This window comes from Trachypithecus francoisi, unplaced genomic scaffold (genome assembly GCF_009764315.1).
Source record: "Trachypithecus francoisi isolate TF-2019V2 unplaced genomic scaffold, Tfra_2.0 Lachesis_group12, whole genome shotgun sequence".
NCBI lineage: Eukaryota > Metazoa > Chordata > Mammalia > Primates > Cercopithecidae > Trachypithecus > Trachypithecus francoisi.
In genome coordinates, this window is record NW_022681457.1 from 18,374,106 (window position 1) to 18,518,284 (window position 144,179).

The window sequence follows — 144,179 nt, forward strand, 5'->3', positions numbered from 1 at the left end:
GAGCAAAGCCACAGCAGCAGCAAAGCATGAGAAAGGTGAGGGGAACCTAGACTGTGCTGTGGGGGACCATTGCAAAGTTGTGGTTGATAAGGCTGCAAAAATGGGCTGGGACTCATTTATGAAGGAATTTGGACTTTTACTCTTATAGACAATGGCGGAGCCACTGCAGCTTTCTGAGCAGGTCAGTGATGTTGTCAGGGACTGTTTTCTTGTTGATGAATCTAGCAGTGCTAGAGAGGGAGGGTTGAAGTGAGAGAGAACTGGAGGCCCACTAGGAGTGGGTTATGAGAATTACAGAGAGATGAGGCCCTGATATGGATCAAAGACAGTGAGGATGAAGGAGAGAAGGTTGGTGGAAAAATATTACAGAGGAATATGGTGGGATGTAAGGGACCGTGCTGGGGATGGGGTGGGAGAGGTGATAAAGGTTAAGGAGGAGTCCCAAAGCCATTGAGGGCTTAGGTAAGGAGAAAAGGCATTAGAGACATTTCGAGAAGGAGCTGCTTTAGGAAGGAAGACCCGATTGCTTGTATTTCAGGAATCAGAGGAAGGCAGACAAGCTCTTCTGTGGGGCAGTGTTGCCCAGCCTAGGTAGTATTGATATATTGGGTCAGACAATTTTTTGTTGTGGGGGCTCTCCTGGGCATTGTAGGACGTGTGGCAGCATCCCTGGCCTTTATCCACTAGGTACCAGTAGCAAAACCCCCCAGGTTGTGATAACATAAATATCTCTGAATGTTGTCAAATATCCCCTGAGGGCAAAATCACCCCCAGTGGAGAGCACTGTTGTAGGGGAAGTCTTCTCCTCATGAGAAAAGCTGTAGGAGGAGTTGGGGAACCTGAGCTACACTTCCCAGGGGACTCTGTGGATCTGCGTCAGGAATTTTGACTATGGATGAGAAAGGACGGGAAGTTGGTAGAAAGAGGTGGCTGCCAGATGTGCCATCATGAGCTGGCCCCAGGGTGCCCAGATAGAACACCCCCCATTGTCTTTCATATCTTCAGTGAAAGCTTAATGAAATGCTAGTCATGCTGGAATATTGTGGAGCAAAAAGAAAGTGTGCTTTTCAAAGTAGGGTAGAACTGAGGCCAAGAGGACCCAGGAGTCCAAATGAAAGGAGGTAGGAGAAAGAGAGACGCAGAAATCACAGGCTCCAGGGACTCGCCAGGACCCAGAATCCACATTTACTTCTGTCAAGTTTACCAAAATCTCTGATAAAAGGGAGATGATAACAATTTGGTGCGTTTAAAAAAATCTCTGCATTTAAATCGGAAACACATTTTCTTAGGCATACTAGTCATTCATTAAAATTTCCCCTAACTTTGAGATCAGTAATGATACTACTGGACAGTCCTGCTAATGATAGAATCTAAATATTCCCAAGGATATTGAGACAGCTATACAACTTTCGACAAGTTAGTTACTTTCTCTGGGCCTCCATTTCTTCATCTTCATTAATTCCATCTACACGGAATTAATAATTTCTATCTCATATCCCTGCTATGAAAATTAAGTAAGGCATATGAAATGCCTGCCACATAGTAGGCATTCAACTATTGTCTGCGTATCTATCCATCATCTATTTACCTACCTATCTATCCATCCATCTCTATTAATTTTTGTTTGTTTGTTTGTTTTTTGTTTTCAAAATGTCAGACTTGGCAGTTTTATTTTTTTATTTTTATTTTTATTATTATTGTATTTTAAGTTCTAGGGTACATGTGCACAACGTGCAGGTTTGTTACATATGTATACATGTGCCATGTTGCTGTGCTGCACCCATTAACTCGTCATTTACATTAGATATATCTCCTAATGCTATCCCTCCCTGCCCTCCCCACAATAGGACCCAGTGTGTGATGTTCCCCTTCCTGTGTCCAAGTGATCTCATTGTTCAATTCCCACCTATGAGTGAGAACATGTGGTGTTTGGTTTTCTGTTCTTGCGATAGTTTGCTGAGAATGATGGTTTCCAGCTGCATCCGTGTCCCTACAAAGGACAGCCCATCTCTTAATTTAATTTAATTTATGTCTTGGAGAGTAAGAGATTATATGCAGGTATGGTACCGTTAGCCCAGATGTGTGGTTCTAATGACATTGACATTATAATTCTAGAGAGTGCTTCTGGAGATGTCTATTTAAGACATCTGGCCCCCTCAAGAAACAGATATGCTGGACCTTGATGATAGCCAGTATCTGTATGAAAAGTGGAAAGTCCATTGAATTACACATATATTTCAGGATTTAGATGTTTGGCAATATATAGTAGAACTTTCATGTAACTGTTGGCATTTCCTACATTTTTCTGAGTGCTTTATGTCTTAGTTGATATGACAATATTAGCCTTGTTTCAGTCTTGTGAAATAGATTGATCTGACCTCAGAAGTTCCAAGAGATACCGGAAAAGACCAGGAATTCTAGAACTGCATCGTGGTTTGGTTTTTGTCTCTGTTTGAAAATAAGACCTCCTTGCTAAGCTGTTGTTGGTTAAATATCTTCTTTTCCTTAACCACACAGATATTGTTTTTCAAAAGGTCTAAACGGCAGTGGCCTTTGGTGTCTGGAACATTTTTAAAGTATTTAGGTAATCAATACTCTGGTTACTATTTAACCACATTTGAAAGAGAATCAATTGAGTTCTGTGCGAATTTGTGTGTATCTGGGTGAGTTTCTAACATCAGATAGATCTTACAGGTCCCAGCCTGTAGACATCTTTTACTCCAATTTCCTGAATAGATAGTTTTATTCCTTCAAGCTAATATAGCGCGGTGGCTTCTGGCTGAGATGTTTGCTGTTGTTTTCTTCATCTTGTCTTTGATGACTTGTCAGCCTGGGGTAACTGCACAGGAGAAGGTGAACCAGTAAGTGGACCATATGTCTCTGCAAAACTTGCACGTAGGAATCACCTGCTGGGGAACTAAGACACTTTTATGTTTGCAGCAGAGGCTGTGTTAGAATGGAAAATAACCTCTTTTCATGTTATTGCTACTCCCGTGGAGGAGGATGGGACAGTGAAAAGACCGTGCTAAATTGGCCTACGTGTAAATCACAGCTCTAATGCTTAGAAGCTGAGTAATTCAGGGTAAATCATTTAATCTGTTTGATCCTTAGTTTCCTTAGCTGTAAAATGAGAATAATAATACCTCTTCTATAAGAGTTAATGTAGATAAAATAAGATCCTGAATATAAAATGTATTCAACTTATAGTAGACACTTAATAAATGATAGTTCTCCTGAGTGGTGCTGAACAGTTAACTTAACCCCTACTTTCTTATCTGTAAAAGAGCATCATAAGAGTACCTGTCTCATAGTTTTGGGGGAGGATAAAATTAGATAATGTGTTCAAAATCACTTTGGGGGAAGCAAAGGGCTATAGAGATGCTGGGTCATTTGATTCTAAAACTGACTTTATCTTTTGCTATGGGATAATAGAGGGAGGTGATATAGTTTCATATGTACGTTGCATTTTACCCATTCTATTTTCTTGAGATTTCCAACCTAGCTTCATGAGATTTTTTTTTTTTTTACCTTAATATTAAGTATTTTGTGGAGCCTAAGCAGTCCTTTATTTCACCTTTGGGATAGCTTTAAAGCAGTCCCTTTCTCCCAAACATTAAAGATGTTAAATAGATTTATTTAATTATAATTCTTGATAGATGATGCAATTTTGAATCATCAGTGCTTTTAAATGCTAGAGCAAGTGAGAGTTCCTTTAAGTAACAGTTCAGAAGGGAGGAAAGCATTTTTAAAAGCAGTTAATCTGTAACTTGTATTTAAAGGAAATACAATTTTGAAATCAGAAAATTCATCTCTAATAATTAGAAGATAAAGCAAGAGAACTGTGGTAAGGGAAATCTCTACCGAGATATTCTTAATTATAAAAGCTTATCATTGTAATCCTTTTTGAAAATGAACAAAGAGTCTTGATGTTTGATGAGCTTATCAAACAAGACAGACCAGTGAAGAGGCAAATTTCAAGTCAAGGCAAAATAGAACCAATTAAATACTTTACAAAATGCTGAAGAAGGAAATCATGAGGTCTTTGTATCTAATGCCAGTGTGTCTGACACTGACTTTGAAAGTGAAAAGCTACATGGTGAAAAGATTTTATTAGGTTCAAATTCTGGCACTGGCATTTACTAGCTGTCTGATCTCAGGTAAGTTATTTAATTTTTCCAAGCTTCATTTTCCTTACCTGTAAAATGGGAGGAAAGTAAGAACAAAAATTAAATGCATGAAAGTATTTAGATCAATACCTATTACCTATTACCTAGTAAGTGTTCAGTGAAAGCTGTCACCAGTGCTTTGTGTGATTGTTATTGTTATTTTTTGGTATTTTCATTCCCTTGATGGTTGACAATAATCAGATAGAACAAATTTATAATATGCCAGTTGGCATGAATCTTTCTGATCAGTCAGAGATTTTAAACTTTGTTTTTAAGTAATAGCACTCTTTTCCCCTGCAAAATAAAATTTCACATGAACTCTAACATTGAAAACAGATAATATATAGATTTACATTTTAATGGCACACTTATTTTATAAGTCCACGTTTAACGTTTGCTCATTATAAAATCTTAATTAAAAGTATGTTATTTGAAAAAAACATTTTAAAACAATGGTGATGGAAGGAAGTTATAATCTTCAGCCTCAAAATCAGTGGATCTCTATTATATATTTTATACAAATAACACCTTTCAGTATGTATGTTGCTTAGAAGTTTTTAATTTCAAGTTTCTAATTTGCCTAGAAGTTTTAATTGCAATTTTTTTAATGTATTGGGATTTGGTTTTTACTAAGAGTGTGGCCAACCTTAGTGAATATTCCATATGCTCAAAAAAGTACATTATTCTGTTGTTCAGTGTAGTTCCAAGTCAATTAAGTCAAGCTGGTTGTTAATGTCACTCAAGTTTTCATCTTGTTCTATTGATTACTGAGAAAAGAATGTTGCAATCTCCAACTGTATTTGTGGATTTGCCTACTTACAGTTCTATCAGTTTTAGCTCCATGTATTTTAAAGCTCTGTTATTAAATACACACACACACTCACACACACACACATCTAGAATTATTCTGACTGCTTGATAATTTACCCCCTTATTATCATGAAAGGCTTCCATTATCCCTGGCAACGGTCCTTGTTCTACAACCTATATCATTTATCATTAATACATATAGTTATCCTTGCTTTCTTATGATCTGTATGTGCATGGCAAATCTTTTTCTATTATTTTATTTTAACTTATATGACTATATTTAAAAATATAATTCATGTGAATGCACATAGATGAGGCTTGCTTTAGCTAGTCTCACAATCTCTGTAGTTTAATTATAGTAATTAGACCATTTACATCAAATATAATTATTGATAAACTTCGGCTTGAGTTCGCCATTTTACTATTTGTTTTCTGTTTGTCCCATGTCTTCTTTGTTTCTATTTTCTTCTTTTTTGGGGCCATATATTTATATTTTTCTAATTCCAAGGTGATATGGTTTTGTGGGTTTATAGTTTTCATCAAATTTGAAAATTTTTGCAATGATTCATTCATATATGTTTTCTGCCCCATATATTCTCATCTCTCTTTCTGATAGTCTAATTACAGAGATGCTAGCCTGCTGGATAAAGTCCCTCAGGTCACTGATGCTCTTTCTTTTTTTGTTGTTGGCGGTTTATTTTCTATTTCATTTTGGTTTCTATAACTATATATTTATTAATTTTTTGTTCTGCAATGTTTAATCTGCTGTTAAGCCTATCCAGTGAATTTTAAATTTCAGTTAATATAATTTTCAGTTTTAAATGTCTCATTTGGTATCTTTTAATATCTTCTACTACCCTTCTCATTAGCTTCTGAATTCTCCTCAAATAATAGAGCATATTTACAATAACTCTTTCAAAGTTCTTGTATGCTAATTCCATTATTTCTATTTTGTTGGTCTTTAGAATTAGGAATGATTTAGTATCTAGCTTAATCCACTCATGTTACAGAGAAAGAAACTGAATCCTAGAGAGAGAAGAGGAATATTCAATAACAAGATAACTCTGATAGGCATTTACGAATACTGGCCAATTTGACCCTTATTACATTCTTCTAAGAGTGTTGTTTTTATTATCCATCAGTTGAAGGCCAACATTTTCAACCCAACTTTTCCATTAATGAAAAGCAGAATTCCTTAGAGGAATTTAAAAAACGTGGATGGGGACCCCAAACACAGAGGGCAACTATCTAAGCACCTAAAGCTGTTTATTTTTGTTAAGTGGGCCTGTAGGCAGTTGACCCTAAAGAAGTTTCAATCATGATGTCCCTTTTTATTTTATTGCTTTTGTGGACATCAGAGTATATTTACCAAAGCATCTTGGGCCAAGGCCATGTGAATATTTTTAATAGTAGTCCAGATGACTGAAAATTGATGTATATTCAGGAAACATGACTTTTTAATTAATAAAAACAATTGGAGTAGTGGATGTGACTCAAAAGAGAATCATGTAATATGGAGACTTTTATTCAGGGTAACTAATCTTTAGTAATACTTCAGGTGGCATTGGGTCTGGTCTATGAAGTATAATCAATCTGGGATTAAGTCCTGGCATCACCACGTAGTGGCTATGGAACTTGGGCCAGTTGCTTCAACTTCCTAGGCTTCATTTTTTTTTCATCTATGAAATGGAGATAATACATATTTCATAGAGTTTTTGTCAGGACTTGAGTAAGTTTATATAAAGTACTTATAGCAGAACCTGGTACATGGTAAGTCTTTAGAAAATTATTTTTATTACCCTGTTTCTCTTTTGTCAGAAATCCTTCAGAATACATCTTGGAATGCTTAAAAAATGCATAGGCTTTGCAGTCTTTGTTGGTTTGAATTCTGGCCTTGCCACTTTCTACCTACATAACCTTAAGCCAGTTATTTCAACTTCTTATGAATCTGTTTTACTCATCTATAAAATGGAAATAGTACTTCCTACCCCCACAAGGTTCTTGTGAAATTTTAATGAAATAACTTAAGATTATATGAGATAATATATTCGAGGTACTGTGCTCAGCACTAGGGTACAATGGTGAGCAATACAGTCACGATCTCAGTCTTCCAGAGCTTGCAGTCTAGGAGTAGGAATAAAGTGTCAGAAGCTCTATGTATATGGCGCTATGTTAGCATAGGACAGTCAGGCTAAGGAAAGCTATCTGGAGAGAATGAACTGAAGTGGAAAGGTTCGGCCAGATGAATGAGATATGATTAGCATTCTGTGGAGGAAATAACGTTCTGCAAATACTGCAGGAGAGCCCAGTACATGCTTGGAACTTAAAGTTCTGTATGGAATTCTATGTGCATCTAGCACACAGTGGATACTTTTTTGGATTTATTTATTCATTCATTCAAAAAATAAATATTACAGGTGTGCTAGGTGTTAGGTAATAAACTGAACAGATAGTGTTTCAACACTCATGGAATTTATAGTGTAGCGATGGACTCAATAAGTATGTAACCAAAAATATTATCTTAGAAATTGTGGGCGTGGTGGCTCACACCTGTAATCCTAGCACTTTGGGAGGATAAGGCAGGTGGATCATTTGAGCTCAGGGGTTTGAGACCATCCTGACCAACACGGTGAAACCCGGTCTCTACTAAAAATACAAAAAATTAGCTGGGCATGGTGGTGCATGCCTGTAGTTTCAGCTACTCGAGAGACTGAGGCATGAGAATTGCTTGAAACTGGGAGCCGGAGGCTGCAGTGAGCCAAGATTGTACCACTGCACTCTGATGTGAGCAACAGAGCAAGACTCTGTCTCAAAAGAAAAAAAATTTTTTTTTTCTTTTACATTGTGATAAATACTGCGAAGGAAATAAATGGGGCCCTTTGTTAGAGGATATCAGAGCAATCTAAAGACAGGCTGATTGAGGGAATTTTCTGCGAAGGTGGCATTTAAACTGAGATGTGAAGGGCGGTAGGGAGAAGCTGGGTAAAGAGAAGGGTAAAGCAAAGGGATCACCTGTGCTAAGACTCTGTGATTGGAAGTGGCTTGTCATGTTTGAGGACTGAAGAATGAGAGCAGCATGAAAGCAGAGAAATGCCTTAAGAAGAAGTCAAAAAATGGGACAGAGGCCAGATCCCAGAGGACCTTAGCCACCACAATGAGAAATTTGGATTTGAGTCTACGTGTAGTAAAACACACACACAAAACAAAAATCACTGAGAGTCCTAAAAGGAAGGATATTATCCGATTTCTCATTTGAAAAAATTATCTTGATTGCTGTGCAGAGAATGGATTGGAGAAAGGTAAAGTAGAAGAAGGTCTTGGCCCACAGGAAGGCATAACAAGGAACTGCTTAAAAGAGAAAATGAATAGTTTAGATGTGGAACCATTAAGTTTGCCATGTCTAAGAGGCATTTGATAGACATAGCAAATGGAGAAGTTGGATAAACAAAACAGGGTTACAGAGGACTAGTCTAGGTTGAAGGCCTAAATGTAGAAACATTTGCACAGATCGTGTATGAAGCCAAGGACATGGATCTTACCTTCTTAAGGGTGAGAAAAGCAGAAAGAGAAAAAGAAGAAAGACCAGACTGCACCTTGAGGAATTCCAGTTTTTGGAGGAGAACTGGCCAGAGGTAGGAAGAGAGTGAGGAGGAATTATGCTGAAGAAGTTCAAGAGATGAAAGTTCTCATGAAGAAAAAAGTGGTTAACAGACTGTGTGTTAGTCAGTTTTGTGTTGTTATAAAGGAATACCTGAAGCTGTGTAGTTTATAAAGGAAAGAGGTCTATTTGGCTCATGGTTGTGCAAGCTGTATAAGAAGCATGGTGCCGGCATCTGCTTGGCTTCTGGTGAGAGCTTTTCCTTTTTTAATTGACATATACATGCTTATTGTGTTTTATTGAGCACCCATTATATGCCAGACACTGTTCTAGGCCCTGGGGATATAAATGAGAAAGACAAAGTCCTTGCTCTCAGCTCTCATGAAGCTTCTGTTCTAGAAAAGTGTATGCAAAATATTTTATATTCTTTAAGTTCTATAAAGAAAATAGGAACATCCTGGTGAGGACTTTTGTGCTGCGTCAAAACATGGCAGAGAAGGTAAAAAAGGAAGTGGGCACATTTGAAGGGGATCCTTCAAAACAGGAGGAGGAACCTTGCTTTATAACCACTAATTTCCATGGGAACCAGCGAGAATGAGTCTGTCTAGCCAGGTTAACCCACTCACTACTGCAAGAGCAGCATTAAGCCTTTCCTGAGGGATCTGTCTCATGACCCAAACACCTCCCACAAGGCCCAACACTGCCACATCAGGAATCAAGTTTCAATATGAGTTTTGTTTTTTCCCCTACTTATTACACTCACGCAATCAGCATGAGTGGGGACAAATAAACCATAGCAGAGGGCAAGTAAAACAAAACCAGACAACTTTCTGCTGGACTTAGCAACATGGAGGTTGCTGAAGACTGAGCGCTTTCAAAGTTAAATCTAAAATACCTCTATTGTATGATGGAATCTCCATGTAACTGGATGGGACTGGCTCAAGATTATATGATTAGTGATAATCAGGTTTTAATACAAGCTGAGCCAATTTATTAGGACAACCCCCTGGTAATCATCAGGGTTGGGCTTTCTGACCTTCTAGCCCAGGATTGGTAGCTAATTAATTACTTTCTTTTCTAAATTGCTGAAGTGGCCACATTCTGGGTCAAGTATTTAACTTGCACGTTGCTTATTCAACTCTAGGTTTTAGACCCTTTGCCCAATAAGGTGCTCTATTTTAAAAGGCAGATGGGAAGCATGCCACTTGTCCACAGCCCTATTCGAGTACCTTCAATACATTTTTGATGAAGATGGAGAGGTTTGATTAGCATGTGTGAGGTTGACAAGGTTAGAGTGACGCTAACATGTATGCCAGGCTTGTGCTTGAGATTTTACATACATGATCTCACCCCATATTCAAAATAGTCTTGCAAACAATTTTCCCTGTTTTATAGCTATAAGAAAATTGAAATTCAGTAAGTAGTAGAAATCAGATTCAAATGCATATTTGCTGAACTCTAAACCTCTTTCTTCTACATCAGTGTTTCAACTCTGTTACATAGTCTTACAGATGATGCATAAGAGAAGAAATGGCCTGTGTTTCCTCACAAAATTTGGGAAATGCCAGGGTAAGCAAATTAAAATGCAGAAACTCTCTGAGCCTTTAATATGTTATTGGGCATTTTAAATCTCCAAGAATGATATGGTGTATGCAGTTCATCCAAATGTATTTGACCATGGAACTTTTCTCCTCTTCCTCCCTGACCCCGGTGCATATCTCAGGAACTGGTACTCTGCAGGGTACTCTTTGAGAAACGCTGTAATAGCACCGTATAGACTTGTGCTCATTCCACAGATTAAAAAATTTAAAGTCAATTAAAGCAGCTTGCTTATAGTAGCCCAGCAGGTGAGAGGCAAACTGAAGATGAGAAGCAAAGACTCCTAAGTCCCTGTGCTCCGTATTAAATGTCTTACTGATTGAGTAGATTTTGCCAGCTGAGAGATGCCTTAAAAATATTTTCCAAGATTTATTAGGCCACGGAATTATGAATGGCTCCTTAAGTAATTAAACAATTTATACAGTTCTTTTGGAAAGCCATTTGGCAATATGTGCCATAAGCTCTAAAATCCCTTCAATGCAGTCATCCCACTCTACAGGATAGATCTTCAACAAATAACTTGAATGCGGAAAAACTGAGGACTCAATAATCTAAATGTTTAATGTAAGGGGAGTGGAACAATGTGTATTACCAAAAATAGTTTAGATTTCTGCTCTATTATTAAGTGGAAGAATCAGGATATAAAATGTAATACTCAGTATGACCTCAATGTGTTATGAAAATAAACAGAAGAAAATATAACTAAATATTCATGATAGTAAAATTTGGGCCAATTCTTTTCATTTATAATCTTTCCCATGTTCTCTGTAATAAGAATGTATTACTTTTATAATGATCAAAAAATGAACTACATTGAAAAATTTATTGGAATAATAAAATGTTGGTCACATTGGTATTGGCTAAAAGGTTGGAGCCCTGTAACAACTTTAATGAATGGTCCTGGTGTACTTTCTGTGCTCTGGCCTCCGTGATAGCATTAGCATGTATGCCTCCATCTAGACATCATGTCACAAGGCTTTTGAAACTACAGAAATATACCACTGCTCTGTCTAGGCTTTCGCTTCCATCCATTAGTACTGTTTCCCTCTGGTGTGACACATACGCAGTCTCTATGGGCTTACAGTGACATTATCTTGACAATTCTGTAGTGAGATGCAGAAATAATGCTGGAGTCCTTTCCTGTTCCCAAACCTTCTCCCTATACCTTCTCTCTCTCCTTCTGATTATCCATGTTCCCACACTTCAAATTTTTATTATTAGAACAGTCTATTAGAAAAATGACATGTGTAACAAACCCTGAGCCATCTGAATGTCGAGATACCAGGATCTAATTTAATTTAGATTATAAGAATCAGGTTCAAATAAATATCTCAACAATGTCACTGTCTATATCCCAGAAATTGTTTTTATTCTTTCTCTTCCCTTCCTTCCTTCCTTCCTTCTTTCCTTCCTTCCTTCCTTTTTCCCTCCCTCTTTCCCTTCCTTCTTTTTTTCCTTTTGTAAATATTTACTGAGCACTTTCCATGGGCCTGGCCCATGATAGGTGCTGGGAACTCTGTAGCAAATATAGACAGTTTCTGCATTCATAGAGCCTAGAATCTGGTAGAGAAAAAATAAATTTTACAAATATTACAAGTTTGATAATTAAATATTGAGAAAATGTGCAGAGATTGACCAAATCATATGAAGGAGGTTTTCAACCAGTCTGGATATCAGGAAGTATTTCCCTAAGGAATTGATGTTTATGATGAGAATGAAAGATACATAGGAATTAACCAAAGTAAAGAGGTAGATAATTGGATTCATTCAGGGTTGGGATTTACAGTTAGGTGTGATCGAGGGAACAGTGGGATCTAGGTGTTTAGAATATAGGTAAGATTTTAAAGTGATAAATCATGGAATCAAAACTGGTTATAAAGGTAAATAAAGATAAGAGGGGTTCTTATTGAAAGGGAGGAAGCTTAGATGTCAAGATAATGGAGATCTCAATGAGGTTCAAGAAGAACCGCAGTGGGAATTCCCTTAAGCATATAAGATAGAAAGACAAGAGGCTGTGGAGCCCCCAAGTAACTATTCACAGGTGATTCATGAATGAATGACTTGGAGCCGAAGTTGTTTTAGAGAGTGAGAAGGTTCAGAAGAGATTATTACAGATAAAGAAGAGGAGCAACCAGAGAGCTGGATGACTCATTTGTAGGGATGATGAGTCTCCCAGCATGAGGACAGGAATTGATGTAGGGGGAAGATTGTGAGCTGGGCAATGACGTTTTCTTTGAAGGGATGGGAGGGCTTCTGCCTGCTGGCACTGTGTTACAGATTAGAGTTTCTCAAAGTGTGTTCTGCAGACCCCAGGAAGTCCCCAATATTTTCTCAGGGACCTGTAAGTTCGAAACAGTTCTCATAATAATGGTAAGACATTATTTTACCCTTTTACTGTGTTTACAGTTACACCGATGGTACAGAGGCACCAATGGATAAAACTGCTAGGGCCTTGGTCAAAATCAAGGCAGTGGCACTAAACTCACAGGAAAGAACACACAAACAAACAAACAAAACTCCTAAGTTTTAAGTTTTACTTAAGAAAGTCCTTCTAGAAGCAGTAAGAATTGTTAATGTAATTAAATCTCAATCGTTGAATAGATGTGACTTAAGTATTCTATGTAACAAAATGGGAAGAATGCATAGAGAAATCACTGAGTATGCACTGAGTATGATGATTGTCTTGAAGAAAAGCAATTATTTGAGCTGTAAGTTAAGGTAGCCACTTGTCTTACTACTTGGACTACTGTAACAAATTACCACAGACTGGATGTTTGAGCAGCAAGCATTTATTCTTCACAGTTCTGGAGACTGGGACGTCCAAGATCAAGGCGCTGGCAGATTCAGTGTCTGGTGAGGGCCTACGTCTTTGGTTAACGGGTGATCATCTTCTAGCTGTGTCCTCACGTGGTGGAAGGGATGTGGGAGGTCCCTGTGATTGCTTTAATGAGGGCACTAATTCCATTCATGAGGGCTTCACCCTCATGACCTAGTCACCTCCCAAAAGCCCCACCTCCTAATACCATCGGATTGGGGATTAGGTTTCAACATATAAATTTTTGGGGGACATAAACATCAGTCAATAAGACCACTTTTTTTTCCTGGAACACCATTTTTTCTTGATGAAAAAACTGCCAAACTATGGTTATTTGGGCTTAGATATTTGCCATGCATTGTATAAAAAAATGCAGAGACCCTATCGTTTCAAGGAAAACAAATAACATTACTTGTTCCTAATAACAAGATTGGAGCTTCTATGAGAAAATTAAAATTTTGGAAACATATCCATTACTATGAACTTGATGAGATCACTGGTGATATTAACAAGTTTGATGTTTAGATATTATACAGTGAAATGTATTAATATTTGTAAGGCACATACTCAGTGAACCATTATTTTCCAAATTTCGAATGCCTGATGTTATAAAAATTGTATATGGGCACAAGATCCATTCAAAGTGTAGAGACCAATGGATTTTAATGTGACAGAGAACAAAAAATTCACTGATATGCTTTCAGGTTCCACATGCCACTAACATGTAAGAAATTGCCTCTTGTCAAGTTTTCATTTAATACCAAAAGAGAGCATCCACAGTTATTGGAAAAGGCTGTTAAACACTCCTCCCCTTTTCAACTACATAACCATGTGAGGCTGAGTTTTCTTCATAGATTTTAACCAAATCACTATATAGCAACAGATTGGATGAAGAAGCAGAAATAAGATTCTAGCTACTTTCTTCTAAACCAGACATTAAAGGGATTTGAAAAAATGTATATTTATGGTAACATGTAATAGGTTTGTTATTGTAATTTTAAATAAGTTAATAAACAAGTATTTTTTAAATTTCTGTTTTAATTTTGAATTCTGTGAATGTTGGTAGATCTAGCCCACTTACCAGCTCTTTGAGGTCTTTAGTAATTTGCAGAAATGTAAAGGTATCCTGAGACCAAAAGTTGGAGAACCAGAGTTAAAGATACACAAAATTTTCTGAACTATTCCATGGCTCCTTGTGCGGAGTTTCAACTTAGGTGTCATTATTCATCAAATTCATTACATAATTAGCATGAGATTTGAAACACTTTCTGTTCCTACACAAGTGTTATAATCATGCCATTCTTCACAGCGGTGGCTGCCTGGCTCTCAGAGGCTGTGGTAATTCTAGTGTTAACAGACGATGTTCCCACTTTCCCTGTGGGCCAACCTGGCTTTGAAGTTGTAGCAGTGGTGCTATGGGAAGAGGCTAATGTGGAAGCCAGGCAAGCTTGTGGCTTGTCCCCTTTTCCCTGAGTAGGCTTTTTAATTGGTGAGGGGGAAGCATGGGGTAAGAGAAGGATCGTGGGCTTGGAGATACACTCTCTCACGTCTGTTGGTTGATTCATAAAATGAGGCAGTAGCATGTTGAGGAGCAGGTAACGGGCTTTGCCATCAAACCAACCAGTTCCCATTTTGCCTCTGTTGTTCCTGGGCTATGACTTCAGGGCTATTTAGCTTTTAGGAATCCCAGCTTTCTTACACTGTACATAAAATAGATCTAATAATATTTATCTCCAAGGATTGTTATAGGGATTAAATGAGATAATCCACATAATCTCCCAGCATGTAATAATGAAAGTCATCTTGTAGTAAACCTTTCATAAGCATTTCAATACACTTTCAATAACCCTTTTAGGTAATGTTATTTTTAGCGTAGTTTTACAGAGGAGAAAGCTGTAGTTCAGAGATACTAAGTAATTTACTCAAGTTTTCAAAGTCAGCAAGTGGTGGTTAAGATTCAAACCCAATCCTCTTACCCCAGACTCCACATTCTTAACCACTGAGCTTTCTGCTACTTTGGCTCTTCAAAAATTGTTAACCCTCTTTAATATTCTTCTCTCTAAAATTATAATAATTTGATGCATGGGGGACTGATATGGTATTAAAGGGATAATTTATATAAACCCTCTAGCACCATACGCTCTCTCATTTCTGTTGGCATTTCTACATAAAGTAGGAGTACAATAGATGTTCATTCCTCATTTTTTTCAAACCATGTTTTACTGGAAGGAAAATGTGCACAGCTTTATCATTTGCTTAAATTTTGCATCTCAAAATTGATGCAGGAATTTTTTCTTTCTTTAGGAGAGTAAGACGGGCAGCCACACCCGCAGCAGTTACCTGCCAGCTGAGCAACTGGTCAGAGTGGACAGATTGCTTTCCATGCCAGGACAAAAAGGTAAGACACTTACAACCGGTTTTGGAGCATTTCATATTTGATGTGTGTATTGGGCATTCAAATGGAGATTAAGCAGATCACTATGTCTAGGGGCCTGGGGAGAAACTGGGTCTAGAAATTGTTGTTTGAAAGCCATTGTACATGGACGGTGAAATTTGTTTCTGTGTCTCTCGATTTTGTTTGTAGGGTAGTGTTGAGTGAGGCTGCAAAAGATGTGTGTTATGGCTCATAGGCAGAAAAGTCGCTATCTGTACATAGGCACGTTTATTTCTGTCTGAGTCGTGGCAAATCTATTGCCCACTAATGAGAGTCTTCTGGAGGAACTAATCGCTTAGAAACAAAATAGCAAACTGCCCATGAGGAGATGAGATAATCCAGGGGATGTCCCAGTTGTGTTCTTGAGAATTCCATTTTCATCTATGGAAAAGACCAACACACCCAATGAACAGAGGTGTGTCTACTTTGCCCATCTAAATGGTTTTGAATAGTTCAAAATGATCCCTAATACCATTGACATATGAAAAGGAGGGATGTTGGGAGCCCTCCACTCAGGCAGAGGGGAGCATTAAAATTCTGACTTTGTTCAGAATCCCTGGCTCACAGTGATAATAAAACGTAGTCAGCCGTGTGTGGTGGCTCGCATCTGTAATCCTAGCACTTTGGGAGGCTGAAGCAGGAGGATTACTTGAGCCCAGGAGTTCAAGACCAGCCTCGGCAACATAGCAAGACTTGCTCTCTACAAAAAATACGCACACACACAAAATTAGCTGGGCATAGCGGTGCACACCCAGAGTCCCAGCTACTCAGGAGGCTGAGACAGGAGGATCACTTGAGCCCAGGCGTTGGAAGCTGTCATGAGCTTGGATTGTGCCACTGCACTCCAGCTTAGGTGACAGAGCCAGAATCTGTCTCGTAAATAAATAAATACATAATAAAACACAGTGTAACTTCTAGTCTGTTTTATTATTGTTTTAAAATTCCCTTCAGACATACATGCCTCTATTAGATACTCCCTTCTCCACTTGGCATACCACTCACTGCCTGAACCTTGTTTATTAGCACACTACTGCCAAGTTTCAGTGTTAAGATTCAGTTCCGCAGTTTAGATCTGGCTTTGCCTCTTATCTGCGTTGTTACTTTGGGAATATTTTTAATCATCTCTGTGCTCAGTTTCCTTACGTATAAATTGGAGTAGTAGGAGTACCTACTTTCTAGAATTGTTATGAGAAATACACGAGTAATGCACACAGAACCCTTCTCATGCATCTGGCTCAGAATACATGTTTAAGGAATTCCAGATGTTTTCCTTCTTTTATTTTTTCATTTTTATTTCAGTAGCTTTTGGGAAACGTGGGTTTTGGTTACATGGTTAAGTTCTTTCACGGTGATTTCTGAGATTTTGGTGCACCCATCACCCGAGCAGTATACACTGTACCCAGTGTGTAGTCTTTTATCTCTCCCCTCCCCACCCTTCCCCCCAAGTCCCCAAAGTCCATTATATTATTCCTGTGCCTTTGCATCCTCGTAGCTTAGCTCCCACTTATAAGTGAGAAGATATGATATTTGGTTTTCAATTCCTGAGTTACTTCACTTACAATAATGGCCTCCAAGTCCACCCAAGTTGCTGCAAAGGCCATTCATTTCATTCCATTTTATGGTTGAGTAGTATTCCATGGTGTATATGTACCACATTTTCTTTATCCACTCGTTGGTTGATGGGCATTTAGGTTGTTTCCATATTTTCCAATTGTGAATTTTGCTACTATAAACATGCATCGCAGTCTCTTTTGTATATAATGACTTTTTTTTTCTCCCTTTAGGTAGATACCCAGTAGTGAGATTGCTGGATTGAATGGTAGTTCTACTTTTAGTTCTTTAGGAAATCTCCACAATGTTTTCCATAATGGTTGTACTAGTTGACACTGCCACCAGCAGTGTAAAAGAGTTCACTTTTCACCACATCCATGTCAACATCTATTATTTTTGATTTTTTAATTATGGCCATTCTTTCAGGAGTAGGATAGTATCTCATTAGAGTTTTAATTTGTGGAGTGCCAGCTGTTTTTCTAATAATTATCTCTGCCTTCCTCTTCATCCCCAGTCCCATTGCCCTGAATTAATCCCTGCTTTTTCCTCACCTGAGATCTTGCAAAGTTTGCAAATGGTCATCCTGCCTCCAGACCCACCATTCAGACAGAGAGGTGCTCTGTGAATGTTTCTGATGAGTTATTCAAAATTGCATAGCTGTAAGTGGTGGAACACACACAAGTTTGACCTAGTTCATTCAACATGAAAGTCTGAAATTTGTTATTCTACCTCACTCATCTCTGAGAAGTGCTGAAGAATTTTAGACTGTTCCTGTTTAAACGTGTTTGACCCCTACATGCTCATTTTGCTCTGACATCCTGTATTAGTTTCTTGAGTCCACCGGAACAAATTCTCACAAACTTGGTGGCTTAAAACAACAGAAATGTATTCTCTTACAGTTCTGAAAGCCAGAAGTCTGAAATCAGGGTATCAGCAGAGCCATGCTCCCTCTTAAAGGCGCCAGAAGGGACTCTGTTATTAGGTTGGTGCAAAAGTAATTGCAGTTTTGGCAGTAAGTAACAGCAAAAACCACAATTACTTTTGTAGCAACCTAATATTTGCCTCTTCCAGCTTCTGGTGGCATTGACAATCCTACCTTGTGGCTGAATCACTGCGGCCTCTGCCTCCCTGATCACGTTGTTGCCTCATCTGTGAGTCTTCTGCTCTGTGTATCTGCCTGTAATCTCTCTCTGCCTTCTTCTTACAAAGATACTGTGATGACACTTAGTGCTATCCAGACAATCCAAGGTAATATCCTCATCTCAAAAACTTTAATGATGTCTGCAATGGCCGTCTTTCTGAATAAGGTAAAATTTACAGGTTCCATAAATTAGGACTCGATATCTTTGTGTGGCCATTAATCAACCTGTTATACATCCTAAACTAAATTTTTCTTATTTATTTCGGTTTAGACAGCAGGTAGCACAAGACAATGACTTGCAGTTAAATCTGAATAGAATTATTTACTTAGTGACTCAAAAACACATGTGTTTTAAAAGTAATCCTTAAAATAATTAATTATGTTAATTAAGTGAAAGACCACCCTAGTTTTTTTTTATTAGTGTGTTTCTTCTTCTCAAAAATTATCCAAACAAAGATGTACATTTCTGGAAGGAAACATTATCTACCAGTTAGAAAAGAAAATTGTGTCTTAATGATCCCAACCACAGGCAATAGCATGGACAAGTCCCTAAGGGAATATTGGCACCAATCTTCCTGCCATGTAAATATCTTCATTATTTGATAGCAACCTAGAAAATAGGGAATCAATGGGAATGAACCTTATGGCTTACACCATCATTCCCAGTATAGATACTATAGGAAGGATGACAATGGCAATAGTCACCATTTATTAAATAATTTCTATGTCCCAGACAATTGTGCAAATGCCTTAAATAAATCATCTTGTTTGACTTTCACAGCCAACTGTAAATGACAGACATCATCATCCACTTTGTTTAGGTCACCCATTAAGAACATGACAGAGCCTTGATTTAAAACTTGGTCAGTCTGACTCCAAAAAGCTTCTGCGGCTGACCCCTCCAGACTACTGCCTCCCGCTGAACCATCCTGGAGCGTAATGAGTGACATAGTGGTCGCTTCAATTCCTTTTGAAGTAGCCCAACAGCTGGATCCAAGAATGATGATGACACTGATAACTACTTTTACTGAGTGTATATCAGAAACCAGGCAAAGTGATGATTTCTTTGCATGTATTATTATGAATCTTTGCAATGTTCTCAGATATATTTCATTTAAAAATGAGAAAACAGGATCAGAGGTGTTAAGTAGTTGGCCCAGTGATGCATGTACAGCAGGTGGCAAAGCTGGAATTCTAACTCAGGTCAAAATGGGATTCCCATAGTATACTTAACTTCATAAATTTGTGAAGATTAAATAACATAAGGAATGTAAAGTGTTTGGCCAATAGTAGGCGCTCAATACTTGGTAGCCACCATCACCATTATCAAATTGGTAGCTATAGGTTTTAAAAATCTAATATAATTTTTAGAGTAATAGAGAAAATTGGCTGCTAATTCAAAGAAGGAGTACGCAAAGGCAAGTACCTACTGTGTCTGATTTCAAATAACATTGTGTGTTATTTGTTTGGAGAAGCTCAAGCCCTTACTAAACCATATTAAATCTGTTCCTATAAGTCACCATGAAAGCACTGCAGAACAGTGACATGTGTCAGATCCCTGTTGCTCATTTAACTATGAACTCCTCACCCTATAACATGTACAACAGATATGCTAAGGTATCCTTGCACCAGTTTTCAGGCTCAAATTTGCTCTTTAGTCAAAGAAGCAAAAATGGAGTTTAGAATGACCTAACTGCAATATTCCAAGCAGCAATGTTTTCTTTCTTTGGACCTTGGATAAATACCTTTACAATTCACTCCCAACCTCATTCTCAATGAAGTGGAATTATAAGCACAACATATTCATAATAAAAAGCTGTAATCAAAATAGATGTCATGTAATGGCAAACAGTCATCTGAGTTGGAGAGCAGTATTCCATGCATAATGTCCTTGTTAGATATTCCATTCTCCTTATGACATTGACTGGATATCTACTCAGTGCTGGCCATGTTAAAAAGTCTGAGACGTTTTCCTTCAAATAACGTGTAACATTAGTTGATGATAAAATAAAAATACAGAAAATATATTTAAGATAATATATCTTAAGTTTCAAGCAGAAAATGGAGACAATAAGATCTATACGAGTTCACAAGAAAGTCAAACCTTTGGGGTATGAATTGCGGGAAAGAGGCTGAACAGTTCTAAAAGACCTTATGGTGGAAAACAGGCTTTAAGCTGTATTTTAAAGGAAGGAAAGATTTGAAAGTGAGATGAGAAGTCATCCTAAGAAGAAAAACCATGAACAAGAGTCTATAGCCAGAAATAAACATAGTATGTTTAGGAACAATGAACAAGATATATTTGGCTGAAGTCATAGTGTCATGTTAGGAAATTACAGAAATGTATTTAACGTGGATAGCAGTTATACTCCAAAGAATGCGAATGACTAAACAGTTCGAAACAGAGGAAGTAACAGATAAACCCGTGTTCTTGGAAGGCACGTCTAGAAATAAACTGACATAAAGAGAGGGGGAAAAAAAAAGAAAGAAAGAAAATTGGCTCTACGTTTCCATGCTGATCACTCCTTTATTTGCTGTGCTGAGGGGCAAGAGTGTGGGTGAAAAATTAAAATATACCGATATTCTCCAACTGGTCATTAATTACAGTCTCTTCCCACAGAGTTTACAAATCTGTTACTGCTGTTATTAACTGAAAGGCAGGACAGGCCTATGGACAGGTTTGATCTTCACCTCTCCTTGCTACCTTTACCACTTTGCTAATGAGCAACTAAGGAGACAAAGGTGGGCAAGAAGAGAGCAAGCTGCACTGCTCCACAAATCACCCGTGGAATCACCTGGAAAGACTGTATGGATTACAATAACAATGTGAAAACCACCTCTGCTTATTGAGCACCGATAATATACCAGACACAGGGCTGGGGGCTTCTTCACACATTCTCTTTCTCAGAGATCACACAGTCCTTTCAAGGGAAAGTGCCATTACACCCATTTCACACACTGGAAGACAGAAGCTCAGAAAAGGGAAGTGGCTTGCCCGTGGGCAGTTGGTAAGAATATCTGGGACCTGAACCCAAGTCCATCTAATCTTCATGTCCATGCTCTGTCAACTTCAGGACACAGGTGAAAGGATATTAGTCATTATAATTAGGTAAGTCATTTAGCTCACCCACCTCATTGCACAGATTTAGAAACTGAGCAACGAAGTACCAGACACTGACACTTCACACAGCAAGTAAGAAATTGATTGAGGTAGGAAACCCACTTCTTTTGCTGCTCAAATCACTACTTTCTTACCTACATACTAACATTCTTAAAGGAAGGGGCCTGTGCGTTGAGCCAGGGAGAGAGGCACCAGGAAATACAGGGTTGCACATTTCCTTATCGGCCACTGTGTGGTTGCTATCCGTGCTGCATGTTTTGTATTATTACACATTTTATGTCCTCAGCTAGACTCTAAGCTTCTTGAAGGCAGGAATAGAACCTCATGTTTCTCTGAATTCAGCTTCCTCCTTCTACACTAGTGCCTGACACTACACTATACAGAAAACATGATTATGAAACTCTAAAGTCCCAAGATTGGCATGCATTTTAATTCTTCCTTCTGTCAAGTGTCTATTTATCTGCAGTCAATGGTGGACCCAGGGACTCAGATGATGCCTTAAGACCTCTCTTTGTCTCTTTTTGTCTCTCTGTCTCTTGGATGGGTGCTTTCTGCATAATAGGCAAGGCATCTACAATTGTTTCCAACAATTCCAGGAAAAAGAAGCTGTCTCTTTGTAAAAGAAAATGCCCAGAGAGAACTTGATTGGATGGGGTTGAGTTATGTGCCAATCCCTGAAGCAATGATTACAACTAGGCAGATGTGATGATTTGATGGACCAGGCCTGGTTCATACCCACACATCCCTGTGACTGAGGAGGTGAGATCATTCCCACCTGAACCATAGGAGATATATCCCAAAGAAAGAGGGGAATTCCAGGACCAGAAGAAATGTTGCAAATAAAAAGCAACAGATGTCTTCTAAACGTGCCTCTTGAGTACCTGACCCTAGATCAAGTGCCAAGCGTACAAAGCCAAATAAGATATGGTCCTCTCTTCCCCACCCCCAATATGCAAATTGCTCACAGTCTGGTGGGAGAGATGGAGAACTACATGGATACTCAACTGCAACTTCATATACCAAGTGCTAGTAGAGAGGGAGTGAGCAACCTGCAGAATGTTACTGAAAGATGAATAGGAATTTAAATTCTTCAAGAAAAGGGAACAGAGGTTCTTCCTAGTAAGTAGGAAGACCCTAGAAATATCTTGTCCAAGCCTTTCATTTGACGCTTGGAGGCCCTATTCAACATTCCAGTGGGTGATTGTGCCACTTCTGGTGACACACCCCTGTTTACGCACACTCATCCCTCAAAAGACAGCTTTGCAGAAGGCTCTCAATCATTAGATAATTATTTCTTATGTTGAGCTGAGACCTGGCTGCACAAATCTTGGTTGATTGATTGATTGATTAATTGACAAGAATGTTTCTGGTTCAAAATCCGATTTAGTACCGATACCGGAGCCTCTTGCAGCCAAACAAGTTTGGGGGAACCATCTGCAGTGGTGATGTCTGGGATGAAGCCAGCTGCTCCAGTTCTATACCTTGTATAAGGCAAGCACGGTGTGGACAGGATTTCCAGTGTAAGGAGACAGGTGAGTAGCATTCCAGCAGGATAACACCTGTGCCTCTCAAAAGTGACATGTGAAACACTTCCCCAGGGAGCTTATTAAAATGCATACTCCTGAGCCCTTCCTCTCGAGGTTGCCATTCTGTAGGTTTGGGATGGGTCCCAGGAATCTGCATTTTAAGCCAAGCCAGCAGCCCAAGTAATTTTGATTCAACTTTGTAGGAACATTTGTTGATTCATTTAGAAAAAGATACAATTCATTCATTCATCCACTCATTGAACAAATATTATTGGCCACATATTATGTGCCAGGGAGTAAGCTACCTGTTGTTAATACAAACATGAAAAAAATCATGCACCTTACCTTGATGTACTCCTAGTCTGGAGACGTAGAAGGAGCTAATTACAATACTGTGTGATAGCCATGGGCACATACATGTGCACGGTCTAGTGGGACTTTCTAGCAGGAGGTTCCCAAATCTGCTTTGGGCAGTCTGGGTGGGCTTTAAAATGGTAGTTGAGTAGAGACTTGTGAAACAAAATGGAACTTTCTAGGAGAAAGAATGTACAAAAGCATGGGGGCCAGAGACTCCCAATCAGCCCAGAATGTTTGCAGCATCAGGGCTTTGGGAAGAGAGGTAGGTGATGGGCAGGTAGGTGATGGGCAGGTAGGGTCCAGACTGTGACATTTGGAAGAAGAGGAATGGAGAGCCACTGGAGGATACTGAGCAAGGGATTACATAGGCAGACTGGCATCTTAGAAAGATTACTAGGGCTGCAATATGGAGAATTAGAGAGAGACAGAAACTCAGGCAATGCCCAAGCTGGGGGACTGCAGGCGGGAGCTCATGAGGCTGGAAGGAAGGCAGAGGCAGTGAAAACAGAAAGAGGATGGTACAGATGGGAGGTTTATTTCTGAGGCAGAAAGGACTTACTGATTGTGGGTGTGGGTCTGGAGGGATAGGGGAACCCCAGGAGTAGCCACAGTCTCTCCTCTCCAGGTCGCTGCCTGAAACGCCACCTCGTGTGCAATGGAGAACAGGACTGCCTTGATGGCTCTGATGAGGACGACTGTGAAGATGTCAGGGCCATTGACGAAGACTGCAGCCAATACGAACCAATTCCAGGATCACAGAAGGCAGCCTTGGGGTGAGGGCCTGCCTACTAGCTATTTAGGAGCAGGGAATGATTTGTCTTTAATTGTGAGCATTAGTTTTGAGGACAGAAGGGGGCCATTTTGGAGGGTTCCTCTGGAGTGCATGCTGTGAGCTACTCTCATTGTCCCTAGAGATGACTTGCCCAGTCCTGCCTATGTGACATTGCCCATACTATCTCCCCATGTCTCTGCCTGAAAGTCCTCCTCTCTTTTAGTACACCTACCCTACTGCTCATCTCCCTTCACCCCAATGTTGTTTCCAAGGCCCATTTAAGAAGCCACAGCTTCCATGAAGCCTTCCTGATGTTTCAGAAAGATAGCTCTTCTCTGGTCTCAGCCCTTTCCTTTCCAATAGCCCTGTTCACAATCTGCTTTGCACTGTAGAGGCTTGCAATAACCAGGGCTAATGGTGTGACACAGTGCAAAGAAAATGGGCTCAGGGTGAGACAGAGAGGGGCTTTAACCCCCACTTTCCCATTGCTTACTTAAACCTCTCAGGGCACAGTGTCTTTATCTGTTGAGATGAAATCAGCCTCGATTCTAACTTCTCTTCATTAACCTTATGTTCAGGTTCAGTTCCTTGAATGCATCACACTCTTTCCTTCTGAGCCTTAAGCAATTTGGTTCCTTCTTCCTGGAATATTCTTTCCCAAATTCCTACCTGGGTAACTCCTTATCTAATGTTCTGCACTGAATTGTGTCTCCTCTTACACCCACATTTATATATTGAAGCTCTAACTCCTAATGTGACTGAATTAGGAAATAGGGATTTTAAAGAGGTAATTAAGATTAAATGAGGTCATAGGGTAGGACCCTAATTCAAGAGGACTGGTGGCTTTATAAGAAGAGAAAGATATACCAGCGATCTCTCTCTTTCCACACATGCATAGCGAATGAGACATGTAAGGACACAGCAAAAAGGCAGCTGTCTTTGAGACAGGAAGAGAACCTCCAGCAGAAAGCAACCCTGACAGCACCTTGATCTTGGACTCTTAGCCTCCAGAACCACGAGAAAATTAATTTCTGTTGTGTAGGGCACCTAGTCTATGGTATTTTGTTGTGGCAGCCCCTGCAGACTAGTACACTGAGGTACCATCTCCCCTAGGTAGTCTTTGTAACAGCCCCCTCCCCTGCTCTTGACTTTGCCTAGATTGACTTAGTCCCCTCCCATGGCTCCCAGAGCCTCCTGCAAGTCTTATTCTCCCAGCTCTTACTCAACAGGGCTGGGGACGTCTGTTGGGGTGTCTATCTGCCCAGGCTAGGGGCTCCTTGTCATCTCTGCTTCTCCAGTACCAGAATAGGGCTTAGCTCAGAGTGACATTCTAGTACTGCCACTCTGTTTTTGCCTAGGGTCTTGTCTCCTAACTTGAAAATAAACTCTTTGAGGGCAGAGGTTGTTTCTGACTCAGCTTTTTCATCTCCTTGGTCCCCGTGTCAGAGCTTGTCCTATAGCCTCTCACTGAATATTGGTTGAATTGAAACAAATCAATATGATCAGCTGGATCTTTACAGATAAGGAAATGAGGACATGTAGTAACTGTCACAGAGTGACTCAGCCCTGTTGCAGCCCACTCAAGGACAAGTGGGGGTTCCATGGAATGCAGCCCTCATTCATTATGGTTAATTGCTCTGAGATCACAGCCCACCTACTCGATGGAATTGACCTCTGTAAGTGCATGTAGATATACACACATAAAAAGATGAGAAAATTCTGTGTTCTTTCATACCAGCAGTGTTAGTTTGCTGGGATTGCCATAACAAAACACCACATCTTGAGTGACTTAAACAGCAGAAATTTACTTTCTCACAATTCTGGAGACTAGAAGTCTGAAGTCAGGGTGTCAGCAGAGTGGTTTCTTCTGAGGCCTCTCTCCTTGGCTTGCCGATGGCTGCCCTCTTCCTGTGTCTGCACGTGTTCTTCCCTCTGTACATATCTGTGTCCTCATTTCCCCTTCCTATAAGAGCACCACTCACATTGGATAACAGCCCACCATAATGACCTCATTGTAACTTAATTACCCCTTTAAGGACTCGGCCTCCAAATATACTCACACTCTGAGGCTTTGGGAGTTAAAACTTCAACACATGAATGTTGGGGAGACGTAATCCAACCCGTAACATCAATAAAAGGGGATTCTTGTTGATTTCAAAAGTGACTGTAGAATAAACAATAGAAGTGTGAAATATTGACATGCTGGAATGAAAAATAATCCCTTCCTTATTGGCAGACCATGGATCTTCTCCCACGTGATTTAACTAGAAACGTTTCAAATACACTTTCTGAACAGTGTGCTTCACCCACACTGAATACTGAAACTAGTAAAATGGTCCTGCTCCACTCCAACCACTGATGTTTGATGGTTCTTCTATTTATCTCAGATCTCAGAGGCCCTTCATGCTCTTATTTTTTTCTAATTCATTTCCCAGATTAAAATGTTTACTTATTGTTAGAGAAGTAATACCTGTTTGAAATAAAAACTGAGAGTTTTCTTCCATCCTCTCTTGCCTGCACTCCATCCAACAGCCCTCTCTCCGTTCCCTCCCTAGAGCTGACCCATGTTAACAGCTTGGTGAAGATACTTCCAGATTATGTAAAAAATGCATTGACAATATGCATTACATAGTAAATATACCTATGTGTACTGGGCATTCTAGACACAGGTATATTTTACATAAGTATGATTGTGCTATACATATTGTCTGTAACTTGCATGTTTTTACTTAATAGTATAGTTTTAAGATTTCCCTCAAAATTTCTATCTCTTTTTAATAAGCATCATATTCTTCTATAACATAGTCAGCAAACTACAGCCTGAAGGCCAAATTCAGCCTGCTGTTCTTACAAATAAAGTTTTATTGGAACACAGATTTCACCCTGTGATAATAGAGTTGAGTAGTTGCAACACAGCCTTGTGACCTGCAAAGCTTAAAACATTTACTATCTGGTCCTTTATTAAAAAAAAAATTTCCAACTCCTCATCTATAGTATAATTATGTAATAATTTATTTGACTACTTCCTATTGAAAGATAATTAGATTATTTCCCATAGTTTTCTAGTACAAACAATGTGTTGTGGACATTCTTGTACACATAGTTTTGTACAAATGTGTGATTATTTCTGCATAGTAGATTTCCAAAAGGTAGAACTTCTTTGACTACACCTTTCCCTTTTAACTGGGGCTTTCACAACCAGCTTTTCCAATATATATAGGTTTCATGCTTAGAGATTATAGTATACTCTTAGGGAATACTGTTTCTTTGAGTTTTTTTTCGGTCTGTTAAGAGGCTATATTTATAAGCCACAGGCAGAAACGTGTTCAATGGTTAAGAAGATAGAAACTTCAGGGCAAGTAGAGGGAAAGGAACCCAGATTTTACTATCAACAAAATCTAGGAAACAAATCCAGCTATGACTAGAGGCAAGTTATTTAATTTTTCTGATCTTCAATTTCTGCATTTGCAAAGTTGTCATGAGGTTGAAAGCTAATATATGCTAAATATCTACTACAGTATGTATTCAATTTATTGTAGCTATTATTACATCACTTATACTAATATGAAGAAAGAGAAGGAGAAAGAAAGAGAAAAAGGAAGTTAACATACATTGAATTTCTACAATCTGCCAGGTGCTCTATAATTATCCACTTATTCCTTTGAGGTGGATTTTATTCGCAATGTATCCCCTGCTCCTTTCCTGCCTTGTGCCTTTTCACAGAGGCCGTCAACAATCATGATGATCGCTATGCTACAGGTAGTCACTGCATGCCTTGGGAACACAGAGGAGGAAACAGCAGTCTCTCCAGAGCATTCAAAGAAGGCTGTTGACAGAAGACAACATTTGAGTTAGCTCCTTCAGGTTAAATAGAAATTTGAGAGACAAAAAACAAGCAATAACTATATTGTCTGTAACATAAGAGGTTTTGATTGTCAGGTCTTAGAACTCTTAGCCAACTCTACTGTTTTTGTTCTGTTAACTTTCCCTTTCTAGAAAATTTAAGTTGTATTTCATCTGCTTGACATTATTTTACCTGAATATGGTAAAACCATCCATATCCTAAGACATGGAACCTGGGCTGATGATTTTTAAATACTGTAGAAAGGGAAGTATGGAGAAATATTTCTGGAAGAGTATGGGGCTAGGGAAAAGTAAGTATAATTTGTTGAATGCCTAATATGTACTTTACTGCTGTTTTAGTTTCATACTTTCAGCTTCACAAAAACCATGAGAGGTAGGTATTATTATGTCTATTCTTTAAATGAGGGAAATGAAATGCAGAGAGCTTCTAGACTGTGTTCAAAGTCACACAGTTAGTAAGTGGCAAAGCTGGAAATTAAACAGGAGTCTCCCTGACTTTTAAACTGTGCAGCTTCCAATATCCCATGCTGCCTCAAAGATAGTGGCCTTTCTGAGGATTAGATTCTCGACCTTAGCACTATGAATTGCATCCAATATTTCAAAGTTACTTTTTTATCAGCAGAGCTCTTATACTAACAATTATACTTAATACTAACAATTACCACAACAGCAACCTTTATTCAGTCCTTGATGTATATGCTGAGCACAATTATGATTTCTCTACATGTTTCAACTCATTTAACTCTATGAGGGCAGTAGTATTTAAGAACTGCTTTTTACAAATGACTAAACTGAGTCACAGAGAGGCTAAATGATATGCCTGAGGTCACACAGCTAAATGTGGCAGAGATGGGAAACGAGCCCAGACTGTCTGGCTGCTGCCCTTGGATTCCTGATAATTGCATATATTCTTCTCTAACTTATTCAGCAAATATTTAGGGCTGCTTATGTGGCAATATGATTCTAGATGCTAAATAGGACTGTCTAGATGATCTACATAAAGGAAAACTGAAGGCTCAGGCCAGCCCATTTAGTCTCCAAGTGTTACCTAAAGTGGCCCATAAGCTACTTGGAGGAACCCCAGGGCTCCACAGAACATAGGTTGAGAAACCATTACTTGAACCAGCTACAACATCTTTCAGAAGATGACATTATATGCCACCTTGCCTTTCTAATTCTCTCTCCTAAAAGCTGCTTTTGCTTTTTAATTTCCAGCTTTTATTTTAAGTTCAGGGGTACATATGCAGGATGTGCAGGTTTGTTACACAGGAAAACATGTGCCATGGTGGTTTAATACACGGATCATCCCATCACCCAGGTATAAAACCCAGCATCCACTAGCTATTTAGAAGCTGCTTTGTTCAATGTAGGTACAATATCCTGACCCAGGAAGATGCTCAGAGTGTGTACGATGCCACTTACTATGGGGGCCAGTGTGAGACGGTATACAATGGGGAATGGAGGGAGCTTCGATATGACCCCACGTGTGAACGTATTTACTATGGAGATGATGAGAAATACTTTCGGAAACCCTACAACTTCCTGAAGTACCACTTTGAAGTAAGTCCGAACAGGGAGGCTTTCAGGCCACTGTGGTGTAGGTGGCAGAGAGGCAGAGGCCTATTGGCGGAGATTGCTTGCTCTGGAAGCTTTTGTTTTCTATAGTTTGCTGGTGGCTGGAGTCTTCTTCATACCCATCCCCACACATACTTAGTGTTGAAGGGTGCTGAGAGGCAGATCATAAATGTGGCTACCCACCTGTTAAATCTTGGCTCCATTCCAAAATCAGTAAAATAGATCTGAGGCCCTATTCTCTGGGCTGCCAATCAGAAGACCTATTTCCAAGTTGTGGCTCTGTTAGACTATATACAAGACTGTTAGCAGCTAACCCACTGCCCTCCTTGGGCCCAGTTTTCTAATCTGTAGAGTATGGGGCAGGACAAGGCGTAGATGAGCAGGATCTGAGACCTATACTTTTGTTTCACCAAGGGCATCTCACACTGATCATTTTCATGTTTTGGCTCTTTGTATGTGATTTTGTGTGAAGCAAATGTTCTTCTGTATAAAAATGCTTGCAAATTGCTGACAATCACTAAGACTCTCTCCATCTCTACGATTTGGTGGTCTCTTGGTCACTTGGAGCTCATGATCAGTCAAGAGCCTACTCGTGGCTGTTAATTTTCTTACCCCTCATCCTTTGGGTGAAACATCCACACAGCAAACATCATTGAATGCTTAACATGTGTCAGATCTTCTACTTTCACACAAATTGTACTATTTAACCCTCACAACACAATGGGATAGATATTATCATTGCCTCATTTTAGATATTGAGAAAAAGAAACACAAAGGGAGAAAGTGTCAGTATCAAACTCCACTGCAGTTGGTAGCAGAGACAAGACCCAAACCTAGATCTGTCTGAACTGAATCCAGGCTGCACAACATTTAGAGGAGGAGATAGATTATTCACTTTCTAGAGAGAGATAGTAGGATCCTAGGATTCTGAACAAAATACTGACAGAAAATAAGGCCAAGCTTATAGGGTCTGTTTTTAAGAAGTTTGCTGCCCCAACCCCACTCCAACCTCTACTCTTTATCAGACCAGTGGTAAACCAATGTGGAAGACATAAACCACACCATGTTCCCAATCTCGAGGAAGGTCTTGGGCCTATGTATCAGCAAGATGGACTAAGTGCTTTGGGAACAAAGAATTCTCAAATCTCAGCAGCTGAAGCAACAACGCCTTGCTTATGCTACTTGTCCACCCTAAGGTAGAAAGGAAACTGACCATCACAGACACTCAGGGACTCAAGGTAATGGAGGCTCCATTTCAACACATGCTCTCATGATTGCAGAGCAAACTACTCACAGGCTCCTAAGGCTTACTTCATTGGCTCAAACAAGGCCAAGCCCAGGCCTCAGTTCAAGTCAGCAGAGAAATGAAATCCTGTATACCACTACCTAAGACAATCATAATCTGCAGATTTCCTTTGCTTCTTTCTTCCCAGGCTCCTGCCCATATGTGGCTTTCTGTATCTCACTATTGCAAAGACAAGCAGCCAGCCTTCTCTCCTGGAAGGATAAGCCAGCCAGAAAGAAATCCATGCTCAGAGCAATATAGCATTTGATCAGAATCATCTGTGTGTGTGCGTGTGTGTGTGTGTGTGTGTGTGTGTGCAAGCACATGTGGTGTATAAATGTTTTATCAGTACCACTAAACACTAACAATGCTGTGTTTTCTATATTTTAATAAGTATCAGTCTAATGACTGGATTGCTTTATAAAAGAATTGCCTACCATAATCTAAAATTTTAGGTATTTTACCAAGCAAAGATTTAAGTATTAAATATGAATTGAGAAATGGCTGTATGTGCACAAAGCTAACATCTATTCATTTTTTTTTTTCAGGCCCTGGCAGATACTGGAATCTCCTCAGAGTTGTATGATAATGCAAATGACCTTCTTTCTAAAGTTAGAAAAGACAAGTCTGACTCATTTGGAGTGACCATCGGTGTAGGCCTGGCCAGCAGCCGTTTAATGGTGGGTGTAGGTGTATCCGAGTCAGAAGATGCTTCATTCCTGAAAGAATTAAACAAGTATAATGAGAAGGTATTCAAACATAATGTCTGTGTCTCACAGTATTCCATAATGTACACTGAACACGTATTACCTTAATTGCATTAAAAAGTACAGTAGTAATTGAACCTTAATTTGCTTGTGTAATTGGAAATGTCTGATCAGTGGTAATCAGGTTTGTTTTTCTTATTACGCTTTTGCACACAGAATAATCACAAAGGGAATAAAATTGAATGATAAGACTAGGATTCTTATCACTTTGCCCCCTCCCTTTCCTTTTTCGTGGTTACCTGGAGCATATAGGGAAATGTGTAGAATGGTAATGTTTTAAGAGAAACAGCTGGACCCTCTAAATTTCGCTTGGAAGAATTGTAAAGCAAGCCTTGCTTTTCCAAAAAGATAGAAGGGCTGGTATGCCAGAAAAAAAAAATTTCATTTTTCCAGAAAACCTTCACCTTTAAGTGCCTATCATCCTGAGGGGTCAAGAAATGCTTCCTTGAGGAAAGAACATTCATCTAAGCTTAGATCTAAAGATTAGTACAAATTGTCCAGAAAAAGGGAGACAGAAGTTGGCAGAAGGATGCTGTAGACATGGAAATCAGCATGTGCGAGGGACTGGAGATGAGGAAGCCACACAAAAACTTGGGATTGAAAGTACTTCAGCCAGCTGAAACACAGAGTGGGAAAGGAAAACAGGGAGTGGTGAGGTTGGAGAGGTAATCAGGTGGCCAGGGGAATATTTATTGAATTAATTAGAAGCTTACTAAAATTCTCAGTAGCATTAATACCAAGACTATGGATCCAGTTGGGGTTCAAAAATTATCTTGAATGATGAAAATATAGTTATAAAAATTAACTTAGCACACATAAATTGAGTCCTAGAGCTTTGCCAAAGAATGAGCTATTGAACTGAAGATAAAGTCCTATATTGTTCTAAGGGTTATCTGTAGCATGTTAATATGGACTTTTCTAAAAGCATGTGGACTCCTCAAACTTCCATCATCACTTTGAATCAAGGTTTCTATTGCCTGAAAGTAAAGCCCATAGATGGCCATCTTCCTATAAAACCAATCCAAAATTCTTCCAGTGCTATCTCTTATTTTTTTATATAAGGACCCTGCTTTTCTTTATTACTTAGTTCAAGATTACTATTGGACTATGAACTCCAGGGGGGCAGGAGCCTATCTCATTCAAGATTATGTCCTCTGCACCTAGTGTAATGCATGCTGCTATAGGCATTGTAGATCTTTGCTCAATAACTTCAATTGAATGACATTTCAGCATGTCATTAAAGATATCTTAAACACAATTTTTAATGGATACTTAATATTAGCATAGGAAGTTTCACAATGCAATGCTTTGATTAGCACTGGGAGAAGTGTGGGGGTGGGAATGGATTGGGCAAAGAACAGAAGGGTGAAGCACAATGAAGAAACCATTGTAGTAGCTCACCCAGGTGAGAGTTGATGAGAACTTGACCTAGGCAGGGGCAGTGGGAACAGAGATGGAGGTGTGGGGGAAGTCTGGCATACATTGGTACCAAATATGTGCTTGTGAAATATGGTAGTACTCCGTTACATGTATTTGTGTTCATATGTGTGTTTATATATATGTATTTCTTACAGCTACTAAAAGCTGACTTTTTGCATTATTTCTATTTATTTATTTATTTTATTTTATTTAATTTTTTTGAGATGGAGTTTTGCTCTGTCACCAGGCTGGAGCGATCTCGGCTCACTGCAACCGCTGACTCCCTGGTTCAAGCGATTCTCCTGCCTCAGCCTCCCGAGTAGCTGGGATTACAGGCATGCACCACCATGCCCAGCTAATTTTTGTATTTTTAGTGGAGACGGGGTTTTACCATGTTGGCCAGAATGGTCTCAATCTCCTGACCTCGTGATCCGCCAGCTTCGGCCTCCTGAAGTGCTGGGATTATAGGCATGAGCCATCGCACCCAGCAACCTTTTGCATTATTTCTAATGGTAACATATATGCTCTCTTTTTTCCTTTGCTTTATTCAATGGCGGTTGTTGGCAGAAATTCATTTTCATGAGAATCTTCACAAAGGTGCAGACTGCCCATTTTAAGATGAGGAGGGACAACATTATGCTGGATGAAGGAATGCTGCAGTCATTAATGGAGCTTCCAGATCAGTACAATTATGGCATGTATTCCAAGTTCATCAATGACTATGGCACCCATTACATCACATCTGGATCCATGGGTGGCACTTATGAATATATCCTGGTGATTGACACAGCAAAAATGGAATCTCTTGGTAAGTAAAGCAGCTCTATGTACACGGTAGTCAACACAGACACCAAGTCATGGTTTGAAGTTTTCTAAGCACTGACTATGAGCCATGGGTGATCTCATTTAGTTTTTAGGACAACTCTATAGGATAGAATAAGTATTATTATTCCCAGGGAACTGAGATCCAGAAGAGTGAGACTTGCTAATAAGCACCACAAGCAGGATTTGAGCTCAGACTTGTCTAGCCCCCTAAAACTATATGCTTCCTATTGTATCATAGTTACTTTTATTTTTAAAAAAATGAGGGCATTTTGTTAATTAAAATGTGAAAACTTGTTTTAAATGCAGTATTATTGGTTAATGGAACTACCACACAGTCAGTCAGTGAAGCTAGAAACTTAGATTCATCTCAGACTCCTCCTTCTCCTTCACTCCGGTAGATCTCTAAGGCGCTTCAGTTCTCTCTCATTCTTCCGCTGTCCTCCATCTCCACTCCTGCTGAGGTAAGCTGGGGTCTCATCTTTCACTTGTTACTGCATCAGCTCCTAAATGGTCTCTGGCGGCGGGCTAACCCCTTCCAAGCTATTCTTGATAATTGCCACCAGATGAATCTTTCTACTTCACAGATCTGATTATATCACTTTCTTGCTTAACATCTTGAATGGCTAAGAATAAAGACTATTAGCATCGACCACATTAATGATATTACTCCAATCTAGGAGAACAGTGGTTCTCAAAGTGTGGGCCCCAACCGTCAGAACAGCATCACCTGGGAACTTGTTAGAAATGTAAATTCTCAGGTCGCCATCCCAAATCTAACTAAATCAAAAACTGAGAATGGGTCCAGCTGTCTGTGTTTTAACAAGTTCGCCAGGCGATTCTTCTGATGCTACTACAGTTTGAGAACCACTGACCTATTCAGTGAGTGACAGGAAGGATGAGAGATCTATTCACATTGCAAAGCCAAGTTCAAATTCCCAGCTTTAAGAAGTTTCCTTGACTGCACCAGCCCAGGCTGGCTACTCCTCTTCTTCAACACATACATAAAATTCCACACTGGGTAGTCTTTAAAAAATAATTTTCCAGTGATGGGATTGCTAGGTCAAATGGTATTTCTGGTTCTAGATCCTTAAGGAATTGCCACACTATTTTCCACAATGGTTGAACTAATTTATACTCCCACCAACAGTGTAAAAGCGTTCTTGTTTCTCCACATCCTCTCCGGCATTGGTTGTTTCTTGAGTTTTTAATGATTACCATTCTAACTGGCATGAGATGGTATCTCATTGTGGTTTTGATTTGCATTTCTCTAATGACCAGTGATGATGAGCTTTTTTTCATATGATTGTTGGCTACATAAATGTCTTCTTTTGAGAAGTGTCTGCTCATTTCGTTCGCCCACTTTCTGATGGGATTGTCTTTTTCTTGTAAATTTGTTTAAGTTCCTTGCAGATTCTGGATATTAGCCCTTTGTCAGATGGATAGATTGCAAAAGTTTTCTCCCATCCAAAGGATTATAAATCATTCTACTATAAAGACAGATGCACAAGTATGTTTACTGCAACATTATTCACAATAACAAAGACTTGTAACCAAACCAAATGCCCACCAATAATAGACTGGATAAAGAAAATGTGGCACATATACCCCATGGAATACTATGCCGCCATAAAAAAGGATGAGTTCATGTCCTTTGCAGGGACATGGATGAAACTGGAAACCATCATTCTCAGCAAACTAACACAGGAACAGAAAACCAAGCACCACATGTTCTCACTCATAAGTGGGAGTTGAACAATGAGAACACGTGAATACAGGGAGGGGAACATCACACACCAGGGCCTGTCGGGGGTGGGGGCCTAGGGGAGGGACAGCATTAGGAGAAATACCTAATGTAGATGACAGGTTGATAGGTGCAGCAAACCACCATGGCACGTGTATGTCTATGTAACAAACCTGCACATTCTGCACATGTATCCCAGAACTTAAAGTATAAAAAAAAATTTCCAAATGTTAGTATTATCTTCCTTATCCAGATAGCAAGATATTTGAAACCAAGTATCATGCCTGCCACTTTTCCACCTCTTTAACATTCAACATAGGGTTTAATACATAGTTAGTGTTCAAAACAAGACAGGAAGTTTGAGATGAAGTATTAATTTAGATTCCTGGCTAGAGTCATTCATTAATTCATCCATCTACATGTTCATTTAAAAAATAATGCAACTGCTCTGTTGAGTATCCATTATGTGTTTGTGTTAGGGATATGATGATGAACAAATCTAAATACGGTTCCTACCCTCTTGCATTACAGTATTTTTCAAACTACATGTTGCAAGCCAATTGTAGTTCTCAAAATCAATGTATATGGATCACAAGAAAAGTTGCGAACTACAACAAAGGACAGAATAGAAAATATCATAATGGATTATAGGCACTAAAGATAAATTATTACTTCAAGAAATCTTTTCCAGTTAAATAAAAGCATGCATATTTGTATCGTATCATGATGCAAAATAAGTAGCTTACAATGGATGTAAAATATGTAAAATGTAAAATAAGCATTTAAAAACTTTACTCAAGTGGGTCTTAAGAATCATTCAAAAACATGAGGAAGGAAAAAAGAGTTAACATTTGTTGAGCACCTACTAGGCTTCAGGAGCTATTTTACATATTCTCATTTAATTTTCTTGACATCACTTAGAGATTGGTGTTATCCAAGTTTTAGCTACATAAATGCTGTGGCTCATCAGAGAGGCTAATTACTTAGTCCAGGCCTGCCAGAATCTGGGGTCAGAGCCCTGGGCCTCTGGTCTTCCACCATGTGGTTGTGGTATAGCCTTTCATTTGGGCTCCCGTCTTTGGGGCTGGATTGCTAATTAATTGCCTGGGGTATCTGGTGGCCCCTCCTCTTTAAAATCTGTGAGGCTGAAATGGGCTTCCAATGTGGTTAATATTCAAAAGGAGCCCACCAACAAATTGTCCCAGGGATAATTACCTCAGCTCTGTTTATAGAAAACCATATGTCGATAATAGCACAATTTGCTATTTGTGAAGAGCTGATTTTCTATAAATCCGGAAAGTTAGTGTTGCTTTTCTATAAATATGGAAATGTGCTAATCATCACCTCGTCTGCTGGAGACCGCTAATAAATCAGAATGTCATTTACATATTAACCTACAAAGAACAAAAATATCTACCTTCTTTCCCTTTGACAAACAGAATCACACACACCCTTTCTCCATTTTGATGTTTGCTATATTGGGTTGGTGCAAAAGTAATTGACGTTTTTGCCATTAGAAACTGCAACTTTTGCCTCAATCTAATAGCTTTCTCTCTGTCTTATTCTCTTTCCCCTCTGTCTCATTCCCTTTCTTTCTAGGTACTTTTCTCTCTCCCTTTTCTCTTTCCTCTTTGTCACTGTCTTTTTCTCTCTTTATGTATCTTTGATCTACATGCTGTTAATGTATATTCTATTAAGTGGTTGTTTCTGAGAGACATCCTGTGTGGTGAACATTCATGTCTGCAAAGGCCTGAGCTTGGCATGGAATGATTTAAGTGAACATCCTCACTGGTTTGCTCTGGGGGAATCTTTTGTCCTTGGGTTTGCTCAGATCCTCTCTGGGTTCATCCCACAGGATGCACGAAGCTGTTTTCTTCTAATGTGCCCTTTAGATCAAATGCTTCTCTCCCAAAGACAGCATGAAACCATGCATCAAAAATCAAGGGAAGTCTTGGATGTTAGGGAGGTGATGTTAGACTTCAATGAGATCCTAACATTTCCTCAAGGGCTGTGACTGACAGCTTTCTACCTTCTGCAGGTATCAGTACAGTTTGGGGCTTAAATTTCTGGATTTAGATTTTGTTTCCCTCCTTCATTCCTTCTTTGGAGCTCTCATTATTTGTCTTTGTATCAAGGTATATAGAAGAGAAATAGTGTATTCCGCATTCTGACTTCTCTGGTTACAGAACTGCCAATATATGTTGGACAGGTCAAGTACTTCAATGCCATTGTTCTGTTCAGTTGGATGTTCCCGGCCTCCTTTGCACATGCTGTTCTCTCATCCCCCAGTGCTCTCTTCCCTGTCTTGCCAACCTGATAAACTTCAGCTCATCCTTCTGAACCTTGTAGGGGCATCCCTACCTCTGTGAAACCTGCTCTGATATTGCTCCACCCCTTCTCCCATAGTTTCATTTGTTTATACATTCATTCATTCAGCCATGTCCATTGAGTTTGTATCATGTGTGAAAAGAACAAAATCAGTATGGTCCCTGTTCTTGCAAAGCTTACGATCCAGTGGAGGAAACAAAATAAACAGCCAAAGTCCAAATATCATCGTTGGTCCTCTTTTACTTCCTGGCCCCATCAGCAACATATGTTGACTTTACTTCTAAAGTATATACATCACCTGTTCTCCCTGTATTACTGTCTCACTTGTACAAGCCACTGTTGTCTCTCACCTGGATACTGCAAGAGTATGGTGGTCTCTTATTCTCTTTCTTTGTTGTTGTTGTTGTTGCAGGTGTTGTCGTAATTGTTGTTCCTGTAACTCTCTGGCACTCCAAGCTTACTTCAGTCTAGAGTCTTTGTATTAGCTGTCTTCTTTGCCGGAACCACCTTTTCCTCTGATGTTTGTATAGCAGTATTCTTACCAGTTGGATCTCCTTAAGTGTCACCTTTTCAGAGAGACCTCTCCTGACCATGTAGTTAAGTTTCTCTTTGTTATATCACCCTATTTTAATTATCATCAAATCAGTAGCCCCCATGCTCATAGACTTATTTGTTTATTGTCAATCTCCTCTTTCTAGAATTTTCATTCCAATCATTTTTGCTTATTGTTGCATATTCATTTCCTAGACTATAGTAGGGACTTAACTTGTAAATTAATTGATCAAGATGTAATTGCAAATTGTGATAAAAACCATGTAGAAAATGAATAGGTTGTAAAAATAGAGACTAACTTCAGGAGGTGAGGGAGGATATTCACTTAGTTTGGGATGATCTGGGAAAGTCTCTTTGAGGAAGTGAAATCCAAACTGAGATGAGATCCAAAGGATAAAGAAATGCGAAAGACAAGGGTGAAGGCGTTCAGGGTGAGTGGACAGCTTGTACAAAGGCCCTACCTGAGGAAAGAGCATGGCATGTTTGTGAAGGGAAAGAAGGCATGTGTGACAGAAACCTTGGAATAGGGAATAACAGCAGAAACTGAGGTTGGAAGAAGCCAAGAGGCATCAGAGAGTCTTTCTGGCCATAGTAAGAAGTATGGACTACATTTGCAGTGGCAGAGAAACTACTGCAGGGTCATCAACAGGGCAGTGCTTGGTCTAATCAATGGGCAGCAGATCATTCTACTGCCACATAGAACACAGATTAGAGGAGCAGGAGTGGACTCAGGAAGAACAGTTAGGGGCATTGCTGATGTCCAGGCAAGGAATAAAGAATGGATGTGAAAGAATATGATAGATTTGGGGTGTATTTTTAAAGTAGAATTTAAGGAATTTATAGATAGACTGGGTGTGGATTGTGAGGTATCAATTACTCCTTTCTCTAAATTGAATTTTTATCATAGACACACGAGTGTGTGTGCATGCACACATACACACATTGAGGTGAGAAGGACAGGATGTGCTTACCTGAAGGTGCCATCTTCGTGGTAAAGACAGCCCGCAGGCATTTGGAAATATGGTAGGCATTCTGGGTGCAAAGAAAGGACTCTAAATATACATACATATTTAAACGCATATTATAATAATTGCAATTATATATTTGTCTCTTCTACAGACTGTGAACTTTGACGTACGAGTCCTAGGCCTGTTATCCTTGGGGTACTTTTTGAATCTAGCACAAGCCTGAGACCACAATAGTGCACCATGAATACTCATTGAGCTGCGTTCCCCTTGCTGCTTCTACTCCTCCAACTCTTACCATCACGTGAATGACCTCCACATTTCCATCTAGAGTCCTCTTTCTTCTCCAGAATCCCTACCCATATTTTCGTATGCCTGTGAGTATCTCCACCAGGAAGCTGGCACCTCCAGGCAATAACATTCATTTCCTTCTCACCCCAAACCCTTCAAGCATTTCTTCCCGAATTATTTCTCTATAGAGACACCACCATCCTCCCAGTTTACTTGACGTAGAGAGGTGGAAAAATAATTGACTATTTATTGCGTGCTAAGCTCCATACCAAGTCTCCTCACCTAAGATTGACAATGATCCTGTGAGGGAGGCATGGTTTTCTCATTTTTACAGATGGAGGAAACAAGGCAAAAAAGTCGTATCACTAATAAGTGAAAAATATACAAAGTGAGTTAAAATCCAGGGTTCTTTCTTTTTCATCTCAGTTGCCTTTATTGGGACTCACAACCTGGGAAAAATTCTGTCCCTCTCTTCTCTCCCCCTACATATCTCATTAGTCACCTCCTCTGTATCCACAATCCATCCCTTTCTCTCCATTCCCGATACCACTGATGACCATGCTATGCCATTTTTTCCTGCAGGTTCCCTCCAGCTAAGCAGATATGCAGAATGAGAAATGTATCAGAGGTTAAATGGGTATTTCATAAATGCCTTTGGAACAAAGTTGGTGGTGGTCTGCTCCAGACCCCTTCGGTGGCTCAGGTAGATAGGACGTGACACATTTGTTTCAGCTTTTGTGCCCTGGGTCCCTCAAAATGCAGCATGAAGTAGAATGCTTCCTACCAGTTAAAGAATCTCAGGGAGTCTGATGGGACACCTCTATCAGGGATGCTGTAATAGAAATCCTGCATAGAATAGAAAGTTAAACTGCCATGATTCTTGGCCTTATTGAAAGGGCTTTGCAAAGACCTCACAGAAAATGACTTATGTTGATGATTTGCTCACAAAAACAGCAGTAGCCATTCTGCCACCCTATCAAAGACAGCAGGCCCCATCAAAGATGGCAGGCAGTGTCATAGTGGAAAAAATTATTTTCCCTGAGATATCTTTTTTTTTTAAATCTAGGCGCTACCATTCAGAAGCTGTTACATCACATTTCTGAGTCTCAGTTTTTCCATCACTAAGGTAGAGATTGTCATAACTACTTTAAAAGTCTATTGTGAGAATTAACCAAGATAGTCATGAAAAGCACTGTGATACCTTAAATACTGTCCAAGCAGCACTTACTATTATGGATTATAATTTCAGGTAGAGTCAGTAAGTACTAAAGCCATTTTGATCAAGCTCTGTGAAATTAAGAAACATGCCAGTGACATGGTAGCAAGGAGTCCACTCTTTGAAGTCAGATACATCTGGGTGGGGATCTTGGTTCTATCATTTAGTAGCTGTATGATTTTGATTGAGGAACAACACTTAATTTCTCTGAGCCTCAGCTTCTTCAAGATCCAAATAAGAATGATAACAAGGTTTGTTTGCTTGAGAATAATTCTATGTACATGTTGCATGATAAGTGTTTAATAGATATTTATTCCCTTTAATGAAGGATATGAATATATCACAGTGGTTACAAATATGGACTCTGCCATTTATTATGTAGTCATGGGCAGATAATTTAATCATCTTAAGTTTCAATTTCCTCACCTGCAAGCTAGAAATACTGTCATCTACCTCATAGAGTGGTTGGTTGTGAGGAATAAGTGAACTTATTTTGTACCCACATTCCAATAAGCACTCAATAAATTTCAATTGCTGAAGTAGGTTCTGAGTCAGATTGCCTGATTCAAGTCCTATCTCTGCCTTTATCAGTCATGTGACCCACAAAGTAGTTAACCTCGCTGTGCCTCAGTATCTTCTTCTAAATGAGTCAATAACAGTACATACTTCATACGGTTGTTGTAAACTTGAGGTGAAACAATCTATGTGAGCATGTGGCTTAGTGCCCAACACAGAGTAAGAGTTCAAAAATGTTACCTATTATTGCTGTATGATGTTGGTGTTATTATTACCACATTTTTATTATTCCCAGATTTACAGTTATCAACTCTGGAATGTTAACTGTTCTCTCATCTGTAAAGTGGGGATAAGAGGAAGATCTGTCTTCCAGGGTTCTGCAATCACTCAGCTCTGAAGCATTGCTCAACCGGGAGGGAAATCATTATCATGATGTCCAGCGTGCAGTGGCTGGTACATTTGCTGTGGACTTGGAGCCTCAGCAATCATGCCTCCTCCTCCACCTGCCCATTTCTTTGATCAAGGTCATTCATTTCTGTCTCCAAAGCTTCATCCAGTGTTGGAGGGACCACTCTTACCATTTATCAAGGTCACTTTGAATTCTCATCACTATCTTTCAAAGTGTTAACAACTCTGCTCAAATCAGTGCCTGCTTTCCATCATCCCTGACCCTGATTGATGCCAGATAACAGTGACCCTGGGAAAGACCCTTCCAGCAAGAGTGCAGTACATCCAACCCATTATTGATCATCTTCTTCCAGTCAGGGTTTGTGGACCAGCCAGTCTACCACCTAACACACAACATCTAAATAGCTACAGGGACAGAATTTAAAACCTCACTAAAGTTAATGCCAATTATAGCTCTATATCCTCTTCCTCCTCCCTCCCTGCCTTCCTGTATTTCATTTATTCATTTAGCCTTTCCTGTGGCAAACATTTATAAAGTACACATAACATGGGAAACACTGTCTAGATACCAAGATGCTTAATACATGGTCCCTCTCATCAGGGGTCTCATAGAAAGTAAGGGAGTTTCTCTTCATCATAATCATCTGATTATGATCAGGGCTAATTTACTCTGTGGACAGCCAAATTGGTTACCACCCAAAGTGAACAAGCAATTTATTTTCTTATTCACTATTTGGTTTTAATAAAATGTATTTACATATAATATCTACTACTTGTAGAACATAACACATTTACATCTGGCATTCAAATTCATCCTCATAATAACTTTATGAGGAATTATGTTATTATTTTCCCCAGTTTTATAGAAAGAAAGTTGAAATCCAAAGAGCTTAAGTAAATGGTTCAGTGTGACTCACTTAGTATTGAACCTAGGTCTTCTGATTTAGATTCTGTATGTCTTCCAAGTACTCATCCCTTTTTCCATATATTCTGTCATTCATTCTGATACTATATGCGAGAGGCTTAGGCTCTAGCAGTGGTGGTAAGACAGCCAAGATTTACTGAGTATTTACTGTGTGGTAGACACTGGGGTGAACACTTTAAATGCACCATCTCATTTAATTCTCAGGAGAGACCTGTGAAGAGGACACTATTGTATAATCTCCAATTCACAAAAGAAGAATTGAGACTCAGTTATTCTCAGTTAAATAGCTTGCCCAAGGCCACATAGCTATTAATTGGTGAAGTCAAACTCAAGAAACTGTAATGTTAAGCAACGTGCTATTATGTCTCAAGGAGGTCTTAACCTAGGATTTTTCAAACTGCAGACCATAACCCATTATTAGTAGACTGTAAAAGAAATTTAGTGGATCATGATCAGCATTTAAAAAATAAAATATAATAGAATGCAAAATATCAGAGTATATCACACAAAGTGTAGTTAAGCATTGAAACTTCTTTTAAGCCAAGCACAGTGGCTACTTCTTGTAATCCTAGCATTTTTGGAGGCCAAGGCTGGAGGATCATTTGAGCCCAAGAGTTTGAGACCAGCCTGGGCAGTATAGGAAGACCACATCTCTATAAAAATTTAACAAACAAACAAAAAACTAGTCAGGCATGGTACATGCACCTGTAGTCCTAGCTACTTAGGAGGCTGAGGTAGGAGGATCACTTGAGCCTGGGAGGTCAAGGTTGCAGTGAGCCAAGATCACACCACCGCACTCCAGCCTGGATGACAGAGAGGGGCCCTGTCTCAGAAAGAAAAGAAAAGATACTTCTTTTAAATGACTGTGTGTAGACTGGATCATGATGTGAAATGTATTTCTTATGTTGAGAGTGGTCGAGAAAGTGTTAAAAACAGTCTTAACTCAGTGTGCTCCACTAACTATAAAAGCATATTTAATTACTTTAAATAAAGGAAAAATCATCAATAGCCCTAAGGGAGGCATTGGAACGTGTATTAATCAGGTTCTCCAGACAAACAGAACTACTAGAATACCTGTATCTCTCTCTATTATTAATCTTTATGTAACATGTATATATAATATAAAGAGATTGATTACAATGAATTGGTTCATGTGATATGGAGTCCGACAAGTCCCAAGATCTGCAGTCGGCAAGCTGGACACCCAGGAGGGCTACTGGTTTCATTTCAGTCCAAGTCTGAAGGCCCGAGAACCTGGACAGCCAGTGATGTATTTCCAGCCTGAAGGCCAGCAGGCTTGAGACCCTGGAAAAGCTGACATTTCCATTCAAGTCCAAGGGCAGGAAATAAAAGCCAATGTTCCAGGTTAAAGAAAGGAAGAATCTTCTCTTATTCAGAGGAGGGTCAGTCTTTTTGTTCTAGTCAGGCCTTCAATTGATTGCATGAGGCCCATGCGTGTTAGAAAGGGCAGTTTACTTTATTAAGTCTAGCACTTTAAATGTTAATCTCACCCAGAAACACCCAGAACAATGTTTGATCAAATACCTGGGCATTCCATAGCCCAGTCAACTTGACGCAGGAAATTAACCATCACAGGAAGATAGACAGGTGGGAAAGCTGGAAGCAGATGTCAATAACAACTGTGGAGCTAGGTCTGGAAATCTCATGGAATCAAATGGTTCCAAGAGTGTATCTCATTGGAAATAGAGGAATAAGCATCATTGGGTTCTAATTCTGTGGCAGGTGGCACGCTGAGCCCTCTGATGCACATCATCTCATCCAAGCCTTGTGGCAACTCTTTGAGCTCTATTTTATGGCTGTCCTCATTTTACAGATGAGGACCACTAGGCACTGAAAGGCAAGATGACATGTCCAAGGTGACGCAGCTGGTCAGAGACAGGATGAGGTTTGAAACCAGGTTTCTAATTCCAAGTGCAATGTTTCTTGCAGTAAACCGGTATTTTCTTTCATTTATTTTCCTTTCTAAGAGCATCAAACTGTTGTGATAGCTTTGAAAGGGAGTCAATTGGGTTTTAAAAATAATTAAGGGAATATTATTTTCTATATCCATTTCTAAATATAATGTTGGGTCAGTTTGATCCATTGATGGGGAATTGTAACTGGAAGAATTGTTAATGTTTAAACTGACAAGCACGTGATTGTTCTGAAACTTAAGTACAGACTCAGAGCCAGGAACAAGCAGTGTGCTGGCTGGTGACACCCGAAGAGGTGAACCTCAGAGACTTGCAGGTCAGAAGAAGTGTCTAAGCCAGGGATGTCAAGTGGTCTTAATAGCAAATGCTACCTAGACTGCTGAGTTGAAGATTGAAACACAAGATATGGGCTCAGCCAGAGAGTGCTATGATCAATTAGTGATGTCTGCCAGAGGCTGGGAACTGAGGGCAACAGGGCTCTTGGGCTGTGTATTTACTATACAGTTATTAAAATAAGACAAAGGCAGCCCAGATGTTTAAGCCACGTGCGGAGAGTGATTGGGGTGGGATAGACATTTAATCAAACTCCCTTAAATTACCATCACATTTATGTATCATGGCTGATTGTTTGATTATAACTCCCTTTCAGGACGATTCTGAGTAGAGCATTTACCCTTGTTGCACAAAGTTGGAAACAGGAAACAATCTTAGTGGAAAACCATACTCATAACCTAATCTCCATTCATGCATTCATCCACTCATTCAGTAAATGCTCACTGAGCACCCATGATTTCTGGGAATACAGGGGTGAAACACACAGATCCCTTCCCTGGAGAAATGTGCAGTCAGTTGGGGGCCAAGAAGAACATAATATGATAAATGTTTAAATAGAAACAAATACAGTAGAAGTACAAAGGAGGGAACAACAACCTTTTCTGCCCCTCCCACTTGCTAGACCCTAGACCCTAAAGATATTCAAACCTCATCTTCCAAAATTACTAGGAGTAGAAGTTTGCCTGGAAGAGAAGGGAGTTGCATGGGAATGGCTGGGGCAGCAAGTAGGTAAGGATGAGTAAAAGGAGATGAATGTCCAGATTCACCCAAAGGCTGGACTCAGTTTTGGAAGGGCTTGCTACTGAGGCCAGGGCATAAATGAGAACAATCTTGGCTGAATTGTGCCAGGAATAGTGATGATATCAGTGGCCAGAGTCAGTGTTGGCCTCTCAGAAACCACAGAGAGGATGGCAAGCTGCAGGAATCATGCAAGGTGAACACTGAAAGCAAGAGGGTCTCTGCATTTGGAAAAGAAGGCCAGCATTTCAATGAGCAGGTGCAGACCTCCAGCTCATTGTTCACCATTGGAGTGCACTATACTGAGCAATGTACTGGACCCTGGACTTACCATACTGTTTCTCCTTGATTTGCATATGCTGTTTCTTCTAGCTGGAATTTTGCACCTCTCCCTCTGCCCTCCCTTATTCACTTGGTTTATGCTTATTCATCCTCAGTTCTCTGCTTAGCTCAAATAGGACTCTTCCAGGCAGTCTTTCTGTCTCCCCAGGTCTGGGTTGAGAGCCTGTTTTAGGTGCTTCAGTGTACTCAGGACTTAGCTCTGAGTGTCACACTATTGCAGCTGCTTGTGTCCAGCGTGCATCCTGTTAATGTTGCATCCCAGAGTCTTGCCCATTGACTGAGCCTGGCCCACAGCAGAGACTCAGCATCTTTCTAGCTGGGGTGGTTCCAAATCCAAGCCCATGTATGCTGGGCAGCCTCCAGAGCTTTCCTAATACTCTGCAGAGTTGGGGGTGGTGTCCTAAAAGTTCTGAGCTGAATTAGACAGTGAGGAGGGTGAGGTGGGCAGGAATCTTATTGTGAAAGGTCTTATGTTTGTGGCTAAGGACTCTGGGACAGCCCACCAGGTCTTTTAATTAATTTATTTATTTATTTTTGTGCCTGCTAACTAACCAGTCATCCGAACAGACAGTCACTGGATTCTAACAAGCTCCAGGCTTTATCCCCAGTTACCATGACAACCAGGCTTCATGGTGATGGATGGTATTGATTGACAGACTCCTAGTTTCTTGGCTCTGTCCCTACCCCCCTTAAGTCATCTGCACACACATAGAACTGAGACTCTCAGCACCATCTTTCTGATTGTTTCTTGATTTTGAATTTCCACCTCTAATATCACTGAAAACAGCTTATTACTTAAAGGAGAAAAGATGAGATGGTGTCAACCTTCTTCCCAGAGCCATCCTTAGCTCTCTTTCCCATAGGCAGTATAATATGGCATACAGAACAGGGCTTTAGACACAGGCCTTGGTTCAATCCCAATTCTGTTATTTACTTAGTGTATAACCTGGGCAAGTGACAAACTATCTAAGTTAAGTTTAAACTATTTCAACTTACTCCTCTCTAAAATGGGACTGATTATCCTATTGTGGCATGATGTGTGAACACTGAGTGAGCTAACCCATGAAATATCTCCACCCAGCACATAATAGTGCTTATGAAGTCACCGGGTGCCCTTCTCCTCCCCACTTGCTCCTGGCCTAACCACTAATACTGCAGAAATGCCCATTAAGAAAACCTCATTTTACAAACTCCTCAGCCTCCCTCTTTTTCTAACTTTGCAGATTCCTAATCAGGAGCCAAAAGCCTCAGTGTAGGCTGCAGCATTTCTGGCAACAGTAGTAATGGCAACACTTAACTGCGATTGCTAGCTCTGAACCAGGCACTGTCCTGAGCACATTACATGGCATGGATTAACTCATTCAACACTCACAACAACCCTAGGAGGTAGACAGTATTAAAATCCCCATCCCCACATGGTCATTGGGCAGGGGTGGAATTCCAGCTCAGGCAGTCTCTGTTTCAGAATCTGGCCTTCAGCTATGCTGTCTCTTGTGATGGCTGAAATCATGTAGAAGAATCAGAGCCTCTGAAGAGCCCTTATCAAGTAGGACAAAGACATGGGACTGCAGTCTCAACATTGCCTCCTTCTTCTGCCTACCTTCCCCTCTCTGAGCTTCTTTGCAGAATGAGGTAGTCAGGGAACGAGGGGTTTGGAAGGCTCCTTTCAGGACTACCATTGGCTACTCACCATGCATGATGAATGTTCCTCTGCAGAATAACAGTAGCATGATGAAATGAAGCATCCATTGTGTTTGAGTATGGCATATCTTGCTTCAAGACCTGATTCTTGGGCCTGTTAGTCTTGAGTGACTTTGGCAAGTTGCCTAACAATAAAAGTTAGTATTTATTGAACACCTAATTGTGCCAGACACTTTTTAGGAATTCACTTAGAGAAACTATTATCATTCCCATTTTAAAGATTGGGAGTATGAGGCAGAAAGTCATTAAATGAGTTACTCAAGTCACTAACAGAGAAAGTGAATGGTAGAACTCTGACCCCAGAGGTTACACTCTTAACCACCACAACTCCTGCTTTTTCCAGTCCTAGTGAGCCTGTAAGATGGGTAAATCCCCCTTGTCCCAGAATACTGTTGAGAGTTTCCAGTGAGATAATGCAGCTGAGCATGCTTTATAAAATATAGCATGAGATATTACAAAGCTGTGATTTGCATCTTCAGTTAAAGAAAGACTCATAAAACGTTTTAGAGGCATTGTCTATGTAGGCTAAAGTCAGCCAATCCCCAAGCACTCCTGGGGGGGTTGGCACATGCCAGGCTCTGTGCAGAGATTTGCAAACCTAAGAGATGACTTAGAAGCTTATAGTCTTATAGGAAGAACAGACCAAGAAATTGACAATTACGAGAGTGAGCTAAATACTATGCTGGAGAGAAGCACAGGGATACACTGAGGACTTAGATATAGGGCCCTTGGGGATTAAGAAAAGGCTGTCTGGAGCCGAGTGGGAGAAGCTCAGTGAAAGAGATAAAGGGATTTTTTAGCACCTGCAAAGGCACCGAGGTACTCATTTTATTCTCAGGTGTTTGGGAAGAAGTGTGAGTTTTAATGAATAAACAGAAACACAAAGGGGACAGGTAAGTTAGCTGACACCTCCCAACTAGCCCAGCCACAGACTCCGATCATCTTTCCAATGTGATGATAGAAAATAGACTATTAGATTCTCTTTCCCCTTCTGAGGCTGTCTTTGGGGGCAACCGATATAGCAAAGCAATGTAGCAGATAAATCATAGCAACATGAATGGTATTTGTTTTTTGCGAAGAGATAAATAATGCACTACACCTGCTGTTTTCCACCTAATGCTTTTAATCTGAGGAATGACAGACTTGCCGTGTTCTGGCACCTTGGAAATCAAGCTGCCTGGTTCTGCCTGAGAGCTGTAGACATGCAGCAGCTCCATAGAGGTGTGAGGGCAGCTCTCCCACCTGCACCACAGCCAAGACCATGTGGGAAACAAGTAGAAGACATGGTGGCCAGACACATATCCTTTGGGCTCCTAGCCTGGCAAGTAGCCACAGAAACAGCTCACCTTGAGACCAGACTAGACTGAGAAGCAACCCAGCCTCCCACTACCTCTGTACTTCCTTAGGGATCTCATCTGATTTGCATCTCTCTCTTTCCCACTCTGGAGTTCAAGTCACATTGGCTTTTCTGAGTAGAATCTTGCTGCTGAGGAAACAAGCCCTCTGCAGGGTCTCCCTCATCTCCCATTATACTCCTAGCTTTGTCTGGCTAATCCCTACTTGTTCTACTGGTCTCTCGCTCCTTCTTCTGACCCCCACAGACACCTTCCCTGACCCTGCTGCCCTGTATCAGAGTCCTCCCCCAACACTACAATAATTGTGTGTTTCCTTGTCCATTTCCCCACACTTGACTCTCAACTCACAGAGGTCAAGCACTCTCCTGAGTCCTCCTTATTTCTCAGCTAGCTCTAACACAGTAAAACGTCATTAGGTACTTATCAAAGTTGTCTCAAATGTTCTTAAAGTGTTCCACTGTGTTCTTAAAGTCTCAGGATCATGACGTTAGAGGTCACCTTAAAAGATCACTGGTCTTTTCTACCCTTCAAACCCTACTGTACCCTCACAGGCAAACAGCCAGCCTCAGCTTTGTCTCCTACAATGGTGAGAGCTCACTGCCTGCTGGAACACCTCATCTCTGCTTGACTTCTGACTGTGATAATGATCGACCTTATGCTAAGCCTAAACTTGCCTTCCTGTAGCTTCTGGCCTTTGGGTCCTAGTTCTTGCCCTTGCAACCACACAAATAAACCTAATTCTTCTTCCTCAAGACAACTCTCTGGAGAGTTTAATCCAGTTCTACTGGTCTCTCTTAAAGAGAAATCTTTTTTCCTTTCTTCAGGTAAACATCCTTAGTCACCTCTAATATTTTCAAAAGGATGTGACTCTGAACATCTTCACCCTCATGCTTATTCTGCTCTGATAACTCCCTATTTTTAAACTTTATTATGGTAAAAATACTTATCATGAAATCTGCCCTCTTAGCCAATTTTAACAGTACAATACAGTGTTGTTAACTATAGGGACATGTCGCTCTCATATCTTATCTTGTATAATTGAGATTATACAAGATAGTTGTATTAGTAATTCTACCTTTCCTCTTGCCCTCAGCCTCTGGAAACCACCATGATACCCTTTGATTCTATGTATCTGACTACTGGTATATCTAATATAAGTGGAATCAGGCAGTCTTTATCCTTCTGTGACTGGCTTATTTCACATAGCAGTATGTCCTCAAGGTTCGGTCGTATTGTCACATATGGCAGGGTTTCCTTCTTTTTAAAGGCTGGATAATGTTCAATGAAGAAAATCATATTTTCTTATTTCATTTTTTTAAAGTGTTTTTGCACACAGCTCTAAGTTTCTAAGTTACCTATGGAGAGGAGAGTGAGATTATTTTCTCCTTCGTTTTACTAATTATAATTTGTACCCTGGTTTCATTACCCTACTGAGCAGGGAGTAATCTAAAACTCTAAGGCCTTTTCTTTTGTTCTCCTGCTAAGCTGTGTCTATTTGCTACTGTGCTTATTCATTTGGTGTTTTGTCTGTAGGGTAGGATGTTAAAGTTTTCCCAATTCAGTTTCATTTTGCTATGCTTGGTGATATGGTTTGACTGTGTCCCCATCCAAATCTCATCTTGTATTGCAGTTCCCATAATCCCCACGTGTCATGGAAGGAACCTGGCAGGAGATAATTTAATCATGGGGGTGGTTACCCTCTTGTGGTTCTCATGATAATGGATGGGTTCTCATGAGTTCTGGTGTTTTTATAAGGGGTTTTTCCCCTTTTCTTGGCACTCTTCTTGGTGCCATGTGAAGAAGGACGTGTTTGCTTCCCCTTCTGCTATGATTGTGAGTTTCCTGAGGCTTCCCCAGCCATGCTGCACTGTGAGTCAATTAAATTTCTTTCTTTTATAAAATCACCCAGTCTTGGGTATGTCTTTATTAGTAGCATGAGAACAGACTAATACACTTGGTCAGTGTATCCACCCAGCCTTTTGAGGGCTTTTTGGATCCTGTTTCTTTAACTGAATTATCCTTGGCTTCTTGTAGTTCTTATTCTAAGTAGATATGATGGAACTGGCTACTAAGTCCATATCCAAGGCATTGACAAAGGCATCAACTGAGATGGGATGCCAGAGTCCTGTGGCAAGCCACCAGAGATACTCTGTAGGACCACCGTACTCAACATCTGATCCAAGATCCAGTGAAGAGGAAACATCTGGGATACTTGTCCAAAAAACACATTCCTGATTTCATAGAAATATGCAATTAGAATTGATAGAGGTTGGGCCTAGTTACCTATATTTTTCAAAAGCACTCCAGATGATCTCAATGTATAGCCTGGGTTGGGACTGATCAACTCCAGAGCTCACTGAGTTCAAAAGCCCCAAACAAACTGCAGTTTGATCTGGTCCAAAATTAAGCCTAAGGAGTGCAGCCTGATGGGATGGGATGGAGCAATGGCAGAGGATTGCCTGGTTCCATGAATATAGTCAGTCTATCCATACTACACACCTATCTGGGCAAGTTCTCTACAATGGCTCCAGACCTGGCTCTGTTCCTTTCACCTCAGACCCCCACCCCCAACTCTTTCTGTTTGTCTCTCTGGTTCTGAGTCCTGGCTTCCAACGCCAGTTTCAACTCCTGGATTTTGGTACCAGGTTTGACTTCCTCTGCCCCGACCCCAACTTGTTAGTGTCATTTTCCCACAGGCTCTCTGTGGACAGCTCTGATTTTGGCATCTCTTACAGCCTCTGAGAGACTCCTTTCTAGCCCTAGCATATTGAAACAAAAAACTCTCGGGATATAGATCGGTCTTCATTTAAGACATGGCCCCTAACCTGCTGACTTCTCAAGGGCAGGACCTTAGCTTTGCAGATTTACATCATATTCACATTAGTTATATTCTCAAGGTGTCTACATTGCCCAATATGCAATATGCTGGAGATGGTACACAGTAGGTGCTTACTACATTTTCCTCTCAGATGGCAGAATTCTTTTGTCTGAGGCAATAACTGAGATTAGTGAAAATACCACAGGCTTCTAAATGTGACAGACTTGAGCGTGAATCTCGGCTTCACCGTTTCTTAACTGTATGGCCTTAGGCAATATAATTAACCTTCATGAACCTCAGGCATCTCAACTACAAATGAAAAGTATGAGCTAAGTGTCTCAGAGTGCTTGGGCTCTCAGGTTCTATGATTCTTTGCAAGTCACAGACTCCCCTTGCTGGCTGGGACCCACTTTGGGGTCCTTAGATGGCAAATCTCTGCAGTCAAGTCGTGCTTTTCAAGTCAGGCTGGAATTTTTCTTCTCCCAGCAGCACGTGGCAGGCTGTCGCCAGAACTTTTATGGGCATAATCACACCACAGGCATCCTCCAGCCCCCATTAATCAGCCCGTCCTGTCGCTTTAATTCAGCAGCACTCCACCATCCACCTAAATAATCACTCTGGCTTCTACCCATGAATTCTTTTCATCCACTTTTGTTTATCACCGTTGAAGCATTTTTTAATCAAAACAATTAAATATGCTAAATCTTCCCCCAATTAATAATGCATTAAAAATTAAAAGTGTTTGAATGGAAATGGCAGAAGAAGCCCTTTGCTCGGTGTTGAGTGCCAGTGCTCAGAGCATCACTTTCAACAAGCACTTTCAGCTCAGGAGTGACTCAGAAACTGATATCCAAAGAGTCACAAAGGGCTGCAGCTGAAAGGGGTCTTGGAGATGACAACCTCTTCTTTCCATAAATGGGAAACGGAGGCCCACTGGGATCATGGGCCTTTCCTAGGATCATACAGGGTGTTAGTGACTGGAATTTGAATTTAGGACTTATGACTTCTAAGTTTCCTTCCATCAGAAACCCTTACCAAAGGACTCGGGGCATTCATTTATTTACTCATTTTTTAAAAATTCATCAATCGTTTATTCTGAAAGTATTTACTGAACACGGCACACACCACATTGCTATGCTAGCAAGACAATGGTGAATTAGATGCAAGTCCTTGACCTCATAGAGTTTGCTGTTTAATGGGGACACAGGCACATAAACTTTGATGCTCAATACTCCCTTGAAAATAGTGAATCTAATCTTTAGCTCAATTGAATGACAGGTCTAAATTATTTTTCTTTTATGGTTGACAGAATAACAGTATGACTGGAAATAATGACTTTGTATAGTTGTAGTTTAAAGGAGTGATGTCTCAAAATACAAACTCCTTTAGCTACCGAAAAGGTTGGACTCTGTAGCATGGTCAATATCCCTCCAGTCTATTTATCTAGTTTTATCTTGCCAGGCAGACCTAGGATTGGAAACCCAGCTCTATCTATTTACATAGCAATGTGGCTTTACTGCTTTAAGAATTATTTTCCTCATCTGCAAAAGTCAGTTCCTCAGTGGGTCCTCAGATGTAGACAAATACAGATATGGCTAATGTGGGCCTGACAGTCTTTATGGGGTCTGAAGGGCAGGTAAACTTTCCATGGTGATCCATTCATCTTCTAGCAAGACTTTGGCTTCTCTGCGGTGCAAAGAGGACCTGGACAAAAAGAATTGTGATGAAGACAATCACTCAGGCACAGAGGACATTGGTAGCTCTGAAAAAAGAGGGAATTATTCAGATCTAAAAATGGTTCATGGAGTAAATGACATTTGAATGGAAGCTTTTGGAGAGATGATGGGTGGAAGAGTAGTCTTTGGAAAGATGATGGAAAGGGAGGAGGAGAGGCATTTATAGTAGGGGCAAATATGTTCAAAAGTTCAGAGTAATGGTGTCCATCATGGCCCGGGTGCTGAGGTAGGCATGGGGGCAAATGCAGATGGATGAGATAGAATTATTGCCTCAAGGTGGCTCAATAAAGAATGGTCAAAAGAAAGAGTGCTAGCATTTTTTACCAACTAGTATGTGCAATACATATCTCTTCTCATTTCAAGAATTATTTTGGTTGGAACCATGCAGAAGAGAAAATTGAAACTGGATTAAAGAACCAGGCTTTCAACCGAGGCCTTTTGGACTCCAAACATGAAGCTAGCTTTTACTACTGTGACATAGTTGTACCGTGTCAAGTGTCTTTTAATAACTCAGCATTTTGTGTTTCTCTGTGTCCCTGTTGCAGGTATTACCAGCAGAGATATCATGACATGTTTTGGAGGCTCCTTGGGCATTCAATATGAAGGTGGAATAAATGTTGATGGAGGTTTATCAGGAGACCATTGTAAAAAATTTGGAGATGGCAAAACTGGCAAGTGTTTAGCAATAGATCTCCCAAAAAGAGAAGCCAGGCTTTCCTTTGGACACACACTGGGACTTGGAAGCTACGTTTTTTTCCCAGTTGATTTCATTTTATTCAAAGATCAGACTGAATAGGTGCTAAATACCCCAAACCAATGACCCGCAGTGGCTCTATTTTGAATCTACCATGGGTTTAAAATCACCTTTGAAGTACTTACTTTTATATGGGGCACCCTCCTAGATTTCAAGTGTTAGACAAAGATCCAAGTAAGAACTAGAATGAAAGGCATCTGGAAAATGGGCTGTTTAAATGAAGGCCCATCATATTACAGTTCAGAGGAAGGAAATAAGGCTGTTGAGAGAGAATATGGTTACCGAGTCCAAGCACAAAGAATAATTATTAGAGAGTGATTGTACAGGAATATTTTATGACATTTCCTGAACAAGTCAGTTTTGGTGTTCATGTATTCATTTACTCATCCATTCATCAAACAGGTATTGAGATTTTCTTCCCCAAGTGGGAGACACAGAGGATACAGGGATGATGAAGAAGTTTATAATGTAGTGGGTGGAATAGATATTAAACAGATTCAAGCTATTCCCATTGTGTTAGGTTACCTGTAACTCCAGGCCTTAAGTCAAATTGTTTCCTCTCTCTTTCTATCCTCTCTTCATTTACTTGGCAAATACTCACTTACCTTTGTAGACAACTCACCTGTCTTCCTGACTGCCTCCCACACCTCCTACTGTATAGCTGACTAGTTTCTTTCGCTGTGCCCCCATTGAGTCCTATAGTAACATCTATAGCACCTATAATATTTGATTGAACCTATTTCGCATATAGCAGGTACTGAGTAAATATTTGACATATGAATGAATTAGCGAATGAATGAATAAATGAATGACCACCCATTTCCTGTCCCCCTTATCCTCCATGTGGGTCAGGCTGTCCTCATAGTGTTTCTCCACTCCAGAGGATGGGACTATTTCTTGAGTCTTGGTCCTTCTCTTCTGCCTTGTCCTGCTAGCTAACCAAGAAGAGTAGAAGAATGGTAAACATCTAAAGAAAACATGTAATCTTTCTTCCAAATCTCATTAGTGGGATTTGTCAACCAGTCCTTGGGCTTTTTGGGAAATGAGCTAATGCAGTTTATCCTCTTGATGGCAGAAAGGGCCAGGAAGGCCATGGCTGTGGAAGACATCATTTCTCGGGTACGAGGTGGCAGTTCTGGCAGGAGTGGTGGCTTGGCACAGAACAGGAGCACCATTACATACCGTTCCTGGGGGAGGTCATTAAAGTATAATCCTGTTGTTATCGATTTTGAGGTAAGTCTTTTCGCAGCTGAAGAAACTCTACGTCTATGAGGAATGAAAGTGAAGCAGACCAGATCATTTCATATTTCTTATTATGAGCCCATCAAAGAACAAGATTAAATGTAACGGCACACTGAACTAGTGGCCTTGCTTGTGCCTGACTCCAGGGAGTGCATGACTTCAGACCCGGGCCACGGGAGAGCAAGGATCAGAAACTGACGATCTGGTCAGTGCCCAGTTTTACACTGCTTATCCCAGAAGTTCCTCAGCATGAGTTCACATTAGGCAAATTGTGATTTTTATTTATACATAAAAGACTTTAAAAATCACATGGGTTACATTAGGGGGTGGCAAACTTTTTCTGTAAAATGTCAGAGAGTAAATATTTTAGGCTTTGTGGGACACATGCAATCTATGATACACAAATTAGTAGTAGTAGTTCTTCTTCTTTCTCTTCTTCATCAAATCTCTATTCTAACCACAAAGGAAGTAGTTGTTCTAGCAGTTGCCAAACTACTTCTGTCAATACGCAGTGTAGTCCATTCAAAATAAGACTGCATTTTAGACTTTGAAGCAAAAGATCATCATTTTCTCATCCATTTTCTCCCTACCCTTTTCTATTTTTCTACATATATTTAAAATCCCAGATATGGATATAGTCCTTCTCTTAAAACATATACCTGTAGTTACCTATAGTTAAACCTAGAAGTCTATTCTAATACCCTGGTTTCTGTGAAGAAAGAGGTCAGATGTATTAACCTCGATTTCATTTCTTCTTCAATAAGTAAGAGACCATTTTCACGCAACTGTAATTCACATAGAGTTTGAAAATTGATATCATCAAGCTATTAGTGATTTGAGCAAAAACTGTAAAATTGATATCAGGAGTAATATATAAACTTTCACAAGCAAGAGGGGAACTTGGTGTTTGCCTTGAGAAAAACTTCCCTGGGAAGACTGAGGGTCATCATTTGGAGAAGACCACTACAGTCTTTTGGAAAAAAGAGCCCAGACTTTGGCAGGGTTGGGTAGGAGGGAGGGGAAAGACATAATTTAGGTCAGAGCTCAGCTGCTTTTTCAATGTGTGACCTTTGACAAGTTACTTCCCTCAGTGAGCCTCAGTTTCCTACTCTATCACATAGAGATATGTCACAAGACTCAGGAGATCGGAAGTTACTCTCTTCCTGTGGTTCCTGGGAGGGAGAGATCTGAGGTAGGGAACTGGGTGCTGAGCCCCACTGGAAAGTCAAAGAGACCTCCGCGTGCTTAATGGTCCTGGCCTTCCCTGGAACTAAGAGTCATCTTTGACCAGGCCAAAAGGGCAGCCTATTCTACACTGACTTCCTAACAATGGGACTGAATTCCCTGAACTTCCAGTAAGTGGTTTTCTCCGCTTGGCTGGGGGCCCTACCAGTCCTGATATTACCTGCCTGCTGACCTCAACCTCAGCCCCTGACCACAGGCCAAAGTCTATTTGCCACAGGTCTTTCTGTACACACTTCCAGGAACTCGGTCAAAGCGATTGCCAGTGCCCTTAGTTGATTTCTGTTTCCAGGGAAGTGAAACTACCGTAGTGTGGCTCAGTCCTACTGCTGACTTGCTCTGTGACCTTGGCAAATCACTTCCCCTTGGGGGGCCTCAGGTTCCTCTCCTTAAAATGAGAGATCTAGAGAAGTTCCTTCCTTTTATGAGTGTATTAAAATGTGTAACATTATAAGCATGCTGCAGATAACCATATGTACATGCAATTTGAAAAACACAGAGTTTGGGTTTTTGTTTGTTTGTTTGTTTGTTTACTATTATCACATTCAACTAACAAAAATGGTGCTTTACTTTTTTGTCATTCGTCCCTTGTACAGTAGTATCTCACATTCAGTACTTCTTTAGATCCTCATAAGAAATCTGGAAATTAAGTGTTATTCCCATTTTCTAGATAATGAAGCTTAGACTTAGACAGGGACAGTTAGGCCACATAACTGGAAAGTGAGACACATTTACTTAGCTTTTACCATGTGACAGGCCTTTCCCCTATATCATCTCCCTTAATCCTCACAATAATCCTGGAAGGTGCGATGACTGTTCTCCCTTTACAGATGATGAAGGAGGCTCTGTATGTCATGTGCCAAAGATCACACAATTGGAAGCAGGGTAGCTGGGGTTTGAAGTCAGGTTTTCTGGCTCCAGATTCATTGCTCCTTGTGCTTCATCTACTGCTTCTCAGTTGAGGCAATGATTTTCCCCAAGGAATATTTGGCAATGTCAGGAGACGGTTTTGGTTTTCACAACTGGAAGGGGGCTGCTGGCAGGTAGGGGGTAGAGAACAGGGACTCTGCTAAACAGCCTACAATGCATAGGACAGCCCACTCCTGCCAATAAAGAATTATCCAACTTGATACGCAATAGTGCCAAGGTTGAGAAACCCTGAACTATGGTCGTGCCTGGAATGGGTTGCATCAGTTGTAAATAACCCCTACCCAGCCACATGTAGCTGCCACAGTTACACCATTAGGGGAATTGCTCAGCAATGACAAAAACACTACCTGTCAAGGATTTTATTAATTCCTTCATTGAAGGCTGACAATCAAAACATACTTTTCCTGCTTCCTAAACATTGTAGATAGGGCAGATGAGTTGGCACAAATAACTTCTAAGGTCACTTGGGATTGGGAGTGCACAGGTTTCAGAGTTAAGTAGGTGATTCTCGTGAGGAATGTACACATTGCTCCAGAATTATTCTGAGGATTAAGGGAGATGATATAGGGGAAAGGCCTGTCACATGGTAAAAGCTAAGTAAATGTGTCTCACGTCCTAGCTGTGTGACCTTGGACTTTTAACTGCCCCTCTCTAAACCTGATCTTCATTATTATTTCTTAATAATTGTGTGTTTCTGAGCCGGTCACTTAAACACTCTGAGTCTCCCTTTCTTCTGCTGGGAGCTGAGGAGTTTGTTTAGTGCCTATGTCACAGAGTGGCTGTGAGGATCCAAGGTGGTGGGATAAGTTGAGTGTCTGTGTCTGTGTCTGTGCCTGGCGTGTATCAGGCCTTCCAGAAGCTTGATGTTTGGTTCTTGGGCTCTGGGAAAGTAGACAGAGCCCAGGGAGGGGCGCTGTGTTCTTTCTGTGCCCACAGATGCAGCCTATTCATGAGGTGCTGCGGCACACAAGCCTGGGGCCTCTGGAGGCCAAGCGCCAGAACCTGCGCCACGCCTTGGACCAGTATCTGATGGAATTCAACACCTGCCGATGTGGGCCCTGCTTCAACAATGGAGTGCCCATCCTCGAGGGCACCAGCTGCAGGTGCCAGTGCCTCCTGGGTCGCCTGGGCCCTGCCTGTGAGCAAATACAGACAGAAGGTAAGGTCTGTGCATCCCCACCCAGTTCCAGCCTGGCCCAGCTCAAAGGGGCCAGTGCAGAAAGGACTTTTGGGGTTCCCAGGCCCTCCTTTCTGAGCCCTCCTAGCCACTACCCAGGAGCCACCCTTGAGAGTTCTATTAATCATCCATCACACTTAATAGTTCTTGTGCTTTGTCCTTGCCGTCAAGACCTTTTCTCAGATGAGAACTGTTTTTCACCAAGTTGTTTATGGACACCGGGATTCATTTATGGAGGAATAAACTAGTTTCCTAGTTTATTCATCACAAATTAGGTGGCTTACAACAACAGAAGTATATTGTTTCAGACTTCTGGAAGCTAGCAGTCCAAAGTCAGGTGTGTTGGCTAGGTTGGTTCCTGCCAGAGACTGAGGGAGTGTGTGGTCCATGCCCCTCTCCTACCTTTTGGTGGTTGTCAGCAATCCTTGGCATTTCTTGGCTTGTAGATGCATCACTCCAGTCTCTGCCTCTGTCTTCATGTGGCATTCTTCCCTCTATAACTCTGTTTCTCTTCTTATAAGAACCACCAGTCATTGGGTTGGAGCCCACCCTAATCCAGCATGACCTCATTTTAATGTGATTTCATCTGCAAAGATCCTATTTCCAAATAATATCATGTTCACAGGTAACAAGGGTTTGCCTTCAACATATCTTTTGGGGAAGCACAATTCAACTCACTGAAAGAGATAGGTAGTTGTCATTTCAGTGTAAGGAGTTATGACTAAAAACAAGATTTGGGCAAGGAAAGTTTAAACGCAGATAGCTGCGATATGAACCAACTTGTACCAGGGAAGAAAGTCATCAAACAAGCATTAAAAGTCCATCACTTAAAAATAAAGAAGTCTGAGGACGTGGATGTGCATCCCAGACACTTTACTAAGTCACTGTGAGACACTGATTATTCACGTCTTTCTGGGGCTTAGCTTTCTCATCTATGTTCCCTTTTAGCCCCAAGAGTCTCTATGCATGTTCCAGTTCCTAAGCTCCAAATTTTTCAGGCATATGAAACTGTTTATATGAAAATGATGGCAAAATGTATCAGCTACCTAATCAATGTATACATTAACCTAAATTGGCTATTGCAATGAAGAAAACACAAAGGGAAAAACAAAGAAGTCTGGATGGGCAAACCCAAGATATTACAATTGACTCCAGAAAACAAACAGTTGAAGCACAGGGTGGAGGGAGCTGAAGCCATGTGGCCCAACGGCCATGTGAAAGAAACAGGCCAACCATTAGTCCCAGTTCAGTTAATGGGAGCCTGATACAGATGGCCCAATAGTGAAAGATGGGTTAACAGAATTCAGGAGTCCAGGATAAGATTCTTCTCTGGCATACCAAGATCTTTGTTCTTGGTGTTACATTTCACCAGATAGTGGCAAAGCAAAGCAGGCAACCCAGGGAAGTGGGAAGGCTCAAACCTATGTACTAAGAAGATCTAGAAAGATTGGGAACTTTTGGCATGAAGAAGAAAGACTCAGGAAGGACAAGTCTCATATAAACCACCATATGGGAGGACATGTTTTCTATGGCCACTGAGATTAGGTTGTAGGACTAAAGGAGAGAAGCTATAGCAAAGGGATTAGGGCTTAATGAGGGAGGACTTTCTTCTGCATGTACTGTGGCAGGAGTGAGGGAAGGGGATAGATGACCACTTTTCAGGGAATTACAATGAAAGAGATTCATTCTTCCAAGGGGTGATTGGGCAAGACAGCCTCAAGGTCCTTCCTACCCCCAGAATCTCTGAGTCTCTGACCCAAACAAGGGATAGCAACATGGTGAGCAGTCGGTAGTTTGAAGCTTAAAATCTTTAAATGCAAAATTGAATTTAAATATTTTAAGCTTCAAACCACAAATACCAATTTCTTTAGGATACAAGGGGATCTTTATGCAGTAGACCTGGTTTTAAAATGAGATGATGGTGAGTTATTATTTCCTCTTTGGGAGAGTAGTTCTAAGTAGGAGGCAGGATAGCATAGCTCAGGTATCAAACAGATCTTTCGTTTTTTGTTTTTGTTTTTGTTTTGAGATGGAGTCTCACTCTGTCACCCAGGCTGGAGTGCAATGGCGTGATCTCGGCTCACTGCAACCTCCACCCCCCAGGTTCAAGCAATTCTCCCACGTCAGCCCGCACTCCCCCACCCCCACCCTGAGTAGCTGGGACTACAGGCATGCGCCACCATGCCTGGCTAATTTTTGTATTTTTACTAGAGATGGAGTTTTGCCATGTTGGCCAGGCTGGTCTCGAACTCCTGGCCTCAAGTGATCTGCCCGCCTCGGCCTCCCAAGGTGCTGGGATTATAGGCGTGAGCCACCACATTCAGCCCAGATCTTTAATTGCTAAGCTGTCAATTTCCATCTGGGCATACCCTCTAAAATGAGATTATACTGGAACCTTCTCAAAGATTGTGTTGAGGATTAAACTAGTTAACACTCATGGTAGGCTCTATTATAATAAGAAAAAGATGAGACAGCTTCATGTGGGATGTTTCATTGGTAGAGGATTGTTCTGAGTTGTTACTTCTTCAAATTCCTCCTTTGGTGGCAAAAGGGAATAGAATCTGAGCTGCCTGTGTCCTGTGGGAGATAAGCCAAGAGGGTGAGTGAAAGCCAAAGACCTTAAGAAGGAGCCTGCAGAGAATACAAACCAAGGAGACCAACTCCCAGGGTCAGTTCCATCTTCCATGGAACTGCAGATTCCAGTTTCCTTGTGAGAACTGGAAAAAAGGCACTGCCTGGTATGTGGGTGAATTGGGAGAGAAAAAGAAAACCACTCTGGATTGATACAGCACAGCTCAAGGGTCCAGGGCTTTCCTGACTTCCCAAGCAGGGTAAGGACTGGGTTGCAGCCGCCATTTTCCCATTGGCCAGGCAGCATTCCCAAGGGGACCAAAGATCAATAAACAGAAAAAATAACTAAGCCTTATTAGTAACAGCCATTATAGCAGCATGTATATGAACTCATTTATTTTCCCAACAACCTTATGACATAAATGCTATTATGAGTCCCAATTTACAGATGAGGAAACCAGGGCAGAAGGAAGGTTGGATAATTTGCTCAAGGTCACCTAGCTGGGGAATGAAAGAGCCAGGATTTGGACCCGGGACCCAATCTCTTAACCATTACACCCTACTGAGTCACATCCTAAGAGTGAGGAAATTTGGGGAGTGAGAGTAGAGGATCTGAGACAACTTCAGTAAGTATCATCTTGGGGAGTGGAAAGTGGGGTATATACCAGTTCATGGTTATCAACCTGGCCTGGCTTAAAGGAACAGATGTGAGCCTTGCCAGAGTAATTTAATTATAGCACTTCAAGGGCCCTCAGAACCAGTGACTTGCTAGGATCCCTGTCCACACAGCATAGAGACAAGGAGAAGAGGGAGTGTGGGCTACCCAGACGTGCCTCTCCATGGTCCAGTGTCAGGCTCAGTGGCAGGCAGGCTGAGACACCTGCACACATGGTGGGCATCAGAGAAGGTGTGGACATTACGTAATGATCTGCAGGAAGGGATGAGACAGAGGGCTGCTCCCAAGGTCCCATTCCTCCTGCATTCAGTTGCAGGCAGTGCACTTAGTTCATTGCAGGCAGCTCATGGCACTCCATCAACCTGGTTCCAAGCAAGGTGTGGACATCAGGTGGCCTTGGGGCTATCATACTGAACTCTCAGCCTGATGGAGACAGGCTAGCAAGGAAGTCAGAGTCAGGGCAGTCAAATTCCATGGAGGCCCATTACAGTCCCTGGGAATTTTCCCAGCAAACCTTTGCCTGTGGGGACCAAGGCACAGAGGTGGGAGAAAGAGACAGAGAGCCTTGCTGTGGCTGCCCCATCAGGGAGTATAATTACAGAGCTGGAAGGAACTTGGAGATAATCCAATCCAATGATATTCACACTGTGATCTGAGGAGCCTTGGGGTCTCAGAGCTGCCCCAGCGGAGGAGGGCGAGCCTGACAGACATCCAGCTTCAAATAGAGCAGCTCCACTTTCATCTGACTTCGAGGTTGGGGTCCACATAAGATTTCATTTAGGAAAAATGAAATTGTGATGAAAAAAATAATGATTGAAAAATACCCATTGGATTAGTCCATCCTTCTCATATGATAGCGTCCAAAACTCAGGCCGAGCCCCAGGCTAGGCAATTCTCTGAGCTAGATTTCCAGATAGTCCATGGTCAGTGCATGTGTTCAGATGCTCTGTGCAGAGAGCCAGTCACCCTCTGTGCCTCTGTTGCCAGAGTCTGAGGGGGTTTGATTTGCAGATCCTCATACAAAAGCTTAGCAATCCTCTCCAGGGAGGTGCCCGGCCAAACCTTTTCTCTGACTCCCCAGCAGGGCAGCGCTCCCCGTTCTCCACACCCTCCAGTGACTCTGTGTCATTCTTCCAACGGAGCACACCTTCTGCCTCCCTCCGCTATCCATCTTCCGTGGAACGGCGGATTCCAATTTCATGAGATGGGCTCCCAGTGGCCTCTTCTCACTCCATCCAGTTTCAAATTAAGTGCACGGCAGTGAGCACAGAGGTCTTGGTTTGCTACCTGAAGGCATTTCCCCAAGGAGGGATTGCAGACAACTTTCAGGCAACAGGATGGCCCTCCCTCCTCAGTAGCAGCTCTGCAACCCCCTTGACAGTGCCCCCAGGGACAATTAAAAGCCTGTCTGCCATGGTCTCCACAGTGAAACTGCCCTTGCTACATTCGGGCTAGCAAAGAAGCAAAGACCCTATGTGCCTTATCCGTAGGTACCTCCAACAAGCTGCAGTCAACCAAAGGAGGGGAGGCCAGTCCATCTCCCAAGGGTCCCACCCATCCCTCCCTGTTCGTCACCAGAAAGGCACTTCCTTCCTAACCATATGCTAACCTCCTCCTCCCTGGGAAACTTCCTCCGCAGGAGCCAAAGCAGATGGGAGCTGGAGTTGCTGGAGCTCCTGGTCTGTGTGCAGAACAGGCACCCAGGAAAGGAGAAGAGAGTGTGACAATCCTGCGCCTCAGAATGGAGGGGCCTCGTGTCCAGGGCGGAAAGTACAAACGCAGGCTTGCTGAGGGCCTCTGAGCACAGGCTGGACCAGATGCTGTGGATTGCCCCTGCACTGACTATTGGATAAAGACTTCTTTCAACTGAGAGACAATGCAAATCAGCACACTTTTTTCTTTGTTCTGCCAGCTTCCAGGCCTAAGACTAGGTTTTGCTCTCTACAGCCAACTATTCTATTACTTACGAAACTCAATCATTTTATTCAGCAACTGGGTGTTGACTGTTAACTAAAAGCTCTGTCCTGCTCACAGCACCTTGGATCATCAAAAAAATAAAGTAAAATAGAAAACTGAGAAAACTCAATCCATGACCAGAGAGAACTTACAGGATGTTAGAGACAAAGCAAGCAGACACCTGAAACAATCAACGCCCAATTAAACAAAGTAGGATGAGAATTCTCTTAGTTCTTTGATAACAATATTTGTTCTTTCATGGAAACATTATTAATTGGTAGGGTAAGCAGACACTCTGAAATAATGAGAAAAATATTAAAAATTGACTTGAGTTATTTCAATTTTCCTTCATTTGAACTCATTTATTAATTCAATTAATCTCTCTAGTTCCCTTAAGTTCTTACCACAAATGTGACATTTCTTCTAATTATTTTCTCATGGAACACTTCTTTTCCTTCATTGCAATTTTCATAACTAGTAATTATATTATCTTAGTCTTTTTGGGCTGCTCTAACAAAAAGCCTTAAACTAGGTGGCTTATAAACAACAGAAACTTATTTCTCACAGTTCTGGAGGCTGGGAAGTCCAAGATCAAGGCAGATTCAGTGTCTGGTGAGGGCCCACCTCTTAATTTTTACAGGACTGTCTTACTGCTGTGTCCTTACATGGTGGAAGAGGCTAGGCAGTCTCTTAGGTCCCTTCTTTAAGGTCACTAATCCCATTCATGAGGGCTCCATTCTCATGATCTAGTCACTTTCTGAATTTCCCACCTCCTCATGCCATCACTTTGGGGTTCGGATTTCAACATTTGAATTTTGAAGGGACCATGTTCAGATCATAGCATATATATTTAACCCCACATCTCCTGTGACTATTTAAGATCTATCTCTTCCTAAGAGATAATAATCTTGAGGGCAGAAGTCAAGTTTGTTTTGTTTAGCACTGTAGCCCCTGAGGTCAGGCTTTGCCTTAAATGTAGCAGAGACTTAGTAAGTAGCTGTGATTAAATAAGTGAATGAATTGAAGAGTCAATTCATAGATGAGGAGCACATTGGTCAGCCTCCCAGAGTGGAGAGTGGATTTGAAGAGGCCAACTAGTGACTATCAATTCACCTACTCTGACCCATCTCTAGGGGAGGCCAATCACACCAGCCAGCCTCAGAATCCCACAGCACTCCAGTCATGCCTCAAATAGAGAACATTTTAGGTAGCACTGAATTTTCTGTTTATCCGTCAGTTTCCTGTATTAGATTGTGAGCTCCTTGAAGGCCACATCTGCAATCCTAGTGCATAGTAGGTACTCAAGAAATGTCTGATGACTAACATGTATATTGATGCTTCAAGTCATTCCAGAGTCCTCAATCTTGTTGAAGTAAGAATAAGAATTATGTATACGAAACAACTAGAGGAGGCTTTAGGGAAATTAATTGTTGAGTTAATGCTAAAATGTGTAGCACACAAAATAAGTGCTGAAGGAGGCCAGGTGGGAGAGAGATTTACCTTTCCATGACTGTGTATATTGTGGATGGCATGGGGCTTGCCCCAGGCCCTGAAGGACCTTTCAGGTAGGCAAACAGGGAGGAGATCTCTCAGACAGAAATTCAGCATGAGACAAAGTCTGAAAGTGAGAAAGACAATTGGGGGTGTGTGCAGGTGCATATGTGTCAGGAATGGGGAGTGGGGAAAATAATGCATGTAAATAAAATAAGGCGTATAAAACACTTGGCACCATGCCTGTCATATAGGACATTATTAGCCTCATCCTTATCATCATCATTATTAAAACTATTATTAATTAAAGAATGTGATTTAGAAGTTGATTGCTGAACTCTTTAGATCTTCTGTCTGAAAAAAGAAAAAAGACTCTCTTATTGCCTTCCATCCTGTCATTAACTTGCTTTTTACTTTTTAACTTATATTAATAATTAACTTACATTCTTTATTTACTGAGTAGTGGCAGTTTCATGCTAGAAAGTGACCAAGGGCCAAATTGACCAGGCCACGTGAGCACTTTAAAGAGAGCATTTGATCATGACCTAAAAACAGTGGTTCTTAAATTTGGTTGTATGTTACAATCACTTGAGGAGTTTTTAAAACCCTGATGTCTACAGGCTGCACCCCAAACCAATTAAATCTTAATCACTGGGGTTAGGGACCAGACATTCGTAGTTTTTTGGGTTTTCTTTTGTTGGTGTTGTTTATTTTGAGACAGAGTCTCCAGGCTGGAGTATAATGGTGTAATCTTGGCTCACTGCAACCTCTGCCTTCGGGGTTCAAGCAATTCTCTTGACTCAGCCTCCTCAGTAGCTGGGACTGCAGGTGCATGCCACCATGATGCCCAGCTAATTTTTGTATTTTTAGGAGAGATGAGGTTTCGCCATATTGGTCAGGCTGGTCTCGAACTCCTGACCTCAGGTGATCCACCCTCCTCGGCCTCCCAGAGTGCTGGGATTACAGACGTGAGCCACTGTGCCTGGCCTGACATCCTTAGTTTTACAAGTTCCCCAGGTGATTCCAAGTGCAGCCAAGGTTGAGGCTCCTGAGAGTGGAGAAATCATTATATGTGCATGGGGAACGGGGTCTGTGACAAAAAGGCAGAGACAGCAAAGTTATTTGTGCTATTTTAACTAGTCCTATGCAAGATCTCTTAAGGTTTGTTTTCTGTGTCCTATTGTGCAGCCAATAAACTGAATCTCAGCAAGGTTGAGCCTCATGGGCCACAGAGCAGGCCAGGGTTTGAATGCGTCAAACACATGCTTCCATTTCCTCCACCCACCCTTCCCTCTTGTCTGTCGGTGGAGGGATTTGGAGAATAGTGTGTGGGGCACAGGGGAGGGAGAGAAACTGGAGGCAGGGAGGCTCATCAGGAGGTAAGTGTAGTAATCTGGGCAAACGATGAGAACTTTGAGATTAAGTAATTGCCTGAATCATCTGTGAGCCAAAACCACTGGCTGAGCAATGCCATCTTCCTATCTTCTGAGCCAGAGAAGCCAAGCCAGCACCTGTCCCACTCCTCTGAGGATGCTACATCACCAGGAGCTTTAAAAATTAAAATACAGTGGCAGTTTCAAGCATAGCAACCCTTTACTACATCAGCAGCTTTCCCTCTTCAAGAATGGCTCTCACAAAGCAAAAAGCATAAAGCTCATCCAATGCATTTTCCCTTAGGTCTTTTAAGAAGATCTATAATCTAAGGTTTTATAGGTAGTGGGTGTAAATACATGGTTTAAAGATATAATCTTCAGCTTGACAAGGTGTCTTTTGAAAAGTAAATTAATGACAGAATAAAAAGCAATAAGGAGAGGCTTTTTTTCTTTTTTTTCTTCTTTGTGAGCAAGGAAGATCTAAAGAGTTCAGCACTCAATGAATCTCTTCTGAACTATATGGCTTTAGGGTGAAGAAAATGGACAGAGAGAAAGCGTAGGCTTCAAAAGCCACATTGCAGAAATGAGAGATGGCAAAGTGAAGCCATTGAGTGCCGTGAGAGGAAGGGGATGTGATATGGATTAGAGCAACGGCATGAAGAAAATTTATGGTGCGACTCCTTCATTTCAGAAATGGGCAAAATACTCTCTGGAGATCTCTTGTGCAGGCCCCATGCTGGGTGCTGGAGGTCCAGAAAAGGATCGGACATGGTCCCATCCCTGGAAGAATGCAGTCTGGTAAAGGAGAACTGTGAATAATGGCAATAGGTCCCAGGCAGCAGGAAGTCCAGGGACCTGTCGGGGATGACCAGCTGTGGGAGCAGGGCAGGCAGCCAGGACGTGGCCAGCAGAATCTCAGACACAATGAGAGTTGGAGCATCAAAGAAAGCAGAAGGAGGGGCCCGATTGTGCAGGGGAATGGTGCCAAGTGACAGAGCTGGAAAACCAGGAGATAGAGTGTGGGGCAATTTTTGCTCAGCTCTTTGGGTAATGGTGCTGGAGTTTGTCAGGCTAGAGATGACTGAGTTTGGAATTCCACTTTGGTCACCGGGCCTTTCCTGAGGGCAGCCAGTGCTCGGTCCCAGGGAGATTCCTAAAGACAGCCCCTTTCCTGATTACCCTGGGCTACTCTCGGGCTTTCAGCAAGCCCACAGCTATTGTTATAAAGGCCACGAATTTCAAACTGGATTCATAAAGCACATCGCTGAGGCTGTTGTACCCCTCCACCTTTACTTCTCTGTTCAGACTCTGTGAGCCAATTGTGCTAGAAATCTATTGCACCTGACGTGAGGAACAAAGATCTGTGTAACTAGCCCTTGGCTCCCTCTCATTTCCTTCCCTTCAGTTCTTCTCTCAATGATGCTGCTCCAGTCATGCAGGCCCTTTTGCCATTCCTCATGCACACCAGGCCCTCCCCTCCTCAGGACCTTTGCACCTGCTGTCCTCTCTGCCTGAGACGCTCACCATCTAAATGAGCTCATCCACAGCTCACTTCCTCATTTCATTCAAGTCTTTGCTCAAGTGTCACCTCTGCAAAGACATTATCTGTCCACCCTGTGTAAAAAGGCTCACCCTTTTCATTTATTTTTCTCATACAGAATTACCATTACCTGACATTATAGATTTGTTTATTTGTTCTTTTTTTCTTCTCATATGTTATGGACTGCATGTTTGTGTAACCCCAAATGCCTATGTGGAAATCCTAATCCCTAATAGGATGGTATTAGGAGGTGGGGCCTTTGGGAGTGCTTAGGTCATGAAGATGGAGTCCTCATGATGTGATTAGTGCCCTTATAAAGAGAGACACCAGAGAGCTTGCTTCTCTCTGCAATCTGCCATGTGAGGGATACAACAAGAAGATAGTGGTCTGCAAATCAGAAAGAGTGACTCATCAGACACTGAATGGGCTGGCACCTTGCTCTTGGAATTGCCAGTCTCCAGAACTGTGAGAAATAAATGTCTGTTGTTTAAGCCATCCAGTTTATTGTCTTCTTCTATAGCAGTGTGAAACGACTAAGACAGTGTGACTCCCCCCATTATTAAGCAAGCCTTTTCATGGTTAGATCCCCAGTATCAAATAGTATTTAGCCTTAGTAGGGATTCAGTAAACATTTATTGAATTCAAGAACTATTTCCAATTTAGTTCCCCAAATAGGTCAGGCCTTCTGTTGCCTCCAGCTTTTGCACATACTACTCCTGGAAGAACTACCCCACTCCCACTTCTCAGCTCTCATCTTCTCCTAGCCCCTCACCAGCACTTTCCGGGGTGTAGGTTAGGGGTCCATTCATCCAGAAAACCAACCATGACCGCTTCCATTACCCCACACTTCATCAGGTCCTCCTCCCTCACACAGCTCTGTATTCCAGCACTTTCCATGCTCCATTCCTGTAGCCTAGTTGTGTGTCTACCCCACCCAGTGACTTCTTGCAGGGCAAGTGGGGAATCCTATTTACCGTTGAAGCCCTAGCACCTAGCATCATACTTGGTACATAGGAATTTTCCAGGGAAAGTTTGTTGGCTGCTGTTGTCTCTGGTTTCTCTGTGCTGGAGGCAAAGACTCTAGAACGGTTTTAGTGTCTAGCCTGCAGAAACTTGTGAGAGGAAACCTAATGAAAGACACTTTCACAGGACTCCTGAGTCCTGCAACCTTCTTGGTATGTCAGAGGACAGCCGAGCCCACACCGTTCCTGAAGGCTGCACAAATTCAAGACAGAGCCCACCTTTTTCACCTTAGTGAAGGGAAGTCCATCAAATTGAGTTAAAAATTTCTCATTCATGGTCTTAGGATTTCCCCTGGGAGAGATAAAGGAAAATATGTTTCCCTTCCATATTAACAGCTTAAAATGTGAGATAAATCCTCCCATCCTAACCTGTTTATAACAAATGAACTCTGCTGACCAGTGGCATGATACATGTCTGACAGATCTATTTATCCATTCTATTTCTTTAGAGATAGCAGCTAAAAAGTTTTATCTATGATTTGTCTCCCTCCCCAGTTCCCATTTTCCTAACCAAGCATGTGGAGCAAGCATTTGATGGATGGACGGTGTTTGGGATAAAAGGGGCCAGAATCAGATAGTTTTCAGGATGTGAGCAAACTGGCTTATTAACAAGGAGTCATCTGGCAGGAGGTGGTGAGGGAAGGGGGAGTGAATATAAACAATGGCCAATGATGGATGAAGGGACACCTGGGGTTGCAAGGTGTAGACTCGAGATAACTGGTGGATGCAGCCAATAGGGATAATGGAAGTACCCAGGCTCCGGCATGGCCTCCTACACAGAGGTGAATGTCAGACTAGCCACTTGACTCCCTTTGACAATCCTCCGAGAATTCCTCACTGCAAATGCAATCACTATTTCTTTTCATTCTTCTTTTGGTGAAATGCATCCACCTGCCCAAAGAGACAGATGCTAGGCAGGGTAAAAAGAGGGAGAAGTTAGGCAGGACTGTTTTGTTCAGCATCCAAGAATGTTAATCCTCATACTTGTGCCCTGAAGGTTGACCACCTCATTTTCTGATGAGGACACTGAGGCCAAGAAAGGAAAAGCGACTTGATTCAAACCACACAGCTAGGAAGTAATGGCGTTGGGTGTTACACCTGTCTGTCTATTGCAAAACCTTCCAAACCTGCTCAGTTTCTCTGCTGCAGGGATGTCAGATGAAGGGCCTTTCTCTGCCCCTGCTATGTAAGCAGGCAGGTGGGCATTTGCCCTACGGATGAAGCTGGATCTACCTCTGCTGTTGTGGGAGACATGAGGACAGAGGCTGCAGCTCTTGGACTGAGCTCTGCTGCTTTCAAGCTGTGTGGTCTTGGTCAAATCACTCAGGTTCTCCGAGGCTCTGTCTCATCACCTGTCAAAGGCAGATAATAAATCCTTCCTGTTGCAGGCATTGAGAGGATTAAGCTGGATTAGGTATGTGAAAGTTCTTTGTAACTGGTAATGCCCTCTGCAAATATTAGTTGTTATGCTGATACATTTTTTCTTAATAACCCAGAGCTTGGGTATAAAAATCATCCATGTCCTTTATGAAGACATTCCCTAGGAGCTAAGCTATTTTATGTCTTTTTGTTCTTGTATGATATAGTGGGTTTTACACTGAAATGTCTGTAAAGGGGTTTTAAATGACTTAAAAAATAACCAACCTGTGGTTCTTGTTGATGTTTTGAAAATCCCTGGAAATGATGATAGTAATGATATAGCTAATTATGGAACGCTTACTAGGTTCAGGGTGCTCTTCTAAACGCAGTAATTCACATAATGTTCACAACACCCTAGGAGGCTGACACTGCCACCATCCCCATCTTACAAATGAGGAGATGGAGACACAGACAGGTACATAACTTGTATAAGGCCACAAGGTATTAAGTCACAGAGCCAGATTTCAAACATCAGCAGTCTGGCTTCCAAGCACTATGCTGTTTGGCCTCTCTCTATGCTGTCCTTCCAGTTTTGCCTAAGAGGTTGTGACGACACCCCCAGTATCTCCATAAACAGATCCCTGAGTTTCTGAATACCTCATTATTGGAATCTGGCCTAACATTTAAGAATGATAACTCAAAGAAGAAAATACAACATAGAAAAATCTGATTTGTGCCAACATTCAATAACCAGGGAATCTCAAAGACCTAATATGCACTATGCTAATGTGTTGCCATTAGGTTTTTTGTGGCCATTCTAGGTTTAAAACTAATGTTGAGATGAGAACACTGAGGGTGAAGCAGAATGCTGCAAGGTGATTTTTTTCAGTTCCTCTTTCCTACCTCTGCCACATAGTAGGCAGGCCTTTTAAAATCTCTTGAGCCTTGGTTTTCTCATCAACCTGTCAATGTGCTTCTCAGGTTTACTCCACCAAGAATTGCAGAGATTTTGTTCCCTTCCTTGGCAAAGCTTCCTTGGGGATTCCTGGCTATCCCCAGGAGGTGTCAACAATACCACCTCCAAACAGGTATTATCAGTCCCTTCATGACATCAGCTGTTTTTTCTTCCCTTTTATTTCACTTTGCTCTTGCACTGCTGCCCACAAAGCCAGCTGAAAGTGCCTATCCTTCACTATTATATGGGTTGCTCCTATCACGGGGTTGCTTTGCCCCTACTCTCATGATACCACTATCATGTACCACAAATTCACTAAAGGTTCTCACCAGCATGAGAAAGTTCTTCCCTAGGCCCTACTTATTCCTTTCATTAATTCGTTAGTTACACAATTATTTATTGATGGTCTACTTATGCCAGTCACTAAACTTAGAAGTTGGGATATATTAGCACAGTAGATACTGTCCCTGCCTTCATGGATGCCATATTTGAGAAAGAATACACAGCAAGTAAATTATACAATGTCTGCAAAGTCTAGAAACATTGGTGAGTAGACATGATGTCATTAAGGACATCTTCGATCTGTAAAACGAAATGTCATCTCTATTTTCAGACTTTCAGACTTACTTCTATTATGATGGCGGAAGTACAGAGTGAAATGAAAACAGAGAGAGTAGACATCTCTCTCTTAACCTAATGGAAGCAAGGAAGGCTGTAGGAAAGAAGAGATAGCTGAGACCTGGAGGATGAGTGAGGAATTGGCCTCAACAGGAGGGCGAGTGGTGGGGCTGCTGTGTGCAAGATCCTATGACCAGTATGTTTTTCCACCAAGGTGCAGATCGTGAAGGTCACCAGGCTGATGTCCTCAAGGGCTTTCTGTGCCAGGCCCACTTTCTCCTGAGGACTTTTTTTTTATAAGTACTTGGGAGCAGGCCAGAGTCCTCTTCTTTAAGACAGAGATGACTTTTCCTTCTATCTGGATTTTCTGCCAGCAAGTGCTCTTTCTCCTGACCTCTGTATCCCATCCTGACTTCTATAGTTGACTCATTAGTCATAAGGATCGAGTTTCCATTTGAAGCTTTCTCTACCTGTCATCCAATGATCATATTAATATCTACCTTATGAAATTCAGATGAAGATTAAATAACATAATGTAGGTTAAAAGACTTCATAAACTGGGAAGCACTCTATAATTGGCAGCTATTATTATTATTACTATTGTTAAACTAATTATAATAATTATTATTCCCACAGAAGTTATGTTATTAGTCCAAGGTCACACGAAAAGCCTCCCACTTGGACATTAAGCACATGGAGCTAAAAGCATTTCCAAGATTTATGTTCTGGGATGCAAAAATCTCCCACATCCAGGCGTCTTGTGCTGTGTTCAAGCTTCCAGGACCACAGCCAAACTGTCCTGCCTGGACTCTGCCCCTTGAATGCTGCAGCTCCTTCACCGGTACACTAGTGAAAGCCACAGTTGCCAAGATTTTCCAAAAGCACAGTTTGCATTTATTTTGTTTAATTCTTGCATTATGTTTCAGCCTCCTCCAAAATGCATTTGTTTGCAGAAAGAGCCACGTGGGGAAGTTCAGCCCACAAATAAGAATATAATTATTACGCAGTTTAGCAATGCCTGGGCGTCACCCGGGTATTCACTCGTGCTCCAAAATTCAATTGTCGCTCCTTCAAGACCGTATTTAATAGGATAAACAATTTCTGCTAAATGCAATAAATGTGAACCTGGGCTGTCATCTCCATAATCAACTCAAATTTCCCATTAGAAACAGTGGCTGTGATTGAGATTCAGAATTTAATTTGGCAGCGCTCGCTTCAGAGTGCTAGTGTCAGCTTCATGGGAGCCTCCCATCAAGCAAAGACAGAACCGCTCTTCCCTGTCTCGAGGGAATCTTAAAAGAAGATAGATTATAACTCAAGAAAATTATACAGCTTCAGTATAATGAAAGAGATAAAACATTATTGGATTATCCTGTTGAAATAACAGCAGACGGCAAAGCAATAATATTAAACCAAACAAGGGCCCAGACCCGTCAGCTGAATTGCAGGGGCCACGGGGATGCAGGAAGGCAGGCAGGATCACCACACTTGCTGGAAGAACCCCTAGCAGTACAATAGAAGCTCCTTCTGATGGCTGTTCTATGGACTCAATTCCAGACAGCTGGTTGGGTGAGATTGCTGTGTGCCAGTAACCAAAGCTTGGAGTCATATGTTAAGGTCTCAGGCCCCAGCATCAAACCCAGTGGTAAACTCCAAGCAAATGGTTTGGCTGAAAATCAATGGGTTGAATCAATAGGATGAACCAATTCACCTTTAACAAACTGCTTTTTACTCCACCAACTTTATTTCAACAAATTCACCTGAAGTACTTAAATCAGACAGGAGGGGCCCAAGAGCAAAGAAAATCTTACAGGATATTTTAATATGATGGAATGAATGAGAGAAATAAAGCTTAAATGCTCACTTGACAATCTAGAAAATTAAAATTTTATTTCTGGTAGCCCAGAGAAAAATTGTCTTCTTATTCTCTTCTTCAAGCCTTCTGCCCTACCCTCAAAATGGTATTTGCACAAGAGCATAAGTGAGCAAAGTAGAATGTACAGACAGTTTCATGGGGGAGGTAGGGAACAGTTTACTTTGCACATTACCCCACAACCATCAACTTAAAATTCTCTTTCATGTGTTTCCTCTTCCAGCCACCATGATCTTCTCTTCTCTTTCAACTTTCTCTCCTTTTTCAACCTTCTCTCCTTCAGGGATCAGTTTCCCTGGCTCTTGTCTCCAGCTCAGGATCTTCCCTGGGAACCCACCTTGCCACTCCTTTATTAAGCACAACAATTCCACTCTGCCCCAGAACTCCTGCTTCCAACATGTACAATCACACCCTTCCTATACGCAGCATCAAAGTGAGCTGGGGGACCAGGATCCTCTCTCCTCAGAAGGGAGTGGCTGGAGATTTGTCAATCACACACACACACACACACACAGACACAGTAATTTCTGCTGCATTTTATTTCATGAAAAACTCTTTGTTAATCAGATATTCATTTACTGACAGGTAAGAGAGCATCATAGTTAAGAATTTAAAATTCTAGAGCCTGAATTTGCAGCCCAGGTCTGCCGCTTTCTAACTGTGTAACAATGGACAAATTGCTTAAGTGCTGTAAGCCTCAGTTCCCCCAGCTGTTCTGGCATCTACTTTATAAGACTGTCATGAGGATGGAAGGAATTAATATACAGAATCCATGGCTGACATATAGTAGTCATCCAATAAACAGGAACTACTATTATTATTGAACAAGACCTTGTACTCATCAAGGAAAGTACACATTAATATTCATTCATCGATTCATTATTAACCACCTACTATATGCCAGTCGCAGCTAGAAAGTGGAAGTGAAATGTGAACAACTTCCAACACAATTCCTGGCTGGTAGTCAATATGAGTGAAATAAAATTGTAGAGTGAGTAAGGTGAGGATTACAAAGATGCTTAAGCCTTTAACTCAGTATTTATTTAAATCAACTGGCATTTTACAAGCTAATATCTCTATTTTAAACAGCCTGCATGGCACTGCCTTTTGTCCTTGCATGAACCCCAGCTGGAAACTGGTGTAGGGGTGAGCTGGCCTGAGTATTTGAGGGCTCAGAGCTCTCACTGTATGTAGCCCACTGCTGTATTATCTGCTAGGAGCAGTCAAGTGTTTCTGAAGCAGGGCCTGAGCAGCGGCTGCCCCCATTTTGAGGAGGTGGATTGTTACACTGCCTTTGTCTTGTCTTACGTCCTCCAGAGCATGAAGACCAACTTGACCAGCAATTCCACTTCCCATCAATGGGGATATCTATAAGAAAGAAGGTCAATAAACATCAATTAGCCCTTGTTATATTCTGGTGACTTACTGGGGTTGGGTGAGGTATGCAAGCCAAAAGGCTTTGGGAGTCTGAATCTCTAAGCTTCCTGCTGCAGTTGACTGGCCATCTTCCTGGCCATTGTACTTGTCATGCTCCTGCCTACCACAAGGCCTTTGCATAGGCTTTCCCCCCTTGCCCAGAACACTCTTCCCTCCTCTACTCACCTGGTCAATCCAATTCACCCCTCAGATCTTAGTAAAAGTGTTATTTCCTTGGGGAAAACCTTATCTGACTCCCCAACTCCCTATCAGTTCCCTGTGACTCCTAACTTTCCATCAGTTCCCATATCTTAAGTTCTCTGAGCATTTTGTAGCAGTTGTTACAATTTAAACTTTAAAGAACTTTATGGGACAATTCAAATGATATTGGCCTTCCTTTCCAAAGCAAAGTCTCCATTGTGGCAGGGGCTATATCTGATTTGCTCACCCAGCAGCTAAACTGGCACACAGGAGGCCCTTGCTAAACATATGTTGAATGGATGAATGGATGAATAAATAAATGAATGAATGGTTTCCAGCTTAGACAGATCCCAGCTATAGGGCTGGACAGTTACCTTCTTCTCAACCTATATAATGGAGCTGTGTTATCTACTGTGAGCAATGGATGTTGTAGACAACAGACACCAGTGCTTTCCACACCTTGACACTTTGCTTTCACTTGAGGATTTTTGATTGTTGGTGAGATTGGCAAGTCATCAATTACTTCCATCATGATATATCATGTGTCCAGCTATGCCACTGCCTCACAGTGTAATTCTGGGTAAATTACTTAAATAACTCTGGGCCTCTCCATTTGAAAAATAAGAGAGCTGGAGTGCATGGTTCCCAAGGGCTCCTCCAGCCAATGAGAACCCTGTGGTTGTGTGACTGCAGACTCACTGGGAAGACGACTGCTACGGGCATGGTTGAAGTGCAAGATGAGAAGGTGGACAACCTTGAGTGTTTCACTGGGAACATAAGAGTGCAGGCAGTAGTTACAATCAAAGGCTGTGGGGGCAGACCCACTGGACCTGAACCTCAGTTTCTATACTTCCTAACTGCGTGACTATTGGGCATGTTAGTGAGTGACCCATTGAACCTCAGTTTCTTCATCCATAAAATGGGAATATCAATAATATCTACTTCATGGGGTTGTTGTGAGGATTAAAGAATTTAATATATATAAGATACAAAGTAACAATGTGCTCTTTAAAAAGTAACCAATGTTATCTTGCTTTTACAATGTGTAAGGTATCATTCCAAATGCTTTATATGCCTCGTTACAAACTCAAGACAACTCTATGAGGTAGTTAATATGATCATATTCATCTTACAGGCACAGAAACTGAGGCATAAAGAGGCTGAACATCTTGCTCAAGGTCAGTTATTAAATGATGGAGATGGAATTTCAACCCAAGCTGAGTTCAAGCACTCAGCAAGGTGTCTAGTATATAGTAAAGTGTCCAGTAAATGTTCGTTGTTTGTTTTACATGTGCCATTTCCATATTGAACAGTATCACCAAAATGTCACAGAAAGGAATAAAAGTGAGAGAGGAGTGAAAGGTTGAGAACTCTTATGTGTTAAATTGGCCAAAGAATTTGAGAGCTGGAAGGGATCTTAATGATAGCCAAGTCTTTCATTTGTTAATTCGGCTATTATCACTGAGCAGCAGCTGCGCCTGGCTACTGAGACACAGAGGTAAATGGGATATGGTCCCTACTCACAGGTGCAGGGGAGCTAGATAGACACATCAACCCAAAGTACAATACACAAAGAGCTATAATAGATACATGTTCAAAGTCCCGGGGGAGCCAGCAGGAGGAATTAGCTAATTCCTTGGGGATTAGAGGAATTTTCTATGGAGGAGGGGGCATCCATGCTGGAATTTGAGGGCTGAATAGGAGCATCCTAAGCAGAAAAAGAGGGTAAGCATTCCAGAATGATCCAAAGAGATGGCTTACAAAAGCCACGCATTGATATTTCTCTAACATGCCGCACTCTGTGTTGTAAAAATAATGAAATGAGTAACAATCAATGCATCAGTTATTAAATGATGAAGATAGAATTTGAACCCAAGCTGAGTTTAAGCAGGATGGATCTCAGGTTTCCTAGTATCCAGCACCACACTCCACACCCGCACCTTGCTCTTGTTCTGGTGAATTATTCTCTGGACCTCCCCAGAGTTCCTTTTCCAATCAACTTACTCTTCCGATAGGAGATCTCACAGGCTAGGCCTTGGGATCCAACAGGACAGATGCAGTCACAGCGTGATCCTGAGAAGACAAGGCAGAGAAAGTGTGAATCATGCCAGGTGGAGCAAAGAACTCCTGGAGCTCAGCCCTCCACATCACTGCAGTTCCATCAGGTTAAAACAGAGCGCATATTTAGTTAAATAGCTTGCTAAGGGCAGGTTCAGTGCCAGGAATACCTATTCCTTTCCTGAAGGCCTTTGCCATGAGGGGGTGTTTATTGCCATCCCTGGGAATACATAAAGTTGTTGAGGACAATTACTCATTAGCTGACATTTGACCCATTCTTAAATGCTTTCAGTGTCGGAAGCTACATTAGCAGTCACTGAGGCCAATTGTCATTGACGTTCAACTTCATCCCAAATAATTGCCTAGCCTAGGCTTGAATACCTCAAGGATGGGGAACTCCTTACTCTTAGATGTCTCATCTGACTTTTGGCCAGTTCTGACTCCTTGGAAGTAATTCCCTATGCGAATTTGCAATCTGTCAAGGAACTTCTCATCTGAATCACAAGAAATCTCTTTACAGGATTGCCCACCATAGGTCAGGCCCTGCAAGCACCCCACTCTCTGGCTCCATATTCTCCCTCACCTTCACTCTATAGCCTCAGGTGGGTCCAAGTTTCTGGGTCCAAATTTCACACAAGGCAAGGGAGAGTTCAGCAACCCTAGATTAAAATCTTGAGCTGATGAGCTGATTCCACTTGCTGCAGAGCTAACCCTCACATAGGGGTCCTTGTGCTGATAGCAGAACTTTTAGGCCATATGCTCTCACTTATGTCTTCTCTGTTCATGTCCATCCTGTCCAAAGAGCTAGAGACATATTCCTTAATCCCAGTCTGGCAACTGGACTCTTTCTGCCTGAGAATATGCCTTCTTCTTTGTCCCTTCCATTGAGCTAACTTAATTCACATGGGCTCTGCCTTGACTCCAGCTGGTTCCTGGGCTGGGACTTGCTGTAACCAGTTGCTCCTGATGCCGTGTTTTGTGTGCTGGGCTGGCCTCTTTTTTACAGTCTTGCTAACCAATCACAACAGGAGCATAAGATCTCAGGCTTTCACCCCTCCCAGTCTGCCCTGCCCACTGCAGTAACCCCAGGCATGTCTCTTGAGTTTAACAATCAAGTTCTAGTGGCCCATCCTTGCTGCTACCCACAAATCTTATTACATATTAGTCAGGACATGCACAAAGGGCTTCTCCTCCTCAGCCCAGGCCATCTTCTGGATAGAGATACTCTGAGTCTATTCCCACTCCTTGCTGTGGACCACAGGGTCTCAGCCTGCTCCTGAATTCAGCTTAATGATGCTGTCACCCACAGTAACCCATGGGGCTAGAACCCAGGTATACTGACAGCCAGAGTAGTTTCTCCCGGTGGACTAAATTCTGACTTCTTGGTAAATAGAAGCAGGCAAATGGCTGGCCCCTAGTCTGCTTCAGATTATGGCTTCTACCAGGGACACTGGCTGCCTGAAAGTGGTACCTTTCAGGACAGGGACTCCATTCCCTTGACAGGGAGCACAGTGGCAGGAACTAACTTCCTTCTGGAACTCCTCCAGCGCCTGCTTCATGTTCTGCTTCACTGTGCTCGAATAGGCAAAATCTGTGGCTGTCACTAGTTCGTACAAAGGCTCCACCTGGAAAGAGAAAAGGGCACTTATTTAAAGAGAAAAACATTTATCAAGTAGAAGTGTAAAGCAAAACTACAAAGGAATGGACCAGGATCACTGCACAGAGACCACATGTGGGTTCCTATGAAACTAGATAGATGCCCCATCTTCTCTCTGCTTCCCCTTACCCGATATACACAAATTAGCTTACTCAAGTTCAGGTCAACAAACACTGAGAATGCTTACTAAGTGCTAGGCATTAAACAAAAAAAAAAAAAAAAAAAAAAACGGGTAAGATAAAATCCCTGCTGTCAAGGAACTCAGAATCGAGAGAGACAGAGACAAACATACCAACAGATGGTTACCACATGGTGGTTACAGGCAAGAGCAGAAACTTGCAGAAAGAAGCAGGTGAGAGCAGAAAGGAGTGGATAGTTCATCTATCTTTGGTGGGGCAGAGAAGGTGATTTTCCAGCAGCTCTTTGGAAGGATTATAGGAGTACCGTCCCAACATCACTATGCCCTCCAAACCTATCAAAATCATGCCCATCCCGCAAGAGTCACCATCAGGAATCTTTCAGAGCTCCAAAGCTCACAGGACACCTTCCCTCCATTAATCACTAAAGGTACTGTCTGCACTACTCATCTGAAACAAATCCCAGGTTTTTTACTGCTCCTTTATAGTCAATACTTTTTTTTTTTTTTATGTGCAGAGTTCCTTTTTTTGTTTTTCTTTTCTGATTAGATTGTAAGCTCCTGGAGATCAGGGCAACGTCTCAGCTCTGTGTTTCGAGAGTCCAGCCCCCAGCTAAGTGAATATAGTGGTTGGATGGATGTAGGCGGATGGAAGACCTCATTAAGGTGATGGCAGGAGGTATGGATGAGAGGATTTGGCTGTCAGATGCATAGAGGAAGAATCAGCAGATGCTGTTCACTCGGTGGGCATGGCCGTGTTTGAGAGGGAGATGTCACAGATAGATGTGCATTGTTTGTGGGTTAGAAAAACCAGAGGCACAGACAGTCCAAATAGATAGTTTAAAATGTTCTATTCCTCTTGACTCAAGTTGCAACTCCAGGGCCAGGTTCCTCTCCAGGTTTTGCTTGTGATTCTGCCCTAATCCTGCCCTGGAGAGTTTAGGGTATGTCTAAATGCAGGCAATCATGACTAATAGAAGCCTCCCTTGGGAAGAAAATTGCTTCCATTTCTTAATGCATCTGACGCTGACCTTCGCTCCAGTGGGCAAAGCAAGGCCCCTTGGTGGTCCCATTGTCTCACCATTTTGTGGTCAATGAATTGATCCAGGGGCTGTTTGCAGAACCATCCAACCTGCTGGCCACACAAGGGGTGGGGGTGGGAGTTTGGAGACAGAAAGAGGGGAGCTTGCTTTACACCAGTGAAGAGCTCCTCCAATAATCTGATTTTGCTCCTGAAGCACCTTAAAAGGCTGCCATTAACCACAAAGGCATTTTCCTACCAGCACTGAGATTTGCTGCAGGAGACAGAGGAAATCAGAGGCCAAACTGGAATGAATCTTCCATATGTACTGTGTCCTGGGAGCTGTGTGGAGGTCTACAAATACGATCCTACTTCGTCCTCACAAACTAGCAATTATCAGCCCCATTTTCAGGTGAGGCTAAGTAATTTGATCAGTTCACAATATGGTATTACCAGAATTCGGTTCCCAAACCTGTGTTTTTCCTCCTACTTCACTGTGATTATTGATAAAAATGGCTTGATTATTCCCATTTACAATCTCCCTCCTAGGCTTCTCCAAATTTTGCAAGCTATGATTTGACTTGCAGTTTAACAGCAACTCCTCAAGACTCCCAATTTCCTTTTTAAACTTAATATAGCACATTCATCTGTTCTTTGATTTGCTCCTCATTTTTTCCTGTCTTTTTTTCTTCTCTCCTTTTGCTCCTCCCTCCTTACCTTTTGTCCTCCTTTTCTCTTTCTCTTTCTTTCCCACCTCTTCCCCCAATACACAATTCCAACCACTCACATTGATCATTGAATCCTTAACACACCTGCCCTTGTGAAAATTTTCTTTCATCATATTGCTGCAAAGAACTGGTGAGCACCGACTAAACTCTACACAAGTTTCTATACTAAACCTTGGTGTTCTTAGCAATAACAAATAATTATTACCATAGCTAGCATTTATTAGGTGCTGAATTAAACACTTCACATACATTATCTAACTTAATCTTTACAACAATCTTATGAGGTCATTAGTCTTTTGTTTCCTTCTTGTACAGGTGAAAAAGCTGAGGCACAGAGACATTAAGTAGATTCACAAAAGTCACAAAGCTAGTGAGTAGTGGAAAAAGGATGTGACCTCTTAACACTGTGGTCTGTTCCTTTCAGTGTGTATTTTTGGGGAGGTAGATGGACCTATCCAAGGATGAATAGGTAACTATTTACACCAAATTGGTGGCAAAAGGGCAATTTTATATCTCACTTTCTTCACTTATCATCAGAATATGAGCATTTTCCCACACGTTTCCATCGTCTTTGACAAAATGGCTTCTCACAGCTTCAGAGTATCCTTCTATATGGGTGAGCCACAATGTATTCAACTCTTCATCTGTTCTTGAGCCTTTAGGACTCGAGAGTTTCCTTTCTTTCTTTTCCGTTTTGCTACTTCAAATAACAAACGAAGACATGCCTTTACATATACATCTTTACCAACTTGTCAAATTATTTCTTTAGTACACTTTTGCATTGGGGGTTGTTGGATGAAAAGCTATAAGCATTTTTAATGTATTGGATATATCCGCTTAAATTCTGTTCCTAAAGAATTGTATCAAATTATATTCCCATCCTATTTGACAGAAATATCCATCTCATCACAGTCAATGCCAGTGAGTATTGTAGACTTTTAATCACTGTCCATTTAATAGGTAGAATATAATATTGTAGTTACTTTAATTTTTATTTTTTATGACTACAGAAGTTAAACATTTTGTATCTTTATAAACCAACTGAGAAGTGTTCATCTCCTTTGAGATGTCTCTTTCTTCAAAACTATCTTTCCTTACATGTTAAGGATCTCATTTGTGGTAAAATTTTTTTTGATATGTTATCAGCCATTTAGTTATATTCGAGGGTTTTCTTTGTTTTTTCTTTTCCTTTTTTCTTTTTTTTTCTGGAGACAGAGTCTTACTCTGTCACCCAGGCTGGAGTGCAATGGCACCATCCCAGCTCACTGCAACCTCCACCTCCCGGGTTCAAGAGATTCTCCTGCCTCAGCCTCCCGAGTAGCTGGATTACATGCGCCTGCCACCAAACCCAGCTAATTTTTCTATTTTTAGTAGAAATGGTTTTCATCACGTTGGCCAGGTTGATCTTGAACTCCTGACCTCATGTCATCCACCCTCCTTGGCCTCTCACAGTGCTGGGATTACAGGTGTGAACGACCGCACCTGCTGGATTTTCCTTTTTGAAATTCAGAATTTATTTTTGCAGGTGAGCTTTGTCGGTCCAAATCCAACACTGTCTTTCCAGGCATATGCTGCCACAACATTTATATTTTAAGCGCTCTCTGGACCAGAGTAATTTGCTTTGAGAAAATCTTTGAATAATTTGCTTTGAGAAAGGTATGAGGGTCATTATTACAGTTTATTAAATACTTTAGCTTCTTTTCTTTCTGGGCACATGGTAAGGCTGCCATTTTTGCTCTCTTTGAAGGCAGGTTTGCAATGTGACTTGTTTTAACCAGTGACAGGTGAGAAGAGAGTGTCACTTCAAGGTCGAGGCTTTCCAAACTGAGTGAAGTGACTTGTCCCACTCTTTTATTATCACTGCTATAGTGATCTTGGGAGCACATGGCAAGATGCAGCCCCCATCATCTGGATCTGTGAGCAACTACAGGGAGCAAATGCCCCTTGCCAACACACTTTGGACATATGTGATTGAGAAACAAGCTTTGTGGTACCAAGCTACTGAAATGTGGAGATTGTTTCTCTGCATCATGACCTAGGCTATCCTGATCTCTGTGTGAGCACCATTCATTACCATATTTTTTCCCTTCTGCCCTGGGCGATGCCATTGATTCATACAATGGCTTCTCCACCAGCATAGGACTCAGCCCACAACCTAACTATCCTGACTAGCATAGAAATGTACATGGATGACAGACTTTGTGACTAGGATTACCAGTTAAAGACAGGACATTCAGTTATATTTTAATATGAGATTAAAAAACAAATATATATTTTTTTAGTTTAAGTATACCCCATGTGACATTTGGGAGATACTTACACTAAAAAATTATTCCTTATTTATCTGAAATTCAAATTGAACTGAACTTTCTGTGTTTTCATTTGCGAAATCTAGCAACCTTTTATGTGACTCTTTTACTATCTAAAATCTCTTTGGAATTCTTCACCCATTAATGACTATTTCACTAGGCCACAAGTTTTTCCTTCAAGACGCCACAGTTGTTGCTCCATTTTCTTCAAGCATTTCACACTGCAAAGAATTCTAGGGCCAGTTTGACTTTTATTCCTTTAGGATATATTTGTTCCTAAAAGTAAACACTTCCACCAGGATGTGTTTCAGTTTTGTTTTGTTTTCAGTACTTTGGCTTAGTTTTCAATGAGCTGTTCATTCTGCATTATCAGCTCAGGGAAGATTCTCTTATGTTTTTGATTAATGTGTTTTCACATTTAATCTTGTCTCATTGTTGGAAAGAAATCTCTGTGTTTTAAGCTTTCTACTCCTGTACTCTCTGTCCATCATATTTCTTTCCTGCCATTGTTTTAATCTCCCTGTGCATTATAAGCACATGTTTACAACACCTTCCACATCACTGTCTCAATTTTCTGCAATGTCAGTTCTGTCCTTTATAGCTTCCAGTGTGGGCTTTAATTCTGCTATTGTATGTTTGGTTTCCTGTATTCAGTCACTTGCTTTTTCACCTGATTAGTGTCTAAACACCTCAACTTTTATTTCATAAATTCTTCTTTTCCTTGAATTTTATGATAATCACAGAAAATGTATTCTAAAATTTACTTCTATTTTTCTGGTTTTTTAGACATCATGATTTCCTATATTATGAACATAATTTCAATCTTTTGTGTTAAAAAATATCTTTATATGTTCATTGCTGCCTCTTAAGTCTTCTTTGAACAAAGAGCTAACTATGTGTAAAGTTTACCACTAAATATTAAGAAGGGATTCCTCTGTGGTCTCCTTCCCTGCCTACCTGCTTCTATAGAAATTATGTTTTAGGCCTTGGTCTTGAAGACTGGTTTACATAATTAAGCCTTGGCTGAAACTATTGCATCTAGAAATTGCTTGTCTACTGGGCTCTGCTGTCCTGAAATCAATTGCCACTCCAGCTACCTGGTAAGCTGGCTTTGTGGAGAAGAATTATTCTGACATAATGTGAAGCCATCTGCACTTTTCTTTTGCCAGAAAAAATGCATGTGAGAGTGGGATGCCCAGAGTGTATATTTCCAACTCAGGGTGAGAAGGTACAGAGGTGTGTGAAAACCTTCAACACTCCCACCTCCTCCACTCTTGCAACGTACCCAAAACATCTCTGATTCTCTAACACATCCCACATCACATCACATGCTTGGCATTTGACATTCCCAGTGGCCAAACAGGCACATTCAACTGATCTGAGTAACCAGGGCATTCCTTTGGTTCTCAGTTTTTTAAAAAAGATTCAGGGAATATATTTCAGGAAAAAGAAATAAAGGCTAGAGATCTATTTTCCCTTGAACTCTGTTCTCTCCCATGATGAGCTGTGATGCCCATCAATGTCACCATGGCATCAGCCAAGCCCAGATTTCTCAGGAGCTCCTGCAGCTCAGCTGATTTTATCCTTCTCATGTTTGTCAGCAATTGTACCTTAAGTGCCACCGCTGAATAAGTGCAAAGGAGAGGGTTTGAATGGCAGTCTTCTTGTTCCGCAGAAGCTATGCATTTGACATGCAAATAAAGAAATCACCCAGACTAGAGACTGCAGAGTCTCTCATCAGAGGTCCAGCCCCTCAACCCTCTACCTTGACTGCAAGGTGGGATCCCCAGCGGGTCGGTACTAGCACATAATGACTGTACAGACACTGGCAAGAAGAGCATGGTGTTAAGTTGTGCTATGGGCACCATGCAGAAGTCCCCACAGGCAAGGACCTACCATCACTGATATGTATGACAGTCCTGGTCTAACAAACATCTTTTTAGTTTAACATTGTAAAACTCTCTAGTTTGGGTGACAAGTGGTTAAGATCATTATTTTTTATTCATCAAACCCACAGGAAAGTCTAGAGGGGAGGGAAGAAGTCAGTCTTTTGTTTGAACCGAATAGACTCTTGAGCAGCCAAAAATGGATACAACCTCCCTAGCCCTTGATTTTTGTCAATCACAACATGGAGATAAGAATAATTAATTTGCAGACCAGTGTGGGGATTAAACAAAATAACATTTTTAAATGTTAGATGAAAAAGCATTTATAAAGAGGGTCATGAATATATTAGGTGCTCAAGACATGTTAGTTGTTGTGATGTCGTATCCTGTCCTGTAAGAGTTATGTGTGTGTGTATCTTACTGTCCCTCATAGACTGTATGTTTTATCCTTGCATCTTCCTCTATTTTTCCCTAGTACCTTAGTTCCTGTAGCATAGCAGGAATTTAGCAACTATTTGTGGGTTGAATGCATAATGTTTAATGAATAAATAATTAAATGAGTGATTCTCTACTGAAATAAAAGGAACATTAATTTAATTGATTATATTTTAATGAAATTAATATTTCTTTTATTTCATTAGAGAGGCTAGAGGCCAGGCACAGTGGCTCACACCTGTAATCCCAGCACTTTGGAAGGCAAAAGTGGGAGGATCACTTGAGGTCAGGAGTTCAAGACCAACCTGGGCAACATAGCAAGACCCCATCTCTCTAAAAAAAATTTTAAATTAGCCAGGTATGGTGACATGCACCTGTAACCCCGGCTACTTGAGAGGTTGAGGCAGGAGGATCACTTGAGCCCAGGAGCTGGAGGCTGCAGTCAGCCAAGATCATACCACTGAAGCCCAGCCTGGGCAACAGAGCAAGACCCTGTCTTGAAAAAGAAGAAGACGAAGGAGCAAGCTAGAATTAGAAGCTGATTGTTAGTTTCTTTTAGCAACTTGGGGCCCAAGTGAGAGGGAGTCAAAGGTCTCTAGGTAGTACTGAGCAATGTGTTATAATTTATTTATTTAAAATATATTTTCTACTATTGTATATATGTCTCAAAATCAGGGCCTGGGTCTTAGTGATCTCTGCATTTTATACCTTGGCTCATAGTAGGTCCTCAGAAGCTATTTTCCGGGTGGAGGAAAGGATGGTAGAGCAGCATTGTGTACCTTAACTTTGATGATGGCTGGGTTGTACTGCACAGCGTCTCCCCACTCCTGCATCAGATCCGCTGTCGGCAGCTCCTGGTATGCCAGGGTGGTGATGTGCTCACTTGCCCCTCCTCGTACCAGGACCACCAAGTCCTCCACCACGGTGTCCCTCTTGTTTCTGTCTGGAATGGACACAGAGAGCTAGCAGGTCACAGAGGATACCCCTCTGCCCCCTAGAATTTACTGCAACCCAACCAACAATTTGGGTACATCATATTCACTGAGCTTGTCTGAGAGATGTGGGTAGACCAGACACTTCCTTGCCCACAGGGCAGCCGTGGTGCATGGGGCAAAGGGAAAGTCACCCATCCATAAGCAACACAAATTGAGGGCAGGACAAGAAAAAGACATATATCTTGAGCAACTGTAAGTGCTAGTTACTGAGTAAGTTTATGGAAGATAGATGATAGCTAGACTAGATAGATAAATAAAGAGATAATAGGTAGGTAGATAGGTAGATAATAGACTGGCAAATAGGTAGGTAGATAGGAGAGTAGATAGGAAGATAGATGATAGATAAGTAGGTAGATAGGTCATAGGAGATAGATAATAGATTGGTAGAAAGACAGATAGAAAGATAGATAGATAGATAACAGATAGTAGATAGATAGATAATAGAGAGACACACAGAGAGGTAGATGGATAGATAGAGAGATAGGGTATGATATTTTCTTTTACCAGACAGGAATTTTAGGAGCCCAGCATTATTAGCTCTACTTCACAAATTATGAAACTCATACCTGGAATTGTTAAGTGACTTGCCAAGGCCCACACAGCTAGCAGCTGATAAAGATAAATTTTAAACAAGGTTTGTCTGGTTTTATAGCCACTGTTCCTTGGTCAAATAACTTTCCTCTCCCCAAACTGACTTCTGCAGGTAGAGTATAGTGGAGCTCACCTGGGGGAAGCTGAGTTCATCCTCTCCTCCACTCACCCTACACACCTTGACCAGGCATGAGTCCAGCTATGATTTTGTCTAGCCTTGTGGTTTTGGACAAATTATTTATACAGTATGAGATTTCTTTTTTGTTCTCATCTGCAAAGTGGATACTCCGCATCCATGTAAAGAATAAATGGTATATTAACAGCTAATAATTATTGATTATTTATGTGTCAGTCACTAATCCAAGTGCTGTACATGTATGAATGCATTTAATCTTCACTACAAAATAGTAGCTATATAATCTTCACTGTGCAGATAAGAAATCGGGGAGAGATGAAGGTACTTACCAGACAGCCCTGTCCAGGCCTTATGTTGTCTCACTTCTTTGTGTGAGATGACAATTGTGGGAAAATTTATAAAGCCTGTGCTAAGCATGTAGTAGACACTTACTAAACAGTGGCCACGATAAAGCAATTATTATTTTAACTATAGAGTTGCCCAGAAAGCCCTCAATCATATCAATGAGTTATTTCCATTCTAATGTGTCTATGTCCCCAGTGCCAAAAGAACTGGTGTAAAACAGCCCAGCGTGGTGGCTCACGCCTGTAATCCCAGCACTTTGGGAGGCCAAGGTGGGCAAATCACTTGAGGTCAGGAGTTTGAGACAGCCTGGCCAACATGGTGAAACCCTGTCTCTACTAGAAATACAAATATTAGTCAGGCGTGATGGTGGGCACCTGTAGTCCCAGCTTTTGGGAGGCTGAGGCAGAAGAATCCCTTGAACCCAGGAGGTGGAGGTTGCAGTGAGCTGAGATCATGCCACTATACTCCAGCCTGGATGACAGAGTGAGACTCCATCTCAAAAAACAAACAAAAAAAGAACTGGTGTAAAACAGCTCCTCAAGTCTGAGCCTGCAACACCTGAGCAGCATTAAAAAGTAGGGGGCGTCTCCACCAGGCATGGTGGTTCATGCCTGTAATTTCAGTACTTTGGGGTGCCAAGGCTTGTAGATGGCTTAAGCCCAAGAGTTTGAGACCAGCCTGGGCAACATGGCAAAACTCGTCTCTATACAAAATAAAATAATAATAATAATTAGCCGAGCATGGTGGCATGCACCTGTAGTCCCAGCTACTCAGGAGGCTGAGGTGAGAGGATTGCCTGAGCCCAGAAGGTGGAGACTGCAGTGAGCTGAGATCACACCATTGCACTCCAGCCTGGGCAACAGAGTAAGACTCTGTCTCAAAAAAAAAAAAAAAAGCTGGGGGAGGGGAAGGGGAGGAGTCCTCATCTATGGCCAACAGGAATATAAATTGGTGCAGCCATTTAGAAAACAGTTTAGCATTATCTAGTCAAATATAAAAACCGCACCCTCTAAAACCCAGCAGTTCCAGTCCTATGTGTACTCCCTGGAAAGAGACTTGTACATGTGTACCAGATAACTATGTAAGATGTTCAGAGCAGCACTGATTATAATTGCTTGAAAGAGGAGACAAAACAAGTGTTCATCAATAGTAGAATGGACAAAGAAAAAGTGGTATATTCAGCAAAATAGTATGCAGTGATAGAAGTGAACTAACTATAGTTATACACAAAAACATTATGTTGAATGGAAAACACAGGACTGGAAGGATTATAGTCCATCCATATAAAGTTCAAAAATAAGCAACACTAAGTCATGTTAGTTGGCGATATGTTAGGTGGTAAAACTATAAAAAACAGAAGGACATACTTGGTATAGAAGTTGGGATAGTATTTGTCTCAAAAAGGGAGGGAGATGTAATCACTGGAAGCACTAGGAGGATAAACATTGTAAGTGTGGAAGTCACAAGCCCCTGTCACTCACCTTTTATTTCATTCAGAATACCTCTGCATTTGCCTGTGGACACACCCAGCTTGACATAGACCTCTTCAATGGCACCACCAATTTTAAAATCATTTTTGGCGCAGGCGTGGACGTTGTTAAGAGTATAATCTGAAGAAAGCAAGAAAAAAAGTCAATGACATAAAACGTAATTCATTCTGTCCCTTTCCATATGATCGAATCCAGAGGCCTAGCCCTTGTTGGATATCACAAGGACTCGGGTTCAAGTAAATAGGTCACCAGTCTGATAACAAGAAATGCAGGCAGCAACTGGCACCAGGGCAGAGACCTCGTAGAGCTCAGACCCAACTTCCCCTTTCAGCCTCCCCGCAATGCTGAGGATTTTTGCTGACTTTGAAAGAGGGGAAGTGCTCAGAGTCATTTTCTAAAAATTTGATCTTATTGATTCTCTAGGGATAGATCCAGTGAGTACAGAGACTATTACAATCTGCCTGCCCTCCCTGACCCACTCTTCTCCAATCTTTGATAAAGTAGAAAAAGTGTGTTAGTTAAGTAGTTGAGAAAATGCATATAAAAAGTAAGGCATAGTATCTGGCAAAGAGGAGGGGCAAATTTCCCTGATTTCTTCTTCATTTTTGGACTATTTCCTACTTCTTCCTCCCTAATTCTCCCTGAGACATCCTCCTTCCCTGGTCTTGCTGAAATTCCAGACATGACTTATAAGTACCTCTCTGAGCACTTTGAGGCCAGTTCAGGGAGAAAAGAGCAACTTTGACCACCAGGGCTGTCTAGCAATGTTGGTGTAGATCAGTTTTTCCCAAAGTGCATTTCTTGAAACATGAATCCCATGAGATGGTAGCAGATGTTATGAGAAAAGGAACTTCTGTGGTCAAGAAAGTGTAACAGATGTTGCATCAAAATAGGTGGAGAGGTCATTTTGTTGGAGTACATTTGTGAAACTTTGAGAGTGGAATCTATTATGTGTTTTCCCAACTTATTTAATTATTAAGCCCTTTTATGGGAAGCAATTTGAGGAACAGTGGAAAGCACTTTTGAGATCATTTTTATGAAAGTACCTCTGATTTTGACAAGACTGAGGCCACACTGTATAAATTTACATTGTGTACCATGAGTCGTCTTGCAAGTACATGGACTGGTAATCAAGCCCTGGCTCTGACACTGCAATCTGTGTGACCTACAGCAGTTCACTTAACCCAACAAGTGCCATGTCATAGGAAAGGATATTGGGTTGGAAAGCAGCAGACTTGTAGTTGATTGGAGTTGGAAAGAGCTGGGATATCTGTATGAAGATGAATTATAGGGGAGGGGTGGGGGTGGAATATTAGTTTGGAGACCACAGTAATAATCTGAGACCTTGCTATGTAAAGTATGGTCTATCAGCCAGCAGCATCAGGATCACTCCAAAGCTTGTTGGAAATGCACTCTCAGGTCTCACTCCAAACCCACTGAATCAGAATCTACCTCCTCCAAGATTCATACTTGATTCACATTCACATTAAATTTTGAATGTGAAGTTCTGGTCATGGGATGAGGCTATGGTGGTAATGGGAAAAATAGGAAATATAATTTGGAGGTAGAGCTGATGGATTTTAAGAAAATAAAAAACAATAGATTTGAAGAAAAGAAAAATAATCAAGGTTGACTGCTAGTTTTATGGCTTGAGCCACTGGTTGGATGGTAGAACCATTTCTGAAATGTGGATGACTAAAGAAGAAACGTATTGGAGAAAGAAAGTCAAAAGTTCTCTTTGGGCACATGTTCAGCTGGTGAGGGTTGTTACACATTCACATGGAGACATCAATGAAACATTTCAACATAAACTCTTGGGTGCAGGAAGAGATCCAGGATGGATCCAGGAAGAGATCCAGGAGTTATCTGCATGCTGAAGGTATTTAGAACCATGGGATTGGATACAACTTCATAGAGAGAAGAGTTGTAGAAAAGAGAATGGCCTAAGGAGTTAGGCAGAAGAGGACTGACATTGTCAATCAAAAAGAAGAGGAAGAGAAATCTGCAAATGACACTGTGAAGGTGTAGCCAGGAAGGTAGAAAGAAAACTACAAGTTCGACTTAGGTTGCTTTCCCCAGCTTTTAGGAAAGCCATGGTCCCTTGGGCAGTGTACCTCCTCTCTCCATGGCCTCTTTGTTCATAACGAGGGTGTATTCATAAATGCCCCCAAGTACGGCCTCTGTGATGTAGTGGGTCCCAAAATCACGGAAGAGATCTCTGTATTCCCCGTAGCTGTACTCCAGGGGCAGTCGCTTAACTCTCTGAAGGAACTCGTAATGGAGCATGAGGCTTCTGGGTTTCAGCTTGTAATGTGCTACTTCAAGGTCAGAGCGTGCATGCAGAAATACGCTTTTCTAAATGAAATACCAACATGGGAAAACCAGACCTTTAAAGTTAGGAATCTGGAACGAGAAGATGAACTTTACAAATACCATCCGATGTTCTTGGCCCGGGGTCATCACTCTTATGATTCCTTTAGGATACTTGAGAGAAGACAGCCTCTTTGACAAGCTTTCAGTGCTCATAAATATTCTGACATCCTGTTCAGCTTGGAAGAGCTTGCTCTTAACTCACCTCTTTACTGTAGAGAATAATGACTGGGAAGGGTAACAGAAGCAGGCATGGCAGGGAGCAGCTGGAGGGCATGGGACCTCTCTGATGGGACATAGGATTTGCTAACCTGCAAAAGTGCCCGCTTTGCTGATACCTTGTAAACTCTGAAAAAAAGCCACACAAGAAAGAGTAAAAGTGGTGCTTTAGGAAAACCAGCAATGACAGCGTATGGCAGGAGTCAGCAAAATACAAGCCTCATACCAAACCCAGTGCCTGTAAATAACGTTTTATTGGAACACAACTGCATCCATTTATTTACATATGGTTTACAACTGGTGTCACACTCCAATGGCAGCGCTGAATAGTTGCAACAGAGACCTTGCAGTCTCACAAAGCCTAAAATAATTTATTATCTGGCCCTTTACAGAAAAAGTTTGGTGACTCTCCATGTATGGAATAGACTGAAAGTTAGTGATGCCTGATGAAGTATAAACATCTAGAAAGTGTTAGTACAATCCTAGATGAGCATTCCCTATACTACTGTACAGGAAGAGAAAAAGAGGAAGGTGGCAAACGCCTGTGAGATATGTTCTGCCTAATCCTAAATCCTTCAGCTCTAGAAAGCCATGCCAACTCTGCTGGTGCCTATTGCCCTGGGGCCTCATTTTGTCTCCTAGCTTGCTCTCGCCCCATTCTAGTCCTGCCTTAGTGACCTATGACCCTCTTCCTTCTCCCTTACCCTTCCTAAATAAGCAGTCACTAGGTACTCTGTTCATTATTTTTCTGAATATTTTAGGTTGCATCTCCTTTTGCTTGCATCATTATAAAAGCCTCCTCCCTAATCTCCTTCCTTTCTCTAGCCTCCTTCAATGCCCCAATCAGAGTTGACACCCTAAAATTCAGATCGTATTATGACAATGCTTCTCTTAGCTTAAAGCAAAACCTTGCGTGGCTTGCTGTTGCCTTCAGAATAAAATCAGCTCCCTTACTCTAAGTGTAAGATCATCACAATTTGTCCTCCAGTAGCCTCTCTGGCTTCAGCTTCTACACCCCTGAAGTCTTCCTCTCCATACTTTGCTACTTTCTATCAACCACGTATGTCAGCATTCATCCAATTTTCACTGTTCCCCAAGCCTGCCATTCTCTTTCATATTATTTTGCACATTCTGTTCCTTCTCCCTGAAATATTATTTTCTCCCTTTTCTGCCTGACACATAACTACTTATCTTTTAAATCTCTGCTTTGCCATTGCCTCCAATTTGATACCAACCTGAAGTTCCCAGACACACCCTGGCACTCCCTTTTCTAAGATTGCATTGTACTTGCTTGTATTTCCTTTATAGCATATGCCATGTTGTATTATAACTGATATAATTAAGAATAATATGGCTGGGAGCGGTGGCTGACGCCTGTAATCCCAGCACTTTGGGAGGCCAAGGCAGGTAGATCACAAGGTCAGGAGATCAAGACCATCCTGACTAACATGGTGAAACCCTGTCTCTACTAAAAATACAACAAAATTAGCCCAGCAGGAGGCACATGCCTGTAGTTTCAGCTGCTCGGGAGGCTGAGGCAGGAGAATCACTTGAACCTGGGAGGTGGAGGTTGAAGTGAGCCGAGATCATGCCACTGCACTCCAGCCTGGGTGGCAGAGCGAGACTCTGTCTCCAAAAAAAAAAAAAAAAAGAATACACTGGCTTTCATGTTTGCTGCTCCTACTATACTGAACATGAAGGCAAGAATATTATCCTAGATACTACAGATCCCTAGTCTGTCTTTAGGATAGTGCCTGGCCCAATGTTAGCATCCTATAACTGGCAATTTGAAACAGGGAGCTGGAAGGCAGAGAAGGAGAGAAGGAAAAGGGGAGGGAGTAAGCAATAGGAAGCAGATGATATGATCAGATTAGCATCATAGAAACATTTCTTCATGCATGTGAAGGGGCAAGCTAGGAGACAGAGAAACTATTTAGTTGGGTACAGTAAGAGATGAAAGAACCTGGATTAATTAAGAGATAATAGGAGTTAGTGTAAGCAAATGTTGAAGAGTAACACTGAAGGATTTGGTAATCAACAGATGTGGACATGAAGCAGAAGTGAGAGCCAGATATGATTCTGGCTCAGTTCTTAGCCTGGAAAAGTAGAGAGGAATATGCCATTAACATCCATTGAAAATTTAGGAAGAGGCCGGGCGCGGTGGCTCAAGCCTGTAATCCCAGCACTTTGGGAGGCCGAGACGGGCGGATCACGAGGTCAGGAGATCGAGACCATCCTGGCTAACACGGTGAAACCCCGTCTCTACTAAAAATACAAAAACTAGCCGGGCGAGGTGGCGGGCGCCTGTAGTCCCAGCTACTCGGGAGGCTGAGGCAGGAGAATGGCGTAAACCCGGGAGGCGGAGCTTGCAGTGAGCTGAGATCTGGCCACTGCACTCCAGCCCGGGCGACAGAGCGAGACTCCGCCTCAAAAAAAAAAAAAAAAAAAAGAAAAGAAAATTAGGAAGAAGACATTGCCTTGGAGTGTCAGCACGATGCCCAGGTGAGATGCTCAGAAGAGTGGATAGGGAAGGTCTGAAGTTTAACCGAGAGGTTAGAAGCAGTGATGAAGGCTCATAGCTTGTCCCTGTAAAAGAGGAAGTGAGTTGAAGATGACACCCAGGGGATATTGGAGAGTACATAGAGAAGAGGGCCATGAATTAAATAAAGGACAGATGGGAATATTAGACCCAGGGAGGAAGCTGATAAGGAGCAGAAAGAAAGCAGGAGAAACAGGAGAGCAATGGTTTGGTCATCTCCACCAAACACCCTAAGAAGTCAGAGAAGAGGTCTTGGGTGACATTCCAGAGAGGAATTTCAGTCAGATGTCTGGGATAAAAGTCAAATTCCTGTGGATTGAAAAGTTTCCAGAGAAGTTCTAGTCTTCAAAGGTACATCTTAAGCTTATTGAAAACCTAAGGGAAAAGTGTATTAGAAAATGAAAGAAAATAATTATAGAAGGTTATCTCTGCTTGGGCTCTTTAAAAAGTAAGTTAGCTATTTTTTTGAGAAGATTTCAAGACAACAGAAAGATAATCGGTTGTTAGGACTAGCAGTAATGTGGAATATAGACACATCGGAGGGCATGTCATTTCAAAAGGATCCATAGGCTATAGCTGGAATGTCCCCTCCAAAACTCATGTTGAAATTTAATTGCCATTGTAACAGTTTTGAAAGGAGGCACCTTTATGAGGTTATTATGTCATGAGGGTTCTGCCCTCATGAATAGATTAATGCTGTTGTTTCAGGAGAGGGCTAGTTATCGTGGGAGTGGGCTCCTGATAAAAGAACGAAGTTCAGCCCCCTTATGTACTTCCTCACCATGTGATGCCTTCTACCATGTTACGATGCAGCAAGAAGGCCCTCACCAGATGTAGCCCCTTGATCTTGGACTTCCCAGCCTCCAGAACTGTGAGCCAAGTAAATGTCTTTTCTTTATAAATTATTCATTCTGTGGTGTTCTGTTACAGCAGCAGAAAATGGAGTAAGACAACATATATGTTTAAAAGCAACAAAGACATACTTACAGTATGAGAGAATTGTTTAGTTCTCCTAATATAATGTTTGCCTAGATCACTTTGACTGCTGATACCAAGTTCAAATATTCCAGATATTTTGAAACCAAAACTGAAACCAGAACTGCTTGCCGCTTTCTCTATGACATTGTGTTCAAAATCTGAGTACGATTCATATTCTTTCAATGTAAATTCGTATTTGCCTTGGGTCTAAAGAAGAAAAAAAAAAGTGTTTTTTATTTCATTTGACTCAAATCAGTTCAATACCAGTGAGCAGACAGCCACTCTACTCCTACCATGTGCTGGATACTGAATTAGAAGCTCTGGATACAGAAAAACCAGGGCCAATTTGTGTCCCCACCTCAGGGCTCTTGGTTCAGTAATAGAGACAGACCTGATCAATACCTTGGGTGGAAACTTAGAGGTTGGTTTTTGATTTGGATTACAACTGGCAAAAATGCAGGGGAACATTCTGGGCTGTAGGCTCAGCTTAATTAAAAGCATGGAGGTGGGAAAGGGCAGGGTGTACCCCAGGAACTGCAAGGATAGCAGTACAGTTCAATGAGAAGTTGAAACAGTGAGGAGAAAAGGGGGATATTGCGAGAGGATGTTCTGGTGTCAAAATAGGCTGTTGAATTACTTGTCCTGAAATCTGGGCTTAATTCAAATACGACCCAGCAGAGGAAGTAGATCAAGCCTCAGGAAGATGATTTGGGCCAGCCTGGTGATTGGATTGGAAGGGAAAAATTTGGAGTCAGAGAGACAAATCCATGAGGAGGTTGTATGAGTAGTGCAGGTGACGGTTGATGAGGGTCTGGTCTAAGGCAGTGGCTGGAGGATCAAGTGACAAAGACAGGAAAGTGCCTTAGAGAGAACTTAGGAGAGCCCTTCGCTCGAAAACCAGTGTTCATGGCTTTGTGTGTAGGGGAACTGCCAAGGGTACTGCCTCGGGGGCCCTGGAGTGACCAGTCTCAAGTCACCTCCCTGCCCACAGCTCCCATCGGCTTCTGGATGCCTGCAATTCCCAGAGGCGGATGCAACAGCTCAGCTGCTACAAGGGGAAGGAGGAGCAGTTCAGACATGGTCTGCAGAGTGGCCGCTGAGATGCATTGCATCTCTGCTCTTTCCTAGTCGGATGACTTTGGACAATTGCCTTGACCTCTCCATGCCTCAGTTTCTTCATGTGTAAAATGGAGGCAATAATGGTCCCTTTCATCAGGCTTGTTCTGAGGATTGGGCTTATACTGGTAAATCACAGCACGGCACCTGGCACAGCGCTCAAAGAATGTTGGTATGGAGAGTGGAGAGTTTACCATGTATGTCCTGCCTGAGTTGGGATCCACTTTTACCTGGATGGTAACGGCTGCTCTGAAATCCTCCCTTGAAAGTAGAAGTTTTGTGGATGGCACTGGACACCCTGATGGAGAGGGTGTTTGGCGCTAAACTAAATTTGTTCTTTCTTGGCTAAAAAGTGTGTTGGGGAGGAAGGGAAGGAGGAGTAAGAAGGAGCTAGCCTTCAACATGGTGCAATATATACATTTTAAAGACAGGATCTTGCTTTGTCACCAAGCTGGAGTGCAGTGGTACGACCTTGACTTGCTGTAGCCTCAACCTCCTGGGCTCAAGCGATCCTCCTGCCTCAGCCTCCCGAGTGGCTGGGACTATAGACATGCACCACCACACACGGCTAGAAAACAGCGTGCAATTTTGGAAGTGGAAATTACTGTCAAGATCCTCTAGTTCCATCCACCAGTTTCACAGATGAGAAAACTGAGGCCCAGAGTGGAAAAGGAATTTAACCTAAGGTAAAATTGGGACCTGTGGCAGAGCCAGTCCTGGCACCCAGTATGTTCCCTCCCATCAGATCTCAAGTGTGTGTGTCCTACGGGCTATTCTAAACCCCACTGTCTGTGAGATGTGTTTCTAAGTTTGTACATTAATCATAATAGGGACTTACATTGGTAGAGCACTTCATAAAATGCTTAGAGCAATGCCTGCTTTTAATAGGCAGGGATTTGATAAGAATGCAGTAACAGCAGCAACAAGAGTTAACATTTTCTGTGGACTCACCATTAAGCCAGGCACTGTGCTAAATACTTACACACATTATCTCACTAATCCTCTCCCTGCAGGGTAGAACCTCCATAACTCCCAATTTAAAGATAGGAAAACAGAGGCTCTTAGCCTTTAGGATTGTATGGATGGTAAGTGGCAGAGCCACCAAGTCAGTGTGACTCCAAATCCTAAGCTTTATGTCTACCTTCAAGGTAGCTTTTGATATTATGGTTTCTATTATTACTGCTCTACAATTGCCCTCCTGTTACTATATACAGCATGTCATCTTCTACGCAAGGTCTAAAGGAAGGAACTGCCCATTTTTACATATGAAGAAACTGAGGCTCTAAGAGAAAAGGGGATGTGTCTAATGTCACATAGCTAGCAGGCTGTCTGGCCAGGCCATGGACCCTGCTAACTGGGTGCTCAGCTGGGGCTCCCTCCATTGCTACCTGGTTGTCCCTTACCTGTGGCGTGTAGCTTTCCACATTGTAGGGCTTCCTAAACCTCGTGTTCAGGATGTAATGTGGGGAGCATCCACCCGCATAATACCTGTGGTCAAGAACTGAGCCTTCCAAACTATTTGTGAACAAATTTATCCTGTAAGGAAGAGACAGAGAAGGCGAAGAGGTTGGGGTTTGGGGTTGCTTAATCTTGATTGTCAGACCCTACTGAACGAAAACAAAAATTCCTTGGCACAGCCTTCAAGGCTCTTGATACCTGGTCCAAACCAGCTTTCCAGCTTCATCTCTGGCCACTCTTAACCACAGCCACGTGCCCTAGTCCCCAGCCGTGTGAAGAGACTTGCTCTTGCTCCAGTCTACTCAGCTCCTTCCGTGAAGAACTGTTCCCTGCACCCAGAATGCCCTTCCACCCAGTCACTGTTTTATCTCTGACTTGTCTGTCAAGATTGAGCTCTGTTGTCACTGTGGTGAGAGGTTTCACTAACACCTGTGGCGCTTGAAGCCCGCAGCCCAGCTGGGTTAGGGGCCCTCATAACACCCTGTGCTCGCACCGTTGTGCGTTTATTGTCCTGTATGACTACAGTTGCCTTGCGAGAGTTGGGTAGCATAGTAGGTAAGTGTGTGGACTTTGGAGCCAGACGGCTGAGACCTAATCTCTGTTTTGCCCCTTACTGCCCAGGTGACCTTGGGCAAGCCAATTAAACCTTGGGTGGCTACTTACTACCTCTGTGCCTCAGTCTGCTCGTATGCATATGGGGACCATGAAAATACTGCCTCATGGGGATGTTGTGAGGATCACATGTGTCAAGTTTATGAAGTCCTTGAAACACTGCTTGGTCCATGATAAATGTGCTATGTATGTATTTGTCACCCTCACTACACTGTGTGCTGTTTGAAGTGGCAGTTTTCTTAATTTCTGTACCACCCTCATCACAACCCATTTACAATATTATTCACAATAATTACTATTTACTGAGGGTGTAACTGGAGACAAACACAGCACTGGGTAGCTACATGCATCATCTCATTAGTGTCCCTGCAACTCTGTGCAACAGATGTCTCCATTTTAGAAAGGAAAAGAATCCAGCCCCTCTTTAGACATTATTTGTCACTGCCTCCTAGGGCAAGCCTCCATTCTTGACCATCTCTAACTACTGAAATTTCTGTTTTTATTAAGAGTCTCTGTCTCCTATCAGCTTCCACTTACTGGACTTGGTTCTGTTCCTTACCAGAATTGTCTGGGGTCTCTTTCCCATGACATATTCCACGTATCAAAATAATGTATACATGTTTATTTTCTTTAACAACTATAATGTGGTGCTGACTTTGTGGAGGCATCATCCTAATCAATTTACACACAAGGGTTCATTTAATCCTTATGAGGATTAGTCATTAGGAGGTAAGCATTATTATTATTTTTTTTTTTTACAGAATACTAGATACATTTTAATTTTATATAAACAATGAACAATTTTATATTAGTATATTCCGTGAAATATTAAAGATGTACATATACAGAAGACATTGGTTGTTCATCTGAAACTCAAATGTAACTGGGTGTCCTGAAATATATTTGGCAATCATAGCCAGGAGTCATATGCAGTCCTGGTCTGATAGTTGCAATGTTGCCCTCCCCCTCCTTTTATTTTTTATTTTTTAAATTTTTTAATTATTATTATACTTTAAGTTCTAGGGTACATGCGCATAATGTGCAGGTTTGTTACATATGTATACTTGTGCCATGTTGGTGTGCTGCACCCATCAACTCGTCAGCACCCATCAACTCATCATTTACATCAGGTATAACTCCCAATGCAATCCCTCCCCACTCCCCCCTCCCCATGATAGGCGCCGGTGTGTGATGTTCCCCTTCCCGAGTCCAAGTGATCTCATTGTTCAGTTCCCACATATGAGTGAGAACATGCGGTGTTTGGTTTTCTGTTCTTGTGATAGTTTGCTAAGAATGATGGTTTCCAGCTGCATCCATGTCCCTACAAAGGACACAAACTCATCCTTTTTTATGGCTGCATAGTATTCCATGGTGTATATGTGCCACATTTTCTTAATCCAGTCTGTCACTGATGGACATTTGGGTTGATTCCAAGTCTTTGCTATTGTGAATAGTGCCACAATAAACATACATGTGCATGTGTCTTTATAGCAGCATGATTTATGATCCTTTGGGTATATACCCAGTAATGGGAGGGCTGGGTCATATGGTACATCTAGTTCTAGATCCTTGAGGAATCACCATACTGTTTTCCATAATGGTTGAACTAGTTTACAATTCCACCAACAGTGTAAAAGTGTTCCTATTTCTCTACATCCTCTCCAGCACCTGTTGTTTCCTGACCTTTTAATGATTGCCATTCTAACTGGTGTGAGATGGTATCTCATTGTGGTTTTGATTTGCATTTCTCTGATGGCCAGTGATGATGAGCATTTTTTCATGTGTCTGTTGGCTGTATGAATGTCTTCTTTTGAGAAATGTCTGTTTGTATCCTTTGCCCACTTTTTGATGGGATTGTTTGTTTTTTTCTTGTAAATTTGTTTGAGTTCTTTGTAGGTTCTGGATATTAGCCCTTTGTCAGATGAGTAGATTGCAAAAATTTTCTCCCATTCTGTAGGTTGCCTGTTCACTCTGATGGTAGTTTCTTTTGCTGTGCAGAAGCTCTTTAGTTTAATGAGATCCCATTTGTCAATTTTGGCTTTTGCTGCCATTGCTTTTGGTGTTTTAGACATGAAGTCCTTGCCGATGCCTATGTCCTGAATGGTATTACCTAGGTTTTCTTCTAGGGTTTTTATGGTATTAGGTCTAACATTTAAGTCTCTAATCCATCTTGAATTAATTTTCATATAAGGAGTAAGGAAAGGATCCAGTTTCAGCTTTCTACTTATGGCTAGCCAATTTTCCCAGCACCATTTATTAAATAGGGAATCCTTTCCCCATTTCTTGTTTTTGTCAGGTTTGTCAAAGATCAGATGGCTGTAGATGTGTGGTATTATTTCTGAGGACTCTGTTCTGTTCCATTGGTCTATATCTCTGTTTTGGTACCAGCACCATGCTGTTTTGGTTACTGTAGCCTTGTAGTAGAGTTTGAAGTCAGGTACCGTGATGCCTCCAGCTTTGTTCTTTTGACTTAGGATTGTCTTGGCAATGTGGCTCTTTTTTGGTTCCATATGAACTTTAAAGCAGTTTTTTTTTTTTCTGTGAAGAAACTCATTGGTAGCTTGATGGGGATGGCATTGAATCTATAAATAACCTTGGGCAGTATGGCCATTTTCACCATATTGATTCTTCCTGTCCGTGAGCATGGTATGTTCTTCCATTTGTTTGTGTCCTCTTTGATTTCACTGAGCATGGTTTGTAGTTCTCCTTGAAGAGGTCCTTTACATCCATTCTAAGTTGGATTCCTAGGTATTTTATTCTCTTTGAAGCAATTGTGAATGGAAGTTCATTCCTGATTTGGCCCTCTGTTTGTCTGTTACTGGTGTATAAGAATGCTTGTGATTTTTGCACATTAATTTTGTATCCTGAGACTTTGCTGAAGTTTCTTATCAGCTTAAGGAGATTTTGGGCTGAGACAATGGGGTTTTCTAAATATACAATCATGTCATCTGCAAACAGGGACAATTTGACTTCTTCTTTCCCTAACTGAATACCCTTGATTTCTTTCTCTTGCCTGATTGCCCTAGCCAGAACTTCAAACACTATGTTGAATAGGAGTGGTGAGAGAGGGCATCCCTGTCCTGTGCCAGTTTTCAAAGGGAATTTTTCCAGTTTTTGCCCATTCAGTATGATATTGGCTGTGGGTTTGTCATAAATAGCTCTTATTATTTTGAGGTACGTTCCATCAATACCGAATTTATTGAGCGTCTTTAGCATGAAGGGCTGTTGAATTTTGTCAAAGGCCTTTTCTGCATCTATTGAGATAATCATGTGGTTCTTGTCTTTGGTTCTGTTTATATGCTGGATTAAGTTTATTGATTTGCGTATGTTGAACCAGCCTTGCATCCCAGGGATGAAGCCCACTTGATCATGGTGGATAAGCTTTTTGATGTGCTGCTGGATCCGGTTTGCCAGTATTTTATTGAGGATTTTGCATCCATGTTCATCAGGGATATTGGTCTAAAATTCTCTTTTTGTTTGTGTCTCTGCCAGGCTTTGGTCAGGATGATGTTGGCCTCATAAAATGAGTTAGGGAGGATTCCCTCTTTTTCTATTGATTGGAATAGTTTCAGAAGGAATGGTACCAGCTCCTCCTTGTACCTCTGGTAGAATTCAGCTGTGAATCCATCTGGTCCTGGACTTTTTTTGGTTGGTAGGCTATTAATTATTGCCTCAATTTCAGAGCCTACTATTGGTCTATTCAGGGATTCAACTTCTTCCTGGCTTAGTCTTGGAAGAGTGTAAGTGTCCTGGAAATTATCCATTTCTCCTAGATTTTCTAGTTGATTTGCATAGAGGTGTTTATAGTATTCTCTGATGGTAATTTGTATTTCTGTGGGGTCGGTGGTGATATCCCCTTTATCATTTTTTATTGCATCTATTTGATTCTTCTCTCTTTTCTTCTTTATTAGTCTTGCTAGCGGTCTATCAATTTTGTTGATCTTTTCAAAAAACCAACTCCTGGATTCATTGATTTTTTGGAGGGTGTTTTGTGTCTCTATCTCCTTCAGTTCTGCTCTGATCTGAGTTATTTCTTGCCTTCTGCTAGCTTTTGAATGTGTTTGCTCTTGCGTCTCTAGTTCTTTTAATTGTGATGTTAGAGTGTCAATTTTAGGTCTTTCCAGCTTTCTCTTGTGGGCATTTAGTGCTATAAATTTCCCTCTACACAGTGCTTTAAATGTGTCCCAGAGATTCTGGTATGTTGTATCTTTGTTCTCATTGGTTTCAAAGAACATCTTTATTTCTGCCTTCATTTGTTATGTACCCAGTAGTCATTCAGAGCAGGTTATTCAGTTCCATGTAGTTGAGCAGTTTTGATTGAGTTTCTTAGTCCTGAGTTCTAGTTTGATTGCACTGTGGTGAGAGACAGTTTGTTATAATTTCAGTTCTTGTACATTTGCTGAGGAGTGCTTTATTTCCAATTATGTGGTCAATTTTGGAATAAGTGTGATGTGGTGCTGAGAAGAATGTATATTCTGTTGATTTGGGGTGGAGAGTTCTATAGATGTCTATTAGGTCCGCTTGGTGCAGAGATGAGTTCAATTCCTGGATATCCTTGTTAACTTTCTATCTCGTTGATCTGTCTAATGTTGACAGTGGGCTGTTGAAGTCTCCCATTATTATTGTATGGGAATGTAAGTGTGTTTGTAAGTGTCTAAGGACTTGCTTTATGAATCTGGGTGCTCCTGTATTGGGTGCATATATATTTAGGATAGTTAGCTCTTCCTGTTGAATTGATCCCTTTACCATTATGTAATGGCCTTCTTTGTCTCTTTTGATCTTTGATGGTTTGAAGTCTGTTTTATCAGAGACTAGGATTGCAACGCCTGCTTTTTTTTGTTCTCCATTTGCTTGGTAGATCTTCCTCCATCCCCTTATTTTGAGCCTATGTATGTCTCTGCATGTGAGATGCGTCTCCTGAATACAGCAGACTGATGGGTCTTGACTCTTGATCCAGTTTGCCAGTCTGTGTCTTTTAATTGGAGCATTTAGTCCATTTACATTTAAGGTTAATATTGTTATGTGTGAACTTGATCCTGCCATTATGATATTAACTGGTTATTTTGCTCGTTAGCTGATGCAGTTTCTTCCTGGCCTCAATGGTCTTTACATTTTGGCATGTTTTTGCAATGGCTGGTACCGGTTGTTCCTTTCCATGTTTAGTGCTTCCTTCAGGGTCTCTCGTAAGGCAGGCCTGGTGGTGACAAAATCTCTAAGCATTTGCTTATCTGTAAAGGGTTTTATTTCTCCTTCACTTATGAAACTTAGTTTGGCTGGATATGAAATTCTGGGTTTAAAATTCTTTTCTTTAAGAACGTTGAATATTGGCCCCCACTCTCTTCTGGCTTGTAGAGTTTCTGCCGAGAGATCTGCTGTTAGTCTGATGAGCTTCCCTTTGTGGGTAACCTGACCTTTCTCTCTGGCTGCCCTTAAGATTTTTTCCTTCATTTCAACTTTGGTGAATCTGGCAATTATGTGTCTTGGAGTTGCTCTTCTGGAGGAGTATCTTTGTGGCGTTCTCTGTATTTCCTGAATTTGAATGTTGGCCTGCCCTACTAGGTTGAGGAAGTTCTCCTGGATGATATCCTGAAGAGTGTTTTCCAACTTGGTTCCATTTTCCCCCTCACTTTCAGGCACCGCAATCAGATGTAGATTTGGTCTTTTTACATAATCCCATACTTCTTGCAGGCTTTGTTCATTTCTTTTTCTTCTTTTTTCTTTTGGTTTCTCTTCTCGCTTCATTTCATTCATTTGATCCTCAATCGCTGATACTCTTTCTTCCAGTTGATCGAGTCGGTTACTGAAGCTTGTGCATTTGTCACAAATTTCTCGTGTCATGGTTTTCATCTCTGTCATTTCGTTTATGACCTTCTCTGCATTAATTAGTCTGGCTATCAATTCTTCCACTCTTTTTTCAAGATTTTTAGTTTCTTTGCACTGGGTATGTAATTCCTCCTTTAGCTCTGAGAAGTTTGATGGACTGAAGCCTTCTTCTCTCATCTCGTCAAATCATTCTCCGTCCAGCTTTGATCCATTGCTGGCGATGAGCTGCGCTTCTTTGCAGGGGGAGATGTGCTCTTATTTTTTGAATTTCCAGCTTTTCTGCCCTGCTTTTTCCCCATCTTTGTGGTTTTATCTGCCTCTGGTCTTTGATGATGGTGACGTACTGATGGGGTTTTGGTATAGGTGTCCTTCCTGTTTGTTAGTTTTCCTTCTAACAGTCAGGACCCTCAGCTGTAGGTCTGTCGGAGATTGCTTGAGGTCCACTCCAGACCCTGTTTGCCTGGGTATCAGCAGCAGAGGCTGCAGAAGATAGAATATTGCTGAACAGCGAGTGTACCTGTCTGATTCTTACTTTGGAAGCTTCCTCTCAGGGGTGTACTCCACCCTGTGAGGTGTGGGGTGTCAGTCTGCCCCCAGTGGGGGATGTCTCCCAGTTTGGCTACTCAGGGGTCAGGGATCCACTTGAGCAGGCAGTCTGTCCCTTCTCAGATCTCAACCTCCCTGTTGGGAGATCCACTGCTCTCTTCAAAGCTGTCAGAGTCGTTTGTGTCTGCAGAGGTTTCTTTTGCTTTTTTTTGTTGTTGTTATTGTTGTTGTTGTTGTTTAGCTGTGCCCTGTCCCCAGAGGTGGAGTCTGCAGAGACAGGCAGGCTTCCTTGAGCTGCTGTGAGCTCCACCCAGTTCAAGCTTCCCAGCAGCTTCATTTACCTACTTAAGCCTCAGCAATGGCAGGCGCCCCTCCCCCAGCCTCGCTGCTGCCTTGCAGTTAGATCACAGACTGCTGTGCTAGCAATGAGGGAGGCTCCGTGGGCGGGGGACCCTCCCGGCCAGGTGTGGGATATAATCTTCTGGTGTGCCCGTTTGCTTAAAATGCAGTATTGGGGTGGGAGTTACCTGATTTTCCAGGTGTTGTGTGTCTCAGTTCCCCTGCGCTTCCCAGGTGAGGGGATGCCTCGCCCTGCTTCAGCTCTCGCTGGTCAGGCTGTAGCAGCTGACCAGCACCGATTGTCCGGCACTCCCTAGTGAGATGAACCCAGTACCTCAGTTGAAAATGCAGAAATCACCGGTCTTCTGTGTCGCTCGCACTGGGAGTTGGAGACTGGAGCTGTTCCTATTCGGCCATCTTGCTCCACCCTCGGTAAGTATTATTATTATCCCCATTTTGCAGATGAGAAACATGAGGGTAACTGACTAACCCAGAGTCTCCCTGCGAGGAGTAATGGGTGGGCTGGACTTTGAAAACTGCAGTGGAGCAAGAACAGAGTCTGTATTCTTCCCACCACATGAGCTGCCCAGCACCTCTTATATTAGTCACATTCGCTTGTTCAATCTTCACAGTACTTTGAAAGAAACATGTTATTAACTTCCTCCTGCAGATGATAAAACTAAAGTTCCATGTAGATAAGTACCTTGCCTGAGGTGCCCTGGCCAGTGAACCACTCCTTCTGTTCCCTCCTACAGGGTCCTGTCAGACCCTACTGCTGGCTTTGAATGTCTACTATCCCACACTCTAGCTGGGTGACCCTGGAACTCACTCAACTTTCCTGGGCCTCAGTTTCCTTATCTGCAAGGTGGGGATTATAATAACTGGCTTATAAGGTAGTCCTGAGAGAAGTCTCCCACGTGAAGAGTCTCTAGTGACAACTTTAAAAATTGAGATTTGATGAGTTTTTTTAGAAAGAAGGTAAATCCCATTCAGGGTCACTGTTCCCCTCCCCAAGCTGTGTCTCATATGATGATTCCTAAAGCATATGAGGGGAAGGTCTCCCTTTTCCACCTGCAGGCTGAGAAGCTGCAAAATATGGCAGGAAAGTAAGGTGCATGCCAGGCCAGTGTGGCCCTTTCTGACGTTGCTCCTCTGTCCTTGCCAAAGGACTGGACCAACTCAGAGATCCCCAGAAGCCGTGGAAATCCATCCCTTCACTGTCTAACTAGAGACCTCTCTTCTTGGAGGGACTAATGCTGGGAGATAGGGAGAGACCTGGAAAAAACCTACCTGCCAAGTTGTCAATAGGATCCAAGACATAAGGCTTACAAAGCACCTAACATGGTCACACTGCAGGTGTTAAAAAAAAAAAAAAGGCTCCCTCTCCACCCCAGCCCTCGCAGAGCAGCCTGCGTGGTTTCCACACATGCACAGCTCTGTCCCAGTGTTCCAAACCAGCCCTCCTGATGCCTAGGTCTGTCTGTGGGACGTGTTCCTGGAGCAACTTGGAACTGCCCTCGGAGAGCAACCAGAAGCGTCACTTACAATACAGGCTTTTCTCAGAAAGGTGAGCAGGGAACTGTTTATATCAGCTCTCTCATTCTCTATCCTCCAGAATTCCATTTAATGCTGTGCCTTCCCATCACCACCACAGAAAAATGGTCACTTACCCACTGGCCAGACTGCCAATTCCCCAGTATTGGTCCATTTCATGCTGACACTTTTTATAAATCCTTCTACAGTTTGCCTCATCTGACTGGTCTCCACAGTCGTTGTCCCCATTGCAAAGAAGTCTGCGGTTTACACACCTTCCTAGGATAGAGAAAGAGTATTACTCACAGCCACATGGTTGGCAAGAAAGGAACTAAGAGAGTATAAGCACCTACTAGGTGCCAGACCTTTTGTCAGGCCTTGCATGCTGCCCTGTTTTAATTAGTCATCCCGTATCCAGATAGAGTGGTTATGGCACTAACAGTTTATTCCTCGATTGCCACCTCCCTCAGCAGAAGAGGTCAGGGTTGTATTCCAGAAAGCAGCAGGACAGTTTGGATTCTCTCTCCCTGGGGCTGGAAAGAGGGGGTGAGATGGGTGGGTCCTGTAAGTTGTGTGAGCTGGGCCACCTTCACTTGTAACCTCTCTGCCTCAATGTACTCACCTGTAAAATAGAAGTCATCATACCTATCCCATAAGGTTATTCAAAATCTAAATGAGTAGATAAAACAATACTGACTCCCAGGAAATGCTGTGTAAGTGTTATCAGTACTATTCATGTTTTTGAGGGCCAAGGGCACATTAACTAGTAAATATTTGCAGCGGGATTGAAACATTTAACTGTCTAATCACAATTCTTCCCACTAAACCACACTGCCTTCAACAATGTAGTCATTTGGATTATGAAAAATTATTTGCATCCCTTTTGCTTCCTTTAAACTTTTTTTTTCCTGATTGATTTCCTTTCTTATTAGTATATTGTTGGGAGATAAAGCCCATAAGACAGGTAGTCCTATTTCCTCAGATATGTCTGGTCATTTTAAACCAATGTTCTTGGAGTGTTAAAAGCAGAAAAATAACTATCTGGCCTTCAAATGTTTCTTACCAGGCATTTAAACTAAAGCCTGCCCGAGTAACCATTATGGCTTTGGTCAAAATCATGGAACACTGGCCATAATGAGTCCATGGATACACTGTAAAAAAGTCTTTCAGATTTATTGGATAGAATTTTGCATTTGCAATAGCCCCTCGAAATTGCTCCAAGAATCTCTAACTCTTTCTTGAAAAATCCCCATGCACAGTCCACATGGGTACAGTAAATGTAGAGAATTGCAACTCCCGTCTAGAAAATATGGGTCAAAATACTCTCATTTTTGCTGGAGACAGAGAAATAGAGAAGCATCTGTTTGCTTGGATTCTCTGAATGAACTGAAAAGTTGTGTTTATTTAGTTTTGCAGCAGGTTATTATTCATTTGTGTACTCCTTTCTTCCTACCTTCCTTCCTTCTGTCAATCTATCCATCTGTCCTTTTTTCTTTTCTTCCTTTTTATAAACAATAATTTTTACTGGGTATATCATGGATTAGGGATCATCTTGGACTTAGTGATGCAGAAATGCAAATGACAGGAAATATCTTTCTAAAGATTTATCAGAGATAAATGATGCTAACTGCCCTATGTAACTGTTCTAGATTTTGTCACATTCTGCTTAACCTCAGACCTCTGAGAGAGCTAGGGGAGCCAACAGTCTACAAAGAGCTCTCATAGCTATGATGTCACTTGATGCTTATAACAGACTTGTAAGGTATTCATATCACCCCTAATTTGAGGGAGCCAAAATGCAGAAAGGTTAAGGGACTTCTCCTAGTCACAAAGTCAAAATACGACTCGACCCAAGATTTCTGACTCCAGCACACATAATTTTTGTGTCTTTAATGTCAATGAATGTAATCTGAATTCTCAAATTGCCAGTAGAAGCTTTTCCACTTACCTGCTATATGAAGAAGTAACCTCTTCAAGTCTCGATTTTTAAGGTGTATAACGAGGATAATCATAACACCTACATTATAAGGTGATTTTAACAACATAATACATGTGAAAGGAGGTCAGAGATTGTAGGACAAGGAGGCCTCCTGAGCTGCCCCATGACCCTGATCTTGATCACTAGACATGGCCTGTCCCTTGGTCATCAAGAACCATTATCTCATTTCAGGTATTCCCCTCTTACTCCTACATTGATTTATACCTGTCTGTGCACACACAAAGCCTTCACATCGCACTTGACTTCTGCATGGTCTGTTGGTAACACAGTCTTCAACTTCCTTGTCAGAGAAGTTGCACGGTTCCCCATGGAACTGAGAGGGCCGGAGCAAGTAGGCATACCTGTACTGTAGTAGAGAGGAGCCAGGTGAACTAAGAGCAGAGCCTCAGATCCCAGGATACACTATGTAAATGGGTCTTGAGCCAGGATTTGGGCTCCACAAGAGCATTGAAATGTCTGATTATCATTCCCCCAGCCCCTTGTGCTCCCCCCATTATATACACTTAAGGAGCTATGTTTTGATCGGCTGTTTGCCGGATGGTTTCTTCAATTAGTCTGAGTTCTCTGAGGGCAGGGACCTTGGCCTTGATCTCTGCTTCTGCAGTGATCAGTCAAGATTTGCTGAATATGGGAAAGTCAGCCCATGCTGACTCCATGGGCTCTGGAGTCAAAGATTAGTAAATGGACTCATGTAGCCAGTTCAATAACACAAAATAAATTATCTCTCAGCTTAATTACTCTACTGGGTTGATTCAAGTATTCTCCTTTATTCCTGAAGACATCAGTATATTATAAATGCAAAAACATGAGCTGTGGAGCTACAACTGACTCTGATACTTTATAGTTATGTGATATTGGGCAAATTACTTAATCTTTATGAATCTCAATTTACCCATCTATAAAATAGGGATCATGAATTATCTAAATGTTCAGTTATGAAGTTTAAATTATATAATCTCATTATGTTGTTGGATATATAGCAGGCATTCAATTTCTTGGACTTGTTTTTCTTTATTGTTGCTTTTTAGCAGTCAATATTGCTATATCTCTACCATCTTATTCATTTATTCCAAAATGATTAAGCCACCCAGTGTTAAAAAAGGTAGGTGTTATTGCTGCTTGCTTGTTTGGTCAGTTTTACTGGTAATTGTATCCCCTAGCCTGTTCTCAAGGAGGTCACAGATGCTGGAGTTGGGCCCCAGGCAGTTGCGGCACAGTGCAATGAGTGCCATGACAGGGGAGGCAGAGTGCTCCGTACGCTCATCGGGAGTCCCTCATGCAAACTTAGGAGAAGCCCAAGTGGAAGGCTTTGGAAGAACTAAGTGACACCTCAGCTGAAACTTGACGATTGAGTAGGAATGTCTGGCAGGTGTGAAGAACTGGCGAGAGTGGGGCACAGAAGAGTGATATGGGTGGAGGAAATTCCTAGACCAAAGCTGAGAGGACTAGAGAAGGCATCCTATGTTCCACAAAACATTAAAAAGATTCATCGTGGCTGGATAGAAGAGCACAAGTAGGAGAGTGGCCAGAGTGGGAGGGAGACATAGACAAGAGCAGATAACACAGGGCCCTCCAGGCCTTGGGAAAGTGATTACAGGATTTTATCCTGGGGCAATGAGAAACTGCTTCAGAGGAAGAAAGTGATCAGATTTGGGTGATTTCCAAATGTTAGGTGCAGTCAAGATTTTAGTAAACAAAAGAGCACAGGAGGCAAGCCAGGATAGCAGCCCCTGCTTTGCAGGATGACATTAATGAGGCATAGTTATTACTTGTATGACATCTATACTTGGCCCTTGGAAATCCAAAAAAAGAAATGTAGATAACCATTCACCCGTGCCCTTTGTACTTGCAGAGGGTCATTCTTTCTGGAAGGCAGAGTCTGTCAGGACAGGGACAGGGCTTGCAGAGAACACTGTGGAAAAAAAAAACTAAAAAGCTCCAGGCTCCAAAGGCAAAGTGGGCTGGAGGAGTGTGGAAGTGATGGAGGAAATACATCACCCAATCTGACTTGAGAGGCTTTGCTGAGCCCCCAGGCAGTGACCCTGCAGACAGGGATGATGACCAGCTGAGGGAACGTCTGCAGAAGTTTCTGAGAGAGGAGCTCTGGCTGCCAGGCTGACTCATGCTGTCTTCCTAGTTTATGGTGCGGATGAAGCAATTATCCAGATAATTGGATCAATGCTGATAACTTCAGCAATAAAACCTACTTTGGGAACTGAATGATCCTGCTTGGCTCTCTCCATTGATCCAATTAACTGCGTGATTGTCCTGGGCCTACTTCCACAGCCTCTTTAGAGTCTAAGCCCATAGCTGATTTGGTTTCCCAAGGATCTGGTGAAATAGCAACCATTCTCTTTTCTCTGGCATATCTATTGTTCTCAGAACTAGGATCCTGGGTCAGCCCTTCTATGACAAAGGAGGCTGAATGACAGATATTGCAGAAACTGAATGTGTTCACTGGTAGCACCCTAGACAAGGAACACTGGACAGTGGCCTGAGTTCGAGGCCTGCATTTACTACTAGGTGAACTCAAGAAGCCACTTACCTGCTCTGATTTCCTGTTTATCTATCTGTTTAACAGAAAGTGTAACAACAACCTTCCCTTCCCTATAGAGATATCAGAAAACAGAACAAGATCAAACACCACACATTTATGAAAAACCTATTCTGTGCCAGAGATTGGTCTACACATTGAAGATACAGAATTGAATCAGCCTTCACAAGTTCACTGTCTAGTGAAGGTGAAAAATAAGCAGCGTGATGTGATAAATGCTAGGATACAAGAGTAATAAGGGGCTATTGAAGCTCACAAAAGATTGCTTTATCCAACTGGATGTAGGGCTGAGGAGGAGTCAAAAAGCTTTCTCAAAAGAGGCAGCTCCTGAGTAGAGTTTCAAATTGTGAATAGGTGTTAGCCAGTGAAGGAAGTGGGAAAAGTCACCCCACCTGAGAAAGCAGCATGAAGAAATGCCCAGAGAGAGTGAAGGCCAGAGTCATACAAAGGTCCAGTGTGCTGAAGATATAAGCTAGGTCATAGGGATCCTTGAAAACCATGATCCTGGACGTGATCCTAAGTATCATCGGTAGACTGTGAATGGTTTCCAAGTGGGCAAAGACAACTCAGACATACACTGTGATTGCTTCCCCTGTTTCATGGTGAAAGATAGATTGAAAGAACAGGTTCAAGGCAGAGAGTCTAATTAGGAAGCTGGTAGAGTGAGAAAGGCTGGGTGTGCTTGGAAAACACTAGAGAACCAAAGGAAAGAACTTATTGCTGCTTGGAAGCACGGAAGGAAAGGATGCTTTAATTAAGTTAGCTGACATTTATTGAGGGCCAGCTATGTGCCAGGTACTGTTAATAATGGCTCAGCCAATCTCGCTGGGGACAAAGGCTCCTGGAGGCTTAGAGCTGTCCCAGGCCTGGTTGCTTACCCTTTTCTTCTGACAGGGGTCACATGTGGTCCAAGAGGACCAACTAGACAGCTCACAATCAATGGGCATCAGGGTAACATCCACACTCCGCGTCTGTCTGCTCTTAGCAAAGCTCTTATTGACTGCATTTGACTCAAAGGAATGTAGCCTTTCACCTCTAAAAGTCACCAGGAGAGAAGAGAGTCACATGTCAGAAGGGAATTAAGTATACATCCAACCATCTATTTGTACATTCAATAAAGATATATTTGCTCACTTGTGCAAGGCTGTTAGTTTATCATTCCAGGATAGGTTAATCCAACAAATATTTATTGAATATGTAGTAAGCACCTAACATTATGGCTAGCTCTCATCAAAAGAGTATTGAACTTGGATCAGAAGACAGTCCATTAGCAGCTGACTGGTCGTGGTCTGGTTTTATAACCTGTATGAGCTTCACTTTTCTCATCTATATAATGAGGATAATCAAACCTGCCATGAAGGCTATTTTTAGGATTAAAAATGATAGCACATGGGAAAACACTATAAACTCTAAAATGCTACAGCTATGCAAGGAACACAGCCACAGCTAGATATATGATCTTAAGCAATTTACTCCCCATCTCTGGGCCTCTGTTTCATCCTCTGGAAAATCAGAGGTTTGGACTAGATTGTCTTTAAGGTATCTGTTCATGTTAAGAGTCTATGAAACATTTGCTGAGGACTAACTCAGGGTATTGTCCTACAGGGAATACCTAGAGATATAAGACCAAGGTTCTGACTTCTGGAAGTCACAGTTTAGCTCAGAGTAGGAAAAGAGAAACATGTCTCACGTCCTAGCTCTATGGGACTTTATCCAGAGGGCAAGGATTTCCATCATGCAGGCCGCATGGCTGGAGCTGTGCAGGTCCAGTGGGAGTCAGGAGAGCCTGGTGGTAGGGACACAAGGAGGAGGCTGGCAGCAGCAGTCCCATCGAGTGGTATAAGCCTGAATCATGGCAATGGTTGGGGAGAGAGGATGGGGAGAACCAACATATGAGATATTTCTCATGTGGAATGGATGGAAAGTGATGGATAATTGGATGGTGGAGGTAGGGTGTTAAAGGAAGGCCTTTTAAATGGATGCTGGTTTCCCATTTGAGTGTGTGGGTGGTGGGAAACACAGCAGAAGATAAATCTTAATGGGGAAGACGTGAGTTTCGGGTGGGGCATACTGAGTTCCAGGTGCCATGAAACACCTATAGAGACTCATTTAGTAAATAGTTCCTATATGGGCTTGGATCTCAGGATGAGAGATTTGTGCTAGGTACAGATCTGATCATGAAAAGCTATGGAAGAGGAAGAGATGGTTCTTGAGAGAAGTGAGCAAAGGATAGTTATTCTTGGAAACCTCAGCACCACCAGCAGAGAGAAGGCAATTCTTTTTGTTCATTTCCTGGAGCACATTGGGTTATGAGTGAATGAATGAGGATGCTAATTAACTTGCCTGGGACTTCAGTTTCTTCCTCTATAATATGAAGAGTGTATGATGATTCTTATTTTTTCTTACAAATGAAAGAGTGCATTGCACTGTAAGATTCTTTGTAATTTGTGTTCCTTTCCAAGGCACAAAAGGAGATGGGAAGACAAAAGGAATAGAGGTTTTGTTGAGCACCTATGACAGACATGTCAAGGCTGTGCTCAATGGCCCAGCATCACCCATGCTACCTCCTTCTATTTTCACAGCAATGCTGCAAGGCAGCTGTGGAGCACTGCCACCTGGGCAGATGAGGGAAGTGGCCCAGAGAGACAGTGACACGTCCACCATCATGCAGCTGGTATGCAGTGGTGTTAGGATCTGAGCCAAGGTCTGTTAATCTCTAGAGTATATATGGGCTTTTTCCGTTGCCCCATGCTGCCTGAAAGGAAACAGGGCCAGCATTGACTCCACCAATCTCTTCCAACCTCTATGTAAGGCCTCTTTCATTCCCATATCCAGGATTGAGTCATTAGGGAGAAGAGCATCACGTAGTTTTCACCGTCTCATATACACAGGATGTCACTCCCGACAAGGTCATTAACAATACGTTCTCACTTGGCAAAAGTCCTAAAAAGAGGATAATATTAACTACAGTGAAATCCGTGTCCATGACCGCCCCAGAGACCAGCAAAAATCAATTGCCTAGTAAAGTTGGATCTTTAATGAAAGGTCAAAGACTACTGGAAACCACAGGTGGATACTTTAAAATGGTTACTTGAGGCGGGATGCTGCACACCAGTGGGGGGCTTCAGAATGTGTTCTTATTTACTAATTTGACCAGGTTTGACAAACCAATATTGTCTGTGATTTGGCTTCTCCTAAGTATGTATTTGACAGCTCTGCAGGGTACCCTTTTCCTATTTCAACTACAAAACAGTTACATTGCGTTTTTAGCAACCGAGACAACTCCAGAGCCACAGTTGAGACTGAGCGAATAAGTAATGTAACACTAGCTATTAAGAGTCACAATTATTTTCCTCTCTGAGATTTGAAAGCCTATTAATGGGCAAGATGATCACTTACAGAAAGAACTTGGTAAAAAGTAGTTATATCCACCACATCTCTCATTTTTGCACCCAATTTTCATTATGGAAGGTGACAATATAATGAAGTAATCAGCTGAATAAATAGTATGTTTGTAAATTACATCGGATGAAATGTGTGCGGTTTATTAGTACTACAAAATGCAAATCTGAAAGAAAGGCTAGCATTAAATCGCATCTTTAATTCCTGGGACTAATGAGGAGCCACATAAATTCTAGGCTCCATCAGGGCCTCTATGTGTGGGAACAACACAAGCCTTTCACCCCTACGAATTTCTATAGAAACAAACCTGATGGACATTTTGACCTACTGACTAAACTTCTGTCGTTAAAAATCCTCTGTATGCTTTTAACATTGAAAAATTAAACAGGCCGAGAAAAGATGCTTTTAACATTGAAAACTTAAACAGGCCGAGAGAAGTACAAGAAGTAATATAATAAACACCCATGTACTCACATCCAGATTGGCAACTGTTCATACTTTGGTACACTTGCTTCAAGTCTTTTTTTTAATTTTTAATTTTGACATCTGCATTTTACAGCAGTCTCAATTTTGCTCCCCCCACCTTACCCCTAGAGGAGCTATTGCCATGAATTTGGTGTGTTTCCTTCTAGTCTCTTTTAAATAATTTGACATCTATAGACTATCTATAGTATTGCTTGTGTGTGCTTTATTCATACTTACACATATGATTCTACAACTTGCTTTTGTTAATCGACATTGCATTTCTGAAGCCTATCCATGTTGATTCATAAAGAGATCTAGTTCATTTCTTTTTTCTGGATGTTCTATTATATGAAACGCATTGCATTTATTTTATTCCTTTTCCTTTTGAGGAACATTTATATTTTCCCAATGTTTTGCGATTGCAAATAGAGCTACAGTAAACACCCTTGCTCAGGTCCTTGAACATGGGTCCCCTCTACTTAAGGACTGGTAAGGGGTGTCTTTCCTGGGGATGCAGAAAATGCTGTAGCCAGCATTAGGACACATTTCACCGGGCCCAGGTCTCCCACTCTCTTCCTAACAGGCGTCTCTGATCAAAATAAAGATGGATCCATCCAGTACAGCAGGATTGGGTCAGCAGTAAATTGCAAGCCATCAACTTATATAGATGGGGTGCATCAATATATTTTGGCTTTCGGTAGAAATGCCCTGACACAACAACTTTCTTGTCACACACAATTTGTTAAGCAGCTGCATCCCCTTTGCAAACAGCATCCTTTTTCTTTGCTAGAAGGGGCAGCTTCTGGGTGGCAGGTTTTCAATTTCTCTTCTCTCTGTTGTTTGCTGTGGTAGACATGAAATTTAAAGCAACATCTCAAGGCAACAAATGTGTGGCCCAGAGATGGAGAAATGGCACGGGAGGCCAGCAAGTCAGATACACAATGTAGGGGTTGGAGGATGGGTTGGGGCGGGGAGGGGACAATGCATTAGTGAGAAGCAGAAGGATGCAGAGAGAGTGCAGGGATTTTGAGACCTGAACAAAACTGGATTTGAATCCATAGTCAGCTATTTGTTAAGTGGGTAGCCTTGGGACACTTATGTTTTCTGTTTCCCTCTCTGTGAAATGGTAAACAGTAGCACTTACCTGGAATAGCTGTGAAGATTATAGCTAATGTTTCCAAGTGGCTGGTACAGAGTGGCAATACATAAATGATAGGTCTTATGACACAGTGAATATGATTTCATTATCTGACTTGATTACAAGAGTAAGTAAAAGCAAAAAACTCTCTTGGCCAATACGAAGGTGGTCTCAGCATTTTCTGTCCCAGAACCAAAGACTATTCTTTTACTTCATGGATGGAATTCCAATACCTGCCGTGTTCAAGACTGCCTCATGGGAATTATGAGTGGATGTCAGAACTACACCTGGATTCAGGTAAGGGTTTGAGACTCACCACACATGCATGAATCTTTTCTTGTCACTGAGGATCAGTTTGTTCTCCTACATAGCAAGAAGGAGAGATTACAGCCACCTCATGACATTGTGGTGATGATTAAATACAATTTCTCAGGCTGCACCCTAATCAACAATTTGCCCCTCCACTCCCTACCTCAGAATGAACTTCCTAATATATAAATTTGATCGTGTCACTCCTTTGCTTCAACCCTTCAATGTCCTCCCATTGCATTGCGGCGAGGATACGGTTCACGCTCCTTAGCTGGTAGTTCTGCATCCCCTAACTCTGCCCATGACCTGATGCCTGCTCACTCCTACTCTATCTCATCCCTCTCAACTCCCTGCTGGGACCTGTGCTCAAGGCCCACTGTAGTGTCTAGAAGCTTCAGGAGCAAGCCAGCTCTCTCACACTCATGCACAGTTGCCTGTGCTGCTCCCTCTACTGGCACACCTTTCAATCCCTTAGCCATTCGGCAAACACCCAGTCACCTGTAGAGATTCAGTCCTAGCACTCTCTCTTCTCGAAGCCTTTCCAGGCTCCATGCCCCGCAGCGCTGATCATTCCCTCCTTGTTTGCTGGCTGCCCCTGTGGCATCTCTTGCAATGGTACACACAGCATGTGCTCACATGTCGGCATTCTTTGTGAGAACATAGAGTCATCTCTGTATCCTCAGAGCCCAACAGAAATCTCCCCCCAGGGGCACAGTGCTAGAGATAGGTTTGCTACAGTTCCCTTAAGTCCTCCATTCCGGAGACATTTTCTTGGGTCTTGAATGCTTCTCTGTGTACACACAGTACACACAAGGAAGGTTTTGGCAGCTTAGTTATTCTCTGGGCTAAATGGAGATTCTTGATCATCCTAATAGCTGTTACTTATTGAGTGGCCAATGGATAGTGAATGAATGCTCATCATGCTGTGGTTCCTAATGGCAACTCAACAGAACTGAGACCAGAGGCTGTGTCCCATGGGTAGGAGGTATTCCTCACACAAAGTGAAAGGTTTATTCAGATCTCATTTTTGGACTAAGTAAAAGGAATGGAATTACAGTCCCTCTTCCCACAGGAGTGTTTACATGGAGGCCGGGGACACATGCATGCTTCAACATCTCATGGTAGGGTTTCTCATGCACATGGAGTGTCCCCAGATTGCTACGTCACTGGCTCTTCTATCACTGGAGCCCAAGTTTGAGCTCCCACTAAGACATTTTCTTTAGCTTGTTTTGCACCCTATTAATGGAGACTAACAATAATGAAGCAAATCAGTTAGCATTTAACTGCTGGGAACATTGTGGGGGGTGGGGGGTGGGGGGAGAGAGAGAGTGTGTGTGTAAGAGGAGGGTGGGAAAGAACCTGAGAATCTGAAGATTTGAGGTCGATGAGTAGGTAGAGTGGGTCAATCTCATTTATTAAAATCATCTCATGAATTGGCTCTTTTTTCCTCTGTACGTAACTTTTTTTTCATAAAGAATCACATGGAGGCTTTGTTCAGAATACAGAACAAATATCCTATTCTTCTCAGCATGACAAAATACATTTAAACATGCCAGTTTCTTTTTTTTTTTTTTTTTTTTTTTTTTTTGAGACGGAGTCTTGCTCTATCGCCCGGCTGGAGTACAGTGGCCGGATCTCAGCTCACTGCAAGCTCCGCCTCCCGGGTTCACGCCATTCTCCTGCCTCAGCCTCCCGAGTAGCTGGGACTACAGGCGCCCGCCACCTCGCCCGGCTAGTTTTTTGTATTTTTTTAGTAGAGACGGGGTTTCACAGTGTTAGCCAGGATGGTCTCGATCTCCTGACCTCGTGATCCGCCCGTCTCGGCCTCCCAAAGTGCTGGGATTACAGGCTTGAGCCACCGCGCCCGGCCAAACATGCCAGTTTCTTACAGGAACTTTTGTTGAAATCAGCCGCTTGGTTCCACAATAATTTGAAGAGAGTTGATGATAGTATGTTAACAGATGCATGCAAATTGCCTCAAGAGACCTTCCTCATTCAATAGACATGCAACAAAAAGATGGTCAGCATCATGTGGCTGCACCTTCCCTGTCATATTATTGATCAGCGAATTATTGGTAACTGTCACGTACCTGGAGCCAGGCAAACTGAGACAGCCTAGGGCAGCACAGAGAAGAAATAGCTCCACCAGCACCCTCCACGCCAATGTCCTGGAATTCTTCATTTTCCCAATGTGACAGGAGATGCCACAGAGGCTGCTAGACCCATGACAAGTCTGTGCTGTGAGTGTACTGTCAGCTTCTGTCCCCAGGAGCAAATAGCTCTGCAAAGTAAACAGAAAGCCACTTGTGACTGGAAACTCAGACTTTGCACAGACCAAAAACTTACCTGTCACTCTGGAAACCAACCAGAATAATGAAAAATCTGTAGCAGCATGGTGTTTATTCCTTTATAACTTTGGGGTAAGCTGCTAAGCAGACAGGCTATTAGTGAGGCTGCAAGGACTGTGGGCTCTAGGTCCAGACAGCCTGTGTTCAAGTACATTCTCTGTCACTGACCAGATTGGTGCAAAAGTAATCGCGGTTTTTGTCATTGCTTTAAATGGCAAAAGCCACAATTACTTTTGCATCAACCTAATAGCTTTGGACTATGGGCAAGTTGCTTTACTTCTGTGCCTCATTTTCCTTATTGCAAAGTGGTGAGAATTAAACAAATTAATATAAGGAAATGATTAGAACAGGACTATGTTGGGTGCTCAGATATGTAAGCTATTGTTACTTAGTAGAATTCAGGCTTTGGAGTCAGACAGGCCAAGGTTTGAATTCCATGTTTGCCTCTTTCCAGTTACGTGATTTTGAGCAAGTCAGTAAGAGGCTGTAGGGCTCTAGAGCCCATCTGCCTGAGTTCAAATTGCTTCTGTGTGATTCACCAGCTGTGTGGCCAGAGAAAATTACTAACCTTTTCTGGGCCTAAGTTCCTTCATGTATAAAACAGGGATAGTAATAGTTCCAACCTTACCGGGTTGTTGTGAAGATTAAATAAATCTAAGTATTCAAAACATGTTGAGCATTGCCTGGCACATTCTATGTGCTCTCTCTATTAGTGAGTTGATACTTTTATTGACTGTCTCTGATTCTATTTCCTCATATGTAAAATTAGGAGGACTATGCCGACTTACCACTCACAGTTGGGAGAGTCAGACCAAATACCAAATGTGTAAATGTTGAACAAATAGGCATTATAGAAATAACTACATGATATTTTGGGAGGCCGCGGCGGGTGGATCACGAGGTTAGGAGATCGAGACCATACTGGCTAACATGGTGAAATCCTGTCTCTACTAAAAATGCAAAAAAAATTAGCTGGGTGTGGTGTGGGCGCCTGTAGTCCCAGCTACTCGGGAGGCTGAGGCAGGAGAATGGCGTGAACCCGGGAGGCGGAGCTTGCAGTGAGCCGAGATCGTGTCACTTCACTCCAGCCTGGGCGACAGAGTGAGACAGCATCTCAAAAAAAAAAAAGAAAAAAGAAAGAAAGAAAAAGAAAAAAGAAATAACTACATGAAAATAATTATCTAAATATATATGTGTTGTTGTTATTGCTTGTATCCCAAAAGATGCAAATGACTGAGATTCTCCAACCTACCTTCCTGAAAACCAACCCTGACTCCCCAGAATCAACATATTAAAGTCCAAACTGCACCAACCTGGCATTTACAAAACCAACCTGCAACACATAAAGGGCTGAGTCCATGTGTTGGATGGCGGTCCTGTTGCTTTTGCTATTGCAATGTGGGTGAGGAACCTCACATAGGAGAGGCAGCTTGCAAGGTATGAGGGTGGGCTAGTAGAAAGAACACAGACTGGATTTGTTTTCCTTAAACACAGTTACAGAGTTTCTCTAAGACTCTGTTTTCTCATCTGTGAAATGGGGATAATAATTCATTACTGCCTACTTGATAAGTTTGTTTTGGGTTTGAACGTACAAAATGGTAAGCCTCCCCCTCCTGCCATCCCTGCAGAGTAGCTGGGTTGGGGTTGGAGAATCAAATAAGGAAGTATAGTGAGGGGATGGATGGGAAAGCCACAGAAGATGGTAGTCTTCTCACATTGTGTCCAAAACACAGAACACAAGTTCTCTGCTAGATCACCCAGGGTGCATTCCAGTTGTCGTAAGCCTAAGTACAAGGCAACGTGTCACCGTTGTCCCAAAGGATGCAACTGACCTGAACTTTGACACAATTGATTGTGGTGGTTAATCATTTGTAAACAAGCAGAAAATTGTGTTTCAAGAAAGATCCATGTCCTGTCTCCTATCTGCCTGCCTTTAAGAGAAACCAAACCCTTAGAAGACAGGGCTCCCCTTCGACCTTTGCCCTCCTCAACCTGAGGTACTCACGGAGGAGCCTGCAGGCTTAGAGAGGACAGTTACACGAGTGAATCCTGAGCTCTCTCACCTCCAGGATTTTTGCATGCCGTTCCCTCTGTCCAGAGTATGTGCCACTTAGCTAAATACGACTCATTATTCAAATTTTATATTAATGTCATTTGTTCAAGAAAGCCTTCCCGATAGATTCTCCTGGGCTTCTTCCGCTCCAGGCTCTCCTGTCTCGTGGAGTTCCAACCTCATTGCGCCCCCTGGTGGTTTCCCAGTGCAGCTCACCTGAGATCCTGCCTGGAGGACGGCAGCGTCAGGCTGTAGTGATAATAATAACACATATTTTTCAGGGACGGTTCTTAGCAATTTAACGGTTTCCCCATACATCATCTTATTTGATTTTGACAATAAGCCAAGAAACTTAGTATAATCTTCCAAGCCTCTGAGACGGGGTTTCACAGCTGTCTCCACAGCTGGTTAGTAGGAAATCTATGGCTAGACACACTTTTTTTTTTTTTTCTGACTCCTAAACGCTCCTTTTTCTAATTCTGAAGCTTCCTCTTGCCCTTAGGATGTGCCAGCACTGCTTTAAGTCTACTACAGTTATCACATCACACCACTCTTCTGGTCTAGCTGCTCTTACTCAGGGCTATAGATCTCATCTCTGACCATGGGAGAGCCTTGAAACTGATCATATGTCTCTAGGCCTTTAAACTATATGTAGCAATTTGTAACTCTAGGTCTACGGATCCACTAACAGTTTGTTGTTTTTCCAACTTTTGTTAACTGATTTTCCAGCCTCCACCCAGTTCCACAGTCAATGCCACTTTTCATGTTTCTGCTATGGCAGCACTCCACTCCTGGTACCTATTTTTGTATTAGCTTTTGCTGCATAACAAATAATCCCAAAATTGTAGATTAAAATAATCATCACTTATCAGCTCACAATTCCTTGGGTCATCAAATAGGCCTAGACTAAGACGGGTGCCGGCCTTGCCTTGGTTCAACCAACTGGTAGGTCAGCAGGAGCCTGCTTGGTCCAGGATGGCCTTACTCACCTGCCTGACAATTCATTCTGCCTGTCAGTTAGTGTTGGCTGTTGGCTGAAGTGATGAAGTACATGGGCCACATGACTCCAAATAGACTAACTCAGGCTTGATCTCAGGGTGTTCTAACGGTTTCAAAAAGCAGCAAGAAAAGACAAGCCCCAATGCACAAGTGCTTTCCAAACCTCTGCTTGCCTGAGGTTTCTTACTGTCTTCTTGGCTGAAGCAATGGCCAAGCCCATATTCAAGAGCTGGAGACAGAGCTTATACTGGTTGATGGGAGGAACAGCAGAGTCACTTTGCAAAGGGGCATGCCTACGATTTTGGAAGGAATTCGTGGACATTCGGCAATTTATCACAGACATGTGACACTTTCGGTCTGAACCACTTAAGAGCCAGTGTGCCCTCTCCATTTCTGTCTTCTGTCCTGTAGATTTGGAAGCATGTGTTGACAGAACACTGTCTTACAGTGAAGGAAGCCTAAACCCCTGAGTCACTGGATGGAGGAGAGCCGTTGCTGACCCATAAAGGACTTCATGTGAGTTAGAATTCAATTTTTGTTGTGCTGTGTCATTGGCATTTGGTGGTTTATATGCTGCTGCAACAATACCTACCCCATTCTGACCAATATGCTTTTAACACACTCTTACATTGCATTAAAAATTTGATGTGTGTATACATTTTTCTGGGGGAAAAATCCATAACTTTCCTGAGATTCTCAAAAGGACTTAAGATTTAAAAGAAGTAAAACAAAACAAAACATTTCTTTGAGAGATATAACTTTTTCAGCCAACATAATTATCTGTCTCCCTTTGAAGATCATGTGACATAGTGTGAAGTATTTGAGGTGTCAGAAAGACTGAGGTATCTCATTTCTCCCGTGAGTTAGTTTACATCCTGGACAAACCCCTTAAGCCCTCTAAGCAGTCATTTACTGAGTTTAAAATGCAGGTTTGTTGATAAAACACTTCAACAGTCATTTGTTGAGCACCTACTAGATGCCAGGTGCAATGCTAGGTGACTGGGTATCAAGATGAGTATGTAATGGACCTTCCCTATGAAAGCTCACAGCTTAGTGAGACAGGCAGGCACAACAATACATCACAGCAGTACAGTGTGACGATGAGAGAGTTTGCACAGCATAGCTCGTGCATCAGCCAAGTATGTGTGTGGCCATTGGAAAAGCATTCTCAGGAATGAAGTGACACTTAAGGGTTAAAGAGAAGTTAGCAAATGAAAGGGAGGGCATGTGGCATTACAGAGAGAGGGGTCATCAAAGTTATGATCCAAAGGTGAGGAAGCTCACTGGGTTTGCGGAAACCATATGCCATTCAGTGTTGCTGTAGCTACAGAGTTCAGCATGAGCAATGGAAAGAAATGAAACAGGAGAGGCAGGCAGAAGCCATATCAGGTAGGGCCTGATGAGCATGCTAATGACATGGATTTTATCCAAACTGCGAGAGAAGCTATTGAAGGGTGTTAGGAGGGGAAGAAGGGGGACTGCTTTCTTTGAGAGATTACTCTTGCTACAGTGTAGAGAATGGATTAGAGGGAGGCAAATTGGAGCCAAGAGACCTGTTAGGAGGCTGTCCTAAGGGTCCACTGAGAAATGATGCAGGCCTGAAGTAAGGCAGTGGTAGCAGAAGAGAGAGTAGAGATGGAGAGGAAGGCATAAACTTAATACCTGTCTTATATTATTGAAGGAAGAAAATAACACACTCTCAGTTAACAGCGAAGGGCTTTGTACACTACACAGCTCTGTGCAAAGCTGGAATTATGATGACCAAAGTTATGGTTCTCTACTAAGGAAGGTATATTAAGTCCCTGGGGTTGAGCCTGGCAGCTGTTCAGGGTGACACTACCCTACACAGCACGCATTTCCCCCTTCATCACCCACAGCCCCATGGATTACAGCATGGGCTTGTCCACCTTCAGGTGAGCTCCTTGTCTTCCAGGCTTACCTTCCCTGGATCCTGGAGGACAGAATCTATCTCCCTCCTATTGTTCTAGAGCCTTAATCAGTGTCTGGGAAATGCTGACGTCTACTGTTTCCACTGTAGGTTTTTCCTTGCAGCCTGGGGAACCTGATTTTCAAAAGTCCTTAGCTGACTGCTGTGATAACTACATCACCGAAGGTGGTTATGCGTATTGGAATGCCTTATCCATTGCATGGGTATTATCACCACTGTGGTTCAAAATTTTCCCAGAAACAAGTGTGGGTGGGCTGAGTGGGCAACAAGGTTATTGGAGGGCTATCTGGGGAAAATAAAACCCTAATGAGAAAAAGAAGTGACTCTATTCCCTGTTGGAAAAATAAGAAGGAAAAAAATTAACAGATAGATAATGATAGCCAGCAAAATTATCCTCCTGTGGCAAAGAGAATTGCCAGGTACAGAGCCCAGATCCCCTTCCTCTGAAGCTACACTACATGCCCCAGCTTACCTTGCAATTATACTTAGCCCTGTGACTGCAGTCTGGTTAATGGAATATAGGGAGAAGTGGCATGTACTGTTTTATGTGACCCATGATAAACTTCCAGTGTGTAATCCTACACTCTCTTTTTTCCTCATATGCCAGCTATATGTGGAGACCCCTGGTGATCTTGAAAGTTAGTGTTGAAGAAGGTAGAACCTCTGGCAGCCTGGGTTCCTGCATGACTGCTTGGAGCAGAATCTTCCCTACTCTCTGCTGATTAGACTATGCAAGAATAAGAAAGAAATTTCTGTTGTATTAGGCCACTGAGATGTCACTGTTTTTCTGTTATAGTGGCTAGCATTACCTAAACAAATACATTCCCCTTCCCCAAATCCTCATTCTCCGCCTCACAAAACTGGCAAGCATTCACTAGAAAGGAGTCACAGGTTGAAAATCGCCTTCTAAGTGTTCGCTGTCTATGACATGGATGTGGTGGTGCAGGAGGGCAGTGTCTATTTAGCAGAGGAGGCTAACTATCTATTCTAGGGTTTTGTTTGTTCTCTGTGTTGACAGATATGGAAATTCTGTGTCCTTTATTATGTGTATTTCTGTATATAAAGAAAGGATATCTATTTATCTGTAGACATGCACAGGTGCCCTGTTTCTTCTATTGTGCATGGTCTTACAAATTATAGGTAAGTATTTCTCTCTGGCTGTAAAAGAGGCTTAGATGTAGAATACTGTGTAAGCCATGTAGCTCAGGAACAGATAGTGGTCTGGTTTGATTGTGTCCCCATCCAAATCTCATCTTGAATTCCCATGTGTTATGGGAGAGACCTGGTGGGGGATAATTGACTGATGGAAGCAGGTCTTTTCCATGCTGTACTTGTGATAGTAAATAAGTCTTGCAAGATCTGATGGTTTTAGCTCTCTTCTCTTGTCTGCCACCATGTGAGCTATGCCTTTCACGTTTCACCATGACTGTGAGGCCTCCCCAGCCACACGGAACTGTAAGTTCATTAAACCTCTTTATTTTGTAAATTGCCCAGTCTCAGGTATGTCTTTATCAGCAGCATGAAAACAGACTGATACAGATAGGGTGTGTACTAAGAACTGTTGGTCAGCACTGACAGTGACCATGAGCACTGTATAACCAGTTGAAAACAGACTAATACAGGTAGGATGTGTACTAAGAACTGTTGGTCAGCACTGACAGTGACCATGAGCACTGTATAACCAGGCAAAAATGGACTAATATAGATATGATGTGTACTAAGAACTGTTGGTCAGCACTGACGGTGACCATGAGCACTGTATAACCAGTTGAAAACAGACTGATACAGATAGGATGTGTACTAAGAACTGTTGGTCAGCACTGATGGTGACCATGAGCACTGTATAACCAGGTGAGAACGGACTGATGCAGATAGGATGTGTACTAAGAACTGTTGGTCAGCACTGACGGTGACCATGAGCACTGTATAACCAGTTGAAAACAGACTGATACAGATAGGATGTGTACTAAGAACTGTTGGTCAGCACTGATGGTGACCATGAGCACTGTATAACCAGGTGAGAACGGACTGATGCAGATAGGATGTGTACTAAGAACTGTTGGTCAGCACTGACGGTGACAATGAGCACCGTATAACCAGGTGAAAACGAACTAATACAGGCAGGATGTGTACTAAGAACTGTTGATCAGCACTGATGGTGACAATGAGCAATGTATAACCAGCTGAATGCAAAAGGTCAACAGTGTGCTCCAAGGCGAGGCGTTCACCAGAGTGCTGAGAGGAGAGCTGACCTCGCAGATGTTGTCTCCATCATTTGGGATGTGCTCGCCAAATACAAGTGGGCAGACTGAAGAGAGAGTTCTTTAGGTACAATTTGACTTGGTGCTAGTTATTTAGGGCCAGGTGTGGGCATGATATGTTTAATACTGGAGGTACAGTACATCATATGTTCTATTAAGTCCTTTTTTGGTTCCCAAAAATCTTTGAATATTTTTTTTTATCTTTGTCAGAATGCTAACTTTTATTTATTTATTTTTTAAATTTTATTTTATTATTATTATACTTTAAGTTCTAGGGTACATGTGCATAACGTACAGGTTTGTTACATATGTATACTTGTACCATGTTGGTGTGCTGCACCCATCAACTCGTCAGCACCCATCAACTCGTCAGCACCCATCAACTCATCATTTACATCAGGTAAAACCCCCAATGCAATCCCTTCCCCCAACCCCCTCTCCATGATAGGCCCCGTTGTGTGATGTTCCCCTTCCCGAGTCCAAGTGATCTCATTGTTCAGTTCCCACCTATGAGTGAGAACATGCGGTGTTTGGTTTTCTGTCCTTGCGATAGTTTGCTGAGAATGATGGTTCCCAGCTGCATCCATGTCCCTACAAAGGACACGAACTCATCCTTTTTTATGGCTGCGTAGTATTCTATGGTGTATATGTGCCACATTTTCTTAATCCAGTCTGTCACTGATGGACATTTGGGTTGATTCCAAGTCTTTGCTATTGTGAATAGTGCCACAATAAACATACGTGTGCATGTGTCTTTATAGCAGCATGATTTATAATCCTTTGGGTATATACCCAGTAATGGGGTGGCTGGGTGATATGGTACTTCTAGTTCTAGATCCTTGAGGAATCGCCATACTGTTTTCCATAATGGTTGAACTAGTTTACAATTCCACCAACAGTGTAAAAGTGTTCCTATTTCTCCACATCCTCTCCAACACCTGTTGTTTCCTGACTTTTGAATGATTGCCATTCTAACTGGTGTGAGATGGAATCTCATTGTGGTTTTGATTTGCATTTCTCTGATGGCCAGTGATGATGAGCATTTTTTCATGTGTCTGTTGGCTGCATGAATGTCTTCTTTTAAGAAATGTCTGTTTATATCCTTTGCCCACTTTTTGATGGGGTTGTTTGTTTTTTTCTTGTAAATTTGTTTGAGTTCTTTGTAGGTTCTGGATATTAGCCCTTTGTCAGATGAGTAGATTGCAAAAATTTTCTCCCATTCTGTAGGTTGCCTGTTCACTCTGATGGTAGTTTCTTTTGCTGTGCAGAAGCTCTTTAGTTTAATTAGATCCCATTTGTCAATTTTGGCTTTTGCTGCCATTGCTTTTGGTGTTTTAGACATGAAGTCCTTGCCCATGCCTATGACCTGAATGGTATTACCTAGGTTTTCTTCTAGGGTTTTTATGGTATTAGGTCTAACATTTAAGTCTCTAATGCATCTTGAATTAATTTTCATATAAGGAGTAAGGAAAGGATCCAGTTTCAGCTTTCTACTTATGGCTAGCCAATTTTCCCAGCACCATTTATTAAATAGGGAATCCTTTCCCCATTTCTTGTTTTTGTCAGGTTTGTCAAAGATCAGATGGCTGTAGATGTGTGGTATTATTTCTGAGGACTCTGTTCTGTTCCATTGGTCTATATCTCTGTTTTGGTACCAGCACCATGCTGTTTTGGTCACTGTAGCCTTGTAGTAGAGTTTGAAGTCAGGTAGCGTGATGCCTCCAGCTTTGTTCTTTTGACTTAGGATTGTCTTGGCAATGCAGGCTCTTTTTTGGTTCCGTATGAACTTTAAAGCACTTTTTTCCAATTCTGTGAAGAAACTCATTGGTAGCTTGATGGGGATGGCATTGAATCTATAAATAACCTTGGGCAGTATGGCCATTTTCACGATATTGATTCTTCCTATCCATGAGCATGGTATGTTCTTCCATTTGTTTGTGTCCTCTTTGATTTCACTGAGCAGTGGTTTGTAGTTCTCCTTGAAGAGGTCCTTTACATCCATTCTAAGTTGGATTCCTAGGTATTTTATTCTCTTTGAAGCAATTGTGAATGGAAGTTCATTCATGATTTGGCTCTCTGTTTGACTGTTACTGGTGTATAAGAATGCTTGTGATTTTTGCACATTAATTTTGTATCCTGAGACTTTGCTGAAGTTTCTTATCAGCTTAAGGAGATTTTGGGCTGAGACAATGGGGTTTTCTAAATATACAATCATGTCATCTGCAAACAGGGACAATTTGACTTCTTCTTTTCCTAATTGAATACCCTTGATTTCTTTTTCTTGCCTGATTGCCCTAGCCAGAACTTCCAACACTATGTTGAATAGGAGTGGTGAGAGAGGGCATCCCTGTCCTGTGCCAGTTTTCAAAGGGAATTTTTCCAGTTTTTGCCCATTCAGTATGATATTGGCTGTGGGTTTGTCATAAATAGCTCTTATTATTTTGAGGTACGTTCCATCAATACCGAATTTATTGAGCGTCTTTAGCATGAAGGGCTGTTGAATTTTGTCAAAGGCCTTTTCTGCATCTATTGAGATAATCATGTGGTTCTTGTCTTTGGTTTGTTCATATGCTGGATTACATTTATTGATTTGCGTATGTTGAACCAGCCTTGCATCCCAGAGATGAAGCCCACTTGATCATGGTGGATAAGCTTTTTGATGTGCTGCTGGATCCGGTTTGCCAGTATTTTATTGAGGATTTTTGCATCCATGTTCATCAGGGATATTGGTCTAAAATTCTCTTTTTTTGTTGTGTCTCTGCCAGGCTTTGGTATCAGGATGATGTTGGCCTCATAAAAAGAGTTAGGGAGGATTCCCTCTTTTTCTATTGATTGGAATAGTTTCAGAAGGAATAGTATCAGCTCCTCCTTTACCTCTGGTAGAATTCAGCTGTGAATCCATCTGGTCCTGGACTTTTTTTGGTTGGTAGGCTATTAATTATTGCCTCAATTTCAGAGCCTGCTATTGGTCTATTCAGGGATTCAGCTTCTTCCTGGTTTAGTCTTGGAAGAGTGTAAGTGTCCAGGAAATTATCCATTTCTTCTAGATTTTCTAGTTTATTTGCAGAGAGGTGTTTATAGTATTCTCTGATGGTAGTTTGTATTTCTGTGGGGTCGGTGGTGATATCCCCTTTATCATTTTTTATTGCGTCTATTTGATTTGTCTCTCTTTTCTTCTTTATTAGTCTTGCTAGCAGTCTATCAATTTTGTTGATCTTTTCAAAAAACCAACTCCTGGATTCATTGATTTTTTGGAAGGTTTTTTGTATTTCTATCTCCTTCAGTTCTGCTCTGATCTTAGTTATTTCTTGCCTTCTGCTAGCTTTTGAATGTGTTTGCTCTTGCGTCTCTAGTTCTTTTAATTGTGATGTTAGATTGTCAATTTTAGGTCTTTCCAGCTTTCTCTTGTGGGCATTTAGTGCTATAAATTTCCCTCTACACAGTGCTTTAAATGTGTCCCAGAGATTCTGGTATGTTGTATCTTTGTTTTCATTGGTTTCAAAGAACATCTTTATTTCTGCCTTCATTTCGTTATGTACCCAGTAGTCATTCAGGAGCAGGTTATTCAGTTTCCATGTAGTTGAGCAGTTTTGATTGAGTTTCTTAGTCCTGAGTTCTAGTTTGATTGCACTGTGGTCTGAGAGACAGTTTGTTATAATTTCAGTTCTTGTACATTTGCTGAGGAGTGCTTTATTTCCAATTATGTGGTCAATTTTGGAATAAGTGCAATGTGGTGCTGAAAAGAATGTATATTCTGTTGATTTAGGGTGGAGAGTTCTGTAGATGTCTATTAGGTCTGCATGCTGCAGAGATGAGTTCAATTCCTGGATATCCTTGTTAACTTTCTGTCTCGTTGATCTGTCTAATGTTGACAGTGGGCTGTTGAAGTCTCCCATTATTATTGTATGGGAGTCTAAGTGTCTTTGTAAGTGTCTAAGGACTTGCTTTATGAATCTGGGTGCTCCTGTATTGGGTGCATATATATTTAGGATAGTTGGCTCTTCCTGTTGAATTGATCCCTTTACCATTATGTAATGGCCTTCTTTGTCTCTTTTGATCTTTGATGGTTTGAAGTCTGTTTTATCAGAGACTAGGATTACAACCCCTGCTTTTTTTTTGTTCTCCATTTGCTTGGTAGATCTTCCTCCATCCCCTTATTTTGAGCCTATGTATGTCTCTGCATGTGAGATGGGTCTCCTGAATACAGCAGACTGATGGGTCTTGACTATCCAGTTTGCCAGTCTGTGTCTTTTAATTGGAGCATTTAGTCCATTTACATTTAAGGTTAATATTGTTATGTGTGAACTTATCCTGCCATTATGATATTAACTGGTTATTTTGCTCGTTAGCTGATGCAGTTTCTTCCTGGCCTCAATGGTCTTCACATTTTGGCATGTTTTTGCAATGGCTGGTACCGGTTGTTCCTTTCCATGTTTAGTGCTTCCTTCAGGGTCTCTCGTAAGGCAGGCCTGGTGGTGACAAAATCTCTAAGTATTTGCTTATCTGTAAAGGGTTTTATTTCTCCTTCACTTATGAAACTTAGTTTGGCTGGGTATGAAATTCTGGGTTGAAAATTCTTTTCTTTAAGAATGTTGAATATTGGCCCCCACTGTCTTCTGGCTTGTAGAGTTTCTGCCGAGAGATCTGCTGTTAGTCTGATGGGCTTCCCTTTGTGGGTAACCCGACCTTTCTCTCTGGCTGCCCTTAAGATTTTTTCCTTCACTTCAACTTTGGTGAATCTGGCAATTATGTGTCTTGGAGTTGCTCTTCTTGAGGAGTATCTTTGTGGCATCTCTGTATTTCCTGAATTTGAATGTTGGCCTGCCCTACTAGGTTGACGAAGTTCTCCTGGATGATATCCTGAAGAGTGTTTTCCAACTTGGTTCCATTTTCCCCCTCACTTCTAGGCACCCCAATCAGACATAGATTTGGTCTTTTTACATAATCCCATACTTCTTGCAGGCTTTGTTCATTTCTTTTTCTTCTTTTTTTTAGGTTTCTCTTCGCACTTCATTTCATTCATTTGATCCTCAATCGCTGATACTCTTTCTTCCAATTGATCGAGTTTTTACTGAAGCTTGTGCATTTGTCATGTATTTCTCGTGTCATGGTTTTCATCTCTGTCATTTCGTTTATGGCCTTCTCTGCATTAATTATTCTAGTTATCAATTCTTCCACTCTTTTTTCAAGATTTTTAGTTTCTTTGCACTGGGTATGTAATTCCTCCTTTAGCTCTGAGAAGTTTGATGGACTGAAGCCTTCTTCTCTCATCTCATCAAAGTCATTCTCCGTCCAGCTTTGATCCGTTGCTGGCGATGAGCTGCGTTCCTTTGGAGGGGGAGATGTGCTCTTATTTTTTGAATTTCCAGCTTTTCTGCCCTGCTTTTTCCCCATCTTTGTGGTTTTATCTGCCTCTGGTCTTTGATAATGGTGACGTACTGATGGGGTTTTGGTGTGGGTGTCCTTCCTGTTTGTTAGTTTTCCTTCTAACAGTCAGGATCCTCAGCTGTAGGTCTGTTGGAGATTGCTTGAGGTCCACTCCAGACCCTGTTTGCCTGGGTATCAGCAGCAGAGGCTGCAGAAGATAGAATATTGCTGAACAGTGAGTGTACCTGTCTGATTCTTGCTTTGGAAGCTTCCTCTCAGGGGTGTACTCCACCGTGTGAGGTGTGGGGTGTTGGTCTGCCCCTAGTGGAGGATGTCTCCCAGTTAGGCTACTCAGGGGTCAGGGACCCACTTGAGCAGGCAGTCTGTCCCTTCTCAGATCTCAACCTCCATGTTGGGAGATCCACTGCTCTCTTCAAAGCTGTCAGACAGAGTCGTTTGCGTCTGCAGCGGTTTCTGCTGCTGTTTGTTATTGTTGTTGTTGTTGTTTAGCTGTGCCCTGTCCCCAGAGTTGGAGTCTACAGAGACAGGCAGGCCTCTTTGAGCTGCTGTGTGCTCCACCCAGTTGGAGCTTCCCAGCAGCTTTGTTTACCTACTTAAGCCTCAGCAATGGCAGGTGCCCCTCCCCCAGCCTCGCTGCTGTTCTGCAGTTAGATCGCAGACTGGTGTGCTAGCAATGAGGGAGACTCCGTGGGCATGGGACCCTCCCAGCCAGGTGTGGGATATAATCTTCTGGTGTGCCCGTTTGCTAAGACCCTTGGTACAGCACAGTATTGGGGTGGGAGTTACCCGATTTTACAGGTGTTGTGTGTCTCAGTTCCCCTGGCTAGGAAAAGGGATTCTCTTCCCCCTTGGGCTTCCCAGGTGAGGTGATGCCTCTCCCTGCTTCAGCTCTCGCTGGTCGGCGTGCAGCACCTGACCAGCACTGATTGCCCGGCACTCCCTAGTGAGATGAAACCAGTACCTCAGTTGAAAATGCAGAAATCACCTGTCTTCTGTGTGACTCGCGCTGGGAGCTGGAGACTGGAGCTGTTCCTATTCGGCCATCTTGCTCCGCCCAGCAAATCTTTGAATATTTTACTGACCTCATGAGCCATAAGGCATTGACATCATTGGGATACGCAAAGAAGCATCTCCAGTTCAACTCAGAGCAACTCATTTTCACAAGCGTTTTTAAATACAAGTGCAGATAATTGAAAGAGTACTCACTTTCTACTCCACATAGTTCCAGGAATGCTAGAAATGTGTGGGGAGGAAAAATGGAATTCTACCTGGCAACGTGCCTTGAAACTAATTCCCTGGGGGACTTGAAACAACTGGATGGATTATGTTGTTGCATTGATTTTGTGGATTAAGGGTGGCAAATGGTGGAATTTAGGCCACCCTGTACATCTGTTCATTTGCTCTCTACAAGATCAAGTTCAAACTGTTTAGCCAAGCAAATTAACAATTTTTCAATCTCTATGCTCCAGCTACTCCAAACTTCTTTTCTTTTTTTTGATATGGAGTCTCGCTCTGCCACCCAAGCTGGAGTGCAGTGGTGCAATCTCGGTTCACTGCAACCTCCGCCTCCCAGGTTCCAGCAATTCTCCTGCCTCAGCCTCCTAAGCAGCTGGGATTACAGGCACCTGCCACCTCACCCAGCTAATTTACATATATATATATATATATATATATATATATATTAGTAGAGACAAGGTCTCGCTGTGTTAGTCAGGCTGGTCTCAAACTCCTGACCTCAGGTGATCCATCCATTTCAGCCTTCCAAAGTGCTAGGATTACAGGCGTGAACCACCACGCCCAGCCCAAACTTCATACCAATTCAAACACTGCATAAGTTTATTTATTCATTCAAAAAATATATGTTCGGTGTCCACTGTGTGCTGGACCCTGTGCTAAGTGGAGGATTCAGCAGTAAATATCACTCTTGGCTCCCTACCTTCAAGGAGTTTCCAGTTTCATGGAGGAAATAAACCCAAGTAATTGAACACATCTATAATTATGACTCGGGTAACTTTAAGTAGAGAACCATGTACTTTCTTGACGACACGAGTGGGGTGACTGTAGAAGGGGAGTCTAGGAAACTTCCCCTGTGCTTGTGAAGCCCCAAACTGAAGAGCAAAGTGATTGACTAGTCAGGCTTTTGAACTATGATGCAATTACTGATGTTACATAGTGTCAGGGTTTCTGTTATCTGATACAGTCATAAGAAACTACCTGAATGCTTAGTGTCTGAAAACATTAATTATGTTACCATTACTCACAATTCTGTAGCTCAAGAATTCAGGCTGGCCAAGCAGGAAGGGTCATCTCTGTTCCATGTGATGTCTGCTGGGGCTGGAAGATTCCCAGTGGTTTCTCCATTCACAGGTTTGTTGACTTGGCTGAGGAGCTTGATGGCTGAGGGTTAGATGGGACAGCCTGACTGGGGCTGTGTTTCTCCTCAGGCCTCCTCCTCTTCAGGTGGTCACCAACAGGCCTCTCCACAAGATCTCTCCAATAGTGGAACTAGAGTTCTCACATGACATCTCAGGGCTCCCAAGAGTAGAAATACAGAAGTTGTCAGATCTTCTTAAGGCTGTAGCCTGGAACTAACATAGACTTGCTTCCATCATATTCTGCTGATTAAAATGAGTCACAGGGCCAGCCCAGACTCAATTTGGGAGACAGCAACACAATACAGGTGGAGCAGTGCATTGGGAACAGTCTCTGAAGACCAGTTACCACATTCAAGAAGTGGCATTGCTTAATGACGGACTTTTTAAAAAATACAAGTTTTAGCCGAAGAGCCTCTTTCTCCCCAAGAATGTGCAAGTACCTTCCTTTAGCCAATGCTGATAGAGAATATGGCTTACAGAGGTAGGTGGAACTTTTTGATGAGAGATACATATGCCACTGTACCGCCAAACCACAGGGAAACATCCTGTCCAGACTTACAAGTGTAGTAATTCTTTGATCAGGACTTAAGACTTACAGTGGAAGGCTGGGCACGGTGGTGCACACCTGTAATCTCAGCACTTTGGGAGGCTAAAGCAGGAGAATTGCTTGAGGCTAGGAGTTTGAGAGCAGCCTGGACAAGACCCCTGTGCAAGACCCCATCTGGTGTGGTGGCACACACTTGTAGTCCTACCTACTTGGGAGGCTGAGGTAGAAGGATTGCTCTAGCCCTGGAGTTTGAGGCTGCAGTGAGCTAGGATTGTGCCACTGTGCTCTACCCTGGGAGAAAGAGTGAGACCCTTTCTCTAAAACATAGTAAAGACATAAAAAAGACTTAGAATGAACTTCAAGAATTGGCAGGTACAATGAGCAAGATCTTTCTTCAAAGGATTTTAAGACCCTCGATGAATGGAAATGATGTAATCCAAAGATGGGGCATGAGAGAGAAGAGCGGGGACCCTCTAAAGATGATCACCAGATCTCACAAGCAAACCACAGCAAGGAGAACTCGGTCCTGCCTGACCAGAGGCCATTCTCTTTGCCAAGGAAGACATCAAATCTGAAATCTAGCATTTCTACAGTTTGTTGTACATTTCTGCTTAACTGTGTGGTAAATCAAACATATGAAATTAGGCTAGGATTGCACACACATTAAGAGGGTGACTCTTCAGGCAGAATGTCTGTTGGTAGAGCCTATCTCTACAACTTACTGAATGTGTGGCCATGGGCTGTGTTACTTAGCATTTCTGTTCAGGACTGTGAAAGTGCTTAGCACAGTGCCACACATGATAGGAAATGGTAACTATTAATATCATCATTGGTTATGTTCTGGATGTTAATTTCATAATTTCTAACTTAAACAGCCTTCCAGCCAGACAATTGACTCAATGGGCTCCTGTATCTATCCATTGATGTGAAAAGTTTAGCAACCAGAGTCCTTTTTTCAGAAGGGGAGATTTATTTCTGTCTAGATGGAGTCAGCATCCAACTTTGCAGAATTCGCTAGAGAGGAAAAGCCTGACTTCATAAACCTGGCTACCTACACATGGTTCACAAACAGCAGGTCAAAGTCAAAGATGAATACAGAACACCTAAATCATACTGATTGATATGGGTTTGGCTGTGTGCCCACCCAAGTCCCATCTTGAATTGTAGCTCCCATAATTCCCACATGTCTTGGGAGGGATCCAGTGGGAGGTAACTGAATCATGGATGTGGGTCTTTCCCATGGTCTTCTCGTGATAGTGAGTAAGTCTCATGAGATCTGATGGTTTTATAAAGGGAAATTCCCCCACATAAGCTCTCTTGCCTGCTGCCATGGAAGATGTGCCTTTGTTTCTCCTTTGCCTTCTGCCATGATTGTGAGGCCTCCCCAGCCATGCTGAACTGTGAGTCCATTAAACCTCTTCCCTTTATAAATTACCTAGTCTCAGGTATGTCTTTATTAGCAGCACAAGAACAGACTAATACACTGACTGACCAACCCAATTACCTCTTTGTTGTTGTTTGATATAGAAGCAAGACATTTAAGGAGTCTTATAAGTATATATGTGGTGTTGATTTTGTTTCAAAATATTGTTATACTTTACAAGTTTCTGGTTCTCCTGAATGCACTAGCCTATGAACTCTAATACATGTTTGGATAGCTGCATTTGTCAAAGTGTGCAACTGTTATTCCTCAGAGGCCCCTGACACCAGAATCTCTATGTGTGAGCCAGGTATAGAGGAGTTCCCTGTCTTCTTAAGGAACGACATGAGAGAAAGGCTACATGCACAAGCTCTACATACCTGACACATGGTGCAAAAGTGGGCTACCACACTTACTAGCTGTGCTTCTTAACTTCATTTTTCCTGTCTGGAAAATAGGGCAAATTGTGCCCACCTTATGGGGCTCCTGTGAAGATCAAATGAGTTACCATACATAAAATGTTTAGAACAATTCTGGGCACATGATGAGTACCTTATACAAGCATTAGCTATTATAATTATTCAGCTTCTACATCAATGTGGAAGTTTTTAATTTTATTTCATTAGTTTTGGGGGAAGAGTTGGCTTTTGGTTACATGGATAATTTCTTTAATGGTGATATCTGAGATTTTGGTGCACCTGTCACCCAAGCAGTGTACACTATATCCAATGTGTAGTCTTTTATCCCTCACCACTCTCACCCTTCCCTGCGAGTCCATTATATCATTCTATGCCTTTGCATCCTGGTTGCTTAGCTCCCACTTATAAGTGAGAACATAAAGATATTTGGTTTTCCTGAGTTACTTCACTTAGAATAATGGCCTCCAACTTCATTCAGGTTGCTGCCAATGCCATTATATGGAAGTTTATCCCAGTTCTCAGGCCACCCCTGTCTGGACCCTGACTCTGAACCTCAAGGACTTCCTTAAACAAGTGTGAGAAGAGGGCAGAGAGGTGGCCTTTTCCAGTGTAGAGATCTGCCTGATGCCTAAAACCTAGCCCCAGATTTGAGATTCTTCTATGAGACTGAATGGAGTTGGAGGAAATATTCTGTGATTCATGCTACAGAATCAGGTTTCGCCCATTCTTGACACTTGCATACCATCTATGTGTGTTCTGGGGCAGGTGGAGTCTCCCTTCTCAGTCCCTGGTTCTCACCTGCACAATAAGGTAGCAATCCCTGTGGGAAGGAGCCCACAACCACTTCAGATCCAGGTAGATTTGCTGCTGAGGCAGGGCAAGCCTAAGTGCCCACACATCCAGAGTCACCTGGATTCCCTTAAGGTCTGGAAAGTAGACAATGCCCAGAGCCCAGCTACTAGAAATGGGGCACAAGGACCCAAAAAGCCTGGCAGCCAAGCTGACTTGTGTTCAGATGCTTGCAGAGTAAGTGGCTGGGGACTCTTACACCCTCCAAATCTTACGACTTGTGTCCTCAGAGGCTGGGAGTAGGACAGCCTGTGAATGTGTTCTGCAAGCACTACATGTCTCTGAGGCTGGCTTGTCCTTCCCATGCAGGCTACTTTCCAAGCCCTCTGGAATGAGCCAGGCCTCTCCAGTCTGCTCCAGCATCTGCTCTGACCCTCTGCTCCTGTTAGCACCTTCTCCTGTTACTCCTACCATCCATGAGTTCTGTTAGTTGGCTATCCTTTGGTGGGAGGCCATTCCACCTAATGGTCATGACCCAGTTGTAGTACTTGCCTATGGTTTGGGGGTTTGTATTTTTGAGAGGCAGTGCCACCAATACTCTGTCCCTCGCCCTGTGAGGATAGCCTGTCTCCACAGGAGGAAGGTTGTTAGCAATCTTATCCTCCCTAACAGGTGGGGTTTGGAGATAGCTTTGTCTTTTCAACTCAGAACAGGCCTCTTCATGGAACCACGGCCTTCCTTTTGGATGCAGTATAGGCACTGGAGGGGTAATGGGCTGAGTTTGAATCTCAATTCTGTCATTTGTTAGCTATCTGACTTTGGGTAAGTTACTTTGCCTTTCTGATTCTCAGTTTCTTCACTATAGAGAAAATTGTTCTTGTATGGGGGTTATAAGGATTAGGAACAATAAACGTAAATGTCCTGCACAGTGCTTGACACACGGTAGGTGTTCAATACGTGCAAGGTGCTACTTCTATCATAACTATCATTATTATCATCTGTGACTCTACATCCATGTCCAGGACTGCCAGAGGAGGGTAACACAGGTAGATAATCATGCAACCATGAAGGTTAATCAAAAGGTCATTTTATCTTAGAGTACTTGAGGGACAGACTTCAATCTCACATTTAGCCATATCTCAGAGTTTTGACCTAAAACCCTCATCAGAATATTTGCTAGAATTCTTCCATCCTCTGAGATCTGCAAGAAACCCTTTCCAGATAAGTGGGAAAATGAAACCCTCTGAGCAGAACTCCACAGCTTTGAGACTGCAGCCTTGGCCCTGCAGTCCCACAGGTATCCACAAAGATAGTTGGCATCTTCAAAATGCTTAATAATTTTCAGCCACAGTGATAATGACCATCACAGCATAAGGATAACAATAGCAGGTTTTAAAAGGACCGTATATTGACCATAAATGGGTGTAATCACACACTCTCCATGGTGCTGCTTAGGCTATCATTTTTCCCATGCAGCCCTGACCCAATTGCAGAAAGAGAAATTCTGCAGAATTTTGAGAGAGTGAAAAGTGCCCGTCTCCCGGGCTCCCTCACCATTCCTGAGCTCTCAGAATGAGTCACCAGGAGGGTGCTGGTGTGCAGGAGACAGTGGCCAAGTCTACATGGCAGCTGCCTTGCCAGGTTCCTTGTCAATACCTGTTGACATTTCCCTGAGTAATCATTCTGGGCACCTTGGTATATTTTTTCATATCGCTGGATAGATTACCAGGGCTCTATTGATTTTGTGGTTTCATGTGTGAAAGATCTAATCTTAATCCTCTGTTGTTCATTTTCCTTAACCTTTTAATAACATGATACGGAGGGAACCTGTCAGAATGGAAATTGTTTCTGAGGCATGCTGTCATAAATATATGCCACACACTGTTTTATTTTATAGGTGCAGCCATATTTTTTGAAATAATAATAATGATAACATTTGGATAGTGTATTGCGGTTTACAAAGCACTTTTCCTTATCAACTCGTTTGATCCTGATGGCAATCCTGACAGGTAAGAGTTATTTTATTTCCTTTGATCTATTTATTCTCGGAGCCTTTCCACAACATGAATTTTTATTATTATTCGCTGTGTCACAGATGAGAAACCTGCATTGCCCAAGGTCACACAGCTTTTAAAAATAAGGTTCAGAGTTAGAGAGAGCTGCACTCAAACTCTGACACTGCTAGGTTGTTGCTGTATCACCTTGAACATAAGACTTGGGCTCTCTGCAGCTCATTTATTTATTTACAAAATGGGGATGATGCTGTCTTTCTGGGATTTTGCAGGGATTAAAGATGATGTGGGCAAACCATCTGCACAGTACCCGGCACTTAGGAGAGGATCAACAAAAGCTATTATAATCAAAATGATAATAATAGCAAGTATTTGAGAAAGGCAGGGTTTGAGTCAGGACTTCATGTCAAACCTCAGTTCTCTGTTCACTTTGTTGGAGAGCAATTAGAATCTGCTCTCTCACATGCATGCATGCTTGCTCTCTCTCATTTCTTTCCTTAATTTGTAAAGCCCCAGTGAATGACAATAAACTAAGGACTCTTGAGATGAACACTTGGAAGTCTCTGTTGATGCTTGGGGTGAAGTACAAGAGCCATCTGGGCAGCAATGCCCTTGAGTCTTTCTCCCTGGAGCAAGATTCCAGCCAGTGATCTGGAAATCGGCCTGCAAAAGTGCAGTTCCCAGCCCCGGAGGCAGGCTGGCTACACCTGTGTCCTGAGTTAAGAAAGGCTGATGGAGGCATGCAGATGTTCTCACCATAGTTTAGAGAACTTACATATGGAGAAGTTATTAGAGATTGTGGACTTGAGCCAGAAAACCAGAAGGACTGGGGCTTTATTCCCAGCTTGAGGCTTTGAGAAAGTCATTTTCTTTACCCATGCCCCAGCTTTCTCATCCTTAAAATGACAGTGTTCACTGTAATTTGTGTTTCCCAGCCCAAATTTAGCTGAAAACCAAAAACTACTTAAATCCTGCCCCCTCCCACATCCCATTTCCAGTCCTAGAATGATGAATGGGGTGGGTGAGGAGAAAAAGGCAGCAGGGCAGGGGTGTATAAAAGGAAAAAGAAATGTTCATATTAGGAAATTTGAGTTCAGATGACTTCTAAATTTCTTCGGAGGACTCACATTCCATGGCTTCAGCTTTCTGGAATTGAAGCTCAGTGCCATACCAGCTGTTTCACAGCTTTCTTTGTTAGCACTTGAGTATTGCTCATCAATGCAGGTAAGATGGAAACAAATAGATCCCCAGCACAAAATGACATATTTTTCTCTCTCTTCCCCTCCCCTCCTCTCCTCTTCCATCCTTCCCCACGAGTAAATGCATACTCTTCTAGATTAAATCCTGGCTCTCCACTGATAAATCCTTAAATTTCCTGACTTGTGCAACTTTGGTACATGTTGTTCCCTGTGTCACATGGGCTTTCTACTGGGGTCCTCATTCTCCATCTGGTAAACTCATGTTCATCTTTTCAAGATCCATCTCAAATGTCACTCCTTCTTTGAGAAGCTTTTATCAGTCTGCTTTTGTGTTGCTATAAAGAAATACCTGAGGCTGGGTAATTTATGAAGAAAAGATATTTAATAGGCTCATAGTTCTGTAGGCTGTACAGGAAGCATGGGGCTGGCATCTGCTTCTTATGAGGGCCTCAGGAAGCTTCCAATCATGGTGGAAGGTGAAGGGAAGCAGGAATATCACATGGGGAGAGCATGAGCAAGAGACTGATTGGGGGAGGCCCCAGACTTTTCAACAACCAGATCTTGTGTGAACTAACTGAGCAAGAACTCACTCATCACCAAGGAGGTTAGTGCAAAACCATTCATGAGGGATCCGCCCCCATGATCCAATCACCTTCCAGTAGGCCCTACCTCCAATATTGGGAATCACATTTCAACACAAGACTTGGAAGGGGCAAATATCCAAACTGTATCAGAAACTTTGCCTGACTATCCTAAGAAAAGAAGCCATGTCTTACTTTGGCCCCATAGTAATATATGTAGGATAGTATTTGCTGGTATTTGTGACACTGTGTTATAATTCCTTGGCCGTCTGTCCTTCCTTCTCCCTCCACCTGAGCATTCCTTCAAGGAGAGGACCATGTCCTCTTTCATTTTGATATCTCTAGCACTTGTAGGGATGTCCTTCTATTATGATATTAGTTTGCTGATTGGAATGTTAATAACCCTGTCAACACAGCTTTTATTCATTTATTCACTGATTCATTTATTATTCCTAGACTCAGAATATTTTACAACATTGAAAAGAGCATTACATGTATCACCCAGCCTCTTCATTTGTTCAGAAATTGAGGCTCAGAGAGATAAAGTAACTTACCCGGTGCTACCCACCTTAGCAGAAGTAGAGTTAACTGCATGACCTCTCCTTCAGCCCAGGGTCTTTTTCTCAGTCCTACATGTCCTTTCCAGCTCACCTACTACGTTTCAGGCACTGTGCCATGTGTAGGGAAAGGATATTAATATGATACAGTTCCTGCCTGCAAGGGGTTTACAGTCTAGTAGGAAAGCAGAGACCTTTTCCACATACTGTAAATGACCTATGAAGATTTATGCCTGATTCACTGATCCCCTGACCGTCTCATGAGAGTGGATCACAGACTCCAGCCCATGTCCTTCCAGGGACTCGACTCTGCCTCTCTTGCTCTGAGCTGCCTCGTATCCCTGGCCCTGGACGCATCCCTCTGTATTCTAACTTTGAGAGCTGTTTTGGATTTATCTGACTCTTCCTCTTGAAATTTTAGACCCGGGATCTCTTTCATGACCCTGAGGCTTTTCTCAAGCTGTCTCTCTCTGTCTTGATAAAGGCTTCCTGCTCAGTTTCCAGCCCCATAAACCCCACTGCTGCCCTCCCCACCATCCCTCTGGCTAGTCCCGGCACCCACCATGAAATTAACTGGAAGCTGGAACAATTAGAGAGATATTTCTGTGGGTCAGCCTTCTTTGTGCCTCTGGCATGTTGGTTTACTTTTAGAGGAGAATGACTCCACTAAAGCACATCTTTCTTGAGATTATGGTTTCCAGTACAGCAAAAGTGTAGCACCATTTGCAAGGCGCAATCTTCGCTCTACCTAAAATGCCATCAGCACAAAGCATGGATGGCTTTGTAGATTGTTACTTTTTGAGTAAGTTCATGTGGAGTTTGATAAAACTTATTCTTCATGATCCGTAAGTCAGATGTTTCTACTGAGATAACATATTATTATTAGTGTTGAATTTCAGCCATTAACATAACTGATATTGGCCAAGCATTTCCCATCCTCTGGTTAGGTAACTCTGGAAAGAGCTGGGGCAAGGTATCATAGCAGACCATGGCCCAGGAGATTCCTAAAGCCAAGTGGATCCCAGGTGAAAACGAGAGGACAGTCACTTCTCCCTTCCTTTCTTCAGGAAGCATGGAATAGCAAAAAGAACCAGAACTTTGGAATCTGTGAGTACAGGGATCTGGCTGTACCATTTATCTGGAGAGGGTGTTTATCGCTTTTGAGCTTCAGTTTCTTGCTTTATAAAACGGGGGTGAGAATGCCCATATTATAGGGGTCTTGTCAGAAAATGAAAAAGAATGCAGATATGCTAACTCCCCACCCTAAATACCATCATATATACATGTCTATATATATATATATATATGACCTGGTTGTAAGGAGAAGGTGGAAAAGAACAGGCTTGGTGGAAAGGAGAAAATATGAATAGCAGATAGGGATAATTGTGAGCTGCCTAAGGAGTGGACTCCTGGACTAGCCATGTAGAGGTGAAGAGATACAAGGAGCTTGTCATAGGTCGGATAGCTATGGCTATAGGGAGGGGACAACTAGGTCTGGCCTTGCCCAGCAAGGAGTCAAGCTATGATTTCTGGGGTACTAAGGACTGAGTTGAAGCAGAACTGCAGCCTGATAAGACAGTGAGATGATCCAGTGCTACACAGAGAAGGGATCTGGTCCTAAAAAGCTTGTCAGAACCCTAGGCAGACCCACTGGCACTCTGGGTAGGACATCCTGCGGCATTGGAGTGGACATCACCTACTGGAATTGAAACATGATTACTAAGAATGGGCTCTCGTGGCCAGGATCCAAAAGGAAGGCTGTGGTTCCATGAAGAGGCCTGTTCTGAGTCGAGAAGACAAAGCTATCTCCACATCCCACCTATTAGGGAGGATAAGATTGCTAACAACCAGCTCTGTGGTCAGAACTGACTCAGCTGCATAGGGTAGTGCTATTGGCAGCTGAACATAGGGCGGGGGAAGAAGAGACCTATGAGGTGTTCCCAAACCCCTCTCCAACTCACCTTTTGGACAAGAAAGCCCATCAGGCTTCTGAGACATCTAAGCAGGAGAGCCAGTAACTGCTCAGAGTACAATTTAATGATGGCATTCCAGAAAATTCACCACTTACTGTAGTTCAATTCCTCCTTGTCTATTTGAATACCTGGGTGGAAATATCAGACTCACCCAGGCTCAGTTCTACAGGTAACATGGAGCCAAGGAGGGTCTTAGAAGAGCA

At 41.9% G+C, this 144,179-nt stretch overlaps 2 protein-coding genes across 2 annotated transcripts; one reads left to right on the plus strand and one right to left on the minus strand.

Annotated features, from left to right (window-relative positions):
* The first annotated feature begins 2,654 nt into the window (after positions 1-2,654).
* Positions 2,655-64,413, plus strand: C8A (complement C8 alpha chain). Its single transcript, XM_033225039.1, has 11 exons — positions 2,655-2,861; positions 15,293-15,386; positions 22,623-22,767; positions 23,744-23,891; positions 29,125-29,314; positions 31,163-31,363; positions 33,368-33,608; positions 54,070-54,195; positions 55,354-55,511; positions 58,629-58,851; positions 63,756-64,413. Exons 1-11 carry the CDS (start codon positions 2,785-2,787, stop codon positions 63,905-63,907), a joined length of 1,755 nt encoding a protein of 584 aa, XP_033080930.1. The 5' UTR covers positions 2,655-2,784; the 3' UTR covers positions 63,908-64,413.
* Positions 64,414-74,824: 10,411 nt separating this feature from the next.
* On the minus strand, positions 74,825-119,396 carry C8B (complement C8 beta chain). Its single transcript, XM_033225040.1, has 12 exons — positions 119,198-119,396; positions 112,672-112,828; positions 109,444-109,585; positions 107,378-107,519; positions 98,333-98,465; positions 95,823-96,020; positions 91,822-92,062; positions 89,699-89,827; positions 86,930-87,093; positions 79,450-79,603; positions 77,925-77,993; positions 74,825-75,671 (listed from the first exon to the last, which is right to left on the minus strand). The coding sequence occupies exons 1-12, from the start codon at positions 119,287-119,289 to the stop codon at positions 75,517-75,519; spliced, it is 1,776 nt and encodes a 591-aa protein (XP_033080931.1). The 5' UTR covers positions 119,290-119,396; the 3' UTR covers positions 74,825-75,516.
* Between the last annotated feature and the right edge of the window lie 24,783 nt (positions 119,397-144,179).

Coding starts and splice junctions, on each gene's coding strand:
- C8A (XM_033225039.1), top strand. CDS start 2,785: ATGTTTGCTGTTGTTTTCTTCATCTTGTCTTTGATGACTTGTCAGCCT. Junction 23,892..29,124: donor TCACAGAAGGCAGCCTTGGG/GTGAGGGCCTGC, acceptor TGTTCAATGTAG/GTACAATATCCTGACCCAGG. Junction 55,512..58,628: donor CTGTTGTTATCGATTTTGAG/GTAAGTCTTTTC, acceptor CTGTGCCCACAG/ATGCAGCCTATTCATGAGGT.
- C8B (XM_033225040.1), bottom strand. CDS start 119,289: ATGAAGAATTCCAGGACATTGGCGTGGAGGGTGCTGGTGGAGCTATTT. Junction 96,021..98,332: donor TGGAAAGCTACACGCCACAG/GTAAGGGACAAC, acceptor TTTCTTCTTTAG/ACCCAAGGCAAATACGAATT. Junction 89,828..91,821: donor AGAGGCCATGGAGAGAGGAG/GTACACTGCCCA, acceptor TGCTTTCTTCAG/ATTATACTCTTAACAACGTC.